We start from the raw sequence: 144,179 nt of genomic DNA, 5'->3' as shown, positions 1-144,179 counted from the left end.
GTACCAACATTATCTTCAAATGGCTGACCGTTCTGTTAAATACCCCCTAGGTATCTTAGAGGACGTTCCTGTGAGGGTAGGTAAATTTTACATTCCTGTGGATTTTGTTGTGCTTGACATGGAAGAGGATACTCAAATCCCATCATTTTAGGGAGACCATTCCTTCATACTGCTGGAGCTGTCATAGATGTTAAAAATGGGAAATTGACTTTGACTGTGGGGGATGATAAGGTAACTTTTAGTTTGACCAATGCTTTGAAAAGTCCCATGCTAGAGGAAGCCTGTTACAGAATAGATGTCATTGATGTAGTGGTTAATGATGACATGCCTCAATCCCTTATGTGGGATCCACCGGAGGCTTTGCTTTGTTTTACCTCTTCCACAGGTGATAATAATCCGGACTACTGAAGTGGATGCTTGGGAAGCAGCTTTGCCTGTGTCGAGCTTGATGGTACTACCACTCATGAGGATGAACGGTTAGTATGTGCTACTCCACCGGTAGAGGTAAAGAAACCTGAACTGAAACCCCTTCCCCCTTCTCTGCGATATGCTTTTCTGGATGATTCTGAAAATTGCCCTGTGATTGTTAGTGCTGCATTAAATGATGGTCAAATGTCTCAACTTTTGTCTGTTTTGCGACAACATAAAAAGGCCATTGGATAAAAATTGATGATTTGAAAGGCATAAGCCCTGACTTTTGCATGCATAAAATTCATCTTGAGGATGATCATCGTCCTAGTATACAAGGTCAGCGTCGTTTGAACCCGAATATGCAGGAAGTTGTCAAAAAAGAGGTTATGAAATTGCTTGATGCTGGGATTATCTATATCCTATTTCTGATTCTAAGTGGGTGAGTCCAGTTCAAGTGGTTCCTAAAAAGGGCGGTACTACTGTAGTTAAAAATGAGAAAAAGAATTAATTGCTACAAGAGTAGTTACTGGGGGGTATGTGCATTGATTATAGGAAATTAAATGTTGTCACTAAGATCATTTTCCCCTTCCCTTCATTGATCAGATGTTGGAACGTCTAGCTTGTCATTCTCATTTCTGTTATCTAGATGGCTATTCTGGTTTCTTCCAAATCCCTATCCACCCAGATGACCAGGAGAAGACCACCTTTACATGTCCTATGGTACCTTTGCATATAGAAGGATGCCCTTTGGCCTATGTAATGCCCCTGCTACTTTCCAACGTTGTATGATGGCCATATTTTCTGAATTTATTGAGTCCATCATGGAAGTATTTATGGATGACTTTAGTGTGTATGGCATTGATTTTGATGCATGTTTGCTGAATTTGACTAAAGTACTGAAAAGATGTGAGGATGTCCACCTTGTCTTGAATGGGAGAAGTGCCACTTCATGGTTACTGAAGGAGTGGTACTTGGTCATATTATTTCTGAACGAGGCATCTAGGTGGACAAAGCAAAAATTCAAGTGATTGAGCAATTACCCCTCCTGTGAATGTTAAGGGTGTTAGAGGTTTTCTTGGTCATGCGGGATTTTATCGCCGCTTTATCAAGGACTTCTCTAAAATTGCTAAACCTTACTCAGTTGCTCCTCAAGGATGCCCCTTCCTGTTTACTGATGAGTGTCTAGTGTCTTTTAACAGGATCAAGCAAGCTCTGATTACTGCTCCTATCATACGATCTCCAGATTGGACCATAGATTATGTGTGATGCCAGTGATTATGCTGTGGGAGCTGTTCTTGGTCAGAGAAAAGACAACATCCTCCATGCCATCTACTATGCTAGCAAGACACTCGATGAAGCTCAAGTTAATTATGCCACTACAGAGAAAGAGTTGCTAGCTGTGGTCTATGCCTTGGACAAGTTTAGGACCTATCTGCTTGGGTCTAAAGTCATTGTCTACACTGATCATGCTGCATTGAAGTACCTCCTCGCCAAAAAGGAGGCCAAGCCTCGACTCATTCGGTGGATTTTGCTGCTCCAAGAATTCGACTTGGAGATCCGAGATAAAAAGGGTGCAGAAAATGTAGTAGCTGACCATTTGTCCCGATGCAGTATGAAGATATGGAAGAAGGTCTACCTATAGACGACTCATTTCCTGATGATAAGCTCCTGGCAGTCACTTCTGTTACCCCGTGGTATGCGGACTTCGCCAACTTTTGGTGAGTGGACAAACCCTCCAGAGCTGAGCTACCAGCAGAGAAAGAAATTTCTCCATGATGCCAAACAATTCTTTGGGATGACCCTCTGCTTTACAAGCTCTTGCTGACACTATATACAGGCGATGTATCCCAGAGTGGGAGGTGCATGACATTCTGAAGCACTCTCACTCCCTTCCATGTGGAGGCCATGCTGGGCCTTCCAAAACAGTAGCAAAGGTACTTCAATCTGGTTTTTATTATGGCCAACACTTTTTCATGATTAGTACTTTTGTTAAGTCTTTGATGCATGCCAACGAACAGGAAATATTTCCCGTAGACATGAGATGCCCAAACACCCATCCTAGAAGTTGAACTATTTGATGTGTGGGGTATTGATTTTATGGGTCCTTTTCCTCTTCCTCAGGCAACAATTTCATACTTGTTGCTGTTGACTATGTCTCTAAGTGGTGAGAAGCTATTGCATCACCGACCAATGATCTAAAGTTGTCATGAAAATGTTCAAAAAGATTATCTTTCCAGGTTTGGGGTACCAAGAGTTGTCATTAGTGAGGGGGATCCCACTTTCACAAAAGAACCTTTGAACCCCTACTCAAAAAGTATGGTGTCTACCATAGGACTGGCCTAGCATACCACCCTCAGATAAGTGGGCAAGTAGAAGCGTCTAACCGGGAAATAAAGTCTATTTTGGAGAAAGTGGTATCTAAATCGAGAAAAGATTGGAGTGATAAGTTAGATGACACCTTATGGGCCTATAGAACTGCTTTTAAGACCCCTATTGGTACCACCCCTTATCGACTAGTCTATGGAAAAGCATGCCACCTACCTGTCGAACTAGAGTATAAGGCTTTTTGGGCGGTTAAATAGTTCAACCTTGATGCCAAATTAGCAGGAGAAAAGCGTTTATTGCAGATCAATGAGCTTGATGAACTTAGATTAAATGCTTATGTTAGTTCGCGTCTCTACAAAGAGCGCACTAAGAGATGGCATGATAGAAAAAATTTGAGTAGGGAATATTGGTGACAAGGTTTTATTGCAACTCTAGACTAAAGCTTTTTCCTGGTAAGCTGAAGTCTAGGTGGTCTGGTCCTTTTTCTGTCACTAACACTAACAAGTTTGGTTCTATTGAGGTGATGAATGCAACAGGTGAGAAATTCAAAGTTAATGGACAACGTCTGAAGTTGTACTATACCGGAATCCCTGTTGGATCTGGGGAGGAGTTATACCTTCAACCCCCATCCCCTTCTGTTTGAGGGATAAAGCACTATGGTCGTGCGGGACCTTTATAAACCAGCGCTAATCGGGAGGCAACCCGATTTCTTTCTTTTTCTTTTGTATTTTTTTTTTCTAGATTTTATTTTTTTAATTTATTCATTTTTGTAGTTTGGTGAGAGAGTGAGAGGGTACTCATATTCCTCTTCAGGTTACATGTGTGCAGGAGTGCTTACCAAAAAAAAAATAAATAAATAAATAAATACGAGGCAGTGCTTACTGGGTATAGCCCGAAGCCATCGGGCGCGCAACGAAAATCCAAAAACAAGAAAAAGAGCGGGGCCCGATCGGGCAGATCTCTGTCAACTTAATTTGCGACAAATTGAAAGACGCCCGATGAAATTGGGCGACGACGCCCGATCGGGCCCGCAACCAAAATTTGGAAAGGCATAAAAACGCCCGATCGGGCGTGGTCACCCGATCGGGCCCGCAATAAAAGTCTTTTTTGGGTAAAAACTGGCAGACGCCCGATTGCGTCGGGCGAAGTCGCCCGATCGGGCCCGCAACCGAATTGGAAAAGTTCCAGAAAAAAAAGGACGCCCGATGGCATCGGGGTAGCTCGCCCGATCGGGCTCGGGTTTCGGCTGGGCAAAATAAAGGGGTTTTTCCCCTCTTTTCAATCACTTCCTCTCACATTTTCTCTCTCCTCCAAACCCTAACCCCCAAATTCTCCCATCTTCTTCTCCAAACCCCCCTTTCCACCATTGAAGACCCTCCTTCAAATCTTCAAATTCTTACCAATTTCTCTCTTATCACTTTCTACTCATCTCTCACCCTATTTTCTTCACTTTTCTTCCACTCTATCTCTCCCCTTCATCTTCTTTTTCTTTTTTCTCCACCGTTAAAGTGAGGATTTGAGTGCTTCAAGTTTTTTTCCCATCTTTTCCCCATTAGAGAGTGAGTTAAAGGTTTGATATTTTTGCACATTCAAGAACCATGTTCACAAGGCGGCGAAAATCCACAACAGGCTCACAACCACCAACCAACCACCGGAAATTCCTCGAGATGAGACTTTTCCGGACGTCATCTTCTCCACGGAGGAACAAAGGGAACGGTTTCAGCGCCTCAAGGGGCGCGAGGTAAGTTCTACCACATTCCTTGATATTGAATTCTTGGATAAATTGGGCATTCATGATGAATTTAAGGAATTTATGAAAATCATTGGTATGGAACCCTTTATACTGTTCATGTCAATACCTATCCCGTGCTTGTTTATGAATTCTATAGTAGTTTGAATGTGACTCACCCTCGTTCAGGACCCATCTCACATGTTTCCTATAGGCTGTTAAATAGGGACTTCACCCTCACCCTGCCGGAGTTTGCTCGCATACTCCGTGTCCTCAACCGGGGGGAGATTGGGCACCCCCCTGACTATCATCATAGGGAAGTTTACTACGCCATAACGGGGGATGAAACTGATTTCACCTTGCAACACTGTCATGCTAGGTACATACACCAACCCATATTTAAAATTTGGGTTCGTTTCATGTCTAAGACCTTATTTGGGAGGGTTGAAGGGCAGCTCATTCGAGGGGATGAGCTTTATCTCATAGGGAGCTACATGTATCGGGGCACTCCCCAGCCGTTTCCACTATAAATCCCTCACCATGTTGCGCTCCAAATGGAGCGTATTGCCACCACATACCCTAAGAGGCGCGCCGATGGGACGTTCTCCTCTCGGCCCATCGTGAACGGGGGGCTAGTCACTCTTTTTGCTAGGGCCATTCCAGATTTTGACGAGACTCGGTATCAGCCAGCCTTAGGCCCTACCCTCTTGGACTATGCCTATCTCACTCGCCTACATTGGTTAGAACGGGGTGGGAACACATACAAATGGCAAATTAACGGAATACGTTCCATTGACCTGCCCAACCCTTTGGCCAAAATCAAATCTGGCCAACCTCACTATCACCTTCCCATAGCAGGTTCTGACTTTCCCACCCCTCGCCCCGAGATCCCTGAGCGTACCTATTATCGTCGTCCCCATGTTGAGGATATTCCCTCATCTTCTGATGCTCCCCCTCCCCCATATTCTACTGCTCCTCCTTCCTTTGATTTTCAGGAAATGATGACCCTGCTTCATCGCATGGATACTGGCATTACAGCCAATACAGCGGCTATCCAGGGCCTCAGAGCAGGTTGATGCCAATGGTGTTCTTCTACAGAATCTTAGTCAGCGGTCGATACACTAGCCAACGATCAACACCTGGCTTTGTACTCGATGTATGACGAGAACTGCCGCTTGCATCGCATTGCTGAGCATGATGCACATCCTTCGTGGTATACTTGGAACCCGAGCTACAGTCAGCCCGGCAATGAGGTGGATGGAGATGAGGCTAGTGAGGACGTGCACATGGATGACTGATATCCATGTTCTCCTTCCTCTTGTTGCAATGAGGTCATTGCCCGTTCAGCTTGGGGGAGGATTTCTGTAAGTATCATCACTTCACTATTATTGCTTTTTAGGTAGGTTAGTGTTGTGTTCTTAGGTTAGTTAAGCTAGTTAATTAGTTAACTTCCTTTTCATAAAAACAAAACAAAAAAAATTGAAATATTGCTGAAAAAATACCAAAAATACGAGTTGAACACGAATAGTCTAATTGCTTCCCTGTGCCCCAAACTTTGCCTTGAAAAATGATTTAACTCATTATACTGGATAGTCGGGCATTCGTGATTGGGATGTTGTGATGTGATCTTTGATTGCCTTGGTCTTGAGTAGATTTTGATGATAAAATGCATACTTTAACTGCATGCTTGGACTGGTTACATTGTAAGGATTCATTCGAGCCTTCGGATCATATTTATGTCCGAATTATCCTTGTGTGTTAGTTCCTCATACCATTCTTATCTTGACTTTGGCATTGTACTCGTTGATTTCTGATGACTTTGAACATTGTGCTGTGATAGTGGCGTTTAATTGTTTGATTTTTGGCTTCAGAATTTTCTACAAAAGCACCATTTCCCTCCTAGCCCCGCAGAGCCTAATGAGTTTTTGGATCTATATCAAGCCACATTACATGCCTTGAGCCTTTTCAATGTTTATTGTCCCAAGCCTAGCTTGGGGAGCATTTGTTAGGTTAGAACTATGTTGTGTGGTTGATTTTCGGGTTGATTGGAAATAAAATGTTTATGATGACATGAGGTGAAGTGAATAAGAGAAAAGAAAACAAAGAAAAAAAAAGAAAATAACACATGAAAAGAATCAAGAAGTCACGAGTCATAAAAAAAAAAAGAAGGAAAAAAAAAAATCAGAACAATACATTTTGCTGAAAACTATCAAAGAGACAATTGTTGGTTGGTTCGAAAAATCTAAAGTTGGTCATTATTTTGGGTATGTGATTGAGACCATGGAAGTTGTTTTACCACACTTAGTTCTACTAGTGTTGATTGCTCCCCTTTTCTGGGCTTTTCCACCACATTCCCCAAATAATTCCCATACCTTTACCCGAGCCCCATTACAACCCTCAGAAAGACCTTTTGAGCACTTGTTTGAATGTTTATTGGAATGATACAGAGTCAATGTGCCAAAGTCGAAGTTTAAGTTTGTTATTCGAGTCGACTTGAGTAGGATGAGCGATATTTTACCTTTTCTAAACACATGAGAGTGTGAGAGGGAAGGGATATTATGGTTGGGTTGGTGAGCGTTCGGGCACACTTTATGCTCGCCACAAAAATTGAGAGGAGTGACATCCTGGTGAGCCCTTTTCAAGATGTGCAAGTTATGTATGGCTGCTATTTCGGACAATCTTCTTAAGTGATTGGTAGTCAAAAGTGATCTGATCTACTGAAATTGAACTTTGCTTGCTTGAAGGTTTTTGAGGTCAAAATGTTTGAGTTTCATATTTTGAGGGGTGAAGCAAATTCTATTCATATTCATGTTGTGCTTTGCTTAGGGACAAGCAAAGGTTTAGCTTGGGGGAGTTTGATGTTATGGTTTTATATAGAGTTTTCTCCCCTAATTATGTGCTAAAAGTTGTGATTATGGTGCTCTTAGGAGCCATTTGGTACTAACTCTCTCCATCTAGTTGTGGTTTGCTATTTTGTATTGAATTGTAGGTTTTGGAAACTATCACCTACTTTACATGATTGCACAGTGGATTAGAGGAGTTAGATGCCGAGTTTCTAGATCCCGATGATGATTTCCGGGACTTTGAGCAAAGAAGAACAAGAAACGGAAAATACTGACCGGCCCGATAGCATCGGGCGGCCCAGCCCGATCGGGCGAAGAAACGCGTTCATAGTTCCTGTTGCGGGCCCGATCGGGCGTTCAACGCCCTGTCGTTTTTCGGTGTCCCGCCCGATCGGGCAATCTGGCCCGACGTCGGGCGCCCTTCCAGATACTTCTGCCTATCATGTCATCAAACCGCCCGACGGCATCGGGCGGGTCAGCCCGATCTCATCGGGCGACTGATGGTTTTTGCATTTTCTACTCTTTGGAGCCCGATCGGGCGGCTGACGAGACGCGGGATTTTTAATGATTACGGGCCCTTTTTTCGAGATTTTCTTCTATTGTTTTAGGGCTTGTATAAATAGAAAAATCAGAATTATTAGCTCGGATCTAGTTTTTATTATTAGTTTTCTCTAGAGAGTGTTTCAAGAACTTTAATTTAGTTATTTGTGATTTCAATTCAAGATCAAACCTTTTGCTTATTCATAGTTCAAATAATTCGGTAATCTTTCTTCTTTACTTCTTTGTTATTTCTTCCATTGTTAATTATTATTGTCTTAGTTATTGTCATGTTTCAAAGTATGAGTTTTTATATGATTCTTGTTATTGATTTCATGATTATGAGTGAGTAGTTCTATATCTAGAATTGTGGAGATCTATGTATGCAATGAGGGATTGATAGATTAGTTTGATTATCTTGTATTTCAACTGTTTCCTTTGATTGATTCTTCATGCTAGGATTATAAGTTAGGTCTGATTTATATTTCTACTGTTGCAATACTGAATCTACTTCGAGAGGAGAGATACCGTATAGGCTTTCAATTATTAGGCAAAGTGACCCTTGACTATGCGAGAGCGGCTGGGTGATCTTTGAGGGAGGTAATGTTCGAGAGAAATTACATGTGCCCTAGACAGTTGACTTACTAGGTGGTTATTATTTATCCCTGATTTCCCGAATTGTATGCATAGTGATCCATGATTCTAGTACTTTATTAATATATTTACATCTTCATATTTAGTTCTGCTATCTGCTTAGTCTAGCAACACAACCATTCATCTGATTTCGTTAGTATAATATTAGAGTTCAGATACGATAGTATAACTTCTCCCTGTGGATTCGATCCTGACTTCCCTGACTACTAGTTAGTGGACCTTAGGTATTTTTAATTAGGTGATACGACTTTAGCTTATCAAATTTTGGCGCCATTGCCGGGGAGACGGTTTATTTTATTTTGTCTGAATTATAGTATTAAACTAACCTCTACTCTGAACAACACCTGTTCTTTGGAGCATCTCACGTTTGTTTTGTGTTTTTGGTGTATGAGCAGGAAATTGAAATCCCCAAATCTCATCCCGTTCGATCCGGAGATTGAAAAGACCGCTCGTAGACTCAGAAAGAAAACTAAACAAGCTAAGCTGTCTGCAGGGACACCCTCCCAAAAGACACCTTCTCCACCATCTTGACCACACCAAGAAACCCCACCTCACCTATTACTGTCAATATGGGTGAGAATGTTACTCGAACCTTCAGAGACTATGCACAACCATCTCCTGATAACGTGCCTACTAGGGTACGGATGCCAACTATTGCTCCTACAAATTTTGAGATCAAGTCTCATGTTCTGAATATGGTTCAGAACAATCAGTTCGCTGGGTTACCATCTGAAGACCCAAATCAGCACCTGCAGAGATTTTTACAGTGTTGTGCTACTCAGAAGCAAGCTGGTGTTACTCCTGATGAGATGAAACTCCTCTTATTTGGTTTCTCTCTGCGCGATAAAGCTTTATTCTGGTATAACAAGGCCTTCCACCATCACCACCTGGCCAGAACTTTCCAAGATTTTCTTATCAAGTGGTACCCTTACCAGAAAACTGCAGATATGAGACATGCCATAGTTACTTTCACCCAAGATCCTGGTGAATCTCTATATGAAGCTTGGGAGCGGTTCAAGGATCTGCAGCGTCTATGTCCTCATCATGGGTTGGACCAGTGGTACTTGTGTCAGATTTTCTACACTAGAGTTGATGCAGATACACGACGGGTAATTGATGGAGCATCTGGTGGGTTCTTCATGGATAAAGCAATTGAGGAAGGGTATGAACTTTTGGAGAAGCTAGCATCTAATCAAGCCTCTACCATTCGTTCCTCTTTGAAAAAGGGAGGTAAACATGATGTTGAAGCCATTTCCTACTGTCTGGGCAACTAGCTACTCTAACTCAGAAATTGATCCCTGAAGTTAGGTAATGATTCCCCCACATGAGTGTTAATGCGATGGCTAGTGCTTCTAACTATAATGTGCATGTATGTGATGCTTGTGGAATATCTGGGCACAACTCTCAAGAGTGTCCTGCGCTGGGAAATAACTGTGAGGCGTCAATGCTTTCCATCACAACCTAGGAACCAGTTCAACCCATTTCCAACACCTACAATCCTGGGTTAAGACACATCCCAACCTCTCATATAGGAGTACTAATGTGTTGAACCCTCAACCTCAACAACCATATCCACCTCAACAACAGGGTCAACAATACCAACCTCCACAACAAGCTCCACCTGGTTTTCAGAGAAATCAAGCACCCCCACAGCCTGCTCCTCCTGCTGACCCAGCCATGACAGAGTTGAAGAATATGATGTTCCAGATGCAGAAGGGTTCAATGCTTTTCAAGCTGACACAAAAGCTCAACTGGAAAATTTGGGCACGCATAACAAGATGTTGGAGACTCAACTAGCTCAGTTGGCTAGTTCTTCTGCTAGTAGGCCACCTGGGGCCTTACCTTCACAATCAATGCAACCAAGGGACACTGCCAATGCCATCACTCTTAGGAGTGGAACACATTATGATGGTCCCCAATGCCTAAGGATGGTCTGGTTGAGCCAGAAAAAAATGCAGACATAACTGAAACTTCGTCGCTCCTGAGGCTACCACCAACACAAATGCAGAGAAGCAGAAGTACCTGAAAAAATTCCTCCACCACTCCTGCGATAAGGTTCCATTCCCACTCGTCTATCAAGAATAAGCTGGATCACCAACTTGGTAAGTTTATGGAGGTAGTGAAAAATCTTCAGGTAACTGTTCCATTTACTGAACTCATTACTCAAGTACCTGCATATGCTAAATTTTTGAAGGAAATTTTGACTAGGAAAAGAGCCTTTAATGCAGTAGAAACTGTTGCCTTTACTGAAGAATGTAGTGCTCTTTTGCAAAATCAATCCCTCCTAAATTGAAAGATCCGGGGAGTTTCTCCATCCCTTGTAATATTGGCACCATATTTATTGACAAAGCCTTATGTGATCTAGGTGCTAGTGTTAGTGTCATGCCCTTACTGTTTAGAAAAAGCTTGACATGGGAGATTTAAAATGTACCAACATTACTCTTCAAATGGCTGACCGTTCTGTTAAATACCCCCTAGGTATCTTAGAGGACGTTCCTGTGAGGGTAGGTAAATTTTACATTCCTGTGGATTTTGTTGTGCTTGACATGGAAGAGGATACTCAAATCCCAATCATTTTAGGGAGACCATTCCTTCATACTGCTGGAGCTGTCATAGATGTAAAAATGGGAAATTCTTTGACTGTGGGGGATGATAAGGTAACTTTTAGTTTGACCAATGCTTTGAAAAGTCCCATGCTAGAGGAAGCCTGTTACAGAATAGATGTCATTGATGTGCTGGTTAATGATGACATGCCTCAATCCCTTATGCGGGATCCACTGGAGGCTTTGCTTTGTTTTACCTCTTCCACAGGTGATGATATTATCCGGACTACTGAAGTGGATGCTTGGGAAGCAGCTTTTCCTGTGTCGAGCTTGATGGTACTACCACTCATGAGGATGAACGGTTAGTATGTGCTACTCACCGGTAGAGGTAAAGAAACCTGAACTGAAACCCCTTCCCCCTTCTCTGCGTATGCTTTTCTGGATGATTCTGAAAATTGCCCTGTGATTGTTAGTGCTGCATTAAATGATGGTCAAATGTCTCAACTTTTGTCTGTTTTGCGACAACATAAAAAGGCCATTGGATATATATTGATGATTTGAAAGGCATAAGCCCTGACTTTTGCATGCATAAAATCATCTTGAGGATGATCATCGTCCTAGTATACAAGGTCAGTGTCGTTTGAACCCGAATATGCAGGAAGTTGTCAAAAAAAAGGTTATGAAATTGCTTGATGCTGGGATTATCTATCCTATTTCTGATTCTAAGTGGGTGAGTCCAGTTCAAGTGGTTCCTAAAAAGGGCGGTACTACTGTAGTTAAAAATGAGAAAAATGAATTAATTGCTACAAGAGTAGTTACTGGGTGGCGTATGTGCATTGATTATAGGAAATTAAATGTTGCCACTAAGAAAGACATTTTCCCCTTCCCTTCATTGATCAGATGTTGGAACGTCTAGCTTGTCATTCTCATTTCTGTTATCTAGATGGCTATTCTGGTTTCTTCCAAATCCCTATCCACCCAGATGACCAGGAGAAGACCACCTTTACATGTCCTTATGGTACCTTTGCATATAGAAGGATGCCCTTTGGCCTATGTAATGCCCCTGCTACTTTCCAACGTTGTATGATGGCCATATTTTCTGAATTTATTGAGTCCATCATGGAAGTATTTATGGATGACTTTAGTGTGTATGGCATTGATTTTGATGCATGTTTGCTGAATTTGACTAAAGTACTGAAAAGATGTGAGGATGTCCACCTTGTCTTGAACTGGGAGAAGTGCCACTTCATGGTTACTGAAGGAGTGGTACTTGGTCATATTATTTCTGAACGAGGCATCCAGGTGGACAAAGCAAAAATTCAAGTGATTGAGCAATTACCCCCTCCTGTGAATGTTAAGGGTGTTAGAGGTTTTCTTGGTCATGCGGGATTTTATCGCCGCTTTATCAAGGACTTCTCTAAAATTGCTAAACCACTTACTCAGTTGCTCCTCAAGGATGCCCCGTTCCTGTTTACTGATGAGTGTCTAGTGTCTTTTAACAGGATCAAGCAAGCTCTGATTACTGCTCCTATCATTCGATCTCCAGATTGGACCCTCCCATTTGAGATTATGTGTGATGCCAGTGATTATGCTGTGGGAGCTGTCCTTGGTCAGAGAAAAGACAACATCCTCCATGCCATCTACTATGCTAGCAAGACACTCGATGAAGCTCAAGTAATTATGCCACTACAGAGAAAGAGCTGCTAGCTGTGGTCTATGCCTTGGACAAGTTCAGGACCTATCTGCTTGGGTCTAAAGTCATTGTCTACACTGATCATGCTGCATTGAAGTACCTCCTCGCCAAAAAGGAGGCCAAGCCTCGACTCATTCGGTGGATTTTGCTGCTCCAAGAATTCGACTTGGAGATCAGAGATAAAAAGGGTGCAGAAAATGTAGTGCTGACCATTTGTCCCGATTGCAGTATGAAGATATGGAAGAAGGTCTACCCATTGACGACTCCTTTCCTGATGATAAGCTCCTGGCAGTCACTTCTGTTACCCCGTGGTATGCGGACTTCGCCAACTTTTGTGTGAGTGGACAAACCCCTCCAGAGCTGAGCTACCAGCAGAGAAAGAAATTTCTCCATGATGCCAAACAATTCTTTGGGATGACCCTCTGCTTTACAAGCTCTGTGCTGACACTATATACAGGCGATGTATCCCAGAGTGGGAGGTGCATGACATTCTGAAGCACTCTCACTCCCTTCCATGTGGAGGCCATGCTGGGCCTCCAAAACAGTAGCAAAGGTACTTCAATCTGGTTTTTATTGGCCAACACTTTTTCATGATGCTAGTACTTTTGTTAAGTCTTGTGATGCATGCCAACGAACAGGAAATATTTCCCGTAGACATGAGATGCCCCAAACACCCATCCTAGAAGTTGAACTATTTGATGTGTGGGGTATTGATTTTATGGGTCCTTTTCCCTCTTCCTCAGGCAACAATTTCATACTTGTTGCTGTTGACTATGCTCTAAGTGGGTAGAAGCTATTGCATCACCGACCAATGACTCTAAGGTTGTCATGAAAATGTTCAAAAAGATTATCTTTCCACGGTTTGGGGTACCAAGAGTTGTCATTAGTGATGGGGGATCCCACTTTCACAACCTTTGAAGCCCTACTCAAAAAGTATGGTGTCTACCATAGGACTGGCCTAGCATACCACCCTCAGACAAGTGGGCAAGTAGAAGTGTCTAACCGGGAAATAAAGTCTATTTTGGAGAAAGTGGTAGCTAAATCGAGAAAAGATTGGAGTGATAAGTTAGATGACACCTTATGGGCTTATAGAACTGCTTTTAAGACCCCTATTGGTACCACCCCTTATCGACTAGTCTATGGAAAAGCATGCCACCTACCTGTCGAACTAGAGTATAAGGCTTTTTGGGCGGTTAAAGAGTTGAACCTTGATGCAAATTAGCAGGAGAAAAGCGTTTATTGCAGATCAATGAGCTTGATGAACTTAGATTAAATGCTTATGATAGTTCGCGTCTCTACAAAGAGCGCACTAAGAGATGGCATGATAAGAAAATTCTGAGTAGGGAGTTCAAAATTGGTGACAAGGTTTTATTGTACAACTCTAGACTAAAGCTTTTTCCTGGTAAGCTGAGTCTAGGTGGTCTGGTCCCTTTTCTGTCACTAACACTAACAAGTTTGGTTCTATTGAGGTGATGAATGCAACAGGTGAGAATTAAAGTTAATGGACAACGTCTGAAGTTGTACTATACCGGAATCCCTGTTGGATCCGTGGAGGAGTTATACCTTCAACCCCCATCCCCTTCTGTTTGAGGGATGAAGCATTATGGTCGCGCGGGACCTTTATAAACCAGCGCTAATCGGGAGGCAACCCGATTTCTTTCTTTTTCTTTTGTAGTTCTTTTTTCTAGATTTTATTTTTTTTATTTTTTTACTTTATTCATTTTTGTAGTTTGGTGAGAGAGTGAGAGGGTACTCATATTCCTCTTCAGGTTACATGTGTGCAGGAGTGCTTACCAAAAAAAATGAAAAAATAAATAAATAAATAAATACGAGGCAGTGCTTACTGGGTATAGCCCGAAGCCATCGGGCGCGCAACGAAAATCCAAAAACAAGAAAAAGAGCGTCGCCCGATCGGGCAGATCTCCGTCAACTTAATTTGCGACAAATTGAAAGACGCTCGATGAAATTGGGCGACGACGCCCGATCGGGCCCGCAACCAAAATTTGGAAAGGCATAAAACGCCCGATCGGGCGTGGTCACCCGATCGGGCCCGCAACAAAAGTCTTTTTTGGGTAAAAACTGGCAGACGCCCGATTGCGTCGGGCGAAGTCGCCCGATTGCGTCGGGCGAAGTCGCCCGATTGCGTCGGCCGAAGTCGTCCGATCGGGCCCGCAACCGAATTGGGAAAATTCCAGAAAAAAAAAAAGGACGCCCGATGGCGTCGGGGTAGCTCGCCCGATCGGGCTCGGGTTCAGGCTGGGTAAAATAAAGGGGTTTTTCCCCTCTTTTCACTCACTTCCTCTCACATTTTCTCTTTCCTCCAAACCCTAACCCCCAAATTCTCCCATCTTCTTCTCCAAACCCCCCTTTCCACCATTGAAGACCCTCCTTCAAATCTTCAAATTCTTACCAATTTCTCTCTCTTATCACTTTCTACTCATCTCTCACCCTATTTTCTTCACTTTTCTTCCACTCTATCTCTCCCCTTCATCTTCTTTTTCTTTTTTCTCCACCATTAAAGTGAGGATTTGAGTGCTTCAAGTTTTTTCCCCATCTTTTCCCCATTAGAGAGTGAGTTGAAGGTTTGATATTTTTGCACATTCAAGAACCATGTTCACAAGGCGGCGAAAATCCACAACAGGCTCACAACCACCACCACCACCACCGGAAATTCCCCGAGATGAGACTTTTCCGGACGTCATCTTCTCCACGGAGGAACAAAGGGAACGGTTTCAGCGCCTCAAGGGGCGCGAGGTAAGTTCTACCACATTCCTTGATATTGAATTCTTGGATGAATTGGGCATTCATGATGAATTTAAGGAATTTATGAAAATCATTGGTATGGAACCCCTTTATACTGTTCATGTCAATACCTATCCCGTGCTTGTTTATGAATTCTATAGTAGTTTGAATGTGACTCACCCTCGTTCAGGACCCATCTCACATGTTTCCTATAGGCTGTTAAATAGGGACTTCACCCTCACCCTGCCGGAGTTTGCTCGCATACTCCATGTCCTCAACCGGGGGAGATTGGGCACCCCCCTGACTATCATCATAGGGACGTTTACTACGCCATAACGGGGGATGAAACTGATTTCACCTTGCAACACTGTCATGCTAGGTACATACACCAACCCATATTTACAATTTGGGTTCGTTTCATGTCTAAGACCTTATTTGGGAGGGTTGAAGGGCAGCTCATTCGAGGGGATGAGCTTTATCTCATAGGGAGCTACATGTATCGGGGCACTCCCCGCCGTTTCCACTATAACATCCCTCACCATGTTGCGCTCCAAATGGAGCGTATTGCCACCACATACCCTAAGAGGCGCGCCGATGGGACGTTCTCCTCGGCCCATCGTGAACGGGGGCTAGTCACTTTTTTTGCTAGGGCCATTCCAGATTTTGACGAGACTCGGTATCAGCCAGCCTTAGGCCCTACCCTCTTGGACTATGCCTATCTCACTCGCCTACATTGGTTAGAACGGGGTGGGGACACATACAAATGGCAAATTAACGGAATGAGTTCAATTAACCTGCCCAACCCTTTGGCCAAAATCAAACCTGGCCAACCTCACTATCACCTTCCCATAGCAGGTTCTGACTTTCCCACCCCTCGCCCCGAGATCCCTGAGCGTACCTATTATCGTCGTCCCCATGTTGAGGATATTCCCTCATCTTCTTATGCTCCCCTCCCCATATTCTACTGCTCCTCCTTCCTTTGATTTTCAGGAAATGATGACCCTGCTTCATCGCATGGATACTGGCATTACAGCCAATACAGCGGCTATCCAGGGCCTCAGCCAGCAGGTTGATGCAATGGTGTTCTTCTACAGAATCTTAGTCAGCGGGTCGATACACTAGCCAACGATCAACACCTGGCTTTGTACTCGATGTATGACGAGAACTGCCGCTTGCATCGCATTGCTGAGCATGATGCACATCCTTCGTGGTATACTTGGAACCCGAGCTACAGTCAGCCCGGCAATGAGGTGGATGGAGATGAGGCTAGTGAGGACGTGCACATGGATGACTGATATCCATGTCTCTCCTTCCTCTTGTTGCAATGAGGTCATTGCCTCGTTCAGCTTGGGGGAGGATTTCTGTAAGTATCATCACTCTCACTATTATTGCTTTTTAGGTAGGTTAGTGTTGTGTTCTTAGGTTAGTTAAGCTAGTTAATTAGTTAACTTTTCCTTTTCATAAAAACAAAACAAAAAAAAAATGAAATATTGCTGAAAAAATACCAAAAATACGAGTTGAACATGAATAGTCTAATTGCTTCCCTGTGCCCCAAACTTTGCCTTGAAAAATGATTCAACTCATTATACTGGATAGTCGGGCATTCGTGATTGGGATGTTGTGATGTGATCTTTGATTGCCTTGGTCTTGAGTAGATTTTGATGATAAAACTCCTACTTTAACTGCATGCTTGGACTGGTTACATTGTAAGGATTCATTCGAGCCTTCGGATCATACTTATGTCCGAATTATCCTTGTGTGTTAGTTCCTCATACCATTCTTATCTTGACTTTGGCATTGTACTCGTTGATTTCTGATGACTTTGAACATTGTGCTGTGATAGAGGCGTTTAATTATTTGATTTTTGGCCTCAGAATTTTCTACAAAAGCATAATTTCCCTCCTAGCTCCGCTGAGCCTAATGAGTTTTTGGATCTATATCAAGCCACATTACATGCCTTGAGCCTTTTCAATGTTTATTGTCCCAAGCCTAGCTTGGGGGAGCATTTGTTAGGTTAGAACTATGTTGTGTGGTTGATTTTCGGGTTGATTGGAAATAAAAATGTTTATGATGACATGAGGTGAAGTGAATAAGAGAAAAGAAAACAAAGAAAAAAAAAATAGAAAATAACACATGAAAAGAATCAAGAAGTCACGAGTCATGAAAGAAAAAAAAGAAGGAAAAAAAAATCAGAACAATACATTTTGCTGAAAACTATCAAAGAGACAATTGTTGGTTGGTTCGAAAAATCTAAAGTTGGTCATTATTTTGGGTATGTGATTGAGACCATGGAAGTTGTTTTACCACACTTAGTTCTACTAGTGTTGATTGCTCCCCTTTTCTGGGCTTTTCCACCACATTCCCCAAATAATTCTCATACCTTTACCCGAGCCCCATTACAACCCTCAGAAAGACCTTTTGAGCACTTGTTTGAATGCTTATTGGAATGATACAGAGTCAATGTGCCAAAGTCGAAGTTTAAGTTTGTTATTCGAGTCGACTTGAGTAGGATGAACGATATTTTACCTTTTCTAAACACATGAGAGTGTGAGAGGGAAGGGATATTATGGTTGGGTTGGTGAGCGTTCGGGCACACTTTATGCTCGCCACAAAAATTGAGAGGAGTGACATCCTGGTGAGCCCCTTTTCAAGATGTGCAAGTTATGTATGGCTGCTATTTCGGACAATCTTCTTAAGTGATTGGTAGTCAAAAGTGATCTGATCTACTGAAATTGAACTTTGCTTGCTTGAAGGTTTTTGAGGTCAAAATGTTTGAGTTTCATATTTTGAGGGGTGAAGCAAATTCTATTCATATTCATGTTGTGCTTTGCTTAGGGAGAAGCAAAGGTTTAGCTTGGGGGAGTTTGATGTTATGGTTTTATATAAAGTTTTCTCCCCTAATTATGTGCTAAAAGTTGTGATTATGGTGCTCTTAGGAGCCATTTGGTACTAACTCTCTCCATCTAGTTGTGGTTTGCTATTTTGTATTGAATTGTAGGTTTTGGAAACTATCACCTACTTTACATGATTGCACAGTGGATTAGAGGAGTTAGATGCCGAGTTTCTAGATCCCGATGATGATTTCCGGGACTTTGAGCAAAGAAGAACAAGAAACGGGAAAATACTGACCGGCCCGATAGCATCGGGCGGCCCAGCCCGATCGGGCGAAGAAACGCGTTCATAGTTCCTGTTGCGGGCCCGATCGGGCGTTCAACGCCCTGTCGTTTTTCGGTGTTCCTCCCGATCGGGCGATCTGGCCCGACGTCGGGCGCCCTTCCAGATACTTCTGCCTATCATGTCATCAGACCGCCCGACGGCATCGGGCGGGTCAGCCCGATCTCATCGGGCGACTGATGGTTTTTGCATTTTCTACTCTTTGGAGCCCGATCTCATCGGGCGACTTTGGCCCGATCGGGCGGCTGACGAGACGCGGGATTTTTAATGATTACGGGCCCTTTTTTCGAGATTTTCTTCTATTGTTTTAGGGCTTGGTAAATAATAAAAATCAGAATTATTAGCTCGGATCTAGTTTTTATTATTAGTTTTCTCTAGAGAGTGTTTCAAGAACTTTAATTTAGTACTTTGTGATTTCAATTCAAGATCAAACCTTTTGCTTATTCATAGTTCAAGATAATTCGGTAATCTTTCTTCTTTACTTCTTTGTTATTTCTTCCATTGTTAATTATATTGTTTTCTTAGTTAATTGTCATGTTTCAAAGTATGAGTTTTTATATGATTCTTGTTATTGATTTCATGATTATGAGTGAGTAGTTCTATATCTAGAATTGTGGAGATCTATGTATGCAATGAGGGATTGATAGATTAGTTTGATTATCTTGTATTTCAACTGTTTCCTTTGATTGATTCTTCATGCTAGGATTATAAGTTAGGTCTGATTTATATTTCTACTGTTGCAATACTGAATCTACTTCGAGAGGAGAGATACCGTATAGGCTTTCAATTATTAGGCAAAGTGACCCTTGACTATGCGAGAGCGGCTGGGTGATCTTTGAAGGAGGTAATGTTCGAGAGAAATTGTATGTGCCCTAGACAGTTGACTTACTAGGTGGTTATTATTTATCCCTAATTTCCCGAATTGTATGCATAGTGATCCATGATTCTAGTACTTTATTAATATATTTACATCTTCATATTTAGTTCTGCTATCTGCTTAGTCTAGCAACACAACCATTCATCTGATTTCGTTAGTATAATATTAGAGTTCAGATACGATAGTATAACTTCTCCCTGTGGATTCGATCCTGACTTCCCTGACTACTAGTTAGTGGACCTTAGGTATTTTTGATTAGGTGATACGACTTTAGCCTATCACTCACCTCCCGTGTCGCCGAGTCTTGTGTCCTCCCTGTCACCCCTCCTCCCTCATCGTCCGTAGCTAACCATCATCCGATGGTTACGCGTCTCAAAGTTGGTGTGTCAAAGCCTAAAATATTCATGAACTTAAAAACTGATATAACTGATTCTGAACCTACTAATTTTAAACAGGCCTCTAAAGACTCACGTTGGCGTCAAGCTATGTTAGATGAATATAATGCTTTGATTAAAAATGACACATGGGAGTTGGTACCTCGCAACTATGATAAGAATTTGCTTGGTTGTAAGTGGGTCTACAAGATTAAATATCATTATGACGGTTCTGTGGAGCGGTTCAAGGCCAGACTTGCTGTTTTTGGCAATCATCAGCAGGCAGGTATTGATTACTTTGAAACCTTTAGTCCTGTTGTTAAACCTACTACTGTTCGCTTGGTTCTTACTATTGCTGTTTCTCTTGAATGGTCTATTCGTCAGTTAGATGTCAAAAATGCTTTTCTTCATGGGTTTCTCAATGAAGAGGTTTATATGCGCCAACCTCCGGGTTTTATTCATCCATCTAAACCTACTCATATTTGTCGTCTTCGTAAGTCCATTTATGGTTTGAAACAAGCTCCTCGAGCTTGGTTCTCCAGGTTTAGCAACCACTAGTGGAAAAAAAATGCTTTTGCTGCTTATCAAATGCTCCGATTGACTAATCAACCCGAGCATTTGTAAATTTTTTACATTAAAATTTGCACAAATGCTCGGGTTAATCAGTCAACCCGAGCATTTGATATCAAATGCTTCGGTTGATCAGTCAACTCGAGCATTTGGACCCTCTCTCAATTTATGAAACCTCACATTAAACGTGCTAAAATAATTTTCGTCTATCCTTATTCTCTCTCTCCATTGTTTTCCCTCCCTCCAAGTCCCCCGACTCTCTGAATTGGACCCTCTCTTAATTGAAACCTCCATCGTCCCTCCCTCTGACATCCCTCCTTCCCAAGTCCTCCTCTCATTCAAGTCCGGTGCAGTTCAATGGATTGCATGACAGGCGTCGACCTCGCTATTTCAATGGCTTTTTTTGAATTAGTCGAATCAAATCTAGGGTTTAATCTAATGGACCAATCGAAGAGAGAGCACTGGCCAGTCGAAGAAATTGAAGCATGAAACCCTAGATCCGAGAAGAAAATCAAGAGCACGAAGCATGAAACCTTAGATTCGAAATGAATTCAAGACCAGTAAAAAGGCCGATAAAGAAAGCGAAAAGGAGAAGAAGAGACTCTGAATTAGTTGAACCTGTTATTCATTTGAAGCTTAAAAATCCTTAATTAATGGATGAGAGGCGGATGAAGAAGATGAAGCGCAAAACCCTAATTCACTTTCGAATTTTCGTTTTTTACAGCCGTTGGAATATATTTTCGTTTTTTTAATGGATGACCTTTGGTATGGCTATGAATGGTGATTTGGTCGCTCGTGCGCGAATTGGCCAGGTTTGTTTTCATTGTTGTTCATTAGTTCAGTGATTGATTTTATGTTTGTTTGCGAAATTTAGTTTCTTTTTTTCTTTACGAAGTTAGTAGTATTAATTTTTGTTGAATGATTCTTAGGGTTCAGTTTTTGCATAACTTCTGGGACTACATATGCAAACATTTTGAGCGACTAGGTCTGTTGGCAGAGATGCTTGATAAAGCTTGCAGATTACAGCAGCAACAGAAGATTGACGCACACACTCTTTTGGTAACAACTTCTCTGCAAAGTGTTGTATAAGTTATAACTCATTCTTTTATCTTCATTGATCCTTTCTAGTGATATAAGCATTCTGATTTTGCATATACATATATCCTTAGTATCTGACTTAGTTGTAGTTGATCCTAATTTTGAAATGGACTACCTTTTTAGGTTCTACACATTGAAGAAATATGGATAAGATATAGAACCCTCATGTGTTTTTAGATGTATCAACTGGTGGGGATCCTGTCCAAAGAATCGTAATAGAGGTAGTGGTATTTGACTCATTCTTTTTCAATTTCATTAATCCTTTCTAGTGATATAGGCATTCTCATTTTGCACATACATATAACATATATCCTTAATTAGTAAGTCGTTTTGTTGATATGCTTGCCTGCAGCTTTTGCCTGATTTGGTTACTAAATCTGTACAGGTAACTCCTCTTCTTTTTCTCAATGAAACCCTTGAGTCTTTCCTTTTCTTGATTTTCTGCGTGCTGGCGTGATTGCAACTCGTTCTCCAAGCAATGAAATTTCCCCTGTTCAATTTTAAGAGTATAAAAATAGAATCAAGAACCATGACTCAACCTTCTTTGTGGGTTTTTGCACTCCATATATATTACACTGAATGAAGATATCTGTTTGCTGTTTGTATGTCTCAGGTGAGAAAGGTGTTGGAGGTACTAATGACATCTATATGGATACTTTGAAACTTCATATTGGACAATCTTCTTGGTAAATTTCCATTAAATAGACAAGTCACATACTTATACACATACCTGTGTCCAACATGGTTACCCCACTCGGAGTAGAATAGCACAAAAGTAACTAGGTTAATGTATGTTTCAAAATAGCATATGAGACTGATGTCCTGAAGAAAGAAAGTAAGAAAGAAAGAAAGAAAGAAAGAAGGAATGAAAGAAAGGGAGGAAAGAGAGAACATTTTTTGTTTTGCACATTTCTTTTCGAGGACTTTGAGTGTGTATGAAAAATGTTGTATTGTTTCTCTGACATTCTTTTTAATTCTATTCTCTTATTGATTCTTTTAAGTTAAGTTGAAGAATAATGTTGATTTTAATGTTCTATGTATCTTACTGGATGTTGCTCTTCTAGGGGGTGCAAATGATGGTCTTAAAGATCAAGCAGGTGATACTACATCTACTCGAAGGTAAAAAGGTGAAACCAAAAATAAATCAGAAGAAAGTAAAAGGTGTTGTCTTTTGATTGTTCATTGATCCTCTGACATGCTTCTTTCACAAGCAGCTCTCAATTGACTGATATGCTGTTTAGGTTAATTATATTTTGCTGATCCTGATATATTTTTGCTCAACTATTAGTAATTTTTGCACAGTTTTGAGCTTGCTGACTTATTTATCACATAATACTTCATCTTGAAGTTCTATAGTCCTTTGAGTGACATGCATGGTCACTGGATTCTGCTGTTAGTTAGGTGGTTTGACCTCTAGGGATTGGTGGCTCTGGGTAGGTTGTGGAAGGTGAAATCCCCCAAAATGGGTATCACCGTTTGCTTCTTCACTCTGACCCCCTATTTTACTCTTTTTATTTTGAGTAATTTGACTGCTGAGGTGTTGCAGTTTCTTGTGGAGAGAAGAAATATTCGGATACAAGGGTTTTGAGCCTTCTGTTGTGAAGCCATGGTAGCATGTTGATCACGTGATTATGAACTTACCTGCATCTGCATTGGAGTTTCTAGGTAATAATGCACTTACCTAAACTGTAATGCATTATATTCTTACTTCTCGCAGATGATATACCTTCAATTTTCGGAACTTAGTTATTTGAGTTTCTATTATGGATCTTGTATGTTACAAGATTAATCATGTTACTGGTGTTGCTCCATCCACATATAGGGGAGGAGAACCACTTTATGGCTAAAAAGAAATTTCTACTAGTTGCTTATGGTGCTTCTATATTTGACTTTTAATAGAGCTTCAGATTCCATTTATATATGACAAAAGATGTTTTCTACTTGGTAGCAGTTTTTACCCTAAACCTTGCCGGAAGCTAGAAGAGCAAAGAGTTTTATTATTTGAGCTGTTTATAAACATCAACAAAAAGTTGTTGATAAAGTATGTCGTCCCTGTGCACTTTTGCTGTCAAAAATAAATTAACACTAGTAGAAAAAACATCAAGTGCTCCGGTTAAAAACCATACAAGTGCTTCGTATTTGACCCGTAGCAGACCCCATACGAGCACTTGAGTATTTATCAAGTGCTCCGGTTGAAAACCGTAGCACTTAGATTTACAAGTGCTCCGGTTGTCTTAAAAACCGGAGCACTTGAGAATTTTATAGGTTCAAAATTCCACAAGTGCTCCGGTTGATAAGAGAAAACCGGAGCACTTGTGATTCAAGTGCTCCGGTTTTTTCCTAACAACCGGAGCACTTGACATATTTTTTTAAATAAAAAAAAATGTTGTTGTTGTTGTACCGCAGCAAGCATACAACAACAACACAAGTTGGAATAATACCATGCCCACAATAAGCTTATGTACACCCATGCATCAGTTACCCTTTTATATTTTTGAGTGGCTATTTGTACATTGCCATGTTTGAGTTACCATTTTATGCAGTCAAATGACTAATATAAGAAGCATAACTCATAGCAGTAACACTAACTTCATCAACAAAAAATAATTACAACACTCTACAATTACACTAACTTCAACCTCCTTCTCCTGCAGTTTTTTGAGGTCATCTTGTAATGCACTATGAGATGACTGAATCTGCACAATTTGTGATTCCAAATCCTGATTTTGTTCATATTCCATCCTGCAAAATAAAATAGTAAATAAAAAGTTCACCAAAAATATAGTCCTGATGTAATAAATACAATTATGCAGTAACCATAGCTAAACTGATAGTCGTGGCAGCCAAAAAAACATCACATGAGAGAGAGTTAAGTATTTGCATTAATATACTTGAGCTCCACTTAATTATTCACTTCCAGGACAGGTCATTCTGAAAGTATCACATGTTTTTAGATTCCATCATTTTGCAACATGCAAAGATATGTTATAAGAAAATTCAGAAATCCACAGTACGATGAAGATAGAAATTTCACATTTGCAATTGTAGTTAATTAACAAAGGCTACAATAAAACAGGCATTTTAGTCTCAGCCTTTCAGACAGTTATATATCATAACTGAGCATAGCACATTTCTTATAAGCCATCAAAATTTTAGTAGCCCGAAGTAAACTTAAATGTAAAACTTTTCAAGTGTCCACCATTCTGCACTAATACACAGGGATTAGATCCAATAATCCGATACTTAATGTATATTGACTAGGTTTCACATAAAGTATTGAACCTGTTAACAAACTTTTAAAGATGTCACCATTCTACATAGATACAGATGGACTAGATCCAATTATTATATATGGGTGACCAGGTTCTTGTATTGGTATCAGCTTCCCTGACTATAGAGAAAATTCTAGTTTCTGCAGTTTAGTTTATCCTAAACTAACACGCCTCCCAACCCCCTCCCCCCTCTCCCAAAAAATATACTTCCTCCTCTCTCTTTTCATTGCAATATTTCCTACTTTTGGGTATTCCAATTTAGTTGCAATATTAGCTATTTTGGATATCTATCTCTCCTTACACCTTAATTGATGTGCCTCCCCCTTATGTTGTAACTATAACAAAACAGAGGAACTATAAAAAATAAAAACAACTAGTTGATGCTGAATACCCAAGAGAGGAGAGAGATTAAATCAAGAAAAGATGCAGGGAACCAGGATATTGCAATAAAAACACCAACCATTATGAAGAAAATTAGTCAAGTGAGCTAGAACCTGTACATATGAGTTCCTCTATCTTATCATGGGTAGGGTGGGTAAAAATAAGGGGAATATAGCCACATCAGTTCTCGAGTTTTTGGAGCGAGGAGAATTTCCAGCAAAACATAACAGGAAACAAATAGTGATACATCCACCTACATATGAAATTCAAGTTCGACAAGTAACTTCACTCTTTATACAACTTCACCACTAAGAGTTCCAATACATGCTTTATTTAGGGAGGGGACTACACTTAAAAAATCTAGTCAAACGATCAATCTAATGAAGCAGAAGGAGAAGACACATGACAAACAAAGAAATTCAAGCCACAAAGATCAGTAGCATCCCAATTGGTGCACCTAAGTTGTTATTGTGCCTAATAACAGAATCAGTGGGAGTATAAGATATAAAAAGAGAGAACAATTTATAAGAATCCTTCTATGAATATTCTAAACAGAAAATTCTAAGAATCCTTGTATGAATATAGAGGTGCATTTTCTCATCTATCAAAGTTACTCAGGCATTGACTCCATTATCAGTCGGTGTACTATATATAGAAGGAATGGAGTGAACTAACAAGTGTATAGGATATGACTTACCCCATGTTCCTCATCCTTCACCACCCTCTTTCCTCTTAATTTCTTTAGACGAACAAAGATGTTCTTCTCTGGTTGATCACCTTGATATTTTTTTTTTCACAAAGAAGAAATCATGGTCATCAACACGCATTGGCCAACCTATTGAAAAACAGTCAGGCAACCTGCATGCATATAATCACAAAAATTGTTCAAGCCCAATGGTAGTTAAGAATGCATTAGTAATTAGGAGTAAGTGAACTTCTGTCTCACCAGAAGTACTCGTTCAAATCATCATAGTTTCTCCATTTAGAATGATCAGCAGTTCCATTTTTGCTTTTCTCAGCTTCCTGGAATATATAAATGTTAATAGATTAAGATAAAGAATTGAGAGTTAAAGAAACTCAAAGAATTTAAGTCCAAGCACCTCAGATATAACCCGGTAAAATGGGCTGACAACTTTGGTAAGAAATGAGTCGTTGTCGTTCCCTCCTCCATATATTGGCATACCTTCTCCCATGTCATCAAGCTAACAACATCAGTTAACATGCTATGCAACTCATATGCCATCTGAACAAGAAATAAAATTCCAAAAATTGAGTTACATCGTCTATAGACAGGACATATCAAGTTTAAACAAATACATGCATTACCTTATAGCTGATCTTCTGTTTACAAACCTAGATCAACTAAATTAAACACTCAAAAGGAAATCAAATTGCTGGAATGGCACGCAGGACAATTTATCATGTAAATGAAGTAGAAAAACTGACAGCACAAGAAATACATAAAACCTAATGACTTTATAACTTCATTGTGGTTTCGATACGATATAACGACACTAATAGAGAAATCGTCAAAGCTTTTCTGCAATAATACAGAAAGACGATCACATTGTAATTTCTTCAAAGTAGATAATAATAGAAAATTTTGACAGGCACCAGAATACAGAAGAATACATCCAGGTAATTTACATTACTAACAATAATTCACTCAAATTCACATTTCACTGAATGTACTTTGCTTAAAATTCGTATCCGAACTGATCAAACACTAAAAATAACAAGAAATCGATAAAAGAGCAGAGCTGGGGTTTGACATGTGAGGAGAAACTTCATAGATACGTAGTTACCTCTAGCATCTTCTGCAGAAAACGCAGGGGGAGGTCAAATGATTGCGCAGGTAGCCAGGTACAATTTCGACAACAAAGAGAATATCACAACCTAAATCTTAGATCTAAAAGTAAGTCAAATTCGATTCAAAAACAATAGCAAGAATCTCGCAAAAACCCTAGAAATCGAGAAAAATAGATTAAAAAGAAATTTACCTGCCACCGTGAGAGAAGGAGAAGAGGATGCTGGTTGTGTCTGTCACTCCATCATCAAGGAGTCGTGGTGATCGTCCGCCGTGACGTCGTCTGCTCTCGCATTAGGGTTTTGAGTTGGGACTTGGGAAGAGGGCGATGTGTGAATGAGAGATACGAGAGTGACGAGGGAATTGGGATGGGTTTTCGTTCGCTGGTTGTTTCCGTCACAACCCGGGAAACCGGAGAAGGGACTCCCATGAATGGAAGAGGGAAGATGGAAGGAGAGAGACTGAGAGAGATAGAGAGAGGGGTTCAAGTTCTGGGAAGAGAGTAAATGCGGGTGCAACACTTAGGAGGGAGTTTTGGGCCCAAAAGAATACTCCAGTGCTCCGTTTTTCGGCCCAATCGGAGCACTTGAGGTCCTTTTTTATTTTTAAAAAAGAAACGAAGATCATGTGCTCCGTTTTCAAGCTCAACCCAAGCACTTGATAAGTAGCACAAGCATTTTTTTCCACTAGTGTAACTTTAGATTATTTTTTCCCATTCTATTTTCAGATGCGTTAAATCTTCTTATCCGCTGCAAATTTTGGGAGGGACTTCTGCCTTGGATTCATTGTTACTGCTTCATCCGGGCAAGTGAAATTGAGGAATTCATTACTTTAGTAAGCAATAACCTATATATGCTCTCCTGTATTCTCACTTTTCATTTCCATGATAATTTCTTGCTATTTTCCTTTTCCCTTTCCTTGTTCGTCCTCCTGCTAAATAATATCTTCACAAGGAAAAGGCATTTTCCTTATGAATTTTATTGAAAGGATTGAGTCGTGAGTAAAAAAATTAAACGGGGGATCGCAACAATTTGGGACATTATACTTTATAGATAATTAGATATTAGATGAATTGTAGCCCACGTTGTTGAAAATGAGTTAGTATGATTTCCTACATTTCCTTCATGTAACTGCCAATTTTCATCTTCTATTATTATTGAAAAAATATATAACCTTCAGCCGCAAAGTAATTGTTATGCTGTCTTAATTTCTAGTATAAAGGATATAATACTATTTCACTAAAAAGCCTTTTATAGATAGTTGCACTAGTTTTATACTCTTCCTATCGCTTAATCTAAACAGCGGTATTTTAGACTTTCAATAATATGCCATATTCATTCTAAGAAAGATAATAATGTTTTTGAAACATCCTAAAACAGTATATATAGTTGTTATTTTCAAATGTAGGGAAAGGAGCAGAGATCTATAGTAATTCAAGCCCTCAATTATGTTAATTTGAAACAAAAGCAGAAGGGCAAATATTGTCTAGATCTGCAAGAAACCAATCTAAAGTGGGAGACTCTTGCTACCAATCTTGAGGAATTTCGTAAAGTTTCGGTGCGAAATCAGGAACTAGTGTTTTTATATTTTCACAAGTATTCTCATAATATCAGTTGCCTTCTAACCTAACTAACATCTTTTCCTAATGCATCTTTCATTTTTCTGTATAGTGGGGTACCAAGATCATGCCCCATTTTCATTGGTATAATACCAAGCACAGCTTTTACTCTCTATCGATCTTCTTCTTTCTTTCTGCCTAGTTTTGCTTCATGCTTTTGAAAAGGTAGCCTGTTTCATGTTTTCCCAACAAATAAAAAGTACATGACTCTTAATTAATGACATTTTCAAGCGAGCAAGTGTTTAAAGTGCTTATTTTAGTTTGCCTGTAGGTGGCAGAGCGTTTCATTATAGCTGTTGAACAATCATCAAGTGCTAAATGAAACATGTCATTCTTTATTAGTTGTGATGCTAACAATATTCTGGAGCAAGCTGCTGAGTCTACTCTACGTCATGAAAGAGGTATGCCGTAAAAGTGCTCCTTTTCATTCATACATCCCCACAACTACATGTCTAGTTTCGTGTCAATGAACAATTGTCTGTTGGATCACAGAAGTCATTACCTGATCAAGCACCTCATATGCGTGAAACAGCTTCAGACGTCTGTGAAGGTACTCAGCACTCACTTGAGATGTGCTCAAAGATTGGTGTTGACCAGATGTTTATGTACTCTAACCTGTATGCTCTTCTCTCATGAGATAATTGATTTTCATCAGTTCATATTCTGTGAAACCTCTATTTGTATTGTAGTTGCTTTTGTCATCTCTCGATTATGTAATTTAGCACTATAGTATTCACCCTTCATCGCTCTACCTTGTACTGTAAGCCTTGACTGGAATTCTGGAACTGAACATTCTTGTGAAGGATTGATTTGTGTATTCTTTACCAGGAGTTTGATTTTACACTTTATTTGTTCTTTCACTATCTACTTGAGGCTCTATAATTGGATCACATACCTTTAATATATTACTTTGAAGTTATTATGCATTCAATTATCTATTTACAAATACTTCATATATCTTTGTGTACTGTTGCTCTGCTGCGTTAGTGTAATAGTATAAGATGTTAGCTGCATGCATGCTTCCATGTTGGCAGTAGGTCAAATTTTTTTCTACCATTTAAAAACCGGAGCATTTGTGGTATTTTACTCCTCCAAAAAAGCTCAAATGCTCCGGTTTTTGTCACAACCGGAGCATTTGAGGAAAAAAATGCTCCGGTTATCAACCGGAGCATTTGTAAAATGTTTAAATGCTCGTATGACGTTTGCTACGTGTCAAATACGGAGCATTTGAGGGGTTTTCAACCGGAGCAATTCAGCTTTTTTCCACTAGTGAACTTTCTTTTATCTATTGGTTTCAAGTGCAGCAGTTGTGACACTTCTATGTTCACTCTCAAATTTCGTGGTCATCTCATTATTCTGCTCTTATATGTAGATGACATTGTCCTTACTGGTAGTAGTCCTCCTCTTGTTGCCAAATTCATTCTGTTCTTTCTTCTCAATTTGCTATGAAGGATTTAGGGGATCTTCATTATTTCTTAGGTGTACAGGTTGTGCGTACTCCCTCTGGTTTATCTTTATCCCAACATAAGTATGGTTCTGATTTACTTCGTAAATTCCATCTGCATACTGTTAAACCAGTTACCACTCCTATTGTCTCTAGAGTAACATTGTCTCTGCTTGATGGAGAACTTCTTGCTGATCCCACAGATTATCGTAGTATGGTTAGTTGGTGCATTGCAGTACTTAACTATGACTCGTCCTGATATTGCTTATGCTGTTAATATGGTGTCCCAGTTTATGCATGCTCCTTGTACTACTCACTTTCATGTTGTGAAAAGAATTTTCAGATATCTGCAGGGCACTCTGGATTATGGACTTTATTTATATACCAGCAGTTCTCCTACTGTTGTTATTGCCTATTCTGATGCAGATTGGGCAGGATGTCCTGACACACGACGTTCTACTACTGGTTATGCTGTTTTTCTTGGGAAGAATCTTATTTCCTGGCGTTCTAAAAAGCAACCTACCGTCTCCAAATCCTCCACTGAAGCTGAATACAGGGTTGTTGCCTACACAGCTGCATAAACTATTTGGCTCAAGCAACTTCTTGCTGACATTGGCCATTTTCTCCGTCGTCCTGTGATTGTCTATTGCGACAATGTCTCTGCTACTTATCTCACTGCTAATCCAGTTCATCATGATTGTAGCAAACATATCGATGTGACTATCACTTTGTTCGAGAAATGGTTGCCAAGGGAGGTCTTATTGTTCGACATGTTTCGACACAGTCTCAGGTTGCAGACATCTTACTAAAGGCCTATCTACTGACTTGTTTACTAAACATCGTACCAATCTATCAGTTGTTTCACCCTGTAAAGATTGAGGGGGTGTATTGGATAATATTATATGTAAAGGGATAATATTATATTGTAAAGGGTAGAAGGGTACTTCCATAGTCATAGGTCTGTATTATAAACACTATATATATTGAATGCCAGGGTAACCTACAACAGGTTAACATACAATTATTCCCACACTTGTACAATGAGCATGAACCTATTCAAACAAATACTGAGATGTAAGATGCACTACACTGCTAATGTACATTGCCTTTATTGTACAGTGCCTCTGTCATGTTGTACATTACTGAACCTTTATTGTACACTATTTGTTTTTTTAATGTTCATTGTACATTTGTATAAGCGTATATGTTCACTGTTGTAACTTTCTTGTAAACTGCTAGGCCCCCAATACCTGAAACTGAAGAAATTCCAAATAATCCTGAGATGTAAGTACTTGTACATTAATATTATATTCAGTGTACATTGTGGAATCTTTGTTGTACATTGTTAATTACATAGATTTTCATTGTGTTATATTTGTTGTACAATGTTAGGCCCCCTACTACTGACTCTGAACCTATTCCAACAAATACCGAGATGTAAGTTGTTCTACCCTGCTCCTGCACATTGCCTTATTTTTCATCTCATAGAAATTTAATAACTTTGAGACTCTCTCACTAACAGTCCAATTTCACAACCAACCCCAACGCCTCCCAATCCTGAAAAAATACCTGTAGAGGATGAAACAGACGATGATGAAGAGTAAGAAATATGTTATATTATATATACTTCATGTGCAATCTAAACCTTTTATGTTCACTTATACTGTATACATGTTCATTTCTTTTACCCTAATGTACATTGCATATTGACATGCCGGGTTCCAATTGGTGTGTTGAGGGCCAGGGCAAGGAAAAGTGCCCAAGCGTATGTTCTCTGTACAATACACTTACTTCTTTTATGTTCATGTTTACACCTAACTAAATTTGCACCTGCATCTTACAGCACCCACCCCAGTAAGAGAAGAAAAATTACAACTTCCAAGGTTGCCACAACTTCCAAGACTGCCAAGGGCAAGGCCCCACTTGAAGCAGATACCACAAAGCCTGGGAAGAGGAAAGCCCCAGAGCAGGCCCTGAAAATCAAAATTGGCAAGGGCATGGACAAAACTACAATTGAGAGTTCACCTCCCAAAGAAAAGAAGGCTGCTAAGTCCAGGTAGAGTGAATGTACAATTAAATATACGTGTTTGTACATTATTTATCCAGTCATGTACATTATTTTCCTTTAATTGTATGTATACTCTACTTTTATTGAATGTATGTTAATGAACAATTGCATGTACACTCGGCTTATTTCTTCATGTACATTATTGTTTGTACCCTGATGTCCAAATTATGTGGGCCTGCATCTACATTCCTTCTGCATCTATTAATTGTTTGATCCTGAATGTACATAACTAACTATTTAATTCCATGTACACTGTTAATTTGATGATTGTACACTTATGTTTGGTTAAATCTACACTTTTGCTATGCCTTGTTTGTACATTATGTCAAGCATGTACACTATTATTCTATTGGATGTACATGTACAGTATTTTTCTGAATGTACTTTTTGTGTAATTGAATGTACACTTTTGCTATGCCTTGTTTGTACATTATGTATTTTTCTAGTCAGACTGATTATGTTCTGTGTACATTGTAATTGGCTAAAATGAACATTGCACTTTCTTTACATGTACATTGTAGTGATTCACCTCCTGATGTGAAGCCCCCACCAAAAAAGACAAAAAAACCTATTAAGCCCTGTGTCAAGGTCATGCATAGTACTACGCCATTCCCAGCCTCCATCGCTGCTATTGCTGATCAACCTGAGAAGAAGCAAGCAATCATTGATATGGGCTTCGATGGTCTACTTGAGTTAGACATGCCAAGGAATGACCCCATCTTCTGTGCTAGGCTCGTAAGCCGATATTGTGTGGGTAGTGGCTCCCTCTTGCTACGCCGAGGCAGGGAAATCGATATCAGGGAAATCGATGTCCACTTGGTGTATGGGATTCCACTAGGAGGCTTGGTCGTTGATGAGACCAAGGAATTGCAGGAGAATGATGCTGACTTTAGGAGTATGATCGAGGACTGGAGGGCATATGTTAGCGTCCAGAGGGGTTCACCATACATTTCTACGATGGCGACGCAGCTTGCTGATGCCACAGTGCCAGTTACGGACAACTGGAAGAGGACCTTCCTAGTGGTGGCCGTTAACTGCTGCATTAAATCGACCCTAAACCCCCAGCCTCTCACAAACTTCTTGTCAGCTACCATTGACATCAACAACATCCCCAACTACAACTGGTGCAAGTACACCACTGAATCATTGCTTCATTCAGCTCGTGCTTGGCAAGAGGATACCACTAGATTCTTTGCTGGTCCTCTGCCTTCCTTACAGGTACACATATGCCACCTAATATTACATTGATATTGTCCATATGCCATTGTCTGCTCTCTTTTTGTGATGTTACTACAGTACTGTACATTGGTATTGTATTGATTGTTCACTATTTTAGTCCAGTTGTACATTATTGTGAAACATGAGTTTCTTATGTACATTGTTACTTAACTGATTGTTCACTTGCCTTATCTCGTTGTACATTGCCACTAAAATTATATCGATACTGTCCATATGTCCATTGCTTCTCATAATATGCCATTGTCTTATCTCTTCTTGTATTGTATAGTTTGTTCACTATTTTAGTCCAGTTGTCCATTTTTGTGAACCATGAGTTCTAAATGTGGATGACTAAATGTACATTATTACTTAACTGATTGTTCACTTGCGTTGTACAAATGTACATTATTAATGTCGAATGTTGTAAGTCATGTGCTCTTCTCTCCTGTTGTTGTGCTACTACAGTAGTGTACATTGGTTTTTATTGATTGTGATGTCTTCTCTGAGTTGTACATTACTGTGAACCATCTGTTTCTAAATGTGAATGACTTAATGTACATTACCCTAAGATTGTCATGTTAATTCGCTATTTGCTATTTGCTCTACTATTTGCTAGGTCTGCTATTTTGATCATCTACAGAAGGAACAACACAAGCCTCCCCGTCAATTCCCGCTACTCTCTATATGGAAACGGGAAATTATCAAGAGCAGGATTTCTTGGGAATTCAAGTCCGGAGTTGGGATGGGGACTGTTCTCCCAAGGATCCCTGCTCCCATGCACGGGCAACAAGATGAACAACAACAACAATAAGTAATCCACCTTCTCTAACATATATTCATAATGTGTTGTTTTGCCATGTATAATGTACATTGTCCTAACAATACTCTACTTCAGCAGCAAAATTTACAAGACCAACAACCCCAACAACACCAAGAAGATCAACAACAACAGGTAATGCCTCCTGCTTGTACACATTAAATATATATACTGGTGTACACAGTAGACCGTTGTGGTGTACATTGTAATTGTCTTAATGTACACCAATTTTATTGTGTTGTTCATTATAGATTATACATTGCACATCATCTTGTTGTACATTGTTATTGCTCTATTGTACACACGGTTTATCAGGATCTACAATCTCTCATCTAATATGTCTATGTACATTGGACTTACAGTCACTTACTTGTTTGTTTCAGCAACAGCAACAACTCTAACAACAATAACGACATCAACAACAACAAAATCAGCAACAACAGGTAATTCCTTCTGGTTGTACAATTTATTTTTTATACACAATATTTGTATACACATATAATTTCTGCTTTGAACAATGTACACCACCTTCTTGTACATATTAAATATATATACTGGTGTACAAAGTAGACCGTTGTGCTGTACATTGTAATTGTCTTAATGTACACCAGTTTTATCGTTTTGTACATTATACATTGCACATCATCTTGTTGTACATTGTTATTGCTTTAATGTACACACGGTTTATCAGGATGTACAATGACTCATCTTAATTGCCTATGTACATTGGGCTTACAGTCATTTACTTGTTTGTTTCAGCAACAACAACAACTCCAACAACAATAACAAGATCAACAACAACAAAATCAGCAACAACAGCTAAGTGCTTCTGGTTGTACAAATTATTTTTTATACACATATAATTCCTGCTTTAAACAATGTACACCACCTTCTTGTACATAATTTCTGGTTGTACATTGTCCGTTGTGGTGTTGTACATTGGTTAGTTACTCTTTGTACATTGAGTACTTACAGATTGTATATTGGGATTTCTTACAGCAACAGCACCAGCAACATCCTCAACAACAACAACAACCACTCAATGACCTTGAGGTGACCCCTTTCTTTTAAATAAATCTATATGTTACATATTTATCACACATATACAGTATTCTAACAATTTTTTTTATTTTTCAATCTTGAAAATCAAACTTCATCAATCTTTGTTCCAAGTTCACAGCTAATCTCATTGAGTTGACGGCCTTACTGAACCAAGGCCCGCATCTCAATCTAGATCCCATGGTTAGCAGCTTTTCCTCATCCATTATTCAGGCCATTTGGACTCGGTATGAAAATGCCGCGCAACCTTCAATCAATCCTACTCCTAACCCTCTCCCTGATCAAGGCAACCCCTCATTCTGAGTCAAGACGCCGCATTTTTCCACTCCTCGGAGCTTTGGGAAATGTTGGACCAGGCTGTTCAATCACATCTCAAACCGCATGAAGCACCAGGTGGATTTGATGCCCCAACTTTCAGCCTGGACTTGGAGTTAAGCATGGGCAGGCCTCCACAACGACAAGATCAACCATCTTCCTCATTTTCCCCATCTCTGTCGCTGGGTGATTTTTTCAAAGATCACGAGGACCTCCATGTTGATAAAATCTTCCAGTCCAACAAGCCTAACACTGATCCGCCTAAGGGGTAATCCCTATGTGGACTAACTTTCATACTGTACTCTTGGCTCATTGCCCCAGTATTTTCACTAATTAACTAACACGAACTAGTTACTTTTGTTCCCTGGATATTTCCTTTGTGTGAGTGTTTTCTTAGTAGACATATGCCAATGATTTTTAATATATTTATGATTGGATTTACCCCAGTTTCAACGCTGAAGTAGATGTCTTTACACAACAACCTCACATCCAATCAAATGAAAGGTATCTAGTTCATTTGATGTCTTGTTTGGTATTGTACATTCTACTCCCCTATATGATCATTGGTTTGTTGTGGTTGTTCATTCTACTCCCCTGTATGTTCATTCTACTACACTAACCTGCCTATGCTCAATTCAATTGTTCTTGTTTGATTAATGTACTCTACTTATTGTACCCTGTGTTGCTTACTAATGATCATTGTGATCAGTAACATGATCATTGTGCTTTAGCTCAGATGATGATAATCTTGTGTTGTACATTAAACACTCCATGATGTTCAGTAGTTTACTTCGGTTATTGAATGTGTTAGTTACTCCCCTTTATGTTCATTGGTGTATTGTGATTGCTCAATAATGTGCAATTGATCAATGCACCTGTTCTTACTTGATCAATGTACCCTAATTATTGTTCATTGTGTTGGTTTCTGATGATCATTGTGATCTATTATCTTGTCCAGCTAATCTAATGTTAATTTAGTGTTGTACATTCTACTCCCCTGTATGTTCATTGGTTTATTGTGGTTGTTCATTCTACTCCCCTGAATGTTCATTCTACTCCACTAACCTCCCTATGCTCAATGCAACTGTTCTTCTTTGATCATTGTACTCTTATTATTGTACACTGTGTTGCTTTCTAATGATCATTGTGATCAGTTATATGTAACCATCTTAGTTAGCTCATATGATTGCTCAATAGGGTGCACATGATCAATGATCACATAGTGTTGTACATTGGGTTGATCATTGTACAATGCTTAATGTTTTAGTATGGGTTCTTTTGTTCATTGCTAATTTTAAAACCCATAGTGTTATGTATGGTGATCTAATGCAAATGGAGGATTATACAGCTGACTAGCTTCTAAGTAGTTCAATGAGGTATGCATTTATTATCATTTTTCCTTGCCAAATCAGAAGTTTTTCCTTGCCACATCCTAACTTGTACTACGTCTGTTTCTTTTGGAAGAGATGACGAATCAGGGTCAGAAGATCAATCCCCCCACCCCGGTAACTCATCTTCCTCTTTATCTACTGTGCAGTACCTAATAACTTCCAAGTTTACATTTTACTGTTTAAAAATGCATAATCTAGAAATGAAGAAGTATCGATCGGAATTACTACAAGCAAGCCACACCGCACAATCATCAAACCCGCAATTTTCCGATCTCCATATTTGGTCAAGTACTCCCACCTAATAGCAGAGAAAAGAGGAAAGCGACAAATAGACAACACCTACTTGGCAGACTTTGCTTTTGCTGCTGGAGATAATGAGTAAGTTATAAGCTACTTGCCCTACTTTGCCTCTACATGAATGTACATTAACAAATATATTCATGTACTTTGTGTTTAAAACTACTTGCCCTACTTTCTCTCTACATGAATGTACATTAACAAATATACTCATGTACTTTGTATTTTGTCTTTGTTGTACATTAGCTAATATAATCCTACTATATAACTAATCCTTATCAAGTGTGAACCACTACTATTCAAATTGGTATTATTTACTTGTACATTAATTATTGATTACCTCTTGCTCAACCTCAGGGACTTGCTCTACGATGATGGTAACACATTCCTCAACAGATCCCACTTCCTTTCTTTGGGGGATGACGTGGAAATTTGGAACGGCTTCCTTGATGCATGGGCACGTATCCTGAACCAACATAATTCGGATCGAATGGCTGGCTCAACTCAACGACTTTTCTTTTCAACTATAGCACATGTACATCTCTTTCATTTAGTTCTTCTATTTCTTTTAATTTACTTCTGTTATGTATTCAGACCCGATTTTATTGTAAGCACTTATTGTTCCCCAATGCTTCAAATCCTCCCCCGAGCACCCCTGAGCAAGCGGAGGAAGATAGGAAGACTGCAAGACTCACTGAGAATACAAGAATGGAACAATTTGTGGAAAAGCTCACCTATGAGAACAGGGCATTACACATGTAGACCAGTTTGAGTTGGTAAGCTCTATCAATACTGTCATGTATGTTTTGATGCTTTAATTGTTCACTATATCGCCAATTATTTTAATGTACATTGTCACTTACGTGATTGTTCACTGATATTTTCTATATGTACATTGCTTTGACACTTCTCTAACCCTATCATCTCAACTACTTATTGTACATTGTCATTCACTTCATTGTCCACTTGTACATTACTTTGTCCAGTAACCTCTATTCCCATATTGTTATGTATGTTTTAATGCTTTAATTGTTCACTATATTGCCACTTATTTTCATGTACATTGTCATTCAAGTGATTGTTCACTGCTGTTGTCTATATGTACATTGCTTTGCCACTTCTCTGACCCTATCATCTCAACTACTTATTGTACATTGTCATTCACTTCATTGTCCATTGGTACATTACTTTGTCCAGTATCCTCTATTCCCATATTGTTATTTATTTAATGTACACTGTCTTCATATTGATTGTTCTCTGAATGATATTGATTGTACTTTATCCAGTATCCTCTATACCCATCATGTTATTCATTTAATGTACACTGACGTTATATTGATTGTTCTCTGAATGATATTGATTGTACATCCTAATGTCGCAGGTTTTCTTCCCTGTGTGCGCATCAGACCATTTCTATGTCTTTTGCTTAAACTTCACCAAGATGACTTTGGATATACTTGACAACAGAATATTGCCAGAAAATGTCTCCATTCACGACAAATATAAAGACTACCCAGCTAAAATTGTAAGTTCCAACCAATTTCATCAAGCGCTACCCCATCTTTTTACAATCTTCTCACCTATTGCTTGTGTCCAGGCAATTGCTTATGGTAGGTTTCTGGTATCCCTTGGCTTCAACATGATAAGTACACCTCTAAGGCCTCGCATAGTGGAAATGCCCTGGAGAACTAACAGCAACACTACCTATGACTGTGGGATTTTCGCGATGCGACACATGGAAAAATATAACGGTGAATGGGAAGCCAACTTTGAAACTGGCCTCGTAGCTGATAATGTAAGCAACTCTTCAAACAAAAATATACTTCTTTATATGATCATATTCACTGCATGTCTTTTACATGTACAATACTTAGATTATCATTGCATCTCTTTTACATGTACATTAAGGACAATATGATGTTCACTGCATGTTTTTATCAAGCACATAATCTTGCTCCATTGTTCAGTCAAAATATACTTCTTGATATGTTCATGTACATTGTATTTTATGTTAATGTTCGGTTTATCTCTTTCACATGTACATTTGACTTAAATCTTCATTTTATGTCTTTTATATGTACACTGTATTTACTTAGATGTTCATTGTATGTCCCTTACATGTACATTGATTTTATTATGATAGTCACTGCATGTGTTTTACATGTACATTACTTAGATTATCATTGCATCTCTTAAACATGTACATTAAAGCCAATATAATGTTCACTGCATGTTTTTTATCAAGCACATTATCTTGCTCCATTGTTCAGTCAAAATATATACTTCTTCATATGTTCATGTACATTGTATTTTATATTAATGTTCGGTTTATCTCTTTCACATGTACATTTTACTTAAATCTTCATTTCATGTCTTTTACATGTACAATGTATTTACTTAGATGTTCATTGTATGTCTTTTACATGTACATTTATTTTAGGATGATAGTCACCCACTAGTAGAAAAAACCTCTTTTGCTATTTTACATATGCTTGGGTTGTTTTAACAACCCGAGCATTTGACAAGTTTTTGGAAAATTTTAAAAAAAAATTCACAAATGCTCGGGTTTTGAAAAACAACCCGAGCATTTGACTAATTTAACACTTTTTTTTTTTGGAAAGGAATTTAATACTTGGAAGTTGGAACGTAAAGTCTAAAACTATTCCCCCCTCTAATCTCTGTTCTCTCTCTTTCCCTCTCCACTCACTCTGGATGTGCTCCTTAATTTTTCTCTCTCTTCCCCTCTTCACTCAGTCTCGATCTGCTTCTTCGAATGCCGCATCCTGCCGTCGCTGCTGAAGAACCAAATTTTCAAGCCTTCTCTCACGAACGGTTCGTTGATGTCGTTATATCTGAAGGTAACCCTAATTCTTGCTTTCTCTCTCCTTGTTCTCAGATCTGAAGGTAACATTGACTTTATGTTAGTGCATTTTTTAGGTTTTGCGAATTGATTCTTCATTTATTTTGTTTAATTCGCGAATAACAGTTTGCCATATTTGATTTTCTATTAGTGCGTCTGTTTTAGGTTTCGTGACTTGATTTTTATAAATTTGTATGATTTTTGGTCGTGAAGTTATCAATCTAATTTATGAAGTATTAGGGATTTTGATGTTTGATTTCGAAAAGGTTGATTTTTCGATGGTTTACTGGAGTTTGTGATTTGACTGAATTTTGATTCTGATGATGATATCACTTTGAGCGAATATCAGTTTGCCATGCTTGCTGTGAAACAAAAATGACACTCCCTTCATCTCTTATTGTTTGCCACATTTCCTTTTGATTACTTTTTCAAGAGTTGTATTGAGTGAGTAGTTCTGTGATTTTGCAAGTGGAGTAGGAGAAAAAGTAGAGAGAGATTGTGGACCACGTCACCTAAAAAGATTCATATGAAAAAGATTCATTGTTGTAATAGAACTTGAGTGCTGATATTCACAGCCAAGAAGGGTTTTAGTTAAGTATCACAAAGGCCAAACATTTACCACCATAGGGTTTTTGTTAGCTTTGGATTAAATTTTTTTAGTATTTATTTAGTTCAGTTCACAATTAAGTTCAGTGAATCTAGATTACGATTCTGGTCAACTTGTAGGTGTTTGAGTTCATGATTAATTGTAGTTGTTTGAGTTCATGATTATTTTTTGTAGTAGCTAGTGCAAGCAACTGGTTTCTGTTTCTTATGCAAAAAAGGTTTTAAGGTTTAGCCGCAAAGATCAAAATAGGCAACTGAGAAAGTGTTGTAAGTTATAGTACAGTTAGCTAAATATCCATAATATTAGTCAAGGAAGCTACTTGTATCTCCATAATAATCTTTGGATCTGTCATTGTGCCATTGCTTAGTAGTCAGCTTGTTATATTCCATCTTTTCCTCATGCTCTTCACTTTGGCATGAAAGCACCTTGCATTTTATGTTCACTTCATGCACAACTAATTTGCTAATGACTTCTGTTCCCATATAGCCTCTTTCGTCAACAGCAGAATTTTCAGGTTGTTGCTTCCCTACTTTCGTCCCTTTCTTCTGAAATTAACTCTGGTTATGATCTGCATTAAGCTTGACAAACAATAACTGAAAGTGTATTTAGGAAAATGGGAAAGAATAATCTATAAAGATAGTGGTTCAATTAATGATGCTCAGATAATAGTTGGCGGGATATTCGCTGAATTCTTATCAATCCAACATATTTTACTTGTTTTCCCTGATTTGATTGTCTCGTTGTTGCTCAAATGTTTCTTTTCAGTATAATTGCTGAAGTCTGACATTAAATGTCAGGCAGTATTCCTTCTACATCATATTTGAGTTAGATATGTGTCCATGAACCAATCATCCTAACTTCGTGACCCAATATTTACTTTATGATATCATTCAGTTCTATTTGACACTGTGCTTTGTGACCTTTAACAACTCCAACTTTTTTAGCTTGGGAGAATTCTATTAGTCTGTGCCGGAGCTATGCCTTTGCTAAGATGTATTATTGTTTTAATTGCTCATATCTGCTATTATTACCAAGGGAAAAGAAGAGCCTCCTGATATTGTGTTATACTTGTTGGCCAAAACCTTAGATTGTGATAGTTAAAGAATAGGATAAACCTTCAAATGAGCCTGTCAAGGCGATCATCATATCCTTTTATTGGCGAGGGCTCATGCTATTTAGGTGCAGGGGTACCCTTCTGTTGGCAAATAGACACTGAAAAGGCTGAAACAGACAGTTTTACCTTATCTTTCAATGTAGTGCCATTAGATTATTATCATATTACGGGTTGTTGTATTTCTTGAAGAGTTTCTTTAGTCGACTACCTATGATAAGAAGTTGGATTGCATATTGTTATTGTTTTATGGAGCTATGAGTTAGGTCTCAATCTGGGCATGAGTGAACCATCACCACTATAATGGTCTCATCATTGCAGTGATCTATTGACTATCTTGTGCAACGATTATGTGATATACCTTTGCAAATATGTGGCCCTGGTTAATCGCTGACTTAGAAGTTGCTTCTGTTTGGTGGTTCTGCTGTAAATTGCTTGTGCAGCTTGTCATAGACTACCGTAAAATTAATCTGTTTTCTCTTTTTATTGATTGCAGAGCAAAGCTAAGGCAGAAAAAAATCAAGCGATGGAACACTCAATGAGTGAAATCAGTTATGTGCAATTGAGAAGCTCACTTTTGAACCGCCACCTATTTATTGTACTCGATGTGGTGCTCGAATAAAACGAAATGCGATGTATTACACTGTTGGAGCTGGTGATACACGTCACTCTTTTTGTATTCCATGTTGTAATGAAGCGCGTGGTGATACAATTGCTATTGACGAAACTGCAATTCCCAAGATTAAGCTGGATAAAAAGAAAAATGATGAAGAGACAGAAGAATGGGTAAGTTTCTCAGTTGGATGTTTGATGTCGTTGCAGCCATAGGTAACTCCATTTTATGGTTCTCTTACAATTCATACTATTCTTCTTTGCAGTGGGTGCAATGTGATAAATGTGAAGCCTAGCAGCATCAGATATGTGCGTTGTTTAATGGAAGACGGAATGATGGTGGTCAAGCTGAATACACATGTCCTTATTGCTATATGCAAGAGATTGAAAGGGGAGAGCGTAAGCCATTGCCGTAAAGTGTCGTTCTTGGGGCAAAAGATTTGCCAAAAACGATTCTCAGTGACCACATTGAGCAACGGCTATTCAAAAGATTGAAACAAGAGAGACTAGATAGGGCGAGAGTCTCTCCGTACATTTGTTTATCATGAAATCTTGGTATGTTTCGGTGTTTAATTTATGTCATTAATGATTGCTTAACGTGTCTTTCTTTTTAAAGCAATTGACACGCCATTTTGCAGGTCGGGTACCTGGAGTATTGTAAGTTATCTCTAGTCTCTTCACCTAGATCCACCTGCTTTGCTCAGAAAACCTTCCTTCTTAGTTTTTTCGGCCCCCCAACTTCCAAAGTCTGCACGCCCAAGAGAGAGACAAAGAGAGTCGCAATTGGGGTGTCAAAATTAAGTTTTAATCTCAATGCGACTAACTATATGATGTATTAAATAAAAATGTTGCTATGGTTAAAGTCCCATACTCCCATGCCTCGTGAAGGTCTATACATCTCATAGCATTTGAAATTCACCACCCTTCAATCACACTGCTGTATGACCTTAATTTACTCTATATTTTGCTTTGATCCCTTGCTTCACTGCTAATTATTATTGCCTTGTGAAATGATTAAACTTGATCATTAATGTGGTTGGCTATATATGCATCTTAACATATTTCATGGTATATATATTATCTAATACTAGGGTCACTAACAGTTACATGTGGAAGTGTATTTAAACGTGAGATGCATCAGCCTCGAAGTCACTCACTGTGATATGCTAGTGCATGGGGTGGTAGGGAGAATATAGTTAGAGTAAGTGCCTTTATAGTTTATCTTCCTTAGCCATCGATTGAGGTATCACTTGATCTACTTGTTCATGCAAAACAAACTCCGTAGGTTCACTATTTGCTAGCTTTCATTTGCAACGCTGGTAATCATTTTCCCATTTGCTAGGTTTATTAAAAGAAGCATGCATGGCAGTCTATATTATGGCCTAGCCTATACGATTCTATTTTAGTCTTCTGATATGTTGCAAAAAGTAATTGGTTTATGTAATCCTTTATAAACTGTAATATTTTACATTATAACTAATCTGCTTAATCCCCGTCAAAAATGAAAAAAAAAAAACCTAATCAGTTTAATCAGCTCTACAACAACATAGTATACTTTACACAGGTTCGTCTCTCTCTTCACATCTCACCAGTCCATACATATTTACTGATCCATTCACTCAATCCTAGTGAATCTTGAAAATTTTGGAACTAAACTACAGTCATATCATTTATGTAATGAGAGATGTCTTCATCAATGTCTTTACATTAATTTTGTATCTTATTGATCTGTGCATCAAGAAGTGATGAAAACTGGGCTCTGATTCTTGTAAGTGGTTAAATCTGAAGGAGTAATGCTATTTGTGAACCATATCAGTGTTATATTTAAGTAGTGAATGTATTTCTGTTTTCTATTATTAGTAGTATGGTGGAGTTTTGCTGTCTGATTATCATCCTCATCTTTCCCTTTTTTAAAATTATAGGAAGAATGTATCTGTAGAAGCCCTAACAATTGAATCCGAACCTAAGCAAGAGGACAGTTGCACTCGTGAACCTTCAAAGCTTCGAATGGAAATCTTAGATGTTCCCGGGGTATTTGAAGCTAACGAAATGAGCAAGAAAAATAGCATTGCAAGTGTACCCAAGAAGGTTTCATACAACTTCTTATTACTTTTTTCGTTTTCTTAAGGTGACTTTTTCATCTTAGCTTACTAGCACCCCATGTGCTGCAATATAGTCTTGACTTGTTTAAATTTGTTGGCTTTACATTTATTTGCTGATCTGAAGCAACTAGCTACCATTACAGCTCGCTCTGTCGGTCCACAAGCAAGGTCTTTCTCGCGGGCCAAAAGTATTTATTCCACTCGCTTTGTCTCTCTCTACAATTGCTGCTTGAAAGTTATCTTTTTTTTTGTTTACTCATCGATAAAGAAAGTAGCTTGTGGTCTTTAATTATATTTATACCTTGGTTTTAGAAGTAGCTTTTGCTTGTTACTTTATTGATATTTTTCCTTATTCGAGAAGGCAGGTTGGGCTCCATAAATTGCTTTTCTTAAGAAATCGCAAAACTCTTTCATCTCGAATTTGCTCATATTTACTTGCTGATAGGTTTCAGTAGTTATTCGAGAAGGGGCAAATCTTGTCAGTCTAAGAGTTGGGAAGAAGATACTCCACCAAAGAGACCTGTGTATGCCACAGCAGGAGGAAGATACATGACTTAGATACTAGCTTGTGTTTTTATCGCTCATTAAGATGATTTCTGGGTTCTTTTGCTTTCACAGTTAGCGGGAGGTCTTGCTGGTGAGACTCCACATATGATTAGTGTTGCTGTGAAAGGCTTGGCTTATGAATTTTCTGATCTTCTTTCAAGTGCATACAGTCTGTTGCCCTCCTCGATTCTTCTTCTTCAGAGGAAGAACAAAGAGATCATTAAAGTATGTCGAATTCTGTTGTAGACCTGTTTTTTTTAGTTTGTTTAACTACATGGCGACCTTAGCCTTTTTTGGTTAAAGGATTATTGTTAATTTATTGACCATTGTTGCCTTGTTGGTTCAGGCTAATTTGGGTCTACTTAAGGTGTTGGTTGCAAAATAACAATCTGAGAACCTGCAGAGTCACCTAACTAGTGGGACGATTAGTCATTTTTTATTATTCACAGTAATTTTTTATTATTCATATGGGATCTGTAATATTCAGGAACAAAAATATTAGAAATATAACTCTTTACCTATATATAATTTATTATGTATTAATTTAGTGTAAAAAAAAAATTTTAAAATTTTTTTTTTATATTTTTTTTGGCCTCAAATGCTCCGGTTTTCCCTAAAAACCGGAGCATTTGTGTTGCCAAACGCTTCGGTTGCAACCGGAGCATTTGTAAGAGTCTCAAATGCTCGTATGGCATCTGCTACGCATGCAACACGGAGCATTTGTGGCTTAAAAAACCGGAGCAATTGAGGTTTTTTCTACTAGCATGTCTTACTCATATTCCTAAACCTCACACAATTCATTTGTTCTCAGTTTGACAAGATCAAGCAACTGAGAATCCAGTACTGCATTGACATTGTTATGAGCAAAGTCAACAACCGTGCTACCTGGGTTGCTGATTCTGCCAAGGCGCAAGCTAAAGGGAAGTCCAAACACACATAGATTACTAAACCAAACATCTGATTCCCCCGCACCCCAACCATTTCTAGAATTACTTTTGTGTTAACAAAACAATACGATTGCTTGATACTTCTTTTCTAGAATACTTTTGTATAGCAACAACTACTAACTTTTGAGCTGCTAACTTCAAAATATTTGACATATATTCTATCCCATGTGTGATTTGAACAAATTTGCTCTTTCCTCCTTTTTATAGGATGTACATTATCATTCCTTTTATGTTCACATCAATTTTCTCCATAGTTCAAACATTCAAATAATTATACACATTTTCTAACATATTTTCAGATAATAGCCTCGTGTTTTCAAGTGATTCCAACATTCAAAAGTGTGACTTCACCATTTTTACATCACATTAGGTGCCAAAATACAACTTCTTTACCCATATCTTTAGCATGTACATTATCAATACTTTCATGTTCACTAACTAAAGTTAACATATACACCAATTATAAACATTGTATAAGTTAACACGACCTCCAATTCATAATAAGGAGTTTTTTGGGTGTTTTGGACCAAGTACAACGTGAATGAGCTACATGAATTACAAAAAATAAATAGTGTATCAACAACTCATTCATGGTGGACTACGTTTCATTTCCCAAAAAGCTCTTCAAAATATTCATGTTAGGTTACCAAAATATCGTTTCTCAATTACCGAACAGCTTCTCAGAATATTCGTGGTAGACTTCCAAAGCAGCTTTGTGATGCGGCTGCTCAACTTTACTACCTTCCCCAGGGATGTGGTTAATAGAGAAATAATCATCAGGACCATACACATCAAGAAGAGACTTGTTCTGTGTTGAGTGAGCTACAGTGCTTTCTTCAGGGATATCAATGTATTCCTGTAATAGTCAAAGTTAGCTGGCTAAACTAATTAAAAAAAATTATCTTCTAATTACATTGACCATTCACCATGTTGAAAATGTACAAGATTACAAAGACACAAAGAACATTCCTATATATACAATGTACATCGTTTCAACATATCCACACAAATATGCCATCATGGTATCCTACTACCACATAATCATACAATGAACATGTAACAATAACAGATGAACACATATAATACCAATGTACATCAATAATACACAAAATATGCCATCATGATATCCTACTATCCAAATTACCCAATAATGAACATGTTACAATAACAGACGAACATTTGGGGAATAGCATTGTACAATGAGTACCTGGATAGATTTTTGCGCTTTTGCCTTGTTCCTCAATGCAGCTTTCTCAGCAGTTTTCTTCCACCCTCTTAACATGTTCACCTGCTTTTCCACAGTGCTTTTCAACCTTACATTTCTAGTTCCTTTCTTCCTCTTTTTAGGTGGATCTTTCACAACAGGATATATAAATTTTGCACGTCATCAATTGTGATTGATTCATCAACTTTCCCAATAAGCAACCCAACCTTTGACTTCAAATCACTTAAAGCATTCTCCACAAACTTCCTAGTAGCTATGTCATGTTGAGTTGAATTGATTATGGATAAAGCATCCCTTGTAGTTTGAACATGTCACACCGACGCTTGAAGAATGTTTACATCCTTCCCAACGTCATCGTCAACTCTTGTACACATAGCATGTTTTGCCCATCTACCCAAAATGTATCTTTGGGGAATTTTTTCAACATTATGTATGTGAAAAATCCTCAATGAATGGTAACATAATAAACCCATCACAGTGAAATACTTGCATGTGTAATCAATTGTCATATTTTGTTGGTCAAATCTAACAAGATGCATTAGATATTCTTTCTCAGTGCGGCCCACATGGTATTCAAAGAAAGGGGGATCATACTTGACTAGTTTCTGGCAAAATGACGCACCTCTTATGAAATTTTTTTCCTCAAATGTCAAATACACAGCCACAGTGTATATCTTCTTCGCCTCATTTAGTAACTTAACATCTACAAATGCTAGATGTTTGTTGCCATTAAGTGCATTGTAATCTTCACCATTCTCCCTATCCCTCCATTCCTCAACAACATCTATAAAAACCTTGCAGAAATCGCAAAGGCCTTGCATGCTATGAAGCCTTTGATTCAAGGAATGATTTGTAGTCTCACTTCTTTGAGAAGACAGCACCCCCCCCCCCTGAGAAGTAATCCTTGGAGTAAACTGGACACCACATCTTCCTTAACTTGTACAACCTAATCAACCAAGGACATGCAGCACACTTGTACTTGGTAATCATACTGCATACATAATACAGTGAAAAACTCTGATAAATCCAATGATCATTCCTCTTACACCAATGAACAATATTTGTTATTAAATGAACATAAATTTGTACACATTCATAATATAATGTACATTACATCATGACATTTACTGAGCTAAAAATTATCACATAATAATAATGTACATTAATACAACAATATTCCATTCATCAACACACGCACAACCATAATCATATCACACACACAATAAAGTGAATGATCAATACCCTTTGACAATGTACATTCCCTTTCTCAACACTCATTTAATAATGCACATTAAATCATCACAATTATTGAGATCGGAATAACATACTAATGCTGTAAATTTAATCACCAAACCTTACATTCAACAAAATATTCATTATGCATTGAACATTGAGATGAGAACAATGAACAATAAAACAACAATTGAACATATGTTCGTTTAGCACTGAACATTGAGCTGAAAACAATGAACAATTACCTTTTCCAGTAGTGCTTGAACTCACTCTTGGTCTCACAATGTTTTAGAACATAATTGAATAGATCCACAAATCCAGCCTTTCCCCACAATGCTTTTATATTGTTGATGCAATTTTTCCCTATATGCCATATACACAGAGATGTATAACATTGGGAAAACAATGCTTATAGCCTTGGCCATCGCGGCATCTTGGTCAGTCATAATGGTAATTGGCGACCTACCTCCCATACTCTTCAAAAACGAGTCAAACAACCACACAAAAGAATCGGTGTCTTCGTTTAATAGGAAACCAACTCCAAACATCACATTCCTTTGGTGATGGTTCATCCCAACAAACGGACCGCAAATCATCCCATACTTATTCGTGCGGTACGTCGTATCATGAACAACTAAATCTCCAAACACTTCATAATCCTTTCTCATTCTTCCATCTCTCCAAAAAAAACTTATTAAGTGCCCTATAGCATCTAGTCGAACGTCATAATAAAAATCATATTTTGTTGCTTGTCTTTGCGTAAAGTTCTTAATCAGTTGGTTACTATCACAACCATCAAGTTCTTTCTTTCTTTGAGTAGCAACTGCATCATAAGCATCTCTGTTCGCAAAACCAAGATTTGCAGATCCCCCGGCTTCCTTCCTCAATACACGCACAGCTTCAGCAACCCCAACTCCACAACTTCTCAAATTATTAATCATGTGCAATTGTTCAACTGTCACTTTCCTATGAGATCTTATTAAATGTCTTTGTTTCAATGGCACCATTGGGTGATTGTGAATCATATGGTGCTTAGTAACAATAAAAAGTCCAGACTCTTTGGAAACATCAAATTGAATAAACGCTTTACATCCACAACGTTGATCAATCTTAGTATATGCCTGTGCCAAAAAGAACATCATGTATACTTAGTGAACATTGACTTTGCAGTAATGATCATCCACAAATTTTTAAAACACTATGATTTGAAACAAATCAAATAACTATCTCATGTATACTAATTTATACCACTATATATAATAACATATGATATACTAATGTACATATTATCATGACCACACACAACATACCAAATACCTCAAGTATACTCTAGTGAACATTAGCTTTCAGTTAATGATCATCACCATCCCATAACACTATTATATAAATTTAATGTACATATTATCATGACCTACATTAAACCACACACAACATAACACATACCTTAGGCACACCACCTTTTTTGTCTTTCAATCCTTCACGACTACAAACCAAAAAATGTTGTATGATGGTCTTTGTATCATATCTCCAACAAACTTTGCCCTTCCGGATACCAAATCCGCATGTAAATGCATACTCATTGTATAATTTGTAAGCTTCTTCATCATTAGCAACTTCTTTGTGTATCAATTTAGATGTCTCACACTCAACGTATTCTACAGACACAAAAAAATAAAAATATTAACACATAACAAATATTAACCCTCATATAGAATAATGTACATTGGATGTCACTAAATTGATCACTAAAATACCCTAATTGTACTATTGTTCTTATTGCAGGTAAATTACATTATTTTCCACTTTTTCCCTCCATTTGGCAAATTGGGTATCATGAAACACATAAAGGTTTACACATGCAAAACAGGAAAACATCCATACTTTCAACTTTTGGGAATTTATAATATACATACATGAATATAAGGTACATTCCAATGAAGAACACAATAAATGAAAAATAAATGAGACAAGGCATTAAATTGCTTCTTGCATAATAAATCAGAGACATACAAAGTCAATGATTGACTTATGTAACTACCAAAGTTAAAATTGACTGCGCATATTGACACTTCATGGGATAACATTAAACATATCTGACGTACGTAACCAAAGTACAAAATGCCACTGTACATTAATAGTCAACACATTGAACAGTGTTAAATTCCCAAATGTACATTACTATATTCTTGCACATCAACCAACATGCATTTGTACATTAAAAAAGAGCTACGTAGCTAAATACCATTCTTCTTCTCTAATTCATCTTCTTCTCTTTCTCCTTCATTTCCTAAATCTTCCATTGCATTATCAAGAACAACATTATCAACATCATTTTCACTTATATCTTCCATTTTTCCAACTTTTGTACCATGAAACTTGAAAAGATTTACAAAATGCAAAACCGAAAATCCCCAAAAGTAAACTTTGCCAAATTATAATAGAAAATTATGAAACTCAGAAAGAAATCAATGAAGAAGAAAAAAAAAAGAGAGAGACTTTACATGCTTCTTCTAAAATTAATGAGAGAGAAATAGAGTGAATGATTGATTGATGTAAGTTACAAAGTACAACATGACATTGCATGAGAGAACCCAAGGTGGCCCACTTCAAAAAAGGCGCCAAAACTCAACCAAAATTTGGCCCCCCCCTAAAATACAAGAAACGATGTCGTTTTGCACGAGGTGTAAGTTGCTCATCCTACACCTCGCGGTGCAGGATCTAAATTGCACTAAAAAGAACCGTAGGACCGATGGACTGTTGTGGATAAATCGTTGAATTGTTGAACCAATAAACCGAATTAAAGTGCAACTGAATTCAAACTAAAAGTAATTGCAATAGAATTTTTATTTGTTTTGCCACAAAATCCCTCGTTGCCATGCTAATAATCAGTTTAATTTATGGGGTGTGCTATATACAATAAAAAAAGGCTAAATACAACAAAATAAAAAAAATGTTAACCTACTCTTTTTGGGGTTATTTATGACAAATGATCCCGCTTTGCGGGGTCATCTATAACAAATGACCCCCCTATAGGGGGTCATCTATGATTAATGACCCCATCCCCATTGTAGTACATATAATAGTAACCCGAAAAATATAAAATATGACCTACCAACTTTGAATAATATGACAATAAATTTGAAATTTGAACAATTGAGTATTTCTCATCTTGATTCGTCACTTTCAAGTCCCAGCCCACAACAAATAATGCAGAAGATTTTTTTTTTTTTAGCCTGTGTGCACAAGTACTTATGGTAATTTATTTTGAGCATTGTTGCATCCCTGCATACGAGATTCCTTTTTTTTATTAAAAATATTAAAATGAACCGTGGTTAAGTTAAGCATAATTTTAAATGTTGTATTTAGCCTTTTTTCCTGTATATAGCACTTATTTAATTTATTTTTTAAAAAAGATACACTTAAAAACATTTTTACGGTTTTTTTAGATCTTAGTTTCCCACAATTCTTTTGTTTAGGTCTCACTCCTTCAAACTCTCATGACTAGTCTTATATGCACGCAATGCGTGCGAAAACAAACAAAAGGTCAATTGCGTTGTATTTTTTCTGTTTTTTGAATTGTTCATAAAGTTCATTTTATATTTTTTTTCTGTTTTTTGAAAACCATTAAATCAATGATGGTATAACTATTTTGTTAATTGAGGATATAATGATAAAAGATGGTGAATTTGTATTTTATTACTTAGAGTTATAAAAGGATTTACCATTTTTGGTATCCCCCTTCTCTTCCCTTATTTAATAGAGATATGTTTTTATTGGTGGTGATATTCCTTTTTCCTTTTGTTATTTTTTGTTTTGGTAGTTACTTGAGATAGGTGATCAAGTTACTAATTTGAAAAAATATTTGTTTCTCTTTTGATTTTTTTTGTTTTCCCCCCCTTTTTTTCCTTTTTGTTATTCTATTAGAGGTAACTAGCCTTCATATGCATGCGATGCGTGCGTTAATTTCAAAATTTGTTATTCTATTAGATACTCCATTCATACTTTATTTATGATTAAACTTAAATGTGAAAAATTCAACAGTTAGATGAATTTAGATATATTAATTCGCTAATGTAAAAAAATAAAAAGGTTGTGAGTGATTGTTAACATTGATTTTTTGTGAATGAATATTGAACAGAAAGAACAAAAATAATGAGTTGGTTTAACTGAATTAAAGAGTATCAAAGGTAGTGAATGTTCAGACTTTTCATGTGCACGTTATGTATACCATCTTTTTTTATAAGGTATAAATATTTTGTCCATTTAATTTTTGATTGAAGTATTTGATGCATATACCATTTTAAACTTGTTTTAAATGGCAAGTTGGAATAATAATTTTTAAATGATTTGCTTTTGTAATTTTTTTCGTTCCATTAATTAGATCATTAAGGGTATTTTAGTCACTTCAAAAGAGGACACCACACCTCCTCTCTTGGCTTATACTACCTCTGTTTTTATTTAGTTGCAACATTTTGACTTTCACGCTTGCCAATGTACAATTTCAAATCGTTTTATCTCTAATTGTATGTAAGTAAAAATTATAAAATTTGATATTATGAAAGCTTACATCGAAACGAATCAAACAAGACCCCACATGACTATATTTTGTTTAACATATAAATCAATAAATGTGGTCAAATAAGAGAACATGAATAGTGCAATTTGTCAAACGTTGCAACTAAAAAAAACGGAGGTAGTATAATAGAGATTTGCTTCATTAGTTGGGGGTAAAATAGGAGTTTTTAGATTTTTGATGTCCTACCCCTCTTGACATATAGAATAGAGATACTTGACGACGGAACGAAACGGCGGAAGTTCGACGCTTCACCCATAGTTTATGTCCAAGGCTTCTATGTCTTTTGTAGATATGAATTCATCACGTTAATCCTCCAAATTTTTGCTCTTCTTTTTTGCTCATTTCGAGAAATAACACTACTGTAATTTGAAGAAATTTAAAGTTTTGTGTTGATTGCTTGTTTAAAATTCTGCTGATTTCTTCAATTTTTCATCTTTTCTTTAGCAAAATTCAGCCAAAGTTAGATAAATCAACTTGTTTTTCTTTTATTTTGCTGAACTTTTAGGGTTTTTGTTTCCGGTTTAGAAATTTAAACAATGGCCTTTATATCCTTTGTTCTTTCTAGTGTAGCTTAATGATTTTATACAAAATTTGGATGATCCAAGAGTGTTTATTTGATTCTCAAAATTTCATAACTTGCTCGTTTCACTCCTGTTCTTGTTTCTTTATTTTTTAGGAAAAATGGATCAGAATACCCCCAACTTTGGGCGGTCCGCTTTTAATACCCCCAACTTTGGATTATTTTTAAATACCCCCAACTTTGGGGGTGGTCCGCCAAAAATGGACCATTTACCTGTTATGACCGGATGAACTGGTAAACCAAAAAACCTCCCCCCTCTGCTCATCTCTCTCTCCTCTCGTCATCCCCCCACCTCCCACCCCCCACTGCCACCTTCTTGACCACCACCACCCATCGAATTCCCCCATTTCCTAACCCCCTTCGAAACCCCTACCTGCACCCCCCTCGATTTCCAGCAAACCCCCACCGAAAGACTTCAGTACTGTGACGAAGGAAGAGGTCAGAAACCGAGATAATCGAGGGGGAGGGGAGGGAGATTTCGACGAGGATTAGGGGAGGGGGGGTTCCGAAGGTTGTTAGGGCAATGGGGGGGAATGCTGCTGTGGGGGGTGGGGTTGGGGGATTGGGGGCTGCTGGGTTAGGAGTGGCGAGGGGGTGGCGAAAATCGAGGGGGAGGGGAGGGAGATTTCGACGGGGGTTAGGGGAGGGGGGTTCCGAAGGGTGTTAGGGCAGTGGGGGCTGCTACTGTGGGGGGTGGGGGATTGGGGGATGCTGGGTTGGGAGTGGCGAGGGGGTGCGGGGGTGGAGGGAGTGGGGGGACTGCTAGGGGATGGGAGTGGGGGGGTCTGGGTGGTGGGAGTAGGGGGATGGTTGGGCTAGCATGAGGGTTTGCAGCCGGGGAGGGGAGAGGGAGGGTCTGGGGTGGGGGGAGGGGTGGTTGAAGTGGTGGTGGGTAGGAGTCAAAATTAAAAATAAAAGAGAAATAAAAAAATTACCTTGTTAACAGGTTACAAGTAATCTGGGTGCATTTTTGGCGGACCACCCCCAAAGTTGGGAGTATTTAAAAATAATCCAAAGTTGGGGGTACTAAAAGCGGACGGGCCAAAGTTGGGGGTATTCTGATCCATTTTTCCTATTTTTTATGGTAATATTTTTTTTGATTTCTATCTACTTGTTGTGATTTAATTTCTACTCAATACTTGAAGAGGTTATCATATACTGTATGCTTAGGCTCTCCGGTTTCACCCTTCCTCCCACTTTTTGTTGTTTCATGATAATTTAGTAGTTTAAGATCAACGATTGTCTGCCTGTTGAAGAGTTTAATTTGATGAGTACTAACAGTAATTTGGAGAGAGGTGTAGGGCTTTGTGGTTGGTGCTAGATGATTGCACTTCAATTTTCTCAAGAAAACATAGCTCAAGTTACATGTGGGTTTTGAGATTCCTCTAAATATTCGTTTATGTTTTGGAATTCCGATTCATTTTTTGTCCTGATATATATATTTTCCTCACTAAATTTATGATTGATTTAGTGATGCTCTGCTTTAAATATGAGTGCACGTCTATATTTGAATGTTGTGACTAAAGTACAATTAGAGAGAAGAAATTATGTGCATCAATGTAATGTAATTTTTTCTTTCTTTCTGGCTTCAAGTTTGATTATATAAAATCTGCCATGCAGGATTTGTGGCTCAACTTTGAGGTTTTCAAGTGACTTGTTTTCTTTTAACTAATGAAGTCCCTATAATCTGTTTCCTTAATATTTAGTTTGATATCACTTTTCTCGCATTACCAATGCAAGTTCAATTCTCAGCCTTCATGCTATGTAATTAGCATTTGATCTGGTGCTGAAATTGTGGATTAAGTTCTTATTGATTATATGCAACAAGTTGTCTTATATTTTTTTGAATAGCTGCCCACCTATCGTAAGTGGGTAAGTTGTCTTATATTTGGTGTTGAAGTTGTGCACTCATAATTGTTGTGTTAAATGAAAGTAAGACTAAACAATTTTAGGGGAGAAGCCCCTCTGTAGAATAAAAAATTGTGAAGTATGTATAGTTTAACTTCAAAGAATAATTATTGCAATAGTGTTAAATATTGTAGTAAAAGAATTAATGCCAACTATCAAAACAATGAGTCTTATGTCATGTGTGGTGTTTGCAGTTATTGGGAGTGATTATATAACTATTTATTTCTTTATTGAATCGTTAAGAATCTGCTTAAATTACAACAAGTGGGTTTAACGATGGGGTGTCAAATAGTTTGGAGTTTGGTGAATGGATCATAAATTGCAACCATTAGACTTAGCACTCGCGTTATACTGTATATAGTCCTCTTTTGTTCTATTTCCTCCGTTTTTTTTACTTGTAATATTTTTTTTTCATCAACTCCAATGCAAAATTTGGGTAGGAGAGAGGTAATAGAAAAGAAAAAAATTGAGGACCCCATGTGATCGAAGGGAGATAGAGAGAAAGGAAAAACAAATGTAGAAAGTGTTGCAAGTAATAAATTATTTCTCTTTTAGGAAAGTGTTGAAGTAAAAAAAGCAGAGGAAGTATTTAAATTGACTATTAATATTGTTGTTTCTCTATTATGTTTGTTATGGAAAGTTTTAAGTTATATGGGATGATGTGGCTTATATCTAGATATATACCGAGGTTGAGAAGACAATAATTCAAACTGAGTATTTTCTCTATGAATTCTTATCAGCTCTTGATTTATGATGAAACTAGAATTTTTTGCACGCGATGCGTGCTTGAATTTTTTTCGAAACAGAAATTCGATTTTATTCGGCATAAGAGTCAAAATTTGAACATTATACATACGAAGTATAAATTTTTTCATTGCAAAAATTGATTGGTTTAGTTTATGTCACTTAAGTTTCTCACCATTCTTTTTGTTTTTGTTTTTTTACTTTTCAAAGTTAAATTCTATGAACAAAATAGAAATTCTATTGAATTTATTTATGATTTCTAATTTTTAGTTGATTTTTGAATTAAGTACAGTACTTCATAAATTGTAAAGAAAGTGGATACTTTAATTTCAACTCAATTTTTTCATAGGTTGTAGTTTGTAAGTGAATTTTTAAGTTTTTATAAAGTTCCTTCATTTTAGTGATTTGCATAACGTAAATTATGCAATTTTATGATTTTAGTTTAGTTGTGAGTGATTGTTATAATTATATTTTTGGTATTTTTGTTTGAAGCCCCCTTTGATTTGTAAGTGAATTGGTAATTTAGAATGTTAGTCTCTTCATTCGGGGACACCATAGCTCCCCCTTTCCCTTATATAATAGAGATATGTTGTACTTTAATTCTTGAATGATATTTTACATAAACCTTTTTACCTTGATAATTAATCGCTATTCGGGGACACCTAGTCTTTTGTGCACGCGATGCGTGCGATGATATTTTTAGGCCTAATACTAAGTAGTAAACAAACTGAAAATGCAAGTTAGTATTTAAGTTCACCTCTATTTTGTGAATAAGATTCTTCCATGTTCTTTTTATGTTGTTATTCATTTTTGTGATTTTGAATACTCCCTCCGTTTCATTTTAATCTACACACTTACACTTTTCACGCATGCCAATGCAAAACTTTGACGACATATATCTTTAGTTTTGTATTTGTAAAAATTATAAAAAGTACATATTAATAAAATACATATTATGACGAATCTAACAAGATTCCACATGACTATATTTTCATCCGCGTATAAATCAATGATGGTCAAGGTGAAATTTATGAATAGTGTAAAATGTCAAAGTGTGTAGATTAATATGAAACGGAGGGAGTAGTTTTTTGTTTCTCAAGTCTTATATGCGCATGTTCTTTTATAATCAGTATGATGTTCTTTACTAAATATCGTTATGTTCTTTTTTTTTGGTTTTATTCATTTTTGTAATTTATAATAGTTTTCTCTATGATCCCAAAATTGTAACCGAAAAGTATAATACAATTTCAGTTTTTTTCCTTGTCTAACTTCTAAATTCTGATTTCACAAATTGATGTTTAAGAATTTTCATCATTTTAATTTTTTCTCCTTTTCTAAATGTTCAATGTTCACACTTTGAGTTTTAATTATATTTGAAAGGAATTTAAGTTTTTCATACACGATCTGATTTCGCATGAAATGGTCATTTTTAATTTTTCTCCTTTTTTAAATTTGAACACTTTGAATTTCAATTATAGGTGAAATGAAATTTCAAATTTTTCATACACAATCTGATTTCGCATGAAATGGTTTTTGCAAATTAATGTAATATTTTTTTCTGAAAATGGATTTTTGCAAAAGTTGTTCGCAAAAAGGTTTGATATTGTTTTGTTTTTCAAAATTTATTTCTGAACATGGATATTCTGCAAAAGTTTTGGGCAAAAATTTTATATTGGAATTTTAAAAAAAAAACTAAATTTGTAACTTTTTCATCAGTGTTATAAATGAATCAAATTTCATACACATCTTGTTTCAGATTTTATATGAAAATGAATCAAATTTAAGTCTAATTATATAAAAGCCATTTTTAACTTATTGCTATTATCTCCATTTTTTCAACTACATAACAGTCGACTAATGTGAAATAACTTTGAAGATTAAAAGAATTGTGTACCTATTTGAAAGTTCGCAAATCGTCGATAGACGAATGTGTGATATCACTGTCAAAATCTTATGTTTTTCTCAAATTTGTGTTTATAGGTAATTTTTGTGAGTACAGTTGTGAATGATTATTAAGAACAATGATTTGTAAGTGAATTTTGTGAATGTTTTTGTATGTATTGACGCCCTAGTATATTAGTTTTAGTTTGTAAGTTAATTTTTAGTTTTTGTAAAGTTTCCTGATCATTTGAGTGGTTTGCATGATTTTTACAACATTATTTTCTCAATTCTATGAGTGATTTGTAAAGTTTCCTCATATAAGTGATTTCTGAGTGATTTTTGAAAATTAATTTCCGGTGGCTTTGTTTGACCCCCATTTTGGTATTGAGATTCAAAGCATTTTATAGAAATAAAATACCGTTATTTGTTCATTATTTATACTTATTTATTAAAATGTTTTTAAATACAAGTTGTAGTTCACGGTGAGAAATTAAAAAAAAAAAAAACAGCAGCAAGTGTTTGGACGTTGCACAAGAAATTTACTGCCTCATAATTCATTATTTTGGACTTTGGGCTAACTAATATTTTGGACTTTGGGCTTACTCTCCTCTTAGCTCTTAGGCATTCATTTACGTTTTCTCATTATACATGAAGTCACATTAGGACATCGTTGCTCCCCCTTCCCTTATGTAATAGAAATGATGTTTATTTTCCCATATAAATTATTGCACTTTACGTACTGTCAAATAGAAAAACATAAGCATGCCCAAATACAATTATTGAACAAGAATTTAAATTTTTGTAAATTTTAAACATATGTTTTCAATGCAGATATAGTAGTAATAAGTAAGATGCTAAGAAAGAGCATTTTAGAGAGGACTAATAAAAAGGTTAAATTCTAAAAAGGTAAAAGTCTTATATCATCACTTTTTGTCACTTTCATCTAGGTTTGTTACAAAAAACGGTAATGTTTATTATAATTTTTCATTTAATTCGTTGGCTAATTGTTTTTCTGATGTAGGGGATGTCTGAAGATGATGAGAAGTCTAGCATTAGTAGGAATCCAAACTTCTCCAAAAAAATGTATAGTTAACAAATTGGTTGTTTTAATATCTTTAAGGCAAACTCTTAATAATGCATGTATAGTTAATTATTGGAATCATTAAGATTTGAGATTTTGTATTACTGAGGATCAAGACCAATGTTGATTTGGTTCAACTTTGGTTTTTTTTTGTTATCTTTGTGGTTGTTTGTTAGTTTTAGGCTTGCGGGTTGTTGCAAGTCATTGGGTGTTTTATTTGATTAATGGTGTACTATGGTTTTTGAGATTGTACTACAGTTTATTGGCATTTGGTTAATAATATTCCTTAGAGTAAAATAAATATTTGATTTTCTTGAAATTTCTTGGTTTAATTACTTTTGCAATATTATTAAGGTTACTTCTTATAGGTTATTATGCTTGGAAATGTAAAAATAATACACCAGATTGTTTTTGGTCATATTGCATTTGAATATCAATAATTTGGAAAATGAGGCATTGCCTCTAATTATATTATGAGTTAAAATAATATGGTTTCCCCTAAATATATTAATTTTCAGAAACAAATTTTTATATTTCCTCTAATTATATTTCGAAGCGAAATCATATAATTGCCAATAAACATAATGGTTTTTAGAATAAGCAACTTATCATATTGCCTCCAATAATATTGCGCGGCAAAATTATATGGTTGCCCCTGAATATATGGTTTTAGAAACAATGTTTCGTATTACCTCTAATTATATTTTGCGATAAGAATATATGGTTGCCTCTAATTATATTTTGGGACAAGAATATATTGTTGCCTCTAAATATAGAGTCTTTTAGAGGCAACAAGTTATATCGCCTTAAAAGGGGACTTTTACAGACAACCATTAATTAGCGACGGAACCATTAGAAGCAATTACTAATTTGCTTCAAAAAGCAATTAGAGGCTACATCTTTGTTTTCAGAGGCAAATTTACCTTACCTCGATAGACGATTTTTCTTGTAATGATTAAACTCTCTCTTCTACTCCTTCCGTTCCATAATACTAGAATTTTTTGCACGCGATGCGTGCTTGAGTTTTTTTCGAATAGAAACTAAATTTTTTTCGACGTAAGAGTCAAAATTTGAATATTAGACATACGAATTATAATTGTTTTTAGTTGCAAAATTTGATTGGTTTAGTTTCTGGCACTTAAGTCTCTCACTATTCTTTTTGTTTTTTTTTACTTTTCAAAGTTAAATTCTATGAATAAAATAGAAAATTTTTTGAATTTATTTATGATTTCTAATATTATAATTTTTTAGTTGATTTTTGAATTAAGTACAGTACTTCATAAATTGTAAAGAAATTAAACACTTCGATTTCAAGTCAATTTTTGCATAGGTTGTAGTTTGTAAGTGAATTTTTAAGTTTTTGTAAAGTTTCCTCATTTTAGTGATTTGCATAACGTAAATTATGCAATTTTATAATTTTAGTTGACTTGTGAGTGATTATTATAATTATATTTTTGATATTTTTGTTTGCAGCCGCCTTTGATTTGTAAGTGAATTTGTAATTTAGAGTGGGAAGAGGGTAAGATAGTCTCTTCATTCGGGGACATCATAGCTTCCCCCCTTCCCTTATATAATAGAGATATGTTGTATTTTATATAAACCTTTTTACCTTGATAATTTATCGCTATTATATAATAGAAAAAAATACGTCCAAATATATGTAAAAGTTTCATAATATACAGGAAACACTATAAAAAAGTAAATAAATTTTTTCCTTGTCTAATTTCTAAATTCTGATTTCACTACAAATACACCTCTATCTTTTATCATGACCCACCATTAATTGTGAATGGTTCTTGAGAATAGTGATTTGTAAGTAAATTTTTGTAAATGTTTTTGTATGTATTGACGTTCTAGGTTATTAGTTTTAGTTTGTATATTAATTAAGTTTTAATAAAGTTTCCTGATTGTTTGAGTGATTTGCGTGATTTTTATAACGTGATTTTCTCAATTGTATGGGTGATTTGTAAAGTTTCTTCTTTTAAGTGATTTGTGAGTGAGTGTTGTAAATTTATTTTCGGTATTTTAATTTTGACATTCCTTTTGTAATTTAGAAAGAGAAGGGGGGCAAAATAGGCGTTTCAAAAGAGGACACCATCACTCCCCCCTTCCCTTATATAATAGAGATAATGCTTATATTTCTTTTTAGGTATCCCAAAATATTGCTCTTGTTTCTCACCTTTCCATTTATAAAATGTTATAAAATCCCAAAGTACCCTTATTCAATAAAATTATATTTGGTAACTAAACTTAAAATCTTATTCTCATTGATAATAGATGTATCATATATTTAAATGGTTGTTATTTGCATTTAGGTTGTAACTTAAACCATTTATATTCATAGTTAGTTTCATATATCATCATATACTTCAGTTATGCTTCTAGAAGCACCATTATATAAGAATCGATAGTATCCTAGTCGTATTGTCTCCGCTCGATGTTGTGTGACAATGATGAGTTATCAATCAATATTAATCTCTATTTATATAAGGGAAGGGAGGAGCAATGATGTCCTCTTTTGAAATGTTCATTTTGCCCCCTCTTCCCATTCTAAATTACAATTTCACTTATAAATCAAAGGAGACTTCAAAAAAAAATACCAAAAATATAATTATAACAATCACTCACAAGTCACAAGTAAACTAAAATCATAAAATTGCATAATTTACGTTATGCAAATCACTAAAATGAGAAAACTTTATAAAAACTTAAAAAGACACTTACAAACTACAACCTATGAAAAAATTGACTTGAAATCAAAGTGTCCACTTTCTTTACAATTTATGAAGTACTGTGTTTAATTCATAAATCAACTAAAAAATTATAATATCTGAAATCATAAATAAATTCAATAAAATTTCTATTTTGTTCATAGAATTTAACTTTGAAAAGTAAAAAAAAAAAAAAAAAAAGAATGGTGAGAGACTTAAGTGACAGAAACTAAACCAATCAATTTTTGCAACTAATAAAAACAATTATACTTTGTATGTCTAATGTTCAAATTTTGACTCTTATGCCGAAGAAAATTGAGTTTTTGTTTCGAAAAAAATTCAAACACGCATCGCGTGCAAAAAATTTCTAGTATATATTATTCAAACATGTGGACAAGGATTGTAGCTCGTTATATGTTATCTCATTGTTTGCGTTGACTTCATGCAAATTTTAGCTCCAAGATGACATTTCACTTAAAAGTGACGTAAGGGGTTTCGAACTCCTAACTATCTTCTTAGAATGATATTTCTAAGTATAGAGCAGTTCTTGAGAAAGTCCAGTCTTTGATCCTCATGTACATAGATTTAAGATAGTTAAATTAACGTTAGGGGACGAACGTCATGAAGAATCCACACCAGATTTAACTTTCCTTTTTACTGAAATCTATATTTTAGTATCATGATCGATTGATAATCAAATAAGAAGATTCTTAAAATGAGAAGGATATTTATTTTGATCTAAGTTTGCATATTTTTTTGTACTAAATATGCAACATTTCTTTATGTGCATTTCTTTAAACTAAATGTGCATCTTACTTTTCAAGAACATATATATTTACAGTTCGAAAATTATAGTATGCTCATTTAGTATAAAATACTGCACACTCAACTCACAAAATATGCAAATAAATTTTTCTCACCCTTCTCATTTAAAGATCATTCTCATTTGATCTTGGCTCTTAGTATCATCGGCCTTAACTCATTAATTGTCCAAAACGATAGACAACCCGCCCCTTTAAATAATATGAGTTGTTTTAACTACTACTCCAATATGTAATATTGAACAATACCTTGAAGCATGGCCCAAGTCGAAAATTAGTTTTTGTTAAGAAACTGTTAAAATATTTATTAAGCTATACTTTCTTTGTTGTTTTGTTGACCTGTTTTCTTTAGGTACTTATTGAAGCACTAATTTGAATCTTAATATTTTTAATTATTAATAAGCAAAAACTACAAAAAGTTATATTTTGTAAATTTCGAACGAATCTAACAAGACCCCACATGACTATAATTTTTCTTTAAGAGTGAAGTCAATGGTTAAACTATTGGGAATTTATGAGGAGAAAGAGCAAATATGTATATGCTCCCTCCGTCTCATAATTTAGTGCTTACATTCCTCTTTAGGTATCCTAAAATATTGTTCTTGTTTCTCACCTTTTCATTTATAAAATGCTATAAAATTCCCTGTTATTTCCCTAGGAACACTACAAGAGGGGGGGTGAATTGTAGGTGTAGAAATAAACGTAACTTTTTGCGGAAATTAAAACTTAAACGAATAAACAAGCTAAGGAACACAAGGGATTTTTACGAGGAAAAACTTCTTGGGCCCAACAAGAAGAAACAACCTCGACCACTAGGGATTTTAAACTCAACACTTTCACTAATTAGGCCAAACAACTTGTTACAACCTAATTCTAACTCGAGCCACACCTTGAGTTCCTAAACTCAAGTTCCTGAACCACTGTTCCCTTAACAGCAGTTCCTCTCAACTTCACTCGAAGTTTTCTCACACATACAAGCTTCACTCAAAGCCTTTCTCTTACAGAACTTCACTCAAAGTTCCCTTACCACAAAATACAATTGATCGAAATAAGCTTAGTGGAATTAGAGTAAGAAGGCAAAGAACAAATGGCTATTATGAGAGAATGAAGGCACTGACACTTAATAAGTTAAACTCACTTAATTACTTAGTCAGACACATTTGGAACTTATCTAGACTTCTATATTTATAGTGTTAATCATGAAGAACGTGGGATTAATATTAGAGTACATGGTTAATCCATTAACCCATGATGTTCCTTCCCTAAGGAACACGTTTTACATCATGTCCCATGATCCCATGAACTATAAATGAACGTGGATAAAATGCAGCCATTACTCCTAAGTAATAGGAGTTCCTTGAGCATTATCCGAAAATCAGTTTTTATAAACTCTTTTTATCTTTAAATCTGAATTTTCTAATCTTTAAGAAAATAATATCTTTGAATAAATCTTTCTAACAACCGGATATTTATTTTCTTATTTTCCGAAAAATAAAATCTTTTTCCAAAACAGATTTTCTTTTTAAAACTGATTTTATCATTTGAAATTAGATATAACTAATTTCCTACATTTTAGGCATGACTTACTCCATTATCATTTTAACCGTTACAATTTACACGCCTAAGTCTAGTTCCTTTTATTAACTCAGTTCCTTTAACTTTATTTGCTAAGTGCCACTTAGTTTGTTCCTTTCAAAGGAACAAACTCTCATTCTCAAATAGACTGCCATAGTTCCTTACCATTCTTTCTTTGTTCCTTTACATTGGAACTAGAAAATAAAACGCCTAGCTTCTATTTTCTTGATCCAATGCTTGCTCCAGTATCAACATAGAAACTTCTTTACTTAGCCTTTGAAATCTTTCTTGACTTCTTCATTGACTTCGTATTCTCCCAGTTCCTTGCATTGATACCTTAAACACCATACACTTAAATAATTCATTAGTTCACTACTTAGTTTGTTCCTTTGTTTCTTTGTCATTATCAAAACTAGGGTTCAACATTCCCAAAGTACCCTCATTCAATAAAATTATTTCCAGTTTTGTCCTCATTTTTCCTTCGAAATTTGTACCAACTTTAACTTTTTTATATAAAAAAATTGGTCCAAAGACCTTTTTCAAATGTACTCATTTGACTTCTTTTTGCCTTCATTAAGTATTGGTATCATTACACATCCTCTCTCTCCTCTTAATGTACTCTATTTCAAGACTCTCTCATTATCCCATATTCAAATTATGCTTTTTCTCTGTTCTTCCTTAAAAAACGTGAAATTATGTAAGTTTTTTTCTTCTTCTATTAGCAGAAAAAACCTTATTTGTCACTTATAAAACCACATCAGAAAATCAATTTAAAAAATGGGAAGGAAAGCTAGGAGGAAAATCTGATGCGGTCCTCTTGTGGATCGCATCAGATTTCTTATAATCTAGGATAAAGTAGGCCTTAAAATCACGCGGCCCAACTCTGTCGTCCACTATCTTCTCTCAATTGGGCTGGACTCCCACATCTCTCTCACCTCTCCACTTAAAACCTGACCAGCTCCCTCCTCTAACCCTAACACCCTTTATTTCACACGCCTTCCTCTCTCTCCCTCCATTTCACGCCTGTCTCTCATTAACCCTAACACCCTCCATTTCACACGCCTCTCTCTCTCCATCTATTTCACGCCTCTCTCTCTCCTTCCATTTCGCGCCTCTCTCTCAATCACCCATCTTTCTTCTCTCTCCGCCTCACCTAATCACCCAAATTCACTACTGCATAATTCATTTCAAGTGACGAAGACCAGATCTGCCCAATCTCCAATCGAAGACGAATCCTCGCCGTTGTCTTCACGAATCAAAGACGAATCCTCTCGTTATCTAGAAAGTTTTTTTTCGTTTTTGTTGTCTGTTTGTTCATCAGATCTGAGATCTAAGTTATTTTTCTTATTTTTTTCGTTCATTTTCACTTTTGGTCATTGTCATCTTCGTTCATTGTCGTCTGGTTTTTATCGTCTAGTAATTTTTGTTCATTTTCTGTAATTTATATTTTTAGTTAGATCTAGTTCTTTTTTTTAGTTTTCGTTCAGTTTATATAATTTACGTTATATAGTTAGGTTTAGTTTTTTTCGTTCATTTTCATTTTTGATTCCTTTCTCTTTTCTCTAATCATGGACGAACTAACGAGGTCAGTTCAAGATGATATACCATGCTGTATAATGTTTGCGGATGATATTGTGTTGATTGATGAGACAAATTAAAGGAAGGTGTTGAGAGTAAGTTGGAATTGTGGAGGCATACATTAGAAGCCCGTGGTTTTAGATTGAGCAGAAGTAAGACGGAGTATATGGAGTGCAAGTTCAATGGGGTTACAAGCAGCGAGGCGGGGGCGGTCACTTTGGATAGCAAAGTGGTTCAAGGATCGAACGTCTTCCGTTACCTGCTAGGATCCATTCTCCAAAAGGATGGAGAACTGGATGGAGACGTGGCGCATAGAATTAACATGGGTTGGTTAAAAATGAAAAGCGCCACCGAATTCCTTTGTGATTCCGGCATTCCCCAAAGATTGAAGGGAAAGTTCTACCGCACTGCAATTAGGCCTGCCTTGTTATATGGCACCGAATGTTGGGCGGTGAAACAGTGCCATGTTCATAAGATGAACGTGGCGGAGATGCGTATGTTGCGGTGGATGTGTGGCCACACAAGGAAGGACCGATTAAGAAATGAAGTGATCCGGGAAAAAGTTGGAGTTGCATCCATTGAAGAAAAGATGAGGGAGAATCGGTTAAGATGGTTTGGTCATGTGAAAACGAGATCAGGAGATGCACCGGTGAGAAGAATTGAAGAGTGGAGGAGTAATCAAATTGTAAAGGGTAGGGGAAGACCTAAGATGACTTGGCTGAGGGTAATTGAAAGTAATATGAGGTTACTTGGGATTGAGGAGAGAATGACGTTGGTTAGAAGTGGGTGGAGGGGCAGTATCTATGTGGAGGAAGGGGTCTGATTACTGCATTTATTTGTTTTTCTCAATTGTGTTGGTATTAAAACCTTTTGCTGAAAACCTCTTCTAAACACTTTTTGGTGTAAACCTTGTTTTCAAAAAAAAAAAAACTTTTATCACTCTTGACGATGCCATCTCCTCTGGTCACGATTCCAATTGAGGATTCATGTTAGCCGACCCCAAATCACCTTGGGAATAAGGCTTAGTTGTTGTTGTTGTTGTTGTTGTTGTTCATTTTTTATTCCGAAGTCATTTTTTTCGTTTTTTTTTGTTATTTTGGTTTTTCCTTTGTTGAACTGGAAATTTTGGTATATATATATACATTTTTTTTCTATATATATATTAATTTGTACCTTTATGGTACACAAGCTTCCAAATTTTTTGCACATTTTCATTCGAGACAAGAGGTCTGCACTTTTTTTTGACATAAGTTTTTGCACAATCTGATGCGGTTTTAAGCTAAAACCGCATCAGTTAATGCGATTAACTGTTGCGGTTTTAGCTTAAAACTGTATCAGTAAATAATTTATTGATCCAGTTTTGGACCGGATCAGTAAACAATTGGGATCTGCTGCGAGCCCATCTGATGCGGATCAAAACCGCATCAGTGTGCCAGATAAGGACCACATCAGATAGGCTTTTTTTCACTAGTGTTATACAATTGTATTTCCTTTGGTTTAATTTATTTCTTTTCCGGTGAGTATTTTAGACCCAAACACAAACCTCAGTGGTATTTGAGGAATTCCCCAAATGTGAGGGGTAATTTAGGAATTACCTCAAACCTCAGGGGTAACTGAGGAAATTTCCCTTCTTTTTTCCTTTGGTCAAAATTCTTTCTTCTTCTTCTAGATTTATTTTGGTTCTCTTGTAACTGTTTTTTCTTTTGATAATTTGGTTGTTTTATTAACTCAGCAAAAGGCATTATAACTTAAATCCAAAAATCCAAACACAAAGCTTGATTGATCCAAATTATCTCATGGGCCCATCTGAATAACGGGACCCTAAGTCTAAGAACCTGATAATTACCACGGGAGGAGTTTATGACTTCAGTCTTAAGTGATTACTCAGTAGAGTACGCTCACACCAGTTACATTATAACCAAGCAAGGAATTCGTCTCTCCTTGTTAAACCTTGTTTAGCCATGGCATCTGCAACTCCATTTGAACCACTACTTTTGTATACAATGGAGATGTGATTACTTTGTTTCCTTATGGCTCTGATAAAATTTATAATGAAGGTTAGGTTCCACGGACCCCCTCGAATTGTCATTACACTATTTGACGGCATTTGTCGTATCAGATTCAACCATAAAATCAAGGTTCTTGATGCGATCACAACAAGAGGAGATCTTTAACGCACGGTGGATAGCCAAGGTCTCAGCATTGTTGATTTCCATGAAGGCAATTGGGCTTGAGAAAAGGCACACAAAGTTGCCCATGGAGTCCAAAGCACTCCCCAATGGATAAGTGAGAGGAGGAAGGATTTACCGAGGCGTTGACGTTCCATTTGAGACATCCCGGGGGAGGGATCCATATTGGAGGAGGAGATATACTAGTGCCAATGTCAGGCTTTGAGGATGAGGGTGTGGTGCACCATCGAAGGCGAGATGGATTCCTCGAAATGTCGGCTGAGTTATAGGGGAATGGCTCGTTCCATCCCTTAATCCACCAATTTCGGCGGAGAAGCACCAGCTCTGCGAGTTGATTGACTGAGCAAGAAATATTGTCAATTATACGAGCATTGTGCTCTTTACACACTGACCAAATGATGATGAAAATAGTGGCTGACCACACCTTTTTAAAGAAATTGCCTTTGTGAGGAGATATCCATTGCTCGAAGACCTCATTAATACTCCCTTCGTTTCTTTTTAATCTACACATTTTCCTTTTTAGCCCCTTTATTTTTTAATCTACACACTGTTGCTTTTTCTATTTTTGATAACATATCACATCTACTTTCTCCTCTTCTTCCATCCATGTCATTAACTTTTTAATATTTTAACCCAATCTTTAGTTTCTCTCTCTCACTTTTGTACATCCTCCTTGGTTTTCTCCCAAAGTGAAGTGAGTAAGTTCAAATGAAAGGGATGGAGTAGTGTTCTGCAGCACCCATTTTAAACCCCAAAGGCCAAACCACCAATTCCAAAGGTTTCTTGAAAAATTACAATGGAGTAGCAAGTGATCATGGCATTCATCAAACTCTTTGCATAGGATACAAATAGCCTCATTTTGAGGGATAATACCGATACAGGATAACCTTTTCTTTGTGTTAAGCTTACCAAGGATGGAAAACCAAGAGAATAGTTCAACTCGGTGAGGGACTAGGCCCCTCCATACACCCTTAACAGCATCTTTGTGGCTCAATGAGGAAGCTTTTGCCAGCTCCATTGACACCGATTTAATTGAGACAAGCCATTTTTTTGAGAAGCCCAGATATAAGAGTCCATACCATGCGGATTTAGCGCCACATTATCTAAAATCCGCTACAAGCTTTCTCTTTCATAAATGTCTTGAGGTCTCAATTCACGCTTTCATTGGAACTCCAAGTCCTCGCAAAGCTGCACCAAATACCGCATGATAATACCAAGGCATCCTTGGATGTGCTAATGCGGAAAAAACGAGGGCATAGGACTTTGAGAGGGGTTTTCCCCACCCAAAGATCGTGCCAAAAAAAAGTGTTCGTCCCATTCCCTATTTTCTTCCACACTTTTGATTGAGTAAGATCACAGGACGCTTTGTTTCAAAGACTAGAAGAGACAATCCCCTTCCAAGGATCGCCATGGAGAGGTATTTGAATATCCGAGAGAGTGAAAGTTTGTCTATAACGATATTTGTTTTCGATCATGACGCACCACAGGCCAAATTAAAAAAAAGGGCCGAGATTTTGTGTAGGAGATTGCCAAGACCCAGCCCACTCAAAGCCTTCGACATGTAATATAAGGGCAAGCCATGGAGAGGTGGTTGCTTGTCTATATTTCCATTCCAAAATAAACAGCATTGGAGACGAGTGATTTTGTCAAGTAAACCCTTTGGGATTGGGAACAAAGACATGTAATATAAGGGCAAGCTTAATAAAGAGGGTTTAATCAAAATCTCCCTACCTGCAATGGAAACCAAGTTCCCTTTCCCTAAAGCCAATTTCTTCCTCATATGCTTAATGATGGGGTCCCATATTGCAATGCGAGATAGATTGCCTCCAATTGGGAGGCCAAGATATGTGAAGTGGAAAGTGTCAATTTTTACAAAGTAAAGAGTTAGCCACATAAGAGAGCCATGAGTGTTCCATATTAATTCCAATGATGAAACTCTTATGGAAGTTAACTTGAAGCTCGGAGGAGAGGTGAAACAAAATTAATGTTTGCTTTATATTTTGGAGGTATTCAAGGTTGGAGGGAAAAATAAAAGTGTATCGTTGGCGTCTTGATGGTGAGAGAGGTTGGAGTAATCGGAGCGAGTGGCAATACCCACCCATAGTCTAAGAGACGTTGTTTTTGTGATAAGGACGTTAAGGCATTCCATAACAAGGTTGAAAAGGATGGGGGGACAACGGGTCGCCTTGTCGGAGACCACGTTGGAGTTTAAATGGTGGGGAAGGGGATCCATTTACAAAGATGGATGTTGATGCTGACATGACACAAGATTGTATATACCCCCTTCAAAAGATCGAGAAATGCTTTTGGTCAAGAATTCAGTCTAGGAACCTCCAAGGCACACTATCAAAAGCTATGTGGAAATCAAGCTTTAATAGGATGGTCTTGGTGTTGTGTCTTTTATATGAGTCAATCACTTCGCCAACAATGAGAGCGCCATCAGAATTTTTCTATGGATATGAAGGGTTTTTGGAGTTAAGGAGGGAAAGAAATTTCATGGTTACAGTGATCTGTGAAAAATGAGGATTCTTATTGACTGTTTTGATTGCGTTAAAATTATGTTAAAGTTTATGCCTTTATGTTTTATTAATGTGGTTGAATTTTTTAAATGCTTTTTCTATTTTTGTATAACCCACCCAAATTCTCTTTAATGGTCCGTGCCATTTATGCTGTAAATGCAAGTACAATTCCAATGCATCTCTCTTATTAAACTTAACCATATGATAGTTCACCTTTTGTCAATTTTCGTGAAAAATGACAAGTAGGCACTATATTATGGGACAGATTGAGTACTATTTGTCTATTTGCCATATCCCAAAAAGTCAAAACTAAATTAGCTAGCCCAATATCTAGTATTTGGCGCTGGTGGTTTAGTGCTTGTATCGGCAGTGAATTAATGGTGGCAAATTGGGTTGCTTGTAGTCTTTAATGGTTGAAAATGGAGTAGGTAAGAGAAGGAAGTAGATGGAAAATTTTATGTTGTATCACAAGAGAGAGATCAATTTACACAGGTCATGTGGTAGTTACTAAAGTCACCTGATCCGTTTTTTTTTTTACATGTTATATAACTTCCTAGGCACATTGAAAAGCATTATTCTATGTACATAGTTGGGAACTCCACTGTATAATTAATAGTTGCAGCATAGTTGGGAACCATGATATCAGTTAAACCTAAAACTTATTCGCTTTTTTTTTAGGAAATGGAGATAGCTACTAAATAAGTCATACATGTGTGCATCAAAATGCGATATTTACTGCACGTGACAATGCGCTCTAGTTAGTGGTTGGTATGTCATATGCAAGACAATAATTTTCTAAAATACAAAGCTTTTGATCAATTAAGCGTAAGAGATATTGTTAGAAATTTGAGTTTGTGTACTTCCAAAAAAACCCGGCCAATTGATATTCTATTAAAATTATTATAATTGACTAAAAGAGTGAAAGAGTATCATTAAGTTAACTACACTTTTTTTTTTGCAAAGCTTCAAATTTATTTTTATATGAGATTCAATTTAATTTTAATTTGCCCTAAAAAATATCCTCGAAAATCTAGTACCAAGGAATAGTAAACATTCTATATGAAGTGCATAATCTAAATCATCACATATACATATGAAAGAATTTCAAAGTAATATGTTTTACAACGATTATATCAAAACTTATTTTCATGTACGGGACTGAGGCATGTGCTTTAATTGGTTGTGGGAGCCTGATGAATGAACAGAGGGAAAGGAGATATATAGGAGAATGCAAAATTAAATAGGAAAAAATATGTAAATTAAATTTTCTAAAGTTCGAAAACAGAAAGCTCATAACAACATGAGAAGAATACAAATATACAAAGATTATAAGAAATGCATGTCCTTATTTTTTCTATTAATTAGTTATAATATTTATTAACTTTTCCTTTATAACTTTTTTTTATAAAAATTACATTATAAGAGATGTGTACAAAAGTTGGTTCCAAGTATCAGGAAGGCCTGAAACACACCAGTGAGTGCAATCGATTCCTCCAAATCCATTATAAGAACCAGGATGTCCATCTTTTCTTAGTTGTGAAAGAGTTGTGATATCAAGTAGATAAACAGGTGTTGACATGGTACTTAGTACTTGCTTCACCACTTCTAGTGCTGGTGGTACTGAACTTGGATAAGTTGATCCTTTAGTTGGAATTGTCTCCTTGGAGCAATCTCTCACTCCTATTTCATCCCAATCTTTTCCACTACATTCATCAATTACAAAATAAACATGTTAAGAATGATTATCAAGGATTACTAGATGTATTTCAAAATCATCACTTATTACTTGCATATTGACTAATTCCAGCTAGTGTTACTAGTAATTATTAGTGAAATAATTTTCCAAGAAGCACAATAGCAATAGATGAGAGAAAACACAAGGCGACAGGGGTTATACTAATTTTAACTTTTGGGTTGCCCAATGCTCATGTTCAAAAGAACGGTTGGAAGCCGGTCAACAAGTAATTGGCGATGACGCCAACGTGTCTAAGGAAGACCAGGCCCTAAAGTAGCAATTGAAAACAATAGACAGTGGTGAGCAAGGAAAACAAAGAATATTGACGTGGCGAGTTGGTCAAACCAATAGGCGAGAAGTGCTTCTAATTACTGCTGGTGAAAGAGTCGTAACGGACAATGAATCAAGTGAAAGACGGAAAATCATCAATACAAAACAATTACCCTCTAGTTTCCTTGGCTTTTAGCACTAGTCTTAGCATCATCTTAGCTTATCAAACTAGCTAGATTAGGGTGGTTTCTTAGTCTAATGTTTTCGGGATAATATTTCAATTAGCCTTTGTCCAATTGCCAAACTTATAATGGAGATAACTTTATCTTCCACCAAGATTTGCAATTATTTAGTCTGAACTTATTCTTGTTTGTGCATATGTCCTTGAATCTAATCGAATAAAAGTAACTCTGTTATTTCTTTTTTTTTGAAAGTTTGTGATTTTATGTATTAATGGTGCCCATAAGAGGGAAAGTTAATTCTTACAATGTTTAAATATTTAGTCACCCATTAGGTGAATTACATAATAAAATCACCAGGGAGTAGGCACAAAAAACACAACATATAATGAAAGGCTTGTTAGAGCCAAGCAACGAATTCCTTGTGCCTCGATAGCCCTTATTTTGCATGTGAGTTAGCTACCATGTTGGACTCCCTACCTTCGTGGACTATGGAAATACCAACTCCAGCATTGAGAAGACCACGAATGAAGTTGGTGAAAAAATTAAGATTCCGTGGGCTCTTATTTTCCGGAGTGCACCAAGCAACGACGTTGCCCAAGTCTGACTCCACTATGAGGGCAGTATTTCCCAAAGTGACGAGATGATAGATGATCTTGAGAGCTCGATGTATAGCGAGAACCTCAACATGATTAATTTCGATGAACGGAATGGGGCTCGAAAATAAGCACTTGAAGCAACCATCATGATCACGAAGAACTCCCCCGATTGCTATTTTAGCACTTGATACATGCAAAGAAGCGTCCACATTCCACTTGAGAGTATTTGCGAGAGGAGGGTGCCATATTAAGGATGCAGGAACAGTAGGGACGAGCTTAATAATGCGAGGGGGAGACCATTGTAAGCACCTTAGGTTTCGGACTATGTCATTGAGCTGTAGGCAAAGTGATCCCCCAACCAATGATCCACCAACTCAAACGTAGGAGAATAAGATCTTTGACTTGATCAATGCGGCTTGAGGTTTGATTGAAACATCATGTGTTTCTTTCCTTCCAAAGCGACCAAATAATTATGCAGAAAATCGCTCTCCATACTTTCTTGAATAAAGGGCCATAATTTGGCTGAATCCACTGCTCGAAGGCGAGGCGAGTGGAGCTTGGGAAAGACCAATTAATGCCCCAAAGATTCAGCCACCATTTCCATATTTGGTGTGGAAACGAGCAGTGGATGAATAGATGATTTACATCCTCTTAAAATTGAGAGCAAAAGACACAAAAGGACTCATAAATGGGAATAACACTAATGCTCGCAAGCTTGAGTTTGGTGTTTATTTTCTTAAGAATCACCATCCATGTAAAGATTTCAATTCGAAGAGGTACAAGGACTCTCCAAATTCCTCGAATACAATTAGATAAGGGATGAGCGTTATTTTTGACAAGCTCAAAGGAGACCGACTTTACCGAGAATTTTCCAACTTTAATAGGCGCCCAGATGGAGGTATCATTGTCGAGTCGAGAGAGAGAGAGAGAGAGAGAGAGATACATGCTCCAAAGATTGGAGGGGATATTGCAAGTCACTTTGATCTTGCGGCCGGAGATAACGAGTCCATTCAAAGATTCATTTGCATTCCAACCCGTCCCGAAATCCGAATGAACTTATCATTGCATTTGGAGTGATACAAATTCTAAATAATATCGAACAAGAGATATTGATAGGTGAATTCCCAATCCAAATTTCATGCCAAAAGGGGGTATCCATGCGGGTTCCTATCTTCTTCCTTATCATTATGGAAGTGAGAGCATTGTAATAGGGGTGTTTCAAGATGGTTGATCAAATGGCCCTCCATGATTCGGCACGCCTAAATCACGGGCGGTGAAAAGATCACCATACCTATACTTTGCTTGGACAGTGATCCTCCAAAGAGAATTCGGCTCGGTAAGGTAATGCCATACCCATTTAAATAGTAAACCCATATTCTTGTGATGAATGTTGCCAATTCCCAAACCCCCACAAGGTTTGGGAAGTTCAATGTGGTTTCATGCAATGGGGGATAGGAACTTCTTTTTGTCGGTGGAGCCACACCATAAGAATTATCTTTGTATCTTAACGATTTTTTCAACAATACCCACCGGGATGGGAAATAGAGACATGAAATAAAGGGGAAGATTTGACAAGGATGCTTTGATTAAAGTTACTCTCCCTGCAAGAGAGAGAAGATTTCCTTTCCAAGAGGCTAACTTCCTTTCCGTTCTTTTGATGATAGGCTCCCATAAACTCAAGTGAGAAATTTTCCCCAATGGGCAGCCCTAAGTAAGTGAAGGGAAGATCACCCTTTTTACACCAAAGAGTCTCGGCATATTATTTCATTGTTCTCGAATCCATATTCAAACTAAAGATCATGCTTTTGTGAAAGTTAACTTCAAGACCGGATGAAAGTTCAAACAAAATCAAAGTCTTTATAATGTTCATATATGAGAGCATTATGCGAAGGGCGACAAAAAAGTATCATGTCGTCCACATATTGCAAGTGAGAAATTCTAGGGTCATTTCATAACACATAAATTTCATCTCATAGGTTAAGGGAGGTAGCTTTCAATATGAGAAGATTTAATGATTCAACAACAAGATCAAATAAAAAAAAGCTGAGAAGGGTCACCTTGATGAAGCCCCCGTTGCAATTTGAATGTTTGAGTTGCTGAACCATTCAAAAGAATTAAAGTGGAAGCCGACATCACACATGATAAAATCCAATAATCCATCGGAGAGGGAATTTCATATGAGATAAGATCCAATCCAGTTCCCCTAAGAAATGTTGTCAAAAACTTTATGGAAATCTAGCTTCAAAATAACAGCTTTTATTTTGCTCCTTTTGCACAAATCCACAATCTCCCCCGCAATAAGGGCACCATCTAAGATTTGGCGGCCTTTTATGAACACCGATTGGTGAGGCGCAATTTAGCAATTCATCACTTCTTGCAATCTCCTAGCAAGGATTTTGTTATGATCTTGTATAAGCATCCAACCATGCTTATGGGCCTATAATCCGTAACGCTAAGAGGAATGTCACATTCTGTAATGAGAGCTATAAAGATGTTGTTACAGCCACGAAGAAGCTTGCCGCTCATCCAAACTTCATCAATTGTGTTGTAAACATCCTCTTTAATAATGTCCTATGCACTTTTGACGAAACGCAAGTTGAATCCATCTGGACCTGGTGCCTTTGAGGAATCACAAGAGGAAACTACATTATCAATCTCTTCATGGGAGAATCAAGCAGAGATGAAAGTTGCTTGGTCTTGAGATAATTTTCGAAAGCCAAGGTCTCTAAAGGTAGGCCTTGATGCATGTTCCTCTCTAAAAATTTTGCGGAAGAAACTCACTGCTTCAAATTTATGGATCTACAGTTGGCAGACCATCAATCACAAGGTGTGTGAAGTTCCACCTTTTTCTAAGGGTCGCTATTGTGTCAAGGTAAAGCGTATTTCTATCACCCTCCTTAATCCATTTCGCCCTAGATGTTTGAGCCCAATACAATTCCCTTTTTTTCATCCACTCCTATAGGCCCAGTTGTGCTTCTTTTCTTTCCACGAGCTCTCTTTCATTCAGACTTCTCGTATTTGTGATCTCATCCATGCTCTGAATCTTATTTCCAAAGGAGGATATTTTTTCCTCAAAGGACCCGAACTCTTTGGATTTCCAAGCTATAAGATTTTGCTTGACAATGAATCTCATGATTTTGTTGCCAATGTTTTCAAGTTCTGTTTCTTGAATGAAAACAAACTCTAGGGAGTGCTTTGAGATCAGATTCTTGAGAGTGCTCCTCTTTTGTTTGGCCCCAAGGCCTAGAAGATTCCATGATACTATAATCATGATGGGGTTGGTAATGAGATATGGATGAAAAGACGTCCTATTAAGCAGCAGCCCAGTTGCGCTTTTAACGTGAAAGGAATTTTTGACCCTGTCTTTTAGGATTGAAGGGGGTCCATCATAATTAAGCCTAAGCTGGAGCCAAAGATCTAGAATTAATTCAGCGTTCATGATGGGTAACTCAGAGAATGATGAGTGAGGAGCAAATGATTTGGGAAGGAAAGGAGACTTTGATTTTTGTTTTGGTTAGAGCTTATTTCTGGATTCGGATGAAATTTTTCTCGTTTTTTTCTTAGAGTGGAGATTTTTTTTGTTTTTGTTGGAATCGAATCCTCAAAACTTGGAGGAGAAGTTGGGCCGGATAATGAGTATGAGGATGAGGAGGATTAGCTGGGCCTACGTAAAAGTTCAAATTTGTTTGAGAGTTCAACAGATTTTGGAGGAGAGGATTCTAAGGTGGGCTTCAAAAGATTTAGGCCAAGTTCATTATTACTAGGATTCCATTGGGATTGAGGGAAAGGAATCATGTTTTGAGATATTTTTGAAGATGATGTGATAATGATGGGGTTAGAAAGTGGTTCGAAGGTCGATGCGACAGACGAATTTAATGATGTATGTGTTTTGTCTAAAAGATTTCCTTGGGGAATATGCGAAGGGTCACGTGAGGCGGCTTCCTCATAATTACTTTGGTTATTTGTTGTGACATCATTGATGGGAATTCCTTGGGAATTGAGGATTGGGAGATTAACAATTGCACCTTTTGAATCATGATTGAGAGGCTCATCTTCCTCATCATCACTGGAAGAAATTGTTATCTGAGGGGGTTTTCCTGACTTGTTGGACTATTATTCATTGATGTTGATTGTGTGCCATATTCAACACATGGCAATTCTTACTCCAACACATGGGTTTTTTTAGTGGCTTGCTTGCAACGATAGTTAGTGGCCCAATTTAGGTGGAATTCGTGGCGGAGGAAATATCTCTATTATATAAGGGAAGGGGGGAGCAATGGTGTCCTCTTTTGAAACGCCTATTTTGCCCCCCTTGCCTTTCTAAATTACTAAAGGAACGTCAAAATCAAAATCGGCACTCAAAGAAAACTACCGAAAATAAATTTACAACACTCACTCACAAATCACTTAAAAGATGAAACTTTACAAATCACCCATACGATTGAGAAAATCACGTTATAAAAATCACGCAAATCACTCAAATAATCAGGCTACTTTATTAAAACTTAAAATTAACATACAAACTAAAACTAGCTAATAACCTAGAACGTCAATACATACAAAAACATTTACCAAAATTTACATACAATGCAAATCACTATTCTCAAGAACCATTCACAATTAATGGTGGGTCATGATAAAAAATAGAGGTGTATTTTTAGTGAAATCAGAATTTAGAAGTTAGACAAGGAAAAAAATTATTTACTTTTTTATAGTGTTTTCTATATATAATGAAACTTTTACATATATTTGGACATGTTTTTTTCTATTATATAATAGCGATTAATCATCAAGATAAAAAGGTTTATGTAAAATATCATTCAAGAATTAAAGTACAACATATCTATATTATATAAGGGAAAGGGGGAGCTATGGTGTCCCGAATGAAGAGACTATGTTACCCCCTTCCCATTCTAAATTACAAATTCATTTACAAATCAAAGGGGGTTTCAATTAAAAATATCAAAAATATAATTGTAACAATCACTCACAAGTCAACTAAACTCACAAAATTGCATAATTTACGTTATGCAAATCACTAAAATGAGGAAACTTTATAAAAACTTAAAAATTCACTTACAAACTACAACCTATGAAAAAATTGACTTGAAATCAAAGTGTCTATTTTCTTTACAATTTATGAAGTATTGTACTTAATTCAAAAATCAACTAAAAAATTATAATATTAGAAATCATAAGTAAATTCAATAAATTCTTTATTTTGTTCATAGAATTTAACTTTGAAAAGTAAAAAAAAATAAAAATAAAAAATGGTGAGAGACTTGAGTGACAGAAACTAAACCAATCAAATTTTGCAATTAAAAACAATTATACTTCGTATGTCTAATTAATGTTCAAATTTTGACTCTTATGCCGAAAAAAATCGAATTTCTATTTCGAAAAAAAATTCAAGCACGCATCGCGTGTAAAAAATTCTAGTTACAATATAATTGAAGGAACAAGCACAATACGAGAGAGATATGTAGTGTTCGGGTTACCATCTTCCAAATTGTAGATGAATCCATCGAAAAGTTAGCGAGGGTTTTTGGTTTGTTAAGACTTAAGGAGCTTGATTGGAGATAACACTTGATTGAGAAGTACAAGGAAATTTGACAACTCAAAATTTGCAATTACGTGCTTTTATTGAGGATGACATAAAGTGAAAGGAACAAACTTTCTTTTTGGTGGATTAGAAAAAAGAAAGAATTTCTTAGTTATGGTTAATATTAGTATGTATTAGCATGATTTATAACTAAAATTCGTCACTGATGTCGCTTTTAGTAATTTGAGAAGTCTAGGGTCACAATGGATAATTTGTAGGAAAATTTTGGTTATCATTGAGAAAAGTAAAGTACAGAAAACTAGAATTAACGATTTTCCAAAAAAAGAAATCCAGATAGTATATATTATCTTTGGCTTTACATAATTAGTTATCTATTTTCCATAAAGATTAGGGAGAGTTGAAACTTGAAAGTGCAAAATATTAAACTTACAAAAAAAAATTACTTATTTGTGGGATTTAATAAGATGTGAAATATGAATTTATTTTAGGTAATGAAGGAGTATATTTATATTGTGTCACAAGCATACTTTTTAAAAATTTGAAAAAAGGCTTACTTGTAGTGGGAAGGATTAGTTCCCTGAAAATACACTTTGGTCTTCAAGGGATTGATTCCAGAATCAACCCATTTTGCCCATGTAGTTAATGCTTTTCTATATGCATCTTTACGGTCCATATCCTTCAATACTACCGTCCCATCTTGGATATAGTCCCATCTACAAATTCGGACACCACCAAATTCCATTAATAATATACATGAAATGTTTAAAGCTAAAATGTCAAACATATCTTTTCCATTTAGAAATAGTTGCTTAACTTTTTCTTCAATTTAAAATATAGATCATGACATAGGTGTATTCCTAATGTATGTATGGGTGCGCACGTGTATGTATATGTATATATGCGCACACACACACATTATTGAGAATTTCATAAATAAATTCTATGAGTATTTAACTAGTTGGTATATGAAACGTACGATTGTTTGGGACCCTTCCGTAACCACCATAGCCAAGAATTGAAAATCACAACATCAATTTCCTTCCAAATGTTGCCACCCTTGAGTGAATTGAGCTTCAAAACTCGCCCTATTTGCTCATTCTCAATGTCAACTAGGTATGAAGAAGGATACATCATCACCGAAACATCATAATCCTACAATTAAGGAGAAAAATACAATGTTATAAGGACAAGGTCTTTTAAAGACATTAAAATAAATGTCATATCCTTTAAAAATTAGGTTTACAATGCCCTCAACACACTACCAACTTTTATTAGTAGAAAAAACATCACAAATTATTGGCATGTATGCAGCGAATGTCATAAATGACGCTGAAACTAACTTTTCTCAACATATTTCCACGTGAATTAGGTTTATAGTCAGTGAGATAATAGGATAATTGAAAGAAAAAAGGGAAAATGAAAAAAATTAACATAGATCCCCTGCCGTCGGCAATAAAAGTTAGCTTCAGCGTCATTTATGACACTCGCTGCACTTGCGCTAGATTGTGGTGTTGAGACCAATTGTGCCTAAAAATTAAGGTCTTGGCATAATGAAAAATTGAAATTTATGCATCATAAATTAGAAAAAAATTGACACCAGGGGTCTCAACTGTGGGCGAACATTTTGAGAAGGTCTCAACTATCAATTAACTATCCTATGTAAGTCCCAATAACTACCGGGGTCGTAACTTTGCTTGGGCCCAAATGACGGTGACTTGTTCATGAGGTATAACTTTTGTGTGTGGCCCGCACAACTTCTTCCGACTCGCACCATTCTCTCTTTTATTACATTGCTTCACTTCTTTTGATAAGCCCCCTTTGTATTTTTTGTTCTTCCTACTTTAACTTTGCTCGTTTGCCAATGCACTTCTTTGACATTACATATCTTTAATTACATATAAGTAAAAATTATAATAATTGAATATTAATGAAGTACTCACTGAAACGAATCAAATAAGACCTCATATGCCTATAATATTTCGTATATAGTTCAAAGAATTCAGAAGATTATCTCTCTAGTTGTTAATAGAGTCAAGATTGCAAGTAGGAAGAACAAAAATAGAGAGTGAGTTTGTTCTTATGAATTTGCCTTTTTTTTTCTTACTTTCTTCGATTAATTCTTCAAACACCAAAAATTCACCATGGATGCTAACATAGTGTAAAAAAATTAAAGGTCAATAGATTACCATATTTTCATTGATAATTATGTTTGTTGATTTGAAAATGTAAGAAAATTAACAAATTTAGTTTCATCAGTTAATTATCGCTCCTTTCCTACTTTCACTGCTCCTTCGTTTACGGAGATGCAGATTTACAATCATGCATCCCAACGTTTTATAATACATCCGAGATGTATTTTCTCTTATTTGAGAAGTGTCCTTATTAATTCCTAGTCACTAAGGGACGACCATAAGTGAGTAGTGACCTGTGATCAAGTGATCGTAAAGGAAACAAAATTTGGCTTAGTACAGGTTTACCTGGAAATCCCACGATTTGATATCACCAGTTTTTTGTTGTATGATATTGGAGTTTGGTACAGCAGCGTGAAGTAGGCAAACTAATGACTGCCAATTGTTAAGACTAAGTGAATCTCCAACATACATTATCTTCTTTCCTCTCATCCTTGTTAGGAAATCTACCCCGTCAAACCTGCATATATATATATGTATATATTATTACTATTATAGTGAAAATGAATTTAATCATTATTTATTTATTTTTTTGAAAGAGAAATTTGATTAATTGAAGGTCAAACGGCATCTACAATAGGTATTAAAGTAAAACAAGATACAATTAAACAAGACTAAATCAAATTCGTCTTCGAAGAAACTACAATGAACCAGATCGAACAATACAGCACAACCCTCTTGTATTTGCTGAATCAAGCAGCTATTGATGAGGAAGTCTATCATTCTGATATAGTTTGGGAAGAACATTCTTGATCGAGTCAGGTTGACCGCATCCGAGATTCCAATACCTTCATGTCGAGTCTCGAACTTCAACCAACGAGAATAATTTCTCATATCTAAAAACAAAAAAACCATACTCACAACTCCCATAGGGGAGAAGGAGATTTCCAAAACAGAAACTAAAAACCCCATAACAGGGTTTGAGAAACTCTCATAAAGAGAGACTAATTTATTGAACAAAACAAGAAAATGAAATAAAAACTGGAAATAATAGGGGAAAAGGGGCTTACCATGGATGAAAACATCCATGGCAGCCCCTAATTGATGAAAAAAGGGTAGGGGAGGCTAGGGTTTGAGAGAGAGAAAAAGAGAAGGGAGGCTAGGGTTTGAATTTAATCATTATCATTAGTAGTAATTCACAACATTTCAAGAAAAATATAGTGGAACTTAGTGAAAACAGTACTTATATAATTATAATTGCATAATGCAAATCCAAATTTTAGTTGTTCCATTTAACTTCCACATTTGTCAATGCACTACACTATCACCATCAATATCTTTAATTATCAATTCGTAAAAATTATGAATATTTGATATTAATAAATTATACACAAAGACAAATCAAACAATTATTTACATAACAATATTTGTTTTTATACATTAGTAACAAATAATAATTTTTTTGGGGCCCCACTAGGAACCCCTTGGCAGAGAGAAGGACTCTCTATTGGACTAGCACCTATCGCAAGTCAGTCAGTCCACCTACACACGTCAACGCTTGAGAAGGGGAGTGTTAAGGACCCTACTCCCAAGCACAAAATAAGAATGAGTTACGTAATAGATGCTAAAAGTCAAAGTCGAATATAATTGTCACTTTGACAATGAATATCTTTAATTATCAATCAGCAAAAATTAAGATTAGTTCTAATTATGAAAATTTACACAGAGATATAAATCAAACAATTAATATTTTATATAATATTAATTATTTGTATACATTAGTAAAAAAAAATAAGGGTGATTTATGTAATAGTACTGCTGAAAGTCAAAGTGGATTATAGTACTTCTAATGTAAGGATATGCACTTCTTCTAGTTTGTATGTGTATACATCTATATTTTTTATTAGTAGTATTATTATTTTTTGGGCTTTCATTGGAAAACTTTTGGAAAGAAGAAAAATCCTAATGGACCATCACCTATCGCAAGTCAGTCAGTCTAGCTACACAGGTTAACGCTTGATAGTAGGGGGGATTAAAGTAATCCCTACTCCCAAGCACAAATAGATAGTGGAGCTCGAACTTGTGACCTCAAAGTCACAACGTGAGTTCCACACCACCTCCACCAAACAACTTTGGTACATATATATATACTAGTATTGAGACCTGACAAATGTCCATTTTCTTCGTGGAGAATATGTATACTTTTGAAATTTTCACATACCCTATTTCACTCTACTTTTTGTATGAAATACAACAATATTTGTTATAATGTAATAATTTTGAATATCTTAATTCTAACATGAATAGATTTTGTAGAAAAACCCCAAATTCTAATGGAAGTCCTAATTCTAATTGCAGTTTATAACTTTAATGCATAGTATAGAAAATATTTATTTTTTTAAGTTACTTTAATATAAAATTTAAATATATATAGTATAAAATGGATCTTACTTTAAATTACTTTTTAAATACTTTTTAGTGGTGCAAAAATTATAATATTTCGAATTTTATATTAAAAGTTATAATCGATTTACTGTACTTCAGTTTTTCATTGTGAACCCAACAAACTCTATTTGATCTTATCCTACACTGTATACATGTACTTTGATTAATCTGAAACTCTATTTGTGTTTAAAAAGTGACATGACATTTAATAAGTGTAACATATGGCGTCTAATGAAAACACCTAATGTCGCAACCTCGTGAGCTGGCTTTTGCGCCTTAATTCTTATTGAAGTCCTAGTAATTATAATTGCAGTTTGTTACGTACCTATTTTAGAGTTGATGAATGATAGCCCATGTTGGCTCGAAAAATGTTCGGGTGGGTAGAATTGTAGCCCTGATTTTTTAGTACTTTGGACGGATTTTGGACAAGTCGAAAATACATTTTAGCCTAAATTTCCACACGTCCCAATTTCGGCTCATCCCGAGTTTGGCCCGAATTGCCCGCTATTTTTTTTTTCCGAAAAAAGGGGCTTTGCGCACACAAAATGGCCCGAATTTTGGTCTAGTCCAGCCTGACTAATGAAGATTTTTTTATGGGTGGCCCAACCTGAATCCGACCGGCTATTTGATCACCTCTATTTAATACGTAATATAGAAAATATTTCTTTTTATACGTTACTTTAATATAAATTTAAATATAGTGTAAATGGATCTTATTTTAAAGTATTTTTTAAATGATTTTCAATGGTGCAAAAATTATATTTTTCAAAACTATATATTAAAAATCGATTTACTATATATACTTATGTTTTCAATTGTGAACCCAACTCTATTTCTTCTTATCTTCAACTATATACATGTATTTTTATTACTTTGAAACTCTATCTATTTTAGGAAAAGTGACATAACACTTAATAAGCGTGACATGTGGTGTTGAATGAAGACGTCAAATGTTGCAACCTCATGAGTTGGTATTTCTTTTTATATATTCAGCAACTAGTATTTGGGCCCGAATGTTGCTCCAGATTGGTACTATTTTCCAAACTTGATATGCATTTTTTTCCATTCTCATTAAAATATATTAAAGAAAACTCAATATTTAAAAGGTATAAATATAATAATCTGGACACTTAAATCATGATTAAAAGTTGGTTAAGATGGTAATTATTTCATGCATAATAGCAAGGGGTCACAGGTTTAAATCTTGTTGCAAGCTAATTTTACTTTTGTTAATTGACATGACATATCTACACATTGCACAATTCTAATGGAGTAGCAGAGGTGCCACGTGGCGTCTATACATTGTCACGCATGCCTTTTAATATATTTGTATAGATTTAAATATATAGTAAAAATGGATCTTGTTTTAAAATATTTTTTAAATAATTCTAATGGTGCAAAAATTATCGAAAATATATTTTAAAAGTTATAATTAATTTCCTATATTTGAGTATTACAGTGTGAACCCAAACTCTAGATTTCTTCCTATCCTAAACTTTGCATACGTGAACCCAACTCTAGATTTCTTCCTATACTAAATTTGGGACTATGCTTCTTTTCAAAAATAATATGACATGGCAACTATGAACGAGACAAATAGCGTCCAATAAAGACGCGAAATGTCACGAGCTCGTGAGTTGACTTTTATACTCTGCTTTATATATTAATTTTATATTATATTATATTATATTATATATATATATATATATATATATATATATATATATATATATATATTAAAGTGAGTTCATATGAGAATGCATATTTACATGAGAAATGAGAATGAATTTTATGCGCTATAACTCTTATGAATAATTGATGTAGCTATCTAATGAAAAAGTGATATAACTTCAAAAAAAAAAAAGAATATTAGAAAAAAAATTCAAAAAAAAATATATTTTTTTTGGGCTTAAAATGTTTTAAGGGGGTATGACTCGAATGAACAAGTGTTGTAACTCTATTTCAATCGTGGTGGTTGAGATTCATTCTCATTTTTCCTATAACAAGCATTCTCATGTGATCTCGCAAATATATATATATATATTAATATAATATATATATATATATATATATATATATATATATATATATATATATATATATATATATATATATATATATATATATATAAAGTTGGTTCATGGACAAGTTTTAAGCTTTGAAAATTTATACAAAAGTACATAAATGTTAAGAGAAATACACAAAAACTTGGTGTCGGTAGGAGACCAGCAGCCATGAACAATACTTATTCTATTGGTATATTTCTATTTTCTAACAACTATTATATCTCTAAGTAGAATTATAGAAACAATACCCAGAATATGAAAAAAGTTCAAATGTAGTTTATATCAAATAAGTTTTGGATCACAAACCTGGGAAGATCACAATCATCTGGCTGCCACCGGTACTGAAGATAAAATTTATCAGGGCGACCATATTTCAGGCAGTCGAATTCTTTGCGAATGCTAGGACATTGTGATGAATCATACATAGGATAAGAAGCATCCCAAACCCAATGACCTTTAAAGATATTACAGTTTTTAAGTTCTAGTTTTGGTCTCAAGAACTTGTTAATTACATGGTCTAGTTGATGATTTTGCACGACATGGGTAGTTGTATTATGGCTAAGGCATGAATTTATGGCTGACATTATACCAATCAGGAGGAGCATAGTACAATTCTGTTTTCTAGTACCCATTTTGTGAGAAAATAAGGCAGTAGAAGAATGGGGTGAAGGTGAGAGAATTAAGAAAGTAGATTTAGCACACATGTGATGGTGGTGCCATAAATAAGTTGCTAACATGATATACTCGTATAGTCGTGTATATAGTGATGGTATACTATAACGCTCAAGGAGGTCTTAATATCTTATGTTCTTTCGTCATTTCTTTATTTAATAAGCCACAAGACTTCCCTACAAACATGCTTGACATTTATGAAGAAACTCTCAAGTCTCAAGTATTTTAATTAATGTGCAGTTAAATGTTGGAAATCAATTGTGATATGTTACTTTGTGCTAGTTAGTATTCCCTCCGTTTCAACTGAAAAGGTAATCATGTTTTACAAAAATTAAATTTGATCACAAATAAATCTTGGAAAAAGAAAATTTTAATATGAAAAATTATATTATAAAAATTATACAATTAGCGCTTAATATATCTTGAAAAATACTATAATAATATTATTTCTTATAATTTTTATCAACATAAATTGAAAGTAAATAATGATCACAATCTATAAAAATATATTAAAAGGCGTGCAAAAACAAGAAAATGTGTCACGTGGTGCTCTCCCTATGGAGTTTTAATTCATGTAATCCATGTACAATAAAAAATTAAAAATTGCATAGTTTAGGGTTTCATCCCGAGACCTCAAATACATATACTAAAGTTCTAACCACTAAGCTAAGTTGTATTTAGTGCACTAAAACTTAAAGAATTTACTTCATAAATAAAATGCAATATAACGATAAAAACCTTAAATAAATTACGTTACTCAAGTATTCTAATACTAGGTGTGTTTGTAAACTGCAATTTGTACTAATTCGTATATTAATTAGCTGAGAAACAAATACATAGGCTAAACAATTATGTCACTACTGTTATGTCTCTAATATTTCGTTAATCATTTATGAATTTTCGAACAACCATGAATTAGGGTAAATATCATAAATTACATTTATTATTGTCTTACTATATTTAATTTTAAGAAAACACCATTGAATTTTTTTTTTTTTGCGAGAAGCAAACTATAACTATTATAATAGCCAAAATTGGCCTCAACACCCTGAACTATAGGTCGGGTGCACCAATTAAACAGCCCCAACCCCCAACTAAGACTTATAGCAAGAACACCCCCAAGATACAACAAAAGTACGGTTCGTACCATAAATGAGGCCATGATCGGAATTTCTCACCGGTAATAGGAGAATCTTAATTTATTATTATTATTTTACATCCTCCTTTTCTTATTTTCTTCTTTTTTAACCCTAATTTTTTTACTTAAACAAAAAAGGCACGTGCCTTTCATCTTCTCCTTCCTCAACTGAAGACGAAGACTTTCTGGCCCAAATTCCCTCTCCCTTCCTAAATGAACCCTAAATTCTGAAGATTACCCAAATTGAGAGTGAAAGAGTGAAATCCACATAACGACAATGAGCTGAGCTTTATCTTCAAATTTCAAGAAGAATTTATATGCAAGTTTTAGGTAATGATATGGTTTATTAGGGTTAAAAAGAATAAATAAGGAAAAATAGGGGAATGGAACATAATAATTAATTAACATTTCCCATTGCCAGTGAGAAATTCCAGTCACTATTCCCATATATGGTACGGAATGAACCTTGGCCCGTACTTTGGGGTATTCTGACTATAAGTCTTAGTTGGGGCGATTTGGTGCATAGAAACTATAGTTTAGGGTGTTGAGGCTAATTTTGCCTTATAAATATAAGTATATATTAAATATATGAATTGAAACAAAATGATAAAATATAACTTTCCCGTGTAATTTGCAGGAATTCAAAAGCTAGTTTTCTACAATGGAAAATGTTCCTGTAATGTAACACTTACGAGTTAACTATACTCGCATGAGAGCGTTTATAACACACAAGTTAAAGTTGTGAATGGGAGGTCGAGATATATGTGATTGATTTGTAAGAATTACATCCCTTCAACTGAAAACAGAAGGAATACTATTGATGTACATTATTGGTATAATTTCGCTCATATATTTTTATTGTACCCCTATGATAAAATATATAATATCACGTAGGTATAATATATATGCATGTCACATGATAAGAGTTGTATATAATAGTTGATTCCAAGTATCAGGAAGGCCAGCTACACACCAGTGATTGCAATCCATTCCTTGAAAACCATTATAAGATGCTGGATGCCCATCTTTTCTTAATTGTGAGAGAGTTGTGATATCAAGTAAATAAACAGGTTTTGATATATTGCTTAGCACTTGTTTCACAACTCCTAATGCTGGGGTTTCTCCACCTGGGTATGTTGATCCTTTTATAGGCATCGTCTCCTTAGAACAACCAATCGCGCTTGTGTCATTCCACTCCTTTCCACTGCAATAAAGTTTCAAAAAAATTAATAAGATGATCCTCAATAGCTAGAGAAATTTCGTATTTTTAGTGACTTCTCAATTGTACATTTGTAAGTTATGCATTGTATACCGTGTAGATTATGAGTTTGTTTGGTTAACCTTTAAATGCATTGGAAATTAGAATTTCTAGAAAATAAGTACTCCCTCTGTTTTTTTTTATCGTTCTCACTTAGAATCTTGGCACTATTCATACTTAGAGAGAATCTTCTCAATTGTTTTCAATTTTTAAGAAAAAATATAGTCATGTGGGATCTTGTTTGATTCGTCTCAATTAGTACATTATTAATATACAAACGTTATAATTTTTACTAATATATAATGAAAGATATTTAAGTTCAAAAATATGCGTTGGGAGATGTGCACAGGAAAGTGAGAAAGATTAAAAAAAAAAAACAGATGGAGTAATGTGTTGTTGTTTGGTTGATAAAAACATGGAAAGTAGAACCTCCTAAAAAGTTATATTTCCTACAAAATTGAGGAAATAACTTACCTAGGCTCCCCTAGGTAAGGGAAAATTCCCATGGGACATCATGTTCAACCAAACAAAAAAATGTACTTTCTTGGAAATAAAATTTCATGGCCAATGCAAATTCTTGTCCAACTTCAACCAAACGAGCCCTATATATTTCCTCTATTTTTTAAATAAAAGACACGGAGAGAAAGTGGGGGAATATCGAGAAGAATAGGTAGAGAAAGTTGGGACCACATATTTAACCAATTAAATTTGAATATTTGATATGTTAAGTAAGTGAAACAATGAAATGATGACAAAGATGTAATAAATGAGAATTATTTTTTATTATTTTGAGATGTGTGTCACTTATTGTAACATTTCCCTAAAAGGAAAACATGTCACTTATTAAAAAACGGAGGAATTATATATATGTAGGCCATATTGTTATCAAGGACCGTCAAATCCTATGACTTCCTATCTCATACATGTGAGTTGGGACACCATGGTTCAAATCTGAGTGAAAGCAATGTCGGATCCAGGAGAGTCAGGGGTAGTGCATTTTGTGATACTATCGAATACACTAAAAACAACTACTTCAAAATACTACAAAATCCAAAAAAAACCTCAAGATACTTTAATAAAAGAAAATTACGATTGTTCATGACGAGTTCGCAAATTTTAGAACTGATTTACAATCGTATTGTTGACCCTTGAGTTTTGAAGATGACCTAATCACAAAAGACATAGTATATTTTATTTATGTTGATTGCAAGGTAATTCATGCTCGAGTTAAGAGAATACTTGATTGAAGATTAAAGCGGAGAATTAATCAAGATGAAGTAAAGTGTTCGAGAAATGAAGAATCAAGCATGGAATGAAGATTAGAATACATTAGGTTATTTATTAATCTTCTTGTTAAGGTTGAGAAATAGCTTTATTAAGTTCGTGGTGAATTCTCAAAGGAACTTGGTTCTGTTCCCATGAAAGGAACAGACCTGGCACTATAGGAACAAGGCTTAGGAACAAGACTTAATAATTAGGGAACAAGACTTAAAACTAATTTAGGAACTTCTAAGTGACTAATATTGTGCGCCTAAGTAATATATGTTGTTAGAGTTTTTAGGGATATTTGACTAAGATCCATATTTTAGGAAGTTAGTTTAAGTTTGTTAGGAAAAGATTTTAAAGATTTTCTGATTTTAAATAACTGATTTTCAAATATTATCTTTTTAAAATATATATTTTATCTTTTATATTTTATTTAAAAGATTTAGTTTTCGAAAATTATTATTTCCGGTTTTTAAAAGTTTCGGATTTTTAAATATAAAACTGTTTTCCGGTTTTATAAAAGATTTTGAAAAAGATATTTTTCCTAAAAACTAGCTAAAGATTTTATTTATTTATTTCCTAAACATTCTGTTACTGCTAACGTTTTATGTAGTTAGTGGATTTAGTGGCTTAAGTTAATTATCCTCCAAGTATTTAATTAATTAAATAAGTTAATTATTCTCCAAGTTTTGCAAAACCACGTATATGTTACTGCTTCTATGAAGTGAAGTAGTGGATTAGTGGATGCTTTACATGACATGAATAATTAATTTAATTTAATTAATTAATTAAAATCATGGAGAACATGTGATAATGGTCTAAGTTAGTGGAAATCATGTCTTGTCTTAATATGTCTATAAATAGGCGCCTAATTCATTTGAGCAAATTGTGTCTGACTTAGTTAATTTGTCTTAAGTTATCTAAAGTGTCAGTGCCTTTTCCTTAAGAGAATTCATACTTACATTAATCGAGTTTATTACTCTTCCATTTTTTAAAGTGTATTTTTGAGAAAAAGGGTTTGAGTGAACTCTTGTAAGTGTGAGAAAGCTTTGAGTGAAGCAAGAGAAAGAGAAAGAGAAAGAGAAAGGAACTTCGAGTGAAGTTTGAGAGAAAACGTCAGTTGTTGGGAACTGTCGTTGGGAACTTGAGTTGAGTGACTTAAGTTGAGAATCGAGAGAAAAGTAATAGGTTGTAATCAGAGTTGTTTTGGCCTATTATAGTGGAAAGTTGTTTAAAATCCCTTGTGGTCGAGGTTGTTTCTTCCTACTAGGCCTAGGAAGTTTTTCCTCGTAAAATCTCTCGTGTTCCCATTGTTTGTTCCCAAGTTTACTTTTAATTCCGCAAAAAGTAGGCTTATTCTCTCACTATAATTCACCCCCCCTCTTATAGTGCTCATATTATACAACAATTGGTATCAGAGCGGGAACTCTAATATTCAGGAAACCCTGTTGAGTTCAAGATCTTGAAAAATATGAATACTAGAGAGAAACTGGAAGAAGGGTACTCTACGCAGAGGCCACCAATGTTCAATGGTAAGTTTTACACTTACTGGAAGAACAGAATGGAGATCTTTATCAAAGCCGACAATTACCAGGTATGGAGAGTCATAGAGGTAGGTGATTTTGAAGTCACTACCACTAATGACAAAATGAGGTAATTCCTAAATCTATATCTGATTTTGATAAAGCTGATTTCGAAAAGATGGAAATTAATGCTCTTGCTATAAAATTGCTTCATTGTGGTCTTGGGCCTCATGAACACAATCGTGTCATGGGATGTAAAACCGCAAAACAAATTTGGGATCTTCTTGAAGTCACTCATGAAGGTACGAGTGAAGTTAAGAGATCAAAAATAGATCTTTTGATGAACCAATATGAACTTTTTCAAATGAAATCAAAAGAGTCTATCCAAGACATGTTTACACGCTTTACTAATATATTAATGAGCTAACATCTCTTGGTAAAGTGATTACATCTGAGGAACAGGTACGAAAGGTCCTAAGGAGCCTTCCTAGGGATCGTTGGATGGCTAAGGTAACTGCCTTACAGGAAACTAAGGACTTTACTAAGTTCAATTTGGAACAACTTGCTGGTTCCCTCATGACTCATGAGTTGCAATTGGACAATGAGAATGGAGACATGTCCAAGCAAAATCGATTGCCTTAAAAGCTGATGAAAGTGAAGCTCAGAAACGATGAAGAAGAATCGCTCTCATGGTCCGAAAATTCAAAAGAATGTTTAGGAACATGAAGAAGGAGATTACAAAGGTAAGAATAAGAAATATTCTAACAAACTTGTTTGTCATAAGTGTGGCAGTTCTGAGCACTTCATCAAGGATTGTCCCCAATGGGAACAAGAAAAAGGCAAAGGAAGGGAACAAAGCAGAGATAGGAACAAGAATACAAAAACTCCTATACTCGATCTGACATGAAGAAAGCTATGGTTGCTGCATGGGGAGACTCTGACTCGAGGAAGAAGATGATCCTCAACCAAATGAGGAGACTGCAAACTTCTGTCTTATGGCTCTTGACAATTCCGAATCTGATGAAGAGATTGAATCTCTTGAGGCAAGTCTAGACACCATCAAAACTCGTCTTAATTCTTTAAGTAAAGAAAAATTATTTGAGTTTATTGTTGACGCTGTAAATGATTGCAAAGATGAACCATTAAACTAAAACAATGTCAAATGCTTTAAGTGTAGCAAAGGAACATACCTCTTGGCTTAAAAGTGTTCGATTGATATTGAGAAAAGATTTTTCGAATTGTTTGACAAAAATCTTAAATTAAAAGAGGATTTCGAAAATCTTAAAAATGAGAACTACTTGTTAAGTCTTGAGTTTCACAACTAAAAGAGTTTGTTCCTGAAGTAAGTTCATTTGACATTAAGTCAGTTCCCTTGCAAAGTTTCAAATCTGAAATAAACGAATTGAAAAATCATGTTTCATTTTTGGAAATTGAAAATAAGGAACTTGTAGGGGAACTGCACCAAATGAGAAATGAAAAGAAAATGCTACCTATTCCAAACTGGATTAAGAACCCTCAAACAAAACGAACTGAAGGTCTTGGTTTTAATCACAAAAAGAAATTTGAAAAACCTAAAAAGAGAGTTGATTTACCAAGTGATAAAGTTTGTATGTTTTGTGGGAACACTGGTCATTTTAGGAACTCTTGTCCTAAAAGACTTGGTCGCATCAATGAGAACTTGGAAACAAGTAAAGTAATTTGGAAAAAGAAATCATTGTTCCTGAAGGAAAGGAACCCAAGAAAGATTGGGTTCCTAACTCTAACAATTAGTTTTCTTGCAGGTTGGAGTGAGGGGGAACAACACATGGTACCTAGACAGTGGTTGTTCTAAGCATATGACTGGAGATAAATCAAGATTTCTCTCACTCTCAGCCTAAATGGTGGAAGTGTGACTTTTGGTGACAACAAGAAAGGTAACATAGTTGCCATGGGCAAAGTTGGTAAGTCATCGTCACATTCCATAGAAATGTGTTTCTAGTTGATGGATTAAAGCATAACTTGTTAAGTATTTCCCAATTCTGTGATAGAGGGAACTGTGTGAAGTTTAATAGTGAAAAATGTTTGATGTCAACAATAGCACAAAGGATATCATTTTGGAAGGAACAAGGAAAGGGAACACATATGTTGTGGATCTCAACCTTGTTCCCAAAACAAATTCACATGCCTTAGTGTTATTGATGATGATTCATTCTTATGGCACAAGCGTCTAGGTCATGCTAGCTTTTCCTTGCTTGACAAACTGCGTTCTAAAGAACTAGTTTTAGGTTTACCCTCTACTAAGTTTCATTTAGATCATGTGTGTGATGCATGCGCAAAAGGAAGCATGTTAGGTCTCTTTCAAGTCCAAGAATGTGGTAGTACCACAAGACCTTTAGAGTTAATACATATGGATTTATGTGGACCTATGAGGATACAAAGTAGGAGTGGAAAGAAATATGTGTTAGTAATTGTAGATGACTTCTCTAGATTTACTTGGGTTATTTTCTTTCTAGCAAGGACGAGACTTATGATGAGTTCCTTGTCTTTGCAAAGAAAGTACAAAATTTGAGTGGTCATAAATTACTTCACCTTAGATCCGACCATGGTAAAGAGTTTGAAAATTTAAGTTCGATGACTTTAGCAGAGACAATGGATTAGATCACAATTTCTCAGCCCCTAGAACACCTCAACAAAATGGTGTTGTTGAAAGGAAGAATAGAACACTAGAAGAGATGGCTAGGACTATGTTGATAGCTAGTGGACTTCCTAAAAACTTTTGGGCAGAAGCTGTGAATACTGCTTGTCATATTATAAATCGAGCCATGGTAAGACCTTTATTAAATAAAACCCCCTATGAGCTGTATTTTGGTAAAAAGCCCAATATTACATATTTCAGAACATTTGGATGTAAATGTTTTGTTCATAATAATGGGAAACAAAATATTGGAAAATTTGATGCTAGAAGTGAAGAAGCTGTATTCTTAGGATATTCTTCTAGTAGCAAGGCTTATAGAGTGTATAATAAAAGGTCTATGTGTGTAGAAGAAAGTGTGCATGTTATTTTTGATGAAACAGATAAATTTGATGCAAGCACACAGGTTGAAGATGACTTCGAAATAGGATTGCAAAAGACTAAGTCTTATTGATGAGACTTTGGAAGACGAAGTCATGGGAACAAAGCCAAGGGAACAACATCCTGTTCCTGTTCCCAATGAGGAAGAAGAGGAACTAAGTGATGATGCACTAGTGAATGAATCCACTATTGTTGAACCTGGTTCCCAAGTACAGGAAATGAAGATGATCAAGGAAACCAAGTTTCCATCCAGGATTTCCAACCAAAGCCTTGGAAAACTCATCGTTCCCATCCTGTGGAACTAATAATCAGTGACATAAATAAGGGAACTCAAACGAGATCTCAATTGAAAAACTTTTGTGCTTTTCATGCTTTTCTTTCTATGTTGGAACCTAGGAATCATGAAGAAGCTCTCACTGATGCTGATTGGATCGTAGCAATGCAGGATGAACTTCATCAATTTGAAAGAAACAAAGTTTGGCACCTTGAACCTAAGCCTAAACATAACAAGGTTATTGGTTTAAAGTGGGTGTTTCGAAACAAATTAGATGAGTTCGGAACTATCATAAGAAACAAGGCCAGGTTAGTTGTGAAAGGATACAATCAACAGGAAGGCATTGATTATGAAGAAACTTTTGCTCCAGTTGCAAGATTGGAAGCAATTAGAATCTTCATAGCTTTTGCTGCCTTCATGGGTTTCAAATTGTATCAAATGGATGTAAAATGTGCTTTTCTAAATGGTTATCTTAATGAGGAGGTATTTGTAGAACAACCTCCAGGTTTTGAAAATAAAGAATTTCCTAATCATGTCTTTAAGCTTGACAAAGCTCTTTATGGGTTAAAGCAAGCTCCAAGAGCATGGTATGAAAGACTTTCTAAGTTCCTTCTTGAAAATGAGTTTAAAAGAGGAAAATTGGATCGAACCTTGTTTTTAAAATCAAAAGGAAAACATTTATTAGTTGTTCAAATATATGTTGATGATATTATATTTGGTGCACTAATGAATCTTTGTGCAAGGACTTTGCTAATCTCATGAGTAAAGAATTTGAAATGAGTATGATGGGTGAGCTCAACTTCTTCTTGGGGTTGCAAATCAAGCAAACAGAAGAAGGAATCTACATCCATCAACAAAAGTACATAAAGGAACTATTGAAAAAGTATGGTTTGGAAGCATCCAAAGTTAATCATACACCTATGGGAATCTCAACCAGATTGGATGAAGATTCTATAGGAAAAGTGTGGATCAAACCAATATCGAGGTATGATTGGCTCATTACTATATCTAACTGCAAGTCGTCCTGATATTGCTTTCAGTGTAGGTTATGTGCAAGGTTTCAAGCCAATCCAAAGGAATCTCATCTCACAGCTGTGAAGAGAATCCTAAGATACCTCAAGGGAACAGATGATTTAAGCCTATTCTATTCGAGGAGTGATACCTTTGAATTGAAAGGATTTGCGGATGCTGACTATGCAGGAGATCTGGTCAATAGAAGAGTACATCAGGTATGGTTCAGTTCCTTAGTCATAGTTTAGTTTCTTGGAGCACCAAGAAGCAAAACACAGTTGCTTTATCTACAGCAGAGGCTGAATATGTTGCAGCAGCAGCATGTTGTTCCCAAATGCTATGGATAAAACAACTACGTGACTATGGAATCTACTTTGAATGTGTTCCCATCTATTGTGATAATACTAGTGCTATTAGTATTTCTAAAGATCCCGTACATCATTCAAGAGTCAAACACATCCATATTAGGCATCACTTTCTGAAAGATAATGTTGAAAAGGGTCTTATTAAAATGGAATTCTGTGAGACTGAACGTCAAATTGCAGACATTTTGACAAAACCCTTAAATAGAGATAGGTTTGAGAAATTGAGACTTGAACTTGGCTTAATCAAATGAAATGATTGCTACATTATTCCCCTTTGTGTTAATTCTTTGGCATTATGTCTGGTGTGCATTTTGATGTTTTATTTGCTTAAATACATCACAATTCTTATATGATTATTTCATATGTATAAGTAAAAATGTCTGAAAACTGCTCACCAATGTCCAATAATATTCCCCTTATTGTTCATAGGACAATTCTATGCCTTAATGTGATCAAAGGATTAAAAGAATTAATGGAGTTCCAAAGTAGCAAAATTTCATTGTTCCATTCATTGTTCCCAAACGCTGTTCCCAAGCGTATTAGATTTAGATTTTTTTCAAAATTCGAAAAACCAAAAATATTTGTTCAGATTTTATTTCCTAAAAATCTGATTTTTCCTTATATCTCTCAAGTTAGTTGAAGATATTTTTTTAGAAGATTTTTTTATAAAACGTGTAAATACACGGTTTTATATTATTCTTTCCTTAAACAAAACAAATTTTTTTTCCTTCCTTCTCATAAAACCGAAAATCTCCACAAAATCATGACTACCAAAAACACTTCTCACTCTCTCTCCTCCCACAAAGCCGAAAAACCCTCTCCTTCATCCTCAAAATTGAATCACCAACACCCATGGATATTTCTCCCAATTCTTCATCAAGAATTCTAAGGAAAAGGAAGAAAAAAGAAGAATCGGTTGAAATGGAGGTTGAAGAAGCTCATGCAACTAGTGATGGGGAATCAGATGTTCCCGAGAGAGGAACAACTCGTGTGTCGAAAAAATTCCACGGCAACTAGGTATGTGCATGGACTTTTTATTGATGTTTCTTGGTGCAAAAGAGTAAACTTTCGTCAATTCTTAATATGATTAAGTTTCAAGGTTGGGAAAATCTTTTTGTGAAATGTTATGGAAATAGTTTGATTCCTAAATTGATGGACGAATTTTGTGAAAACTTTTCCATGGATGAAGAAGGAAATTGTTCCACTTGGTGAAAGGAACTCAAATTGATTTTAATGCTAAAATTTGGGTAAACTGCTTGGTGTTCCCGTGAGAGGAACGATGTTTATTTCAAGAAACAACGTGGTTCTATCCATTTTCGGACATTTCTTTTGATCAATTGATTGTTAAGTATGGTGGTCAAAAGGAAAAACATTTCTTGATCATAATCTTCTTTCCCCTTATCACAAAATTTGTTTTCACATCCTCAAGAAAGCTTTATTGCCTCGTCTTTCCAAACGTGCTCAAGTTAGCATGTTGGATTTAATTTACATTCATTGTTTAGCTTCTACAAACACATAAACTTTCCTCTTTAATGATTCAACATTTGAGTCATTGCATTGAAAATGGATTTGTTGTTGGTATGGAGCTTAGTAACCGAAATTCTACTTAAGTTTAAAGTGAAAATTTCGGGAACTCAGTCCATGATGTTCCACGGGAAATATGTTGAATGTGCGTGCCTTGAATAACTTAAATGTTTGTGTTGTGAATGGAGAAGTTATTAAGGGACGTGCTAATCTTGATGATGATGAGGATGATGATGTGGATGATGAAGTGGAAGAAGAAGAAGAAGAAAAAGAAGTTGAAGAGAAGAAAATGAAAAAGGAAAAAGAAAAAGAAAAGAAAAAATAAAAAGAAAAGAAAAAGAAAAGAAAGAATGAGGTGGTAAACAAAGCACTAGAGCTAGTCAAAGGGTTCAAAAATGAAAGTGCTTAATTTTCCTTTTGATGCCGAAGAAAGTTGTGAGGAAGATGAAGTAAAGGTGATTGATAGGGAAGATTATGAATCTAACCTACCTCCTTCTAGGGAACCGACTCCTGTTCCCATGGAAACCAATCCTCCTTTTCCTCCATCTCCACAAAAATCTGCCTCACCCTCTCCCTAGCACCAAAATGATCCTATCCCTCCCTCTACCTCAAAACCCTCCTGTTCTGTTCCTAAAGCTAAGGAAACAGTGTGTTCCCATTCTAGAGGAACAACCTGCTGTTCCCAAACCTAAGGAACAAACAACAACTCCCCATCCTTCTCAAACTCCCTCGTCTTCTCAAAATCCTACCATTGGCTCTACATATACTCTAGCTCATGCTAGAAGGTTGGATTCTTTGTTCCTTGGTTATGGGTCATTCGGAAGCAATGATGGAGTTTGCTACGGAAGCTAAGGATTTAAATGGGTTGGTAAAAGGGGTTATGAGCAAAGTTGACAAAGCCTTGGATGGACAACAAGAGATATGGCTCGGCTTGGTGAACTTTCTTCCTCATTCAAGCATGAACTCTAGATTGTTGAAGTTGGAAGAATTGTGCTCAAGGGAAATGATACATTGGCCGAAAATCATCAAGAAGTGATGGCAAAGCTTCATGATGTGGTGGAAGAAGTAGAACAACCTCCCTCTCCTAAATCATAAACTTTTCTATTTAGTTGTTTTATTTTGTGTGGGAACATGAACTTTGTTTAATATTTGTCTTTTCTATCCTTCTCCTTTAATCATGCTACAATGGAACTTTTTTTGCTTAATTCTAAGTTTGATCTTTTTGCATGTGTGCGTCTAAATGAATGGCTAATATTCTTGGATTGCGGTTTTTGAGAGTTGAATGCTTTATTTGCTTATACTAACCAACTTATTTCTTACAAGTTTGGTGTGTGATGTGTTTAGTGAATAATATTCATCTTTTGAAATCGTGGACTATGTTTTTGAAGATGCCAAAGGGGGAAGATAAGGCAAATCAGAGTAAATTTTTTTTATAACGTTCTCATATTTCGACTTTGCAAAATAAAATAACGAGTCTATAATACTTAATTTAACTTGGTTACATACTTTGTTAAAATTTTTTATATGACTTATGTGTATTATTTTTAGTATATGCCTTTTGTTGCATCTTCAAAAAGGGGGAAATTGTTGACCCTTGAGTTTTGAAGATGACCTAACCACAAAAGACATAGTATATTTTATTTATGTTGTTGCAAGGTAATTCATGCTCGAGCTAAGAGAATACTTGATTGAAGATTAAAGCGGAGAATTAATCAAGATCGAAGTAAAGATGTTCGAGAAATGAAGAATAAGCATGGAATGAAGATTAGAATACATTAGGGTATTTATTAATCTTCTTGTTAAGGTTGAGTAAAGCTTTATTAAGTTCGTGGTGAATTCTCAAAGGAACTTGGTTCTGTTCCCATGAAAGGAACAGACCTGGCACTATAGGAACAAGGCTTAGGAACAAGACTTAATAATTAGGGAACAAGACTTAAAACTAATTTAGGAACTTCTAAGTGACTAATATTGTGCGCCTAAGTAATTGTGTGCCCAATATAGTTGTTAGATTTTTAGGGATATTTGACTAAGATCCATATTTTAGGAAGTTAGTTTAAGTTTGTTAGGAAAAGATTTTAAAAGATTTTCTGATTTTAAATTAACTGATTTTCAAATTTATCTTTTTAAAATATATTTTATCTTTTATATTTTATTTAAAAGATTTAGTTTTCGAAAATTATTATTTCCGGTTTTAAATGTTTCGGATTTTTAAATATAAACTGTTTTCCGGTTTTTATAAAGATTTTGAAAAAGATATTTTTCCTAAAAACTAGCTAAAGATTTTATTTATTTATTTCCTAAATCTGATTACACGCCAAAGTTTACTGCTCACATTTATGTAGTTAGTGGATTTAGTGGCTAAGTTAATTATCCTCCAAGTATTTAATTAAATTAAATAAGTTAATTATTCTCCAAGTTTGCAAAACCACGTAATTGTTACTGCTTCTATGAAGTGAAGTAGTGGATTAGTGGATGCTTACATGACATAGAATAATTAATTTAATTTAATTAATTAATTAAATCATGGAGAACATGTGATAATGGTCTAAGTTAGTGGAGAACATGTCTTGTCTTAATTGTCTATAAATAGGCGCCTAATTCATTTGAGAAAATTGTGTCTGACTTAGTTAATTTGTCTTAAGTTATCTAAAGTGTCAGTGCCTTTCCTTAAGAGAATTCATACTTACATTAATCGAGTTTTATTACTCTTCCATTTTTTATAAAGTGTATTTTTGAGAAAAAGGGTTTGAGTGAACTCTTGTAAGTGTGAGAAAGCTTTGAGTGAAGCAAGAGAAAGAGAAAGAGAAAGAGAAAGAGAAGAATTCGAGTGAAGTTTGAGAGAAAACGTCAGTTGTTGGGAACTGTCGTTGGGAACTTGAGTTGAGTGACTTAAGTTGAGAATCGAGAGAAAAGTAATAGGTTGTAATCAGAGTTGTTTTGGCCTATTATAGTGGAAAGTTGTTTAAAATCCCTTGTGGTCGAGGTTGTTTCTTCCTACTAGGCCTAGGAAGTTTTTCCTCGTAAAATCTCTCATGTTCCCATTGTTTGTTCCCAAGTTTCACAACAAGAATGCGCCTTTTTAGCGTCTGAATTTAGCGTCCGATAGTATAAGTGGACGGTAAATCCAAAATTAGCGTCTGATATGTGACAGACGCAGATTAGTGTCTGCTTTCTTGTTTTTTAGCGTCCGTTTACAAAAACAGACGCTAATTAGTGTCCGTTTACAAAAACAGACACTAATTAGCGTCCGTTAAGTAAATTAGCGTCCGTTTGACCGACGCTAATTTAGTGGTCTTACCAAAGTCAATCGACCAAACCGTCAATTGTCCATAACCCTAAATAAGAAATAAAATCCTTTCACTCAATTCTCTCTCACCTCAATTCTCTCTCTGTCTAACTCTTCATCTCCCTCAAACTATTCATTTTCCTCAGAAAAATTGTGGTTTTGGTTATTTCTCTCGTTTAGATCTGGTATTTTTGTTCAATTGGTTATTTCTGTCTCTGAGCATCACCGCCGTTTTCAAACATCACCGCCGCTTCTTTATCAGGTATATTTTATTTTATTTTTAATTGTCGTTTGAATTTTCATTTTTGGTTTCAGTTTTTGAATTTCAGTTTTTGGATTTTCAAGCATCACCGCCGCTTCTTTATCAGGTATATTTTAATTTACTTTTAATTCCGCAAAAAGTAGAGCTTATTCTCTCACTATAATTCCCCCCCCCCTCTTATAGTGCTCATATTATACAACACGTATCAAATTTGATATTTGAAAACAAATCTTTCTAAAAAATCCACTAATCAATTCAACTAGTATTTTCTTATTACTATCATTAAATTAAACATTAAGATAATAAAAAAAACCATCTCACAACTCATCACAAATTCACATCATCATTATTATTATTGTATTATTCAATTATCCACAAATTACAACTAAATACAATTAACGCAATTCACAGGTAATGGCTCTAAATCCATATTCCACAATTCACGATTCAAGTACCATAAATCCACAAATTTATTAATTTCTACAAATTCATAGATCGTACAAAACATAAAGCATAATTCATGGATTTGAGAAAGGTAATAGTCCAACACCAAGCAATTTACACAAAAAAAAATTGTTAGAATCAAATTCCTTTAAAAAGATGTGTGTAAATATTCTTCTAAGTCTTGCAAAGGACATAATACCTAAGTGGTCTTAATTACAACTTAACAATTATCATTAGCTGAAAAAAGAAGTAAGAATTGAAAATAATTATCTAAGAAAAAATATTTTAAATAAGTTAATCTTTGCGTGGTCTCTCATTTTAAGTCTATCTTTTGATTATTCCTGAACAAATTCACTTTGTAACTTCGTTAACTTTAATTAAGCTAGATGATTGTTTACCGGTTTAGCTGGTCATCAAAAAAGATAGTCGCAAGTTTGACTTCTACTAAACCTATTGATCAACCCAAAAACCCAACTAAAACTAAATACCCACCCAAAAAATCACCCAAAATTAAATACCCACCAAAAACTAAATAACAATAGAACTCTTTCTTTTATAACTCAAATGAATATTAGTAATAATCCCTATATATTTATCAATTGGTTATTTACTTAGTTTTTTTTGTCGTACATCTCTAGCTTATGATAAGTTCTCACTTTTTACTAATAATAACTAGTATTTTGACTCGGCTAATATCTCGGATCAGTTATAATAAATAAATTTGTTATTATTTCATAATTTATTTTGTCACTTTTATTATTTATTGTCCATTAAAAAATTGAAAATTTTATGACATGACATTATAAGTAAAAAAGAATTGAAATATTTAATTTTGAAAATAATAGCTTATAAAGTAATTGTGATGAGAGAATATGACATCAAACGTCTGTTGTTAGTTACGTTATAAGAGTGTTAGAGATGTATATACTTTTTTAAGTCTCTTTTTGTCTAGTCTATCTATTATAAGACTTTATCATATTTTATTTCAAATATTAGACAATGGAGTCATATAGTGTATTGATGATTAAGATCTTACTTTTCATTTCAAAGGTCACGTATACAAGACTTTGCAATTACAAAACTTTTTATCTATTGAGGAGTATACTTGGACATAAAGCAATTGCATTATAATTTTGAGTAGTATTTTCATTAAAATTTTGAGTTGAGTGTCACGCAGCACATAGACTTACTTAGGCACGGCTTTTAATATATTTGCTTAGATAATGATGAACATAATAATAATAATAACTAAATATTGTTTATAATTGTTATTATTTTTGCTATTTTTATTTATACTATTATGATTCTGATTTTTTTTATCAACATTTTTACTTTTTTGCGACATAAGTTAATATAATATATGATTTTACATTAATACAATTGTTCCAAAAGAAGACATTCAAGTATTAAATCTCCATTGGTTTTAAGTTACAATAAATGTTCACACTATTCAATAGCCATATTTCACTCTTTACCCATTAATCTTTTGTATTATTGATTGTCCTAACATAATTAAAATCAAAGGGCTAGAATCTTTAAATTTAACTAATTTCATATTATTTAAAATAGTGAAATCTTGTCTACTTTTAAGTTGAATTGATTTCTTCTCCGATTTCAATTAGCAATAACACATACGGAGGAAGTAATCAATTAATTAATTAATCTAACTTTTATAAAAAAATTGAAGAATAATTAAATAGAATAAAATATTTGGTTAAACCGTTCGGTAATCATAAGGTTATTTTAAGTGATTCGATTACCGAACGTTTTGACCCTTGATTTTTCGGTACAATTACCTCTCCTTTTTAATCGATTTTCCGATTTTTGAGTACGATATTCATTTTTTTTTTTTAATTCTAAACTCCCTCCTACATTGTAATTTTATAAATTATATACCACGGTTTTTGGAACAAGTAGAATATATGGGTGAGAAAGTTAGCACATATTCATATATAAGATACCGTCTTCTAGGATATACTACCTCTGTTTTTATTTAGTTGCAACGTTTTGACTTTCACGCTTGCCAATGTATAATTTCAAATCGTTTTATCTCTAATTGTATGTAAGTAAAAATTATAAAAATTTGATATTATGAAAGCTTACATCGAAACGAATCAAACAAGACCCCACATGACTATATTTTGTTTAGCATATAAATCAATAAATGTGGTCAAATAAGAGAACATGAATAGTGCAATTTGTCAAACGTTGCAACTAAAAAAGAACGGAGGTAGTATATAAAAAGATGTAAGGAGACTTACTTGTAATGGGTAGGATTGATTCCTTGAAAGAGAACTCTAGTCTTGTTCGGATCTATTTCAGCATCAACCCATTTTGCCCATGTTATTAATGCTTTTTCAAATGCAACCATGCGGTTCATATCCTTTTGTATCTCTATCCCATCTTGAATATAGTCCCATCTACAATATTAATTTATTAAAAGCCCGTTATAACACTTCAAATATTTTTTTAAAAAAAAACAAAATTATATGTTAAAATATAGGTTACAGAAGTAGAGTATGTGGTTAGTACGGTTGCTTAATGCCCTTGATAGACCACCAAAGCCAAGTATTGAAGACTAAAACGTCGATCTCCTTCCAAACTTTGCCACTACGCTTAACTGAATTGAGCTTCAAAACTCGGCCGATTGGCTCATTATCAATGTCAACCAGTAATAAAGAAGAGTACATCATTACTGATACATTATAATCCTGCATTCATCACAAATAAAAATGCACCAATAAGGCTATATAGGGTTAGTCCACGGGTAACAGATGAGCTGGATACGTGTCATCCATTTATATATACTACTCCCTCCGTCCCAAAATATAGTTTCCATTTTCCTTTTTTCACGGTAATTTATGCAAGTAGAATTTAAGAAGGATAGTAAAGAATTTTTTGTTTATTTATATAAATGTTGTATGGAAAAAAGATGATTTTAGGAGAGAGAATGAAAATTGGTGAAAGAGCATTAATTATAACATTTTGGTTGAATAAATAAAGAAAAAAACAAAATTTAAAGGGTTATGCTATATGCACCCCTTAGGGTTATATATAAAACATAAATACACTACTTACAATGGAAATAAGTTGTGAATTTATGGAAATTTTTTGCATCAATCGATGTAATAAATGATCAATTAATGCAACTTATTTCCATTTTTAGCTTCTTATATACAACCATTAGGGTTGGGTTGTATATAGCTTTTCCCAAATTTAAAAAGCAAATAAATGATGATACACGGTTTTTCTAGACAAATTACGGAAAAATATGAAACTAAATATAAAAATGAGAACTATATTTTGGGACATCCAAAATGAAAATAAAAACTATATTTTAGGACGGTGGGAGTATCAAATTTTTGCTCCGTGTTGATGCACCAATTCAAGCAATAATTTACACTAGAGAAACTTTACCTCGAAAATCCAGGATTTGATTCCACCAATTGATCCTCGTGTAATATTGGAGTTTGGTACAGCAGCATGAAGCATGCATACTAATGACTGCCAATTGTTAAGACTAAGTGAATCCCCAACATACATTATCTTCTTTCCCCTCATCCTCGTTAAGAAATCCACCCCATCAAACCTGCATAAATACATACTATTACATAAGTGATAAGTGCTATGGTTCATATTTTCAAACATTTTGTGATTCATATGGTACTATACATTACCGGGTTGTGTGATATGTGGTACGGTTTAAGTATTAACAAATTTCAATAGTCAACGAATTATAAGCTAAGTTTCATTTTGGGGAAATAGTTTCATGTTATTATGATTTACGGTATACATGTCCATATACCTTTACAAAAGAATGAAATGAAAGTTAGTTGTTCATATTGTATTAATTTATACTAGTCATCATATATTTTAGTTGGTAAAATTTTAGAAAGTGACTACCCAAGACTTGAAATCGAAACATGTCTACATATATCATTGCGCTTAATCGCTTATTTAAGAAAATAATATTGAGTTTATAAGAGCAAGAGACAATGAATAAATAATATGTAGGTTGTAGATTTAATTTAGAACAATATCCATCCCTTTTTGTCACTAAAAAATACTTCATGCATGTTTCAAATTTAACAATAACTTAAAAATTTCACGAAAAATAAGGTCGTTAATACTTAAATCACATTAAATTTATGTAAAAATAAGTTAAGTTCAAAAATAAACATTCAGCAAAATTATTGCTATTGTAATATCATTGAAATAATGATAATACTCCGCTACAAATCTATTGACTACTAAAATTACAATTGCTTTTCTCTAAACATATACTACTAGGTTCATTGCTTCTATAATTACATTTATGCCTTAATTTAATTAATATTTTGTGACACAGTAAACTACGTTGCATGGTGATTTTACAACTTCGATCTTGGGAAAATATATGTACTTTACTTACTATTAGGGTTGGTTCAAGTGGTGACCTTTTTTATCTTTTCCAGCAAAATACTAGGATTTACTTCATATTTTAAGGCTTAAGCATTTACTTGAGATTTAAGGAATGAGGTGAATTAGGGATGTTTAGCTTATAATGAGCCTCTGAGTAGGAATCTCGTTTTTGTATAAGGACAACTCAAAAGATTTCTTCTCACCTTTAAAAAAGATGTATGTAATTTTGCGGTATGATTTTTTTTATGATGTACTTCCTCCGTTTTTTTATAGATGCTACATTTCCCTTAAATGGAAATGTCATAATAGATGCTACATACCATAAATGGATTCCTTTTCACCATAAAAATCTTAAAATACTATTAAAAAGTTGGTGGTCCCCCACCTTCTCTTTTAAAATACTCATACTTTTTCCTTAACAAATGTTTTTTTATTCAAAAAGTGGTGGTCCCCTACTTTCTCTCTCTACCTTTCTTAAAACCCAACCCCCCCCCCCCACTTTCTCTATGTAGCAAGAATAAAAACACGGAGGAAGTAGTTATCAATATTTTAGTGAAATAAGTTATTATTTCGGTTACAAATATAGGAGTATCCGATCACAAAAACTATCTTTATTATATAAGGGGAGAGGAGGGGACACCAAAAATGGTAAATCTTTTTATGCCCTTAAGTAATAAAATACAAATTTACCATCTTTTTACCATTATACCCTCAATTAACAAAATATTTACATTATCCTTGATTTATTTGTTTTCAAAAAACAGAAGAAAAATATACAATAAACTTTATGAACAATTTTTCGTATATATTATTATACGATTAACCTTTTGTTTGTTTTCGCACGTGTCTCGTGTATACAGAACTAGTAGATAACGCAAACAACATAGAAAGAAAAAAGACGAAGAAAAATAAAAGTCAACATCAACTGTTTCATATTTTTTTTTTTTTTTGAAAGGAACGTCAACTGTTTCATTGTAGTAATTGACAGACCTGGGAATATCACAATCATCTGGCTGCCACCTGTACTTGAGATAATACTTATCTGTACGACCATATTTGAGACAGTCGAATTCTCTGCGAATGTCTGGACATTTTGAGGAATCATACATAGGATATGAAGCATCCCACGCCCAATGACCTTTATATATGTTGCATTGTTTTAAAGGTTGACGTTTTCTTTGTTGAGGAAGATGGTTTGCTTCATTTAGGCTAATATGACATGAAGATATAGCTAAGATTATAAGTATTAAAAGAATGCCCATTACTTCTGATCAGAAAGAGATAGTGCATACGGCATGTATGTAATATATGATGGGTTGTATGTTGTACGTAGCTAACAAATCTCTGTCTATATATACCAAACAAAATAAGATAGAACCAACCTCTTTCAATGATTAACTAGGTTTTTTCCGAGCGATGTCTTGGGTCAGTTATAATAAACAAATATGTTATTATTTTTAAATTTCATAATTTATCTTGCTACTTTTCGTATGTTTTGTCAATTAAAAAATTGAAAAATTCACGTCACGTGATAAGTAAAAATTTGAATGGTTTGATTTTGAAAACAATACCTTAAAAGGAATCGTGGTAAGAGAATATGACATCAATATTCTCTTGTAAGTTACGCAATAAGTGTGCTATAGATGTATATATTTGTTTAAGTCTATTTAGTTAAGTCTAATTATTACCGTACTTTATCATATTTTATTTGAAACATTAGAGAACAAAGTCATAGTGTATTGATGGTTAAGCTCTTAATTTTCATTTCAAAGATCATATGTTTGATACCTTGCACTTACACTTTTTTTAAAAAGTAAGGAGTACACATAGACCTAAAGCATTTGCGTTAGAAATTTGAGGGGAGTGCCACGTGGCACATAGGCTTTCTTTCGCACGCCTTTTAATATATTTGTAATAGATTAGCGGTATAATTAAGAATTTCAATGCGAATAATAAATAAGGATAAATACTGAAAGTAGAGAGAATTATGTAAAAAAAAAATTAGTTTGATTGGATCTAATTAAAATGAAAAATTCTTCTATAATAATATCTTAGATAAGAATTTTAATTCTTTTAACCTATATCTTGTAGTATAAGTTAGTCTAAGCCTTAACAAAAACAATGTTAATAGGTTAATATTATGTCTGCTAGATAGCATTGTTTAACAAATTTTCCTTTTAGAAAGTATACTTTAACACTTTTTAGCTCCTTCTCAACTCATTATTGGAAGATCAGGTACGTTTTCCATGAAGCAAATTGGATAGCTAATTTATAACATTTAATTTAGTTAATTCTTCTTTAGTTCTTTCATTAGCAATTCGAATAATAATTTTACTCTTTCTACTATCCTTGTAACTAATATATTAGGGATTCTTCTTATGCGGACCTCATATATTCTTTTTCTTACCAGGTTAAAAAAAATGCTATAACTTTGTTCGGGCTAAAATATTATGTCTGCTAGATAACATTGGTTAACAAATTTTCCTTTTAGAAAGTATACTTTAACACTTTTTAGCTCCTTCTCAACTCATTATTGGAAGATCAGGTACGTTTTCCATGAAGCAAATTGGATAGCTAATTTATAACATTTAATTTAGTTGATTCTTCTTTAGTTCTTTCATTAGCAATTCTAATAATAATTTTACTCTTTCTACTATCCCTGTAACTAATAAATTAGGGATTCTTCTTATGCGGACCTCATATGTTCTTTTTCTTACCAGGTTAAAAAAATGTTATAACTTTGTTCGGGCTAAAATATCAAACTTGAGGGTGTTGATCCTTGTTTTTTCTCTTCTTTTGATGCATGATGCACATTCCTCCTCCCTCTTTAGAATTAATATATAGTTTGAAATTTGACTTTTCGTCTATATTCGGTAATAAAATGTCTTTATACTCGTTTTAATATGTAATCCTTAGGATTGTAAAAAAAAATATTGAATACATTTTCTGAAATAATATTAATTTAGAAATTTATAACATAATGACACGTAAATCTTATTTGTTACTTTTTTTTTTTTTTGGATAAGTATGATTTATTATTACCCTTAATTTTGCATTACATGACTGCGATTCAGCCAAAAACTATTGACAGTACAGACCTTATATATGGAGGAAATGAAAGGTAAAAATCTTATTTGTTACTTAATATTTCTTTTTTCACTTCTTATATTCAACTCCTAGAATTGTATATATCATTTTCATTAGTTCATCATGCATAATAATCATATGCAAATGATTAAGAATGAAGGTGGTTTGAGATTTCTTTAATTTATCTTAAAATCTTCTCCTTTTCTATCATTTGTTTAGAAAGTCCGATAGCTAGCCCACGAACATCGGACTTATTTCATGATAGCTGTCAAGAAACTCTTGTTGATTGTTGACTTAATTTGTTTTTTCGAGTGCGCCCTAACTAATAATGATTCAAGGTTGGGAATCAAATCAATTGCTTAGATTAAACCCAAATAAATTTAAAGAATCCATGACATTTGAGGGAACGATAAGCTTGGAAAGTTGGAAGGTGAAGGTATTGAAAAGTTTTTATTTTTTATTTTTTTTTTATCGATTTGAGCTAAAAAGTCAATACAAAGTACAAAGAAAGAGAAGAGAATTCTAACTTGTAACCTATCGTTAACAGAACCAAGTGGTCTTTGTATAGTGGTTGTTCACTTTGTCCCTTAACCAATTGGTCGGGGGTTCGATCCTCAATCTTTGGGAATGGAAAGAGATTCTTGGCCAGCCCTTTACCCTGTGGAGCATCCGGGGCGAGGGGATTAGTCACTGCTATCGACGGTAGATACCTTGGTTGTTCACCAAAAAAAAAAACTATCATTAACAGTATCTCAATTTTAACTATTAGGTCAACACATTCTTGATTTTTTTTATATTTTTTTTTGACAACGGAGAAAAGCATTCTCTTATCCGAATGTACAGTCACATGCAACAAATGATTAAACCGCTTATATAAAGATTTTATACAGCGGTGCGAGGATTCTGTAAGAAAATTTCCCATGGGCTGACACATGAGCCGAATATTTGAAACAAAGAAAGTCAACATTACAATATACAATGCCGAAATTAATGATCGGGTGTTATTTGCAAAATTAAAAATGGTTCGAAAATAATGCTCCTATTAAGAATAGTTGTAATAATATAGTTGAGATAAAAGACAACTCATTTGGTATTCACTTGAAATACATAAATATCTTTTGTTTCTAAAAAAAATATTGTACAATTTGATATTAATACAGTATGACTACTGTACCTATTTTTATAACTTGAACTCTTGAAGCATTGTAACACCTCCATTCTATCGATTAAACTATCGAGAAACTTGAGAGTATTACCGTCACATGATAACGTTAAATGCTTTAATACTATTAGTTATTACCAAAAATTTAAACTACGGTTTTTTCACCATATATACCTGACAAATTCTTTTTGCACCGTACACCCTTTCAACATTCCAAATTCATCATATACCCCTCACATTTCGAAAAATACATCAACTTACCCTTTTGACTAACGGTGTTAGACTTCCGTTAGTCATTAACCCATAATCCGCTCCTAATCCTAATTAACTACCTACTCCCTCCGTTTCCTAAAGATCTTCCTTGTTACTATTCCTACAGATACCAAGGAGGATCCACTTGTGTGAGGTGTGGAGTGGGTAAAGTATGAGAGAGAAAGGGGTTAAGATAAATAAAAAAATAAAAAAGGGTTAAAGTAGGAGAGAAAAAGGGAATAAAATTGAATTAATAATGTAATGGTGGACTATATGATAGGGACATGAGAGAGTAAAAAGGTAAAAACAAATTCCAAATAAGGAATAAAGTAAAAGAGGGAAGATCTTTTGGAAATGCACTTAAACGGAAAGAGAGAAGATCTTTAGGAAACGGAGGAAGTAAACCCTAAACTTAATTAACCAAAAAACTTAACCCTAAAATCCCACTAATCCCTACCCACCCCATCCTTAGCCCATAGCCCACCACCCCATCCCTAGCCCACTACCCCATCCTTAGCCCACAACCCACCACCCCCTAACCCTAACCACCACTTCACCACCACCTGACCCTAACCACCACTTCACCACCACCTGACCCCCACCCCCACTCCTGACCGGATTTTCGCGCTAATGGTTTCCATTCCACTCTATTATCGCTTTCCGTTTCCTTTCCATTCCTTTTCATTCCACAAACTATACCGAACAAGGGCTTAACAAATACTTCTAACAATACACAAAGGAGCATAAAGATATCAGGTCGATTATCGGGCACTGGAAAGTCACAAAGTAATACTCATGTTCGCAATGCGAAGCTACACTGGGGGTCATGTGACCCCTCAAATTAAATTAAAAAAAAAGTTAAGGATTTTTCGTAAATAAAATCAGGAAAGACAGCAAGTCACGCACGCTATTCATCAATTCATGTCAGTTTGTTGCCACTTTTTGCATTGGCCCACTTAAGCTTGCATATTATATAAGGGAACGGAAGAGGAAGATGGTGTCCCCCTTTGAAAATACTAAATTACCCTTAATGATTTAACGAAATGAAAAAATTTACAAAAGAGAATAATTTAAAAAAATCCCTTTCTCATTTCAAATTACCATCCTAAAAAAGTTAAAAAAGATATATGCGTCAAATAATTCAATCAAAAAATTAAATGGACAAAAAATATTGACCTCTTTTTATAAGAGAAGATGGTATTTATGACGCACACCTGAAAAGTATGAAACACTCTCTACCTTTGATACTCTTTAATTCAGTCAACTCAACAAAAACTACTCAGATAAAAGGCGGAATTAAGACAGATCAAACTAAAGATATCAAGTATAATAACATACACTTTTTTTATTGCATTTTGATTGAGTTATTCATGGAAAAAAATGAAGAAAATAATTCTTTTCTTTAACTTACTCAATCAATCAAAAAACCTTCTACCCCTTGAGAATAGAAGAAATTCTACTTTCATACAATATCTTAATGGAATTCTTTATATCTATTCTTTTTGTTCAGAATTCATTTACAAAATAATGAGTTCGTCTTTGATGAGACGGTCTCACGTTAGTGTTAACGTGAGACCGCTGATGTCATGCTGACATCATGCACGTGCATCAAACCAGCAGTAGAATTAGTTAAGCGCTTGCACCTATTAGTTATGCTAGCCTTAAATTGCTTTGGATGAATTAGTTAAGCGCTAAAGTAGTATATTAGTTAAACGCTGAGGTATATTAGTTAAGCGCTGAAGTATATTAGTTAAACCCTGAGGTATATTAGTTAAGTGCTGAAGTATATTAGTTATATTATAAAAATCAAATTATAATGCATTTTATTGGCCATAATTTCAGTACCGCGCTTAAATAATTCTCTCTTTCTCAAAAAAAACTAACGCGCTAATTCTCTCTTTCTTAAATAACTATCGCATTTTGGCATTAGTATTAAATAATGTTTACTAATGCATACAATAAATAAAATTAATGACCTTAAAATCTCAACTATTGACGACCCATACTAGCAACCCTCAAAGTATAATTGTTAACCAAATATCACTAGGGGAAAAAACATAAAGGGCTGCGCAGGAAGGGCTGCGCTTTTCGTAAAAGCGTAGCCCTACTAGTGAAGGGCTGCGCTTTTTAAAAAAGCGCAGCCCTACTAGTGAAGGGCTGCGCTTTTTTAAAAAGCGCAGCCCTTCTGCTTAGTAGGGCTGCGCTTTTTTAAAAAAGCGCAGCCCTTCCTGAAAAAATTTGAAATTTCGGAATCGCGGGCTTTGAAATATTGAGCGGGGATTCGTCAAATATATTATCCCTCATTCTCTCTCCTCTCTCACGTCCCTCATTATTCCTTTCCTCCTTCTCTTCTCTTCTCTCTCATCCTCTCTTCTCTCTCAAAAACTCCCATAAACATTTGCGACAAAAACCTTGAAATGATTTGCACTAAACATGGCGACGGAGTCCGATTGCCTATTGTGATACCTTTTCGGAAGCGGAACGAGCCAACGAGTCAAACTCACCGCTACGTGTGACGTTTAGGCTTTTTAAGCCATCCGAGTTCGTTTAAGCCTCCAAATACCATTTTAAGTTTTTCCGAAATTTTTTTTTCCTTAAATTATGTATTTGGGTTTTGTTTTATGTATTTAAACATTATTAGGTTGTAGTTCTTGTATTTTTCAGATCTATAATGTTCTTGTATACTTCTCTTTGTTTATATATTTGATTAATGTTCTTGTATACTTCTCTTTGTTTTGATTAATGTTCTTGCTTGTATACTTCTCTTTGTTTTGATTAATGTTCTTGTATACTTCTCTTTGTTTTGAATGTTATTCTTGTATACTTCTCTTTGTTTATTTTGATTAATGTTATTTTTTGTATACTTCTTTGTTTATTTTGATTAATGTTATTCTTGTATACTTCTCTTTGTTTATTAGTTTTTGTTCCTTTTTCTCATTTTCGTTTCATTCTTTTTATTGTTTTGGGTTTAGTATTTTCGTTTCGTTTCGTTTCTCTCTCTCTTTGTTTAATTTCAGAAAATGTGAGATTATGAGTAAAAAAATGACAAAAAAAAAATTTTTTTTTTTTTTTTTTGGTAGGAAGGGCTGCGCTAGTTAGGAAAAAGCGCAGCCCTTCTAGCCCAGAAGGGCTGCGCTTTTTCCTAACTAGCGCAGCCCTTCTGGGCTAGAAGGGCTGCGCTTTTTCCTAACTAGCGCAGCCCTTCTAGCTTAAGGGCTGCGCTTTTCTAGCGCAGCCTACTTAATAGCTTAAAAGTGAAGGCTGTGTCGAAACTACAACAGCCCTACATCTTTTTAGCGCAGCCCTTCTTCATTTTTCCACTAGTGTATTAAAACTATAACCATAAAACCATGCATCATTGTTACACATGAAATTAATAAATAATTATTCATATGCTATAGTTATACTCTTTCAGTTATTTTATAGACTAAAACTATTAGCCATAAAACCGGAACTAAAAAACAAAAAGTCATAACTAATGTAAAAACAATAATAACTAAATACCCAAATATCATAACTATTTATCAGAAAACAATAACTAATAGCCAGAATCACATATATCAAACATAAAACCATAATTATTAACCACACTTAATAACTAATAACCTAAAAATCATAACTATATATCATTAATTTCATAACTATTAAGCAAAAGCTAACTATGAATCAAAAACCATAACTAAGAGCCAAAAATATGTAACTAATTATTAATATTTCTTAACTAATTGGAAAATTATAACTTAAAAATGACAAAATCGGCCCCTTTGAGAAATATGTAACCCATCATCTATATTCTCTCTCGTGGCTTCATCTAAAAGTGCCACATTAGTGTTTTGCTGTCAAAAGTTGTCTCATTTCAACAAAATAAATAGAACCCCAAACCCAAAACCCCAACCTTATTTCTCTCTCTCACTCACCATCCTTCTCCTCCTTCCTCTACTGCCGTCCTTTTTGTTGTCGCCTCTGCCGGCGACATTGTCGTGCTTGCTGCTACCATTGGTGTTGTTGTTGGTTGTTCTTGGTCCCATTTTCTCTCTCCTTTGCTTCTGTGGTGCTGCTACCATCGTGTTGTCTGTGCTCCTCCTCGTCGCCAGCGTGGGTCTTTTGTGTTGTCGGTGTTCAGGCGAAGCAGCTGCTTCCGTTCCCCTGCATTTTCTGCCCTCATTCTCTCTCCTCGGCATGGTGTTGCTACAATGAGGTAAAAGGGACTTGTCTCACGTTAGTGTTAACGTCAGACGGTCTTTTATAAGACTTTGTGCAAAATAATACATTAAAAAATCACTCACAACGTTTGTTAGTTTTTTACATTAGCGAATTAATATATTTCAATTCATCTAACTATTAATCTCTCATATTTTAAGTGTAACTATAGTATGAATAAAGTACATAATAGAATAACAAGTTTTGAAATTAACGCTCGTATCGCTTGCATATTAGACTAGTATTTATTAATTGCAGTAGTCCCAAACTACTCCCAACTACCAATACTTATCAAATTTTCAACATCTTTATGGGCGAGGTTTGTTAAACATCGTCCATAAAGTACTTAAAATCGCCCAAATTCTCACATGAATATACTTTACTACCCTTTCTCATGTTGTTTGATTTTTTACCCTCTTCTCTCTCATCTTCTCTCTCACTCATTTACTTTCCCATTTTTTTTTCCTTCACTTTCCCATCTTCTTCCTTCATTCTTCCATCTTCTTCATTTACTATCACCCTCTACAAAAAAAATGTCTGCCATTGAGGAAAATCCAAAGAAGAAGAAAAAAATTATCCTCCGCCCTGCAACAGAGATTGCACTTGCAAGAGCTGCAGAGGCAAGACGACACCAAGAGGAGGCGGAGGCGGTGGAGATGGCGGCAGCAGAGGAGATGGACGCGGCGGAACCGGCGGCGTCCTCTCAGGTATTTTTTTAACAAAAATTTCACTCCAACTTTTGCCTAGGACGATCCACCTATGGAACGACCGTCTGCCAGAGACGATCCACCCATGGGGTGATCGTCTGTCGGAGACGATCCACCCATGGAAGGAACGTCCTAGACAGACGATCCTTCCATGGGTGGATCTTCTTCGGCAGACGATGGCCCCATGGGTGGATCGTCTCCGGCAGACGGTCCATTGTGGCGTTACTTCTTAGGTAAGGTTATGCTACAGTAGTTATTATTATTATTATTATTATTATTATTATTATTATTATTATTATTATTATTATTATTATTATTATTATTATTATTATTATTATTATTATGTTGTTGTTGTTATTGTTGTTGTTGTTGTTGTTGTTAATATCATTATTATTATTGTTATTATTATTTATGATTCATTCACTCATTCAACTGTAGATGTTCTTGTGGAGGTAGTTGTGGTGGTCATTGAACTTGCATTAACATTATTATTAGCCACAATGTCATACCCACTTCCTTGATCATCTTCTTCTTCATCCATGTCATCATCTTCACTATCATCTTGATTTTCACTTTCTTGATCCTCCACTATTGCTTGCTTTGGTTGGCTTTGGAGTGGCAATTGTTGCTCCGGTTGCGCAATGATCGGCGCCATCGATGAGTCGTCGCAATTTACAATCGCGTTTGAAGGAAAGAAGAAGAGAGGGGAGAGAAGAGAGAAGAGAGGAGAAAAAGAATCTAGGGTTTTTAGACAAAATGAGTATGATAGGTTAGACACTGCATAAAACCGAGGTGACCCTTTTTTGACCCGATCCAACCTGCTAAGAGCATGGTCATTGATCAACAATTGATTTTAATGATCTCTTCACCCCCAATGGATGATCTATAATTTTAGATCTTCACCTTCTCTTTCCTACTTTTTACTATACCCCACCATATATTCTCTCTCCTCAATCTCCTTTCCATCCCATCTTATTTATTAGTTATGGATTATTTAAGAATCAATTAATGATTATTGAATGTAAATAATTTTTATGTTTGTGATTAAAAACTATTAGTAAAAATTAATTTCGTTAATATTTACATAATTAGATACATTAATTAACTTAATCAGAAAAATATAATAATAATAAAATATTGCATTAAACAATATAAATAACACATACATATATAATTACATAACATATAATAATAAAAAAATGTAGCAGCTTAACTAACCCCTACTAGGGGGAAAAAAAAGAAGGGCTGCGCTTTCTTCATTACGCAGCCCTTCTAGACGGTAGGGCTGCGCTTTTAAATAAAACGCAACCCTTCTTTATAGTAGGGCTGCGTTTTTATAGAAAAGCGCAGGCCTTCACAAGGAAGGGCCGCGCTTGTCTAAAAAACGCAGCCCTACTGTGATGAGAAGGGCTACGTTTTTTAGACAAGCACAACCCTTCCTTGTGAAGGGTTGCGCTTTTCCAAAAAAACGCAGCCCTACTTGGGCTTTTTAAAAAAAAAATTAATTTAAAAGAAATTGGAAGGTTTTAGGTCAGTCTCCTCATTCCTCATTTCACGCCTCTTCATTCCTCTCTCTTCTCTCTCTCTCTCTCCTCTCCCCTCTCATCTTCTTCCGTCGTCACTGTTTTCAGGCACCACCAACAACACAACCCCCACATGCAGCGAATTGTCGTCGGAAATTGAGGATTTGTCAATGGATTTAATGGCGAAGATTTCGGATTTAACGGCGAAGATTTAACGGCGAGTTTTTTTTGTTTGAGTTTTGTTCTTTTTTAGTCTCTTGAGATTTAACGGTGAAGATTTGTCTCTTGAGTTTTTTTTTTTCAGATCTAGATTTGAGTTTTGTTTAATTTTTATTTTCATTTTTGTTTGAATATTATGTATTATAATTTATTTTTAATTTTTCTTAGATCTGGTGTTCATATCATCCAACATACCCGAGTCAAGCATCTCGTCAACTCGCTTCACCAGATACGCGTTTAGCACGGGCGGCGACACGTCGATCCAAAGGAAGCAACACTTGTACCTCAGGTTCCTGCCCTGGCCCGGGACCGATAGGAGGGCGTGGATTAACGTGTAATATCCCGAAAATTTAAACTTCCTTAAATTATATAATAATAATTAGTGGCTAATTATTTTCATTTAATAATAAGTTATAATCGAAATTTCGTTATTTTATGGCTAAGTAATGGATAAATAGTTCGTTAAATATATATAAACATTATGGTTAAGAGTTACAAATAATAACAAATTATGTTAGATTAAATAATTACATTAGTAAGAAAACAAAATAATAAGCAAAATAATTACTTGAACCTTACAAGTTGGGTCAAATTGGTGTTGCTAATAAAAAGAAAAAGAAAAAGAGAAAAGAAAAGAAAAGAAAAGAAAAGGAGAAAGAAATAAAGATTTATGAAAATAAAATAAAAATGAAAAGGAAACTAAGCATCAGTGAGTTTCTTCTCACTCTCAAATTTTCTTCAAAACCCACCCATGAACTTCTAACTCAAAATGGGTTTCTTGCACATAATCAAACTCATTTTCAAACTAAATTCATTACTCAAACCAAATCACCCAATAACCCATTTTATTTCCATTCAATTTAATCAATTCAATTGGGTGCAAATTAGAACTCAACAATGGCTATAAATAGCCATGTTTACTTCCCTCAAAACCGCACCACCATTCCTCACTCAGTCATCACTAACAAATATACTCAATCCTCCTGAGTTACCACCGGAAAACGCCACCCAAATCACCCTCAAATTCCCCTGTTTTTCGCAACTCTCTCTCTCCTCTGTTTTCGTTCAACCACCGTAGCACCGCCACCCTCCACCGAATACCACCTTGCGCCAACCACCACACCTTTTCCTACCCAGCCGCCCTTTTCCGTCGCCCTCATTTCTCTGTCGCTCAGCTTCTCTCTTCCTCGCCCAATTCGTTCTCTCTCTCTCCTCTGCTTGGTCTGCTGCGCGCACCGCCAGACCACCGCCGTGCCACCATTCCCTTTCTGCTGCCTCGCCTCGCCTTCAGTCGCCAGAGCTCCGACCCTCCTCGTTGTAGTCTCTGTCGTGCTTCAATCAATGGGGTAAGATAAACATAACAGACATCAGCACATCACCCTTCCCTTTATAGTTTAAATGTTTAGTTTTATTTAGTTTGGGCTTAGACCTTATATCTTATTATTTGGACTGATTTTATTAAATCAGTAAATGGAACGGTGGGTGAGATGGTTAGCTAATAACACAAACATAAATAAGAACTCACTAGATATAATAATGGTGATTTGATTATATGAACTTAACTATGACTAATAAATGATGATTTGTTTTAATAATATATTTCATATAACTCTAACTAATATATCAACTAACGAGTAATAGTAAAAAAAGTATAGTTTACTGGTTAAATTTGTATATGTTAAGATAGCAGATGATTATATATTAATTAAACTACGAGAACGAAAGAGTTCTATTACGAGTTTTATAATCACAAATTACTAAGTATAATCATGAAATATAAGATTAATGGCCAATGTTTTAGATTTACAAAATGACGAATATGTTTAAAGGGGATCTTATGACTAATAAATGAATATTAGTAATTTATGATTAGTTAGGCTACGATAACTTAAATTATTATAAAACTTGTTAAAGCTAATTAAATTACTTATAGTACAAATATGTGACAAGTAAAATTATAATTCTATTAATTATAGTAACGTAAGCAAAGATGATCATAAAGGCTTAATAATGAATCTTTGTAACGTCACCAACGATACTCCATAATAAAAGTAAAAATAATAATCAAAGGACAATTGTTAAAACAAATCGAATATTTACATTTTTGTTGCGTCATTTCATGGTTAGGTTAAACGGAAAGGATATTACAGCCTCCCCCGGCTTTCAAGGTTATTAAGCAGGAATCCAGGTAACATCTATTGCTAACACCCACGATCCCCTTCGAAATGTGTTTATGAAATTATATGATGTTATAATTATGTTAAGGATTTTTGCGATGTGATTCTTATATGGATTGTGGGATTAAATTGTTTTGAATGAGTTTCTAAATGATGATCTTATGAGTTATTGATGCTCAAGTATGATTGAAAGATCTATGGCTTATGCCGATGAATGCTAAACGAACGAAACATGATAAATAAAAGTGAAAGAGGTTTGGCAGTATAATGTTACGCTTATCTACTTTATGGTCGTGCACGTACCTTCGCACCCGCCGTACACCCGAAAAGGGAGTGGGCTCCTTGAGGGGTACGCATGCTATTTTGGTGCGAGCGGTGTATCCAAAAAGGGAGCGGGGCTCCTTGAGGATCATCGCATGGTGGTGTATCCAAAAAGGGAGCTGGGCTCCTTGAGGATCATCACATGGTGGTGTACCCAAAAAGGGAGCTGGGCTCCTTGAGGGTCATCACATGTCTATACTCGCCAGTTACCAAGCTAAAAGATGAAAAGATAATGGGAACTTATGAAGTATCAGATGCTATTCATAATGTTTACTTTGCTATTATTTCATTACGAATTTGAAATATGTTTTACTATATTCTCTTCTCCCTGTTTGCAAATAAAATGAATTGAAATGAATTTACTGCTGTTAGGGTAGTATGTTACTGAGCTTCGGCTCATGATGTTTTGTTTTCTGTTTTAGGTATGAGCATAGCCATTGCAAGAGCGCTGTTAATAAGGAACATGTTCAAGGGAAAGTGTGCGGTATCTGGTGTTAGAGAAATTATTATTATTATTTGAGTCGAGTATTTATGTATAATTATCAAGGACTAATTAAGGTTTCATTGTATTAGTGGGTCATATCCTACAGGCTTAAGTTCCATTTCCGCTGCAAGTATATATGAGCAATTGTGTTTAATTAAGGTTATGAATTTTCGGGGCGTTACATAAGGAGTTGGAACCGCCGACGAGTAATGGGAGCTTGTTGCGGGACCGAATGGAGGAGATGAGGGACGAGGCGATGAGGCGGTAGTGAGGCGGGGTTAACTCGGATTGAGTCGATGAGTCGACGCCGCCGAGGAGGTGGTGGGGGACGCTGAGGCGTTGTTCTTGGGGTATTTTGTTGGTTGTAATGCACAAAGATGTGCAGTCAATTACTCAATAATGACTGACTTTGAAATGTTTGCATATAATTAATACAAGTAACTACCCTGTTTCTATTTACTTGCAGTTTTTTTACTTATGTACTACTTATATGCTAATTAGATGTGAATCTGTATTTGTATATAGAAACAAAGTTTGAGATGGAAGATGAAATATGTTGGATATCATATTCTTCGCAATATATATAATTTTATCAGTTTGGAATTGATTTTGTGTCAATTTGACATAAAAAAATGCATAAAAAGAATTTTTTATTTTTTTTTGGTGAAAAGGGTTGCGCTTTTAACAAAAAACGCAGCCCTTCATGCTTAAAAGGGCTGCGCTTTTTAGGTAAAAGCGCAGCCCTTCGTTGTGAAGGGCTGCGCTTGTAAAGCGCAGCCCTACTTAAAAAGTGAAGGGCTGCTATTGAAAGGGCTGCTGTCAAAAAGCCCAACCCTAAGGGCCTTTTTTAGTGCATCCCTTCCTTATTTTTCCACTAGTGCCCTATGTTGCCCGAATTTAAGCCAAATATTTTCTACGAGGTCTGTTTGAGACGTTTATGCACAACTTGGTCACGAACTCGACCCCTATTGTTCATATATATTTCTAGACTTGCTATGTGATTCTCACTAGTACCGTATGCGAAAGGCTCATCAGAGGTCTCTACATTCCTTTGTGTTGAAGAAGTAGGGCGTGGATTAGGATCAAAATGAAGGCAATATGAATCTCGTTCATCTTCAACTACCATATTGTGGATAATAATGCAGACGATCATTATTTTCCCTAACATTTCTTTATCAGGTGATAGGTTGTCGTACACCCTTCAAAAATAATTCCTGCAAAACCTTCTAACAATGTAGTAGGGTAAGTAGGGTCGAATCCACAGAGAGATGGTCGTTTTAATCTAACTTCTAAGATATGGAGAAACTAAACAATATCAGAGATATTTGAATTAAAATTTTAAACTAATTAAACTACGAAAATCAAACTAAAAAGGATCTAGGGTAATGGTTCACCATGTTTATAACTATAATCTATTAGAATATCATCAATAGTTCAATCAATCAGATATCTAGAGCACATGTTAATCCTTGGTCAGGTATTAACGCTCTCAAATCAACATATGCTAGTACGGTCGCTCAACATAATCAGATTTGCTAATTGTAGGTAAGCCTCTAAAGAGTACTATCTCTCGATCTATGACTCTATATTAGCAATATTTAATCAGACAATTGATTAGAGTGCAAGATTAACAACAAAATACTAATCAATTAGAGAAATCAATAATTAATCAAACCATGAATAAATACAAATCAAATCATAGCATATAAACATGGATTTCCAAACCCTAGAAATAAAAACTACTCTATCATGAAATAAATAATGAAATCTAAATCTACAAAGAAAAACATCATCAAAGAAATCAAGGAAAGAAACTAAAAGAAATCATGAATTAATGAAGAAGAATAAAAACTAGGGTTTACACTAAAAACTAGAGAGAAAGAGAGGAGAGAAAACTAAAACCTAGAAAATAGAGAATAACGTGAAAGGCGAGGAGAGAGAAAAAGAATGAAAACCTATCTAAATAATATCCTTTAACCTAATATGACTAAGAAAGTAATTTTACAAGATACGAAAAGTCTTAAATAAATCATTAATAGGCAGATTAGTGATCCGCGCGTACGCGTGACAGATTCCAGCAGAAACAGTGCAATCTTCCGAAAGGCACAACTCCTTGACTAGAAGTCTCCTCGGGGCGTGCCACCTATCGTTGGAAATCTCTTCAAGTCTAATTTCCAAATCTGCTGGAATTACTCGATTTTAAGGAGCACATCAAAAGTTATGATCAGAAGAGTAGACATGACTCTTTTTTCACATTTCTTCTAATGACTTTCCTCTTCGTTTTCGCTCGAATTCGTACTATAAAATATCTATGACGATCCTTATGCATTGTAACTCCTTTCCAAGTGCTCCTAATCCTCAAGCTTAGCTAATCATACTCTAAATACGTCCTCAATGCCTGAAATTCATCAAATACAAGAAAACATACCGAATAGAAGTAGAAAAGAATAACTTAAAAATATAATGCAACAATGAACCTAAATATGAAACTAAATGCTCTAAAATGCAACCTAAATGAACCTAAAAACTATATATAAATATGACTTATCATCAGGCGCTAGAGCTGGTTGTCGAATTATAGCAAAACGAGCTTGTAATACTCCAAATGCACGTTTCACGTCTTTTCGTTTGCTCTCTTGGTTTTGGGCAAATAGACTTTCTTTTTCATTTTGCGGAAGACTTATTGTTGGAATAAATGCAGCCCATTGACCCAACTCTCTGTCAAATGGTAAGATATCAGACTCCTTGAAACTTTCAACTCCTTCTTCCCAGCATCGATCTCTATAACACTTAACTTCCTTGAACATTTCAGTAATTTTTGTCCAAAAGATAATTGCCTTTTGTTTAGTATTACTACCTTTATTTTGGTTTACCGTGTAACGCCCCGAAAATTAATAACCTCATTTAAACACATGTACTTATAATTGGTATGGGTTATGGGCCCACTAATATAATAATTAGCTTAAATAATCTTAGAGACTATAATTCTTAAAACTCACCAATATTATCTATAATAATAATATAATCTTCCTAGCCCATAAGATATAAAATACAGACAACAACATTGATACACCAGATCCATCCTGAACTCTCTCTCTTGCAGTGCTTCTAGCTTGAGCTTACGAACCCTTACTATTAGTGCCATACTAGATTCTTTAACACTCAGTAGCAAAATCCGTTTTACCAACGATCTTTCAACTGTCTGACCATACCTAAAACATAAAAGCAAAACGTTATGAGCCGAGGCTCAGTAACAAACTACCCTAGCAGCGTAAACTCATTTCAACTCATTTTATTTACAAAACAGGGGAAAGAATAATTCAAACATTTACGAAAACAAAATTCATTCAATTCACTTTAATGGTCCATGATTCCATTTCATCAGTTTTTACTCTGGTTGATGTACATCAGTCAGTGCTGGGACGTCTCCCAGTATGTGTATGCACCACTGTGCAAGGACCTTGGCCCCGGGCATTACCGTACACCAGTAAGCAGTAGTGGGCCAGTGCCCCAGTAAACAGTAGCGGGCCAGTGCCCCAGTAAACAGTACGGTACGTGCACGACCTTCAGTCAGTCAGTAGGTACAACCAACCAGTTCTTTCACTTTACTTTATCATGTTACATTTCTTTTTTACTTTAACAGTGATCAGTGTATTTCAGTAACTCAGTAGCTTCCATTAATATTTTATAAACAATGTCATTTCAGTGATCGGTATGCTTCTGTAACTCAGTATCTTTCAATCATATAAGTCTCAGGATACGTAATCAAAACATGTAATAATCCCGCAACTCAAAAACACATGTTCATAAATCATCATCTCAGTAGCATATTAAAAAAAAGGCATTTCAAAGGAATTGCGGGTACCAGCAGTAGTTGTTACCTTGATTGCAGAATAATAATATAATAATAATCCTCTTCTTATGTCCTTGATATCGTCCTTACTGAGCTCCGAGGAACGAGTTCTTTTATGTTTCAAACGAGTATTTTTTATAAGTTAGTAAATTAATAGAACATGTTAGTATTAGTGCTCTTTAAGTGTGATTCTTAGTTTACAATATTATTTATGTAAGTTATATAATCTAACTTATTTCGCGGTTACGTAATACGTTGAAGTTATACTAGCTTATCCAAAAATCTTTATACTTAGTTCTATAGATATTATTTAGAAATCATGTTAAAAATATTACTCATATTTTATTCCCATTAAATAGTGACAATTATATAAGTGAGCCAGTTATTAAAATTATAAGTGTTATAACTTTTAAACTAATTTAGGAGTATATATTAAAACATGTTATAACTTAAATAATTTAAAGTTTGACTATCTATGTTTTTGTAGGACTAACCGTAAATAGTATTTGCTAAGCTTAGCTAACCTATAATTTATCTGTGACTTAACTTAGTTATAAGCTTGCATCATTAACACTGTTATTACTTAGCCATAAGGATTTAATAAATTTGAAAATTAATATACAAAGTCAATGTTCAATAAAACCAAAGTAAATCACCCAAATAAAACAACACACACGCAGGGGAGAACGAGAGTCTTCGACGTCGGGACAGGAGGACCGGCGAGTGGGCAGCGTTCCGAGGCGGCGAAGGGCGACAGGAGGCCGGCGAGTAGGGAGGCGAGTGATGATGGGTGGTGTACAGTAGTGTCGCGCAGAGGAGAGAGAAAGATAGGCGTGCAGGGGGATTCGAGGAAAATGCGAGTAGGGAGGGGAGATGGTGGGTGCTGGTGGCGCGGCTGGGCGACGGCGTTCCGCGGCGGAGGAAAAGTCGGCAGGTGGGAGGCAGAGAAGGCGAGAGATGATGGGTCGTGGTGTGGTGGTGTGTGCGGCTCACGAAGAGGAGAGAGATTGAGGCGGGTGTGGGGGGGACGATAGGAAAGAGGTGTGGCGTGGGGGTGGTGTCGCTGCCACTGGGCGGCAGCCTTGGCGGTGTTGTAGGCTCACCGGTGCTGGTAGAAAGGTGGGGCTATGGTTGTTGTATGGTGGTTGTAATGGTGGCCGAAAACAGAGGAGGGAAAAGATTGAATTTTGTTTTCAAATTCTTCCCATTGATTGTATTTTTCTGTATTTTGTTGTTGATTTTGTGATTGAGAAACTCAACCATTCTTTCCTATTTATAGAGGAATCCCCATCTCAGTAGATGAATTTCAGAATTTTAAATTACCAAAACCATTCAAGAAAACAAGTGCCTAAATTCAGGGATTTTGAGAAAACCAGTGGTTGAGAGGGTGAAAACTCAATTAAATTTACTGAGATAGTTTTTGACTTTGTTAAGAAATCTCCATTCTTGTCCTTCCACGTATGGAGGAGGAAGAAGATGGAGTTAAGTCTTTTCTTTTCATTTGTGTTTTAATTTTCTGATTTTTGGAGAAGAATAGTGTTAGGCCTTTTTGTTTTGTTTGGGCTTCAAAAGGTTTGGGCATTGGGCATTGGGTCCATCAGAATTTTGCTAACCTTAAGTCTTACATTAATTACAAGATTGATGCTAGGACTTAGAATTTTAATTTATGAACTTTGTTATCCTAAAATTATTAAACAACATATCTTAGAAATTAACTTAGAAATTTTTATTTACTAAAATTAGTTCACTATTAGTTTAATCATTAAGATTAGTTATTAATTAATTAAGAGTAAAACTTGGTGTATTACATACCGTTAGCCACGCCTTCACGAGAACCTCTTCTTCATATGGCCTCCATAATTTCCTCGACCCATTATCTTCTTCTTCATTGTTGTCATCATCACGCTCAACCGATTCAGCTCGAGACCGATATGATTTACTGAAGTTCGGAAATGACTCATCACCTTGTGACTGCTGGAAATGTTAAGACATAGGAAATGATGCTTCATCTTGAGAGTAACTATGATTCTCATTCGAATTGTACAAATTTTCTTGTGAATGTGGAGCAAATTGAGAGTCAAAAGGTGTATTTGAGAAACTCATATTATGTTGGGGGAGTTGCTGGTTAAGTTAAGTAGGATACATCATATTTTGTAAGTTGTATCCCATATGAAAATTTGGTTCAGTTTGAGAATTGAGATCAATTTGGGAACTAGACGATTGAAAACTTGGATTAATATGAGGTTGTTGAGGTCTTTTGAATTTTGGAGGGTTTTTTTGTACCGGTTTTGGGATCCATAAATAATTTTTATTATGAGATAATTTATTTTTGTGGGGTAGATAAATAAAGAAAGGAAACAAATACGACTTCCAATAACAAAATAAGCTCAAAAATAAGATGTGTAAAAATAGTTTAATATTGGTCTCTATTTATAGACAAAAAAAAATAGCTGTTGGTGTTTTTTTTTTTAAAAAAAATTTAAAACTGACAATATGTCCGTTGCAAAAATTTGCAACGTTAACAATTATAAATAATCCTAGCCATTAGATTAGAGAAATGAGGGGCGTTGGACGTCTGCCATGCAGCAGCAGTGGAGGCCGCTCCATTTTTTCTTCCTCTCCCCTTCCGCCATGTGGCGATGAACTCTTCTATGCCAAGATCGTTCCAACGATCTGATCGTGGCCTTCTCTCCTCCTTTTTTTTTCTCTCTCCTATTTCTTTGTTCCTCTTTAATGTCTCTCTCCTCATGATCCAAGTTTGGGATCAACCATTGGCTCTCCTCTAATGTCTTATTAGGGTCAGACTCTATACGACCCGACCCTATTTTAATTGGATCGGGTCATGACCCTATAATAAAGGGTCGGATCAAGGGCCTTTTTTAGGAACCCGACCCATTGAACAGGTTTAGTAAGTACCCTTTATATAAGTTTCATAATTCTTTTCAAAGTAAAGTAATTTTTTTATTACATTATTAGAATCAATTATTCATTTTGTTTTTGTAATTTGTTATGTGTACTTACATGCAAATATTGTTAGGGAAACTATGAAAATCACAAGGGTCACAAAATAGAGCAATCTTCTGGGTGGTGAAAGACATTTTCAAAAGTAATATTTCGACCCGTGACGGATCCACTTTTTGTAATATTGTTATGTGCACTTGAATTGTTTAAATTGCAAAAATTTCCTTTAAAAATTTCGATTTTTTGAAAATTATCCTGAAAATTTGACCATTTGATCACGATAAAATTTAATAATTATGCTTTGGCTCCACTAAATTTTTTTTCTGGATCCGTCACTGATTTCGATTCTATTTGTAGAGCACGAATTATACGAAATTCACCTTCGAGATATAAAGAAGAATCAATAATGCTCACGCCTATTATGAGACAGACTCACGTCGCGAGGTGCAACCACCCTCGCCTTCCATCGCGAGCTGCAAATATGGTTGCGGATCGCGACTGCTTCCTGCCTCCCTGACACAACTTGTCCATTGTGCTGCTGGCTTGCATGTCTTTCACCGCGAGGTGCGACATATGAGTAGAAGGAAATGCGGGCGGCATGGTTCAGTGTTCGCTTGCAAAGATATTATTACAATAGAGCCTTGCAATGAAAAAAAAAACTACTAGAAAAATCGTTCGGCCAATGTCAACTCTAAAAGAACATATTGCTCATATAAGCATTTAAAAAACTATCAAGAAAAATAAAATAGCATGTAAAAGAGTTCCAAACAAGTAGAGCACTAATACTTATAAAAAAGGATGGATAATAAAAGAGTTGTATCACCTAATCGAAATCTTAAAATGTGCAGGAGTTGGAAATCATTGGTTGGTTGATTTCACGAAGACAATAAGGTAACTCTGTTAAATTTAGATTAATGTTATGTGTGATCATCTCATTCATCAATCAAGTATATATACATCCTGCATCTAGAGTCATATTAGGGATAACACTCTATCCCTAAAGTCTATCTTAAACATATATAGCTAATTCCTAACACCCTCCCTCAAGTGGGAGCATGCAAATCACGAATGCCCAACTTGGACAACAAAAATTCAAACTGAGTCCTACCAAGTGCTTTGGTAAAAATATCGGCCAGCTGAAACTTAGTAGGAACATAAGACGGACTCACAAGACCTTCAGTCACATCATCACGAACGAAATGACAATTCTCCTTGAATAACTGCCAATCTCGAGTAACTTGGGTTGATTTCATTAAGAAGTTCTATATCATCGTAATTTCGAGTACAAAGATCAAAACTTCTTATCAAAATCGGACTCCCGAGAAATTTTTGGTCTATCCAGTCCAATGAATTTTTAGTCGTAACACTTCGGGAATGACTGTAATGAAAATTCCAAGGTGGGTTCTCAATGATATCCCATGCATTCTCCTTCATGCTATAAAGTTGGGTTTCCTTTCCTACTTCAATATGTGAGAACCCGTAATATGTGATTAAACTCAGTACCTTGTAATGTTCGACAATGCAATCATATGCGAACTTATAGCATTGAGCAGCATATCTACGAAAGAATTTTATATTTTGACCTGGTAACCTTTAATAGGCGCGAGTGGCAGGATTGTATAGAGCAATATAATATGAAGATTTTAAGAGTATCAACCCGTTGCACGAGTCTAATAGTTCATATTCGTCTAGACGATCTTCTAGCACGGGGTAATGAAGTTTGGTTGCACGGAGTTGAGGATCGTGGAAATTGAAAGTATGGAGCGAGGAGTGGCACAACAAGAATGTCAGCCTTTAGCGTCCGCAAAAATCAGACGCTAAAAACGCGGAATCGGACGCTAAAAGAATTAGCGTCCGTCAACGGACGCTAAAAGTCGGATGCGAAACCCCTGGTCGCTAATACTTGGATTAGCGTCCGACAGGCGGACGCTAAAATTTTAGTGTCCGATTTTTGCATTTAGCGTCTGATTTTCAGACCCTAATTAGCGTCCGACTTTTCAGACGCTAATTAGCGTCTGAAATGACAGATGCTAATTAGCGTCTGAAAATCAGACGCTAAATGCCTAAATTAGACGCTAAATGTCCAGTCCAGTGCAATATACCCTGTCCATTTCAGTAGCTAGTTTCTTTTTCTCTTAATACTGTGAACACAAAATGAAACATAAATGGACACAAAATGAAAAGAAAAAACATTGAAATTGAAACATGAAAATGAAACATAAATGGAAGTACTTCTTATTAATTATTATGGTAAATACAACATATTTTACATCCCTCAGTAATATCTAGAACAAAATTACTTGAACTAAAATGTTAAAAAAAAAATTACATCAACTACAATATGAAACAAAACCAATCTCTTCTCATATGGAAGAGAGTATTTCAAAACTACTTATATTCACTTATCAAAAAAAGAAAATACATCTATTCAACTAATATTTGGATTCAATCTCTTCAAATAATCCTTGAACACATCTGATCTGCAACCACCAAGATCTGCAACCATAGAATTAAAACAACAAAACATTAACACCAAAATTTAACCCAAGCATAATTAAATGAGATTAACCAAAATCAACCAAATTAACAAGAAAAATAACCAAAGATTAACTGAAAAATTATTCAAATCCGAACTCCATAATCAAAAATCAGAATGACAAAAAATAAGTACGAAAAATCAAAATCGAAAATAAATTTTTTAAAAAAAAAACAGAAAACGAAATTAATACAAAACGAAATTAAAAAACCACAAAACCCAAATTTTTTTTAAAAAAAAAATCAAACTGAAATATATCACATCTTTATAGCGGAAGATAGATTTTTTTATAGAAAAAAAAGGACAAAGATGTTCTTAAAAAACTTAATCTACCACAATACTAACCCCCTAAAAACAAAAAAATATCAAAAATATAAAAAAAACATTTTATAATAAAAAACCCCACCACCAGAAAACCCACCCACCCCACGAACCAAAAAACCAGAAAACCCACCGGATCTTCGATGCTAAGCGGAGATCTTCGATGCTGAGCGACAAACACTTTCGGCGTCGACAAAAACCCACCGGATCTTCGATGCTAAGCAAGGATGGCAGGGGTTCGAAGAGAAGAGATAGGGGAGGAGGGCCGCGTAAGTGATAGAGAGGAGAGGGAGGGCCGCGTAAGTGAGAGAGAGAATAAGAGGGAGTTAGGGTTTGAGTGAAGAGAGAGAATGAGGAGAATAGAGAATGAGGGAGGGAGTTGGGTTTGAGTGAAAGAGAGAATGAGGAGGAGTTGGGCGCGTATATGAGGAGAATGAGTAAAGGGCTGCCACATATATGGTCGATTTATTTTAATATGGATTATAATTAGCGTCCGCTTTTCAGACGCTAATTAATTAAAATCGGACGCTAATTAGCTCCGGTTAAAAGTTGGACGCTAATTTCGCAAAACGGACGTAATTTGCGTCCGCTCCGTAGACGGATGCTAATTTTAGAAAACGGACTCTAATTTGCGACTGACTGTTATCCGACGGTAATGTTGAATTTACCGTCCGCTTATGGTGTCGGACGGTAAATTCAGACGCTAAAAGCGCGCATTCTTGTTGTGTGGCCTAGAACGATGACCGTGCCACTAGAGTTTGATTTGGAAAATTGATTTCTATGGAGTTCAATAAAATCTTGGCGATTGATTATATTTCGCCACGATTTCGAAACACACTTGAAGCGTAGAAGAGATTTGACGGGAAGTCTTACGAGGATATCTATGATTACGTCTATTGCAATATGAACGTATGTTCTCCTATGATCACCCATATCTTGGATTAACTTAAGAAACCTAAAGGAAATTATGTGATTCTGATTCAAGAAACTGGAAAGAAATTTTGGTTGTTAATCAAGTATATATATACATCCTGCATCTAGAGTCCTATTAGGGATAACACTCTATCCCTAAAGTCTATCTTAAACATATATAGATAATTCCTAAAAAGCTCGCATAATCTTTCCCACTCTTTTATTCTAAATGCAAAAAAGGTTTATATCTGCATCAATATCAATATCTAGTCGACCGTCAGGTATCAAAAAAGCGCTGTCAGTGGACGAATCATCATCATCATCATCTCCTTCAAGGTTTTCTTGAATTTGTATTCCTTGAGACATCAAATAATGTTGCAACATTATTGTTTCTACAGCAGAATTCTCTTGATGATCTTCAGGTTGCACTGCTCCTGGTGGCGAGTGTTGCTGTAATAAGGTCATCATTTCAATGGATGAACCCTCTTGACAATCCTGCACTAATCCTGGCAGCGCAATTTCAGCTGATGAATATCCTGCGCAATTTCAAGCGAGAATGATCTGTTGCTGGTAGTTGGCGTACTAATCTTGCCATAGAAACTAGACTCTCTGTATAACCAATAATCTCCAAACCTCCAGTAATTCGGAGCGATTCCATTTCTTGTGTAGTCAAATTATACAAGCTTAGTTCTCCTGGATAGGGGCCCTTGCAAAACACAATATCCGTGTTGTTCCGCAACATCAACTATGGGCTAGAACACATCACTTGGGGCAATAAGATTGATTGTTGTTTGTTCCAAGACCCTGCAGGACCATACCCATCAAGAACCCAAATATTCATCCAAATTCTATCCTTATCCAACTTATACAAGGTAGGGTACCTGTTGTAACAATGCAATTAGCGAAACAAATAATTTGATAATCGACATAATAGGATTTAACATGGTGGTTCACTGACAATGTGTCATATATGTCCACACAGCAGGGTAAACTAGATTTTATTAGGCTTAGGAGAGAGTACAAATTACAAAATAATACGAGGCAGAAGTTAATTACTCCCTCCGTTCCAAAATATAGTTCCCATTTCATTTTACACAATCTCCAAGACGTACCTTTGACCTACAATATCTTCTATTTCTTATTAGTAAAAAATATAAAAAGTTGATATTACGAATTTATACATTGAGACGAATCTAACAAGACCCCTCATGAATATGTTTTTTTGTATACATTAGTAAGAATATTTGGTCAAAGTTTTTAAAATTTGACTCCCAAAATAGAAATGTGAACTATATTTTGGGACGGAGGGAGTATATCATTTCTATAGTAACTTTGGTGGGAGCCTTGATGCAAAACCCCTTAAAAGGATAAAAACATCGCTTGTCTTCACAAATACCTCATCAACCACGTCGAAAGAGAGAATAGAAAAACCTTTTTGATATTCACTCGATACAAAATAGTGCTTTCGACCATTCGAGGACGAAGGATTACCATGCACCTCCGCCATTTGTTGTTGTTATTATTATTATATTTATATTTAATATTATTATTATTATTGGAATATTTTATTAAAGTAATTGTTGATGAAATAGCCATCTGGGTTTCAACAATTTGCCGGAAAGACGCTTCCCAAATTTCACGTTGTGCAGTACGAGGATTCAGGATTGCGTCATCCGGATTCATGTGGTGTTTCCGCTTCTGTTAGGAGGACGCGGATGAACCCGACTGAGTCGCGACGTCAGCTTCAGTTACACGATGAGGGTGTTGGTGGGTCGTACGATGCAATGGAGCATCAGGATGTGGATGAGGGGGGGATGTTCTTTACGGTGATGATGCTCACGAGGCACTTATGCGGGAGTTTGAGAGAGATCTAGACCATACGGTTGATGATCGTTGGAATGTTCGTACGGGTAGGAGTGGGCGGTTTATTCGGGGAGATGGGAGTTCATCGGCTGTTGAGAGTCAAAAGGGAAAGGGGAAAGATGTTGATGACCTTAGCTGGAAGGTCACAAGTCCAGTTGTAGGAGGACCTACGGTTCGGTCAGTTATCCCTAGTTTTAGTGGACACGTAGCTATGGAGATTTGGGGAGTGGGGGATAGAATTCCCCTGAAGTGTCAGACCCGAGAGAGGATTATTTGTGCACGTTTGAGGACGTGGGTTAGGACATTGCCTCCACTGATACAGGCTCGTCTTTGTAGGACGTCTCTGTACCATATCCCTTTTACTATGTTCACACACATTGATGCACCCTTGATTTCAGCATTTGTCGAGCGGTGGCAAGCTGATACGAGTTCTTTTCACCTACCGTTTAGGGAGATGAAGATCATGATGCATGATGTAGTGCATATATTGCATCTTCCAGTTGAGGGGTGCCTGGTTCATGACACTACTTCATCTGGTGCTCTTAGGGGTTAGGTTGCTGACTCGATCGGTAGGACAGTTGCAGACCTTGGGAGTCCATTTTGGGATAATGGTGCTATTAGTGCACAGGGGGTTGCTGAGATTCTGTCAGTAGAGCCACCTGCTCCATTGGAGAGACAGCTGACGGGCATTATATGGTTGATTTTAGGGTGTTATTTGTTCACAGATAAGAGTGGATCGAGGTTGAGACCATTTGACCTTGTTGAGGCCAGTTCTCTAGATAGCGTTCACACGTTCTCCTGGGGGTCGGCTACACTTGCGTACTTGTATCATCAGTTGGGTGAGGCTAGTCGGACCTCCACAGTTGGGATCACTGTATGTTTGACTTTAATCCAAGCATGGATTCATAAGTACTTTCCATGCTTCAGACCATGCGCACAGCATATTAGTGGTCGTGGAGGTCCACGACCGCAGAGTTGGACTGTGTACCCGGAAAGTATGTTGTGCAATCTTCTCCTGTCTACTGTGAGTCAGCATGGTCCTCGTTCCCGACAGATAAGAATACTATTATGATTATTATTATTATTATTATTATTATTATTATTATTATTATTATTATTATTATTATTATTATTATTATTATTATTATTATTATTATTATTATTATTATTATTATTATTATTATTATTATTATTATTAAACAAATATTATTTTGTGTACAACAGGTAATTGTATATACTTAGAACTGTTTGAGAAAGGTTCAGCACCGTCGGTTTGTTCTACTGATTACTTATGAACGACATTCACATCCATATCTATTGAATGGAGGTAATGTTGCACGATCCATACCAGATCGTACGGCGACCGAACAGGTAAATATATTTAAATGGTTTAAATATTTGGATTAATGTACTTGTATTTCATATATTGACGAGCACGTAAATATTTTTTTGTTTTTCAGTGGATGAATAGGTGGATGCATGCAACACGTCCAGTATTAGAACATAGGGATGAGAGTGAGTGGCTAACAGAAACATGTCAGACGGTTGAGCAGCTCATTCAGGATTGGAATAAAGTGTTATACAATACGAATGAAGAGAATGAGTAGCATATTTTATTTATGTTTAAACACTTTAAATTATTATTAGCAGATTTTATTTGAACTCGATGTTTTTGTTAGTTTTTAGAATTCATAATACTTTTAACTATTTGTAGTAGTTCTATTTAGTTGAATTTATGTTTTTATATGCTTTTGTGTATACATGAAAGTGTAAAAAATTCATTACAAATGTTCAAAACTGGCCCAAAACTAAAAAGGAAAATTTCCTCAGGTACCCCGGAGGTTTGGCGTTATTCCCAAATTACCCCCCACATTTGGGGAATTCCTCAGATACCCCTGAGGTTTGTGTTTGTGCTCAAAATACCCTTACTATGGATGGAAACCTAACGCCGTTAGGTTTTCCTTTCCTTCTCTCCGATTTTCTTTTCTCTCTCCATCCATCATCCTCCATTGATGAACATGGAAGCTTTCTCTCTCCTCCCACCTCACTCTAAAGCCCTGACCACCCAACCCCCACCACCTCCCCTTCCCCCCACCCCCTGCATCGCGCTCAGTCGCAGTCCCTGCCTCGGTCGCCGCTCGCCGGAGCTTCGCCGGCCACTAGCATCCTCGTACTCTCTCTCTCTCTCTCGCTCCTCTCCTTCGTCGATTTGGATAGTTTGAGGTGGGGGGCTATGGGGGAAGACCACGAGTGTGGCGAGAGAGAGTTGCGAGCTCCGGTGAACGGTAAGCGAGCAGCAGCGGTGGTCTCAGACGGTGTGGCGCGCGCGGGTCGCCGGTGGTGATGTACGTACAGCAGCTCGACAAAGGAGAGGAGCGAGAGAGAGAGTTCGAGGATGCTGGTGGCCAGCGAAGCTCCGGCGAGCGGCAGCCGAGGTAGGGCCTGCGAGAAAATTGGGGAAAGTTTGGAGGATGGTGGGGGATGGTAGGAGGAGAGAGAAATCTTGGAGGTTCATCCATGGAGGAGGGTGGGAGGAAGGAGAGAAACTGAAGAAAGAGAGAAAAAAAGTTAACAGCGTTAGGGTTCCGTCAAGAGTAAGGGTATTTTAGACCCAAACACAAACCTCGGGGGTATCTGAGGAATTCCCCAAATGTGAGGGGTAATTTGGGAATTACGTCAAACCTTAGGGGTACCTGAGGAAATTTCCCAACTAAAAATAAAAGACTCCGGCCCAAAAATGAGAATCAGTATTTTGAAAAAAAAAACACATAACTTTTTTAATTTAAATTCAATTTGGGTCGTCTACTTTTTTTTTTATTCTTAGTCAATATTTGAAAAGTTTTTCATTTTTCTTCTTTATTACCATCTATAGATGAGATTGAAATTTTTTCAAATTTATTTGGGAACATGATTCATTCAACACAACTCATTCATAAATAAACATAACTTTATAAATTAACACAGTTAGTACAAGTAAGAAGAGTTAAAACTAAGAAATAGTTGTAGTCGTTGTTCGAGTTGTAGAGGTCGACGATGAATCCCAACGTTGTATCCGTCTTGAATAATGTTATGCCCAAGAAAGAACATTTTGGGAAGCAACTCTAAATCATGGTGGAGGAATCTGAGGGACCGAGTGTCCTTGCTTAAGTTGAAGCCGAATGATATGCTTGTAATTCCCAAGATGAGATATGGCTAACTCTCTTTGTGGCAGAGCGTTCCTGCCCCCAACATCTAGTGGAAAAATTGTAGCCGACATATCTAAACGACCATTAAGAGCGAAAAAAAAGATTTGCATCTGTAATGGTTCGCAATGGGGTACAAATCTGCAAGGACCTCCATATAATGTTCCTCCCCAACGTTCACCTTCCCATGTAATACGCGTAATTGCCTCTTCAGATCATCACCATATATCCAATGAAACAGAAGGACCATTTTGATGCAATTCACTCACCATAGTCGACGTACAATGTCCCAATTGTCTTGACCGAACAAAAAGCATCTGCTACGCATCGAAAACCACAATTACCATCGGCAACTACATCAAGCCAGCCTTCAATATGCTCTTGGATGGTCAGTGGAAGTCTATGAAAGTATGGAAAACGTTCCATATCAAATCTCCATCCTGCAAAGTTAGTACAAATCAATTTAATTAAATGTGTCCAATTGTACAAAACAAACAATTAAAGTAAATAGATATAAGTATAATTACCAGTGGCCGCAGAAGATTTGCACTACTCGTAGACTTGCCCATAACGTGCTCAAACCCACTTTTGCCGTCGCAAGCCCTTGTTCAACTTTCCCGACCTTTACTCGTCGCATTAACTTCTGGCTCCTCAAATGAACGACGTCGGGGTACAATTCAAGTTGGAGTACCTGAGAAACATACCTCATGATCACGGGATCCCTAGCCTGTACCTCGGTCACTAATGACATGAAGAACTGACGGTCCTGATCGCGCTCAGATAATATCTCAGCTGAATCTGTACCATCACCAATGGCTAGTCTGTACCAAAATGGATCAACCTCCTGACAGTATAGGAGACGCCCGTTCTGCAAGGCGAAGAAGGTGTGGCAAGCACACGGATTACCATGTGTAGTCTGAACTACACATCCGCATCTACTCCAGTCCCTATCATAACCATTGATTCTACCAACCTCTGCCTGAATCAGCTCCAAACAGTACTGAGAGCAAACACCATTCAAGGCGCTATATGGTAGTATGTCAAACTGTCCCATGACTACAACGGGAGGCTTCCAGGGAGTTTCTGATCTCTGTCAACTTTCCGGCAACAAAAGAATCGATCTGCATAAACAACGTGTCGATTGCTTCGGTTGGAGTAGCAATCCACGCCTTCAAAGCCGAATGTGAACTCTCGCATCTTTTGTTGGTTGTGTTGCCAAAGTGTCGTACTCGATCCGTCCAACATTGCACATATTTCTCCTTGTGCACAAGCCAAGTTCCGTTGATATAGGTAGGGAAATCAATGGATGTGTTTTTGCCAAGTTCACCATACTCCTCCATCATATTGGCTACATTTATCTCATACTCATCCTCGGTTTTTGACTTCATAACCCTAGCCCGAGCCCCTCGGCCGAACATAATCCCGATCTTCTTTCTCCCACCACACTTCCTCGCTACCCATGCCTCCACATCATTGTTAATATGTCACGTGCAAAGTAGATGAGCAGATGTGGGAAAAACCTCCGAGATATATTTGCATAAAGCCAGATCTCGATCACTCACAATGACATTCGGCGTCACACAACCAATGAGGTTTTTCAGTGTCGACAACATCCAACGGTAACTCTCAGCATCCTCATGCTGCAACAAAGCCCATACAACAAGAAAATTCTTGTTGGTTGGTTTGACACCAACAATCTCCACTAAAGGATACAAGTACTTGTTTGTCTTGTACATTGCATCAATGTAAATCACATGCAGATACGTACTGACTAAGTTCACGGACGTCGGGTGTGCAATGAATGTATGTGTCACCCTACCCATCTCGTCCGAATCAAGCCAAAACAGATAATTGTTTTGAACAGCCTGATGAAGAAACTCCTGAGCTGCATTTCTGTCTTCTGATCTCTCCCTTCTTAACATATCTCTACAATTATAAATGTACCTCATGTTAGGCTTCAATGACGGAAATGCGCCTTCAATGGCTTTCATGATGTGCCGTGGTTTCACATGGGCTGTAGTTAGTTCTCCAACTAACTTCTTCGCATAGGGACTGAGACCGCTAATCTGTCGATGACCCTGTGGGTATAACATTATTGGGTGATTATGAAACCCATGTTCCGCCTTAGTCTTGACAACCCAATACTAATAGTTTTTCATCGGTACAAGAAACAACCGAAATGGACAACCACATGCTTTTCTCTTCGTTTTTCTCCTGATTGCTGAATTGAAATCACGGAGTTCTTTTTTCTTGCCACGTTCACAATCTAGATATTTATAACTCTTTTTGTGGCTGGTTATCACCAAAAAAAAAACCGAATTCAAGAGCAATCTTCCTACACCACTCGACAGCATCATCACGAGTATTAAATTGAAGACAATTGTCGAAATATTGATTATAATTAATCCCATCATTAACAAGCTCCTAAAAAAACAAATAAATTATCGTTAATTAAAAAAAATCAGAATATTCAAAACAAATAAAAAAATCAGAATATTTAAACGTTATTTTAACCAAATTAATTTTAATATAAGTTTATTATTAAATATTTAATAACTAATTGAATATAACATCACATAGGTTTGGCCATTGGAACGCCCCTATTGAACCAACGTCTGGCCAGGACGTTGGACCCATGGGTCGAACGTGTGGTCAGAACGATCACCCCATGGGCCCAACGTCTGGCCAGGACGTTAGGTCCTTGGGTCGAACGTTCTGGCCACATACAGGTTCGCCCTATGGATCTAACGTCCTGACCAGACGTTGGGCTCATGGGGCGATCCTTTCTCCTTCTGGCCACACGTTCGTTATTTTGTAAGCGTTAAAAAAAAAAATTTACTTCAGAAGATGAAGACGACGACATTTCCCGTACTAATGGCGTTTGGCTGGCTTTGGTGGAAGATCGACAATGTCAATGAGATGTGGTAATTTTAGGGTTTAGAGAGAAGTGAGAGTTGAATTTTGAAATATAAAATACAGTAAAATTTTGAATGATAAAGTAAAGTGTTAGTAAAAAATAATATTGGTAAAAAACACACAAAGACATAATAGTCCATTCATACATAAATTTGGGCGATTTTAAATATTTTATGAACTACATATAGAAGTTCAGCTATCAATACTTATCAAATTTTTAATTAAATTAAAAATTAAAAATTATTTAATACTGAAAACTGTCACTTTCTCCCTCCCTCCTTTCCCAACCCACCTATCTCAATTCTGGATTCTCACGCAGTCACGCTGCAAGAAAAAAATTAATAGCCCACTGCCCAGACCCCAGTTCAGGCAGCCGCAGCCTTCACGTCGACCGTTGACGTATTCAGACGCCGCCACGTCGGAGTCTGTCGACAACTGGGCCTGCACGACGACGCACGCCGACCAGGCGACCGCGGACCACCGCCGCACTGCGCCGCACGCCCGCAATCCTCCGACCACTCGATCAGCCATCGCCATCAGGTATTTAATATTTTACATTTACAGAGTTTAAATCTTAATTCTTTTACATTATTTATTTCCTAATTCCTAAATTGTATATTTAAAATCTTATTTGGTTGATATTAATAGTAATATTTGCATACATGTGTGAATTTTCGAATTTGTGAAGTGTGATAAGTGATTGATGGCTTGATGCACTTTGTTAGTTTGTTGTTAGGGTTTTTTGTGAATGTTGAATTTGTGAAATGTGAATTTGTTTATATTAGGTAGTGTTAATTAATTTATAATTTTCTATGATGATTTAGTTTCTTTATGATGGTAATTTATTGAATGATTTTCATGTAGTTTAATAGTTAGTTCATATGTGTTAATTTGTATTAAATAATGAATATAGCATTACCAGTGCATTACCAGTGCCATCAATGTGATAGCAGTTTCTACTTTCTAGTAACTATGTTGTTTCTAATGGTCTTTCTTTTACTTTTTTGAAAGAAATTGTTTCTAATGGTCTAATTATACTAAATTCTAACTTGAAAATTACTATTGTTCCTATGGGTTTAGCATTGAGATTATGGGGTGGACGAGTGTAGTTTGAGTCGTTAAGGTTATGTTTGGTTGGACGAAATATATTTCCAATGGGATATGATTTTATGTGAAAAGCACTTGCAAAGGAAAACATGGATTAGTTTCTTGCAAGAAAAGTTAAGAGGGTGGATAGGAGAAGAGAAAGAACAAAGTAAAGAACATGGAGGAAAATGTGGCATTCCTTTTCTAGAAACGAAAATGGTTTCCATCACTAGGAGAATTAATTTACACCCTTGGAAGAACTAATTTCCACCATTACAAATCAACAATGGAAAATGAGAAAGCTATTTTCTAGGAAGACTATTTGTTCCCAACCAAACACTTTCTAAGTCAATTTCCATCAATCCTGCAGAAGTCTCTACGACCTGCAAAACCTTCCTGGTTGCCCTTCATAGAGTAAAGGCATATTTAGGTGAAATAACTATTTAAACTGAAATAAGAAGGCTGTCAATTGCTCTACTGTTTGTGTGTATTTGAGGTTTAAAGCTGTTCATGTTGATTCTATGGTTGGAAAGGCTGGTTAACTTGAAGCTTACGACTATGTGCCTATTAAGTTGTTTTATGTCAGTAATGTACGGTTTTGACAATTCTGCCACCACCTGTTTATCCATGTGTAATAAACTCACCATTGTCTTGCTTCGAGTTTTTTATCTTTGTTAAATAGTTGATGACATGGAGGAGAGCCAGAGTATAACTGTTACATCATCATCTTTGGTAGACACTCCTGCTCCTGAGGATGCAGAAGCTGGTGCATTGACGACTGCTGACTGTAAGTGAAGTTGCTATACGTCTACATGTACTATAGTTTGGTTCTTTTTTCTTTTATTTCTTTATAGGGAAACTATATGATTGTGCTGAACACAAACGTGTACGGAAACTATATATTGTTTGCTGTCCACTCTTGCAAGTGTATAAAACTTTGGTAATTTTATGGATTTGAAGGAAGTTGACAGGATTTCTGTGATTTCCACGTTAATCATGATATACCAAGATAATTGCAATTGCTTAGCTATAACATTGCTCATGACTTCCATTCTTCTACTGTGTTTCTATTTTCCAAATAAGAAGCAAGAGCTTTATTGTCAATGGAGGATGATGATGATCGCTCCAACCTTGCAGGGGTAATTATAGATTGCTTTCCTTCAGCTTTATTAACTTGGCTTTTGCAAAGAGTTGTGAGCTGAGGTACAAATAAACCTATCTGGCCAATCAAGATTATGTATGATAAAGTGTATAATGAAAAGTTGTTTCCTTGCATTCAAGCAGTTGGTCGATTTTGATGCTGTTGTAATGGATTCATGCAGATAATAAGGATTAAGAAATTAAGGATCCAATCCCTTCCTGTTCTTGGAGTTCAAAGAGTTATTCTTCCGAAGTGCATAATAAGTTGGACTTTCCCCAATGCATAATAAGTTGGACTTTTCCCAATGCATAATAAGTTGGAACTCTTTACAGGCAAATAAAGAGACATTCAAATAGTTAATGTGCTGTTAGGACTAATGTAGTAATGTTGTCTGGTGTTCTTTAATTTGTGGACCTCATTGTGTTGGAAACTGAGAATTGTTGTTTTGCTTGCTAGTTTCAGGATGTCATGGAGGTAGCTCATTAGATGATGAAACTTGGCTGACTGACTGTGATGAAGAAACAGAAGCTTTTTACTTAGATAGGGAAGGGAAAAGGAGACGGGAGGAATTTTATAACGTATGGGCCAATTATTAACACTTTTTAAGCTTGTCTGGTTTTCATGCACCTCTCTATAGCTCGCTTATATATTAGCTGCTTGGTTATGCTTTCAAATGACTTTCTAGGCTGGATATCGGGATGGTGTAGCAGCAGGAAAAATTGATGCTGCACAAGATGGTTTCAATCAGGGTTTCAAGGATTCTGTGATGGTTGGATACAAGTGGGGCATTACAAGGGGTGTAACCAGGTAAAGAGGATTTGGTATAGCTGAATATTTTGCTAACCATGTTTAGTGTCGTTTGTCATTAATCACTTGATCTGTTGAACTTATCAAAAGCTATCCTTTATTCCTTATCATGTGCCTATGAGGCTATAACTTCTCATATTCCGTATTATCTTTCACATAAATTTCCAATAAGCTAACACTTGTTAATATAACTACCAATGTAATATTACTTGTCCAGCTCTTAAATAACAACTCTTTAATACTTCATCTGACCATGATCTTAAAAGGTACTGATAAAGATGATAAAGGGTATGTATTGTCCTTATTATGTTAAATCTTTTTGTCTTTTTCTTCTGCAACCTTGGTGTAGTGCCTTAGCTCATATCCCGAATGAGCTGCAGCTGAAACTTGTTGAAACTGAAGAAAAGAGGAAAGAGTTTATCAACTTGTATGAGGCTGTGGATTCTATTGAAACAGGAGATGCATTGAATCTGTTTAGTCATACTATTCAGCGAAGGGCATCAGCAGAAAGAACAAGTAATCTTGAATCTGATTCTTCGATCACCCCTTCAAGTAATTCTGAACATAGTGATCTGGAGAGTTACTTTGGAAAGTTGGAGTTACTCCTAACAGAATCTCCTGTGATTGATGTGCAACTAGAACTAGACAAAAACAGGGTTTTCTAAGGTGGTCCCATGGTGGACTTGTAGTTGCATTATGCAACTTGAAAGTGGACATGTCCATATTTACTGAAGGAGAAGCATTTTTGATTTATTAGTAGTATATTATATAAGATGAGCCTTCCTCAGAAATTGTTTTCTTGCTGCATGTATGGTGCTGATTTATCGCAAATCTGACTATATAAGATTCAGGATACGTATTGACATGCCTCCTTGCATAATTAGAGTTCCCATTTCTTTTGAGCACAAGTATTAAGGAGAAATCATAAGTGGGACCTTAATTGTATTAAATCAAAAATAAAAATTGAAGTTGGTACACAATTCATAATTTGTTTATTGAGAAGAGAGAATGTGGCGAAGTGGGTAATATAATAAAAAATGAAGCTAAATAATATCTTAATTGGTGGATTCATACCAAATGAGGAAATGGAAAATCCGATAAAGACATGCATAAATAGAAAAATGGGAACTCTATTTAGGAACGGAAGGAGTATTTAATATGTATAATGAAAATGTACAATATATCGCAATTTCTATCGATCAGAATTGGTAGTCCACATATACTATTTTGGGATTTTCGTAAAATCCTATTATCTTTTCCAAAGTAGTCTTTTCTCCGATTCCATTTGCTCTTAATTACTAGATTAAATGACAAGGGGAAGAAATGAGATATAACCCTTGTTTTTTTAACTCTTTGGGGGAAGAAAGAATAAGTTTTTTTTTGTGGGTTTAGATGGGTCCCTTTAGTGGGGCAAAGTAGGCAGAAGAGAGAAATAAATTTACTTTAAGGGAATAAATTGAAAGTGAGTAGAAGAGAAGGAAATGAATGAAAATGAAAGGTGGATAGAACAAAAAGAAGCGGAGGGAGTAATGTTCTCTAATTGGATTTTCCAAAATGAACTTACCTATCTTGAATGATGGAAAGAGTGAAAATTCTTAGCAAATTAACATCATAATCAAGTAGTCTTCAGTTTTTCTCATTGAACTTTGTACTATGTGCCAGCTTTTGTTATGTGGGCTGTATCTTGTATGAATAAAACAGCTTGTTCAAAAAGAAATCAATGAAGAAAAGAAGTGGAAAAAAAAGGGGCACGAGCACAGAACAAGCCCATAAATAGAAGTTAAATGAAATGAAAGGCAAACACCTTACTCACAATTTGATCATATTGAGTTGTACATGCAATACAGTAAATAGTCAGATATAGTGTTTAATAAGGAAAAGTTATACTACTCAACAATAGCAGTTCATTTATAGTACATCCTTCAGTAGCAGAGTGAGCTGCATCTGCTTACCATCAATCTGCATTTTGAGATCAATAGGTGGTAGATTTTATGCTTCAAAAACAAACTGGAGAAATTTTCTTCTATATGGATTTAGTTGCAAGCTTGAATGGGTCTTACATGGGTTGAACCTGATAAACTTCTCCTATATGATTTGTTCTTAGGTTCTGGTAGAACAGCTTCAAAAGCTTCAACTAGTAATGCGACCTTCTTCTTTCGAGCTGGAGTGAGCTGGTTGACCGTTTTCTGCAGTGCATAATCAAGCATCCACTCCTCCGCATTTCTCCTATCATCCATCTCTTGGTGCTTGAGATCCACTTTTTCTGCTTCTGGGTCGGGATCAATATCTAGGAAGTTTGGTCCTCTTGGGTTGAATTCTCTTTCTTCCTCAACATTCTCATCTT

At 35.9% G+C, this 144,179-nt stretch overlaps 8 protein-coding genes, 1 long non-coding RNA gene and 2 other non-coding genes across 11 annotated transcripts in view; 4 read left to right on the top strand and 7 right to left on the bottom strand.

Moving 5' to 3' along the window:
- Nucleotides 1-9,443: 9,443 nt before the first annotated feature.
- Nucleotides 9,444-9,550, bottom strand: LOC125495409 (small nucleolar RNA R71). The gene has a single exon (XR_007272046.1). It is a non-coding gene; the product is annotated as a small nucleolar RNA R71 (small nucleolar RNA).
- A 16,529-nt stretch (nucleotides 9,551-26,079) lies between these two features.
- LOC125494635 (uncharacterized) lies at nucleotides 26,080-27,507 on the bottom strand. The gene is made up of 3 exons (XR_007270924.2): nucleotides 27,224-27,507; nucleotides 26,324-26,466; nucleotides 26,080-26,246 (listed from the first exon to the last, which is right to left on the bottom strand). It is a non-coding gene; the product is annotated as an uncharacterized LOC125494635 (long non-coding RNA).
- Nucleotides 27,508-39,932: 12,425 nt separating this feature from the next.
- Nucleotides 39,933-46,087, top strand: LOC109136304 (uncharacterized). Its single transcript, XR_007270923.2, has 5 exons — nucleotides 39,933-40,115; nucleotides 42,332-42,621; nucleotides 42,714-43,002; nucleotides 44,370-45,320; nucleotides 45,442-46,087. It is a non-coding gene; the product is annotated as an uncharacterized LOC109136304 (transcript).
- A 616-nt stretch (nucleotides 46,088-46,703) lies between these two features.
- Nucleotides 46,704-50,851, bottom strand: LOC125494670 (protein FAR1-RELATED SEQUENCE 5-like). Its single transcript, XM_048638352.2, has 8 exons — nucleotides 50,743-50,851; nucleotides 49,944-50,155; nucleotides 48,967-49,621; nucleotides 48,746-48,863; nucleotides 48,190-48,258; nucleotides 47,890-48,098; nucleotides 47,250-47,395; nucleotides 46,704-46,898 (listed from the first exon to the last, which is right to left on the bottom strand). The coding sequence occupies exons 1-8, from the start codon at nucleotides 50,849-50,851 to the stop codon at nucleotides 46,704-46,706; spliced, it is 1,713 nt and encodes a 570-aa protein (XP_048494309.2).
- Nucleotides 50,852-66,121: 15,270 nt separating this feature from the next.
- On the top strand, nucleotides 66,122-66,778 carry LOC125494669 (uncharacterized). Its single transcript, XM_048638351.1, has one exon. The coding sequence runs from the start codon at nucleotides 66,122-66,124 to the stop codon at nucleotides 66,776-66,778; it is 657 nt and encodes a 218-aa protein (XP_048494308.1).
- Nucleotides 66,779-72,074: 5,296 nt separating this feature from the next.
- LOC104887547 (protein trichome birefringence-like 37) lies at nucleotides 72,075-86,320 on the bottom strand. The gene is made up of 5 exons (XM_010672199.3): nucleotides 85,956-86,320; nucleotides 81,487-81,658; nucleotides 79,986-80,161; nucleotides 79,564-79,722; nucleotides 72,075-72,366 (listed from the first exon to the last, which is right to left on the bottom strand). The coding sequence occupies exons 1-5, from the start codon at nucleotides 86,279-86,281 to the stop codon at nucleotides 72,075-72,077; spliced, it is 1,125 nt and encodes a 374-aa protein (XP_010670501.2). The 5' UTR covers nucleotides 86,282-86,320.
- A 2,016-nt stretch (nucleotides 86,321-88,336) lies between these two features.
- LOC104887482 (protein trichome birefringence-like 38) lies at nucleotides 88,337-107,461 on the bottom strand. The gene is made up of 5 exons (XM_010672112.3): nucleotides 107,116-107,461; nucleotides 105,142-105,313; nucleotides 104,257-104,435; nucleotides 103,986-104,144; nucleotides 88,337-88,663 (listed from the first exon to the last, which is right to left on the bottom strand). Exons 1-5 carry the CDS (start codon nucleotides 107,385-107,387, stop codon nucleotides 88,372-88,374), a joined length of 1,074 nt encoding a protein of 357 aa, XP_010670414.3. The 5' UTR covers nucleotides 107,388-107,461; the 3' UTR covers nucleotides 88,337-88,371.
- Nucleotides 107,462-132,689: 25,228 nt separating this feature from the next.
- Nucleotides 132,690-133,256, top strand: LOC104887548 (serine/threonine-protein phosphatase 7 long form homolog). The gene has a single exon (XM_010672200.1). It carries the CDS (start codon nucleotides 132,690-132,692, stop codon nucleotides 133,254-133,256), a length of 567 nt encoding a protein of 188 aa, XP_010670502.1.
- Nucleotides 133,257-137,369: 4,113 nt separating this feature from the next.
- Nucleotides 137,370-137,978, bottom strand: LOC104887550 (protein FAR-RED ELONGATED HYPOCOTYL 3-like). The gene has a single exon (XM_010672202.1). The coding sequence runs from the start codon at nucleotides 137,976-137,978 to the stop codon at nucleotides 137,370-137,372; it is 609 nt and encodes a 202-aa protein (XP_010670504.1).
- Nucleotides 137,979-139,067: 1,089 nt separating this feature from the next.
- Nucleotides 139,068-142,700, top strand: LOC104887483 (uncharacterized). Its single transcript, XM_010672113.4, has 5 exons — nucleotides 139,068-139,341; nucleotides 140,570-140,674; nucleotides 141,485-141,606; nucleotides 141,714-141,835; nucleotides 142,185-142,700. The coding sequence occupies exons 2-5, from the start codon at nucleotides 140,578-140,580 to the stop codon at nucleotides 142,498-142,500; spliced, it is 657 nt and encodes a 218-aa protein (XP_010670415.1). The 5' UTR covers nucleotides 139,068-139,341; nucleotides 140,570-140,577; the 3' UTR covers nucleotides 142,501-142,700.
- Nucleotides 142,701-143,609: 909 nt separating this feature from the next.
- Nucleotides 143,610-144,179, bottom strand: part of LOC104887484 (hypothetical protein) — a 3,192-nt gene continuing 2,622 nt past the window's right edge. Inside the window, exon 2 of the mRNA XM_010672114.4 lies at nucleotides 143,610-144,179. This exon is cut by the window's right edge and continues 801 nt beyond it. Coding sequence (XP_010670416.1) covers nucleotides 143,869-144,179 — 311 coding nt within the window. The 3' untranslated portion in view covers nucleotides 143,610-143,868.

Source organism: Beta vulgaris, chromosome 2 (genome assembly GCF_026745355.1).
Source record: "Beta vulgaris subsp. vulgaris cultivar EL10 chromosome 2, EL10.2, whole genome shotgun sequence".
Classification (NCBI taxonomy): domain Eukaryota; kingdom Viridiplantae; phylum Streptophyta; class Magnoliopsida; order Caryophyllales; family Amaranthaceae; genus Beta; species Beta vulgaris.
This window is presented reverse-complemented; position numbering and strand designations above follow the sequence as displayed.

What these genes read in the sequence shown, in the direction of transcription:
- LOC125494670 (XM_048638352.2), bottom strand. Translation starts at nt 50,851, where the DNA reads ATGGAAGATATAAGTGAAAATGATGTTGATAATGTTGTTCTTGATAAT. An exon ending in TGAATTAGAGAAGAAGAATG is followed by an intron (nt 50,156 to 50,742) that starts GTATTTAGCTAC and finishes TTGTGTCTGTAG; the next exon opens with AATACGTTGAGTGTGAGACA. An exon ending in AAGCGCAAAAATCTATCCAG is followed by an intron (nt 46,899 to 47,249) that starts GTACTCATTGTA and finishes TGACTATTACAG; the next exon opens with GAATACATTGATATCCCTGA.
- LOC125494669 (XM_048638351.1), top strand. Translation starts at nt 66,122, where the DNA reads ATGGAGTGCAAGTTCAATGGGGTTACAAGCAGCGAGGCGGGGGCGGTC.
- LOC104887547 (XM_010672199.3), bottom strand. Translation starts at nt 86,281, where the DNA reads ATGGGTACTAGAAAACAGAATTGTACTATGCTCCTCCTGATTGGTATA. An exon ending in GATGATTGTGATCTTCCCAG is followed by an intron (nt 81,659 to 85,955) that starts GTTTGTGATCCA and finishes ATATATATGCAG; the next exon opens with GTTTGACGGGGTAGATTTCC. An exon ending in CGGAAGGGTCCCAAACAATC is followed by an intron (nt 79,723 to 79,985) that starts GTACGTTTCATA and finishes CCGAATTTGTAG; the next exon opens with ATGGGACTATATCCAAGATG.
- LOC104887482 (XM_010672112.3), bottom strand. Translation starts at nt 107,387, where the DNA reads ATGGGCATTCTTTTAATACTTATAATCTTAGCTATATCTTCATGTCAT. An exon ending in GATGATTGTGATATTCCCAG is followed by an intron (nt 105,314 to 107,115) that starts GTCTGTCAATTA and finishes GTATTTATGCAG; the next exon opens with GTTTGATGGGGTGGATTTCT. An exon ending in ATCAATCCTACCCATTACAA is followed by an intron (nt 88,664 to 103,985) that starts GTAAGTCTCCTT and finishes ACTTTATTGCAG; the next exon opens with TGGAAAGGAGTGGAATGACA.
- LOC104887548 (XM_010672200.1), top strand. Translation starts at nt 132,690, where the DNA reads ATGCGGGAGTTTGAGAGAGATCTAGACCATACGGTTGATGATCGTTGG.
- LOC104887550 (XM_010672202.1), bottom strand. Translation starts at nt 137,978, where the DNA reads ATGTTATACCCACAGGGTCATCGACAGATTAGCGGTCTCAGTCCCTAT.
- LOC104887483 (XM_010672113.4), top strand. Translation starts at nt 140,578, where the DNA reads ATGGAGGAGAGCCAGAGTATAACTGTTACATCATCATCTTTGGTAGAC. An exon ending in TGCATTGACGACTGCTGACT is followed by an intron (nt 140,675 to 141,484) that starts GTAAGTGAAGTT and finishes TTTGCTTGCTAG; the next exon opens with TTTCAGGATGTCATGGAGGT. An exon ending in GACGGGAGGAATTTTATAAC is followed by an intron (nt 141,607 to 141,713) that starts GTATGGGCCAAT and finishes ATGACTTTCTAG; the next exon opens with GCTGGATATCGGGATGGTGT.